General features: G+C 52.4%; 1 protein-coding gene across 8 annotated transcripts; it reads left to right on the top strand.

Moving 5' to 3' along the window:
- The first annotated feature begins 32,515 nt into the window (after positions 1 to 32,515).
- On the top strand, positions 32,516 to 127,242 carry klc3 (kinesin light chain 3). Of its 8 annotated transcripts, XR_011938127.1 has the most exons (18): positions 32,516 to 32,639; positions 56,391 to 56,640; positions 64,389 to 64,616; positions 68,378 to 68,450; positions 71,271 to 71,496; positions 80,446 to 80,533; positions 82,281 to 82,382; positions 99,334 to 99,507; positions 100,813 to 100,912; positions 103,512 to 103,564; positions 106,225 to 106,389; positions 111,751 to 111,818; positions 113,670 to 113,775; positions 116,566 to 116,700; positions 121,851 to 121,893; positions 122,489 to 122,619; positions 123,734 to 123,800; positions 126,719 to 126,810. XR_011938127.1 is itself a non-coding variant. In XM_072490069.1 (17 exons), the coding sequence occupies exons 2-17, from the start codon at positions 56,404 to 56,406 to the stop codon at positions 126,806 to 126,808; spliced, it is 2,043 nt and encodes a 680-aa protein (XP_072346170.1). In that variant the 5' UTR covers positions 32,516 to 32,639; positions 56,391 to 56,403; the 3' UTR covers positions 126,809 to 127,242. The 8 variants fall into 8 exon arrangements, 5 of the variants coding, with proteins under 5 accessions (XP_072346170.1, XP_072346173.1, XP_072346174.1 ...); XM_072490069.1 differs by lacking the exon at positions 121,851 to 121,893 and having other exon boundaries at positions 126,719 to 127,242; XM_072490071.1 differs by lacking the exons at positions 32,516 to 32,639; positions 121,851 to 121,893 and adding an exon at positions 35,389 to 35,507 and having other exon boundaries at positions 126,719 to 127,242.
- Positions 127,243 to 143,137: the final 15,895 nt, after the last annotated feature.

Below are 143,137 nucleotides of genomic sequence, written 5' to 3'. Positions count from 1 at the left end.
GGGAGTGCTGCACTGTCAGAGGGTCAGTACTGAGGGAATGCCACACCGTCAGAGGCTCAGTACTGAGGGAGTGATGCACTGTCAGAGTGTCAGTACTGAGGGAGTGCTGCACTGTCAGAGGATCAGTACTGAGGGAGTGCCGCACTGTCAGAGGGTCAATTGAGGGAGTGCTGCACTGTCAGAGGGTCAATTGAGGGAATGCTGCACTGTTGGAGGTGCTGTCTTTTGATGTTGTCTCAAGTGGGTGTAAAGGATCCCATGGTTCTATTCTGAAGATGACCAGGAGAGTTCTTTTAGCATCCTGGATAATATTCATTCCTTGATAAATTCACCGGCTATTTAGCACATTTATATTCATGGGATCTTGCACACACCTACACACAGACAGTTTTTTTCCCAATTAAGGGGCAATTTAGCGCGGCCAATCCACAATGCACCTCTTTGGGTTGTGTGGGTGAGACCCACGCAGACACGGGGAGAATGTGCAAACTCCACACGGACAGCGACCCAGAGCCGGGATCGAACCTGGGTCCTCGGCGCCGTGAGGCAGCAGTGCTAACCACTGCACCACCGTGCTGCCCCAATACACACATATACACACACACATACACACACAGGCACACACACACCGGCACACACACACCCACCCACACACATATACAGACTCATTCACACAGACACACACACAGGCACCCACACACACACACCGACACACACACCCACACAGACACATTCACACACACCCCCAAGCACACACACACATATACAGACACATTCACACAGCCACACACACAGGCACCCACACACACGCACCCATGCATACTCACACATGCAGACACACCCACACAGACACCCACACAGACACACACATATACAGACACACTCACACAGACAAACAGCTGGGTTTTACACTCCCGTGATGGCAGGTTTGAAGGGAGGGGGACTGGTACAATCCATCCCAAACCACACGTCTCCAGTCCGACAAAACCTCCGCAACATCTGCCTTCCTCCAATTCTGGCCTCTTCAGCATCTCCTATTTTTAATTGCCCCACCTGTGGCAGCAGCTGCCTGGGGGCCCCAAGCTCTGGAATTTCCTCCCTCAACCTCCCCGACTCTCCCTCCTCCTTTGTGACTCTCCATGAAATCTACCTCTTTGACCAAGCCGTTTGGTCAACTGTCCGAATATCTCCTGATGCAGCCCAGGGTCAAATGTCATTTGGGAACATTCCACTGAGGCGCCCAGTGCAAAGGCGCTATTTTTCAGCAAGCTGCCGCCCTGGTGGTAATTGTGGAGGAGTGCAGGGATTGAACAGACTCCGTCCATCACAGGAACCATTACTCACAAGATGGGGGTGGCTGCTAAAGATAGCCCCAGCAATAAATGTCAACTCACATGTTTGAATGGTTCAATCTCTCTTTTTATAACTGCCGGGTGTGACGGAATGCCCTGTCCTGCTCCTCACAGGCAGCTTTAGCCCGGGCTTGTCTGCTCCATCAGCTCTCAGGCGTCGACAGGTGAGGCGGGAAAAGAGCTGAAGGGGGGGTGGGGGGGGGGGGGGGGGAACCGGATTCATGACTGGGCAGGGGAATCGCTGCTCCGAGATCCTGGATCTGGCATTCCGGTAAGACCACAAGGCGTGGCAGCAGAAGAAGGCCACTCTGCCCAACGATTCCGTTCCGCCTTTCAATGAGATCGTGACCGATCTGAAGTGACGATCCTCAACTCCACTTTCCCTGATTTATCCCCATAACCCTCGATTCCCTCACTGATTAGAAATCTCAGTCTCGAACACACTTAGCGGCCCAGCCTCTACAGCTCTCCGCGGTAAAGAATTCCACAGATTCACCCCCCTCTGAGAGAAGAAATTCCTCCTCATCTCTGTCTGAAATGGGCGACCCCTCACTCTGAGATTCTGCCCTCTGGTCCCAGACTCTCCCACAAGGGGAAACAACCTCTCAGCATCGACCCTGTCAAACCCCCCGAGAATCCGATACGTCTCAATAAGGTCGTCTCTCATTCGTCTAAACTCCAATGAGCACAGGCCCAACCTACTCAACCCCTCCTCAGAAGAAAATCCCTCCATACCCAGGATTGACCGAGTGAACCTTCTCTGGACGGTCTCCAATGCCAGTCTACCTTTCCTTAGATAAAGGGACCAAAACTGTTCACAGTATTCTATTCAGTTCCTTCCTCTAATCCTTCTGCTCCTCTCCTGAAGATCGAGAAGCCCGGCTCTATTCCACGAACACTCGCAACCACAGGAGAATGGAATAGACACACAGCTCGCCCCTCACAATGTTGCCTTAAGAGGCGGCACAGTGGTACAGTAGTTAGCACTGCTGCCTCACGGCGCCGAGGACCCGGGTTCAATCCTGGTCCCGGGTCACTGTCCGTGTGGAGTTTGCACATTCCCCCCCCCGTGTCTGCGCGGGTTTCGCCCCCACAGCCCAAAGATGCGCAGGGCAGGTGGATTGGCCGCGCTAAATTGCCCCTTAATTGGAAAAAAAGAATTGGGTACTCTAAATGTATTTTAAAAAATAATGTTGCCATTAGTGCATTGCACCTAATACTCATCAGCGTGGAAATCATCAGGTGTCACTCATCCAGTACTCTGCTATCGTTCTCCCCATCCTAAATCCTTCCAAGCCCTATTCAGGATCCGTAGAATCCCTACGGTGCAGAAGGAGGCCATTCGGCCCATCGACTCTGCGCTGACCAGGCCCAATCCCCCACCCTATCCCTCTTATCCCGCGCATTGATCACGGCCAATCCATCTAAACTTTTGGACTCTAAGGGGCAGTTGATCATGGCCAATCCACCTAATCTACACATCTTTGGACTGTGGGAGGAAACCGGACAAGGGGAGAGAGTGCAGACGCCGCACAGGACAGTCACCCGAGGCCGGAATCAAACCCGGGTCCCTGGCGCTGTGAGGCAGCAGTGCTAACCACCATGCCACCCTATATCTGTCGTACCTTTCACAGGGCGGAGACCCAGAGAAGGAGGATAGAATTAATTGTCCATCTCTACCTGCCCTTGAAGAGGTGGCTGTGTGAGCCGCCTCCTTGACAACTGAGTGTCTCCCTCGGCCATTTCAAAGGGATGGTTAAGGGTCAGCCGCATTGCATTGTGGGTCTGGAGTCACGTGTAGGCCAGACCGGGTAAGGAAGGCAGATTTCCTTCCCTGGAGGAGGACATTAGTGAACCAGATGGTGTTTCAGCCGCAATCCGGGGCTGCCAGCGCAAATATTAACTTTTCAACTTCCAGATTAATTTAATTAACTGAACTGAATTCAAAAACTGCCCTGGTGAGATACGAACTCACATCTCCCCATTTATCAATCCGGTGAGGGACTCTGTCACTGTGTCCCAGCAGCTGAATTTTTGACGGGGAAGGGGGCGGGAGACAGGGAATAAGACCCCTGAGAGAAAGTAAAGTAGAAGGAAGAGGCTTAACAGCCATTGAAATACCCCTGGTGTGTCGTAGAACACGGGGAAAGATGTAATGTGTTTGTGTCTAGGATTGCTGCCAAAATAAACATTGTGAATGGAGATGGGGAGGATTCAGGTTACGCAGACATGGCGGAGATTAGGAGGAGCACGGCCTGATCATAAACAGGAGGCTTAGAGGGAACATTGTGCTACTATCCAGAGTTTAATGCTGAGATCGTACAGCGCAGCCACATTGGCAAACACTGACTTGGCCTCACTGATTCCTGATCAATGTTTATCCCTCAACCAACACCCGAGAGATTATCTGCTCACACACACCTAATGAAACCGCCACACACAAGGGGGGGAATTCTCCAGAAACGGCGCGATGTCCGCTGACTGGCGCCCAAAACGGCGCAAATCAGACGGGCATCGCGCCGCCCCAAAGGTGCAGAATGCTCCGCATCTTTGTGGGCCGAGCCCCAACCTTGAGGGGCTAGGCCGGCGCCGGACGAATTTCCTCCCCGCCAGCTGGCGGAAAAGGCCTTTGGTGCCCCGCCAGCTGGCGCGGAAATGGCATCTCCGGGCGGCGCATGCGCGGGAGCGTCAGCGGCCGCTGACAGCTTCCCGCGCATGCGCAGTGGAGGGAGTCTCTTCTGCCTCCGCCATGGTGGAGACCGTGGCGGAGGCGGGAGGGAAAGAGTGCCCCCACGGCACAGGCCCACCCGCGGATCGGTGGGCCCCGATCGCGGGCCAGGCCACTGTGGGGGCACCCCCCGGGGCCAGATCGCCCCGCGCCCCCCCCCAGGACCCCGGAGCCCGCCCGCGCCGCCTTGTCCCGCCAGTAAGGTAGGTGGTTTAATTTACGCCGGCGGGATAGGCAATTTATCGGCGGGACTTCGGCCCATCCGGGCCAGAGAATCGCGCGGGGGGGGCCCGCCAACCGGCGCGGCGCGATTCCCGCCCCCACCGAATCGCCGGTGCCGGAGACTTCGGCAACTGGCGGGGGCGGGATTCACGCCAGCCCCCGGCGATTCTCCGACCCGGCGGGGGGTCGGAGAATTTCGCCCCTGATCTTCCTTCCGACATTTTTCTCTCTCTCTAATCCTCCCACTTTAGCTCTTTTCTAAACTAGGTGCAACACAAAACAACAGTTCTACAAAGCTGACCAACCACTGCCAGATGCTGCACCTCCACCCCAGCGGTGACCAGACTGTCTTAAGGATATTCCACCTCCTCAATGCCAGCGGCAAGAATGGAACACAAAATCTCCGAGAATGACAAGAGACCAAGTCACAAACAACATCCCGTTTATCGTGGTCTTACCCTTGGCCGAACACTGACGTGCTCAAAAACATCTGAGCAAGGGCAGCACGGTGGCGCAGTGGTTAGCACTGCGGCCTCACGGCGCCGAGGTCCCAGGTTCGATCCCGGCTCTGGGTCACTGTCCGTGTGGAGTTTGCACATTCTCCCCGTGTCTGCGTGGGTTTCGCCCCCACAACCCAGAGATGTGCAGGGTAGGCGGATTGAACGCGCTAAATTTCCCCTTAATTGGGAAAAAATGAATTGGGTACTCAAAATTTAAAAAAAAACACCTGAGCAAGACACCAGCGAAGATCAAAAGGTGACTCGCTGTCTCCTCATGAGGTGAGGGATGCTCAAATCATAAGGAACTCACCGTCTACTCGACTGCAGAGTACTGTGCACCTGTCTAGTCCAACGGACCCCACACCAGTCTTGTAGATACATAACAATGAGTATCATCCCGGGTACCCTCCGATCAACTAAAGGCCCCCGGCTCCCAGTCATAGAGGTTTTCAGCATGGAAACAGGCCCTTCGGCCCAGCTTGTCCATGCCACCCTGTTTTTACCACTGAGCTGGTCCCAATTGCCCGCATTTAGCCCATATCCCTCTGTCCCCATCTTTTCTTTTTATAAATATTTTTATTCTCCTTTTTCACATTTTCATCCAAATGTACTCCCACCAACAAACAATCGACGGTAACAAATACAATGTCAATCCCCTGGCCAACAACTCCTTCCTCCCACCCGTAGTGATCTGTATATCTGCTGGCATGTAAGGGGTTAACATCTGTAAGTAAGTGCTAGAGAACCACTAGATGGCAGCATTAGATCTATGTATATAAACTGCACTCATAGGAGATTCCCGCCTCTACGTATCAGGGGCGGGACTCCTCCGCACCTTCAGGGGCTAGGCCGGCGGCGGAGTGGTTTGCGCCCCGCCGGTGTGGAAGGCCTTTGGCGCCGCGCCAGCCTGGGGCCGAAGAGATTCCGCGGCTGCTGACGTCATCCCCGCGCATGCGCAGGGATGGGGTTGACCTTCCCGCCGGCCATCGCGGAGGCTTACACGGCCGGTGCGTAGGAATAGAGTGCCCCCCACGGCACAGGCCCTCCCGCGGTTCGGTGGGCCCCGATCGCGGGCCAGGCCTCCGGAGCCCGCCCGCGCCGCCAGGTCCCGCCAGTAAGGGACCGACTCCAATTTACTCTGGTGGGACCTGCATAGAATGGGCGGGGCTTCGGCCCATCGCGGGCCGGGGGGAGCCCGTCGATCGGTGCGGTGCGATTTCCCGCCCCAGCCAAATCTCCGGCGCCGGAGAATTCGGCAGCCGGCGGGGGCGGGATTCATGACGCCGCCCCCCCCCCCCCCGGTGATTCTCCGACCCGGCGGGGGGGGTCGGAGAATCCCGCCCCAGGAGTGACTAGTGAACAGTGTTAGAGATGTAGCTTAGTGAGCAGGTGTAGTTACACATTATATGGGCGGGATTCTCCGAAATGGAGGCAGAGTGTTCGCGCCGTCGTGAAACGGCCCCTATCCCGACCGATTCGGGGCCCGATAATGGGCTAGGAGCGGCGCCGCGTCATTTACGTGCGGCAGGCCTTAGCGCCGCCTACATGACGCAGCCAGCGCCGCATAACTGGCGTCACCCGCGCATGCGTGGTTGCCGTCCTCTCTGAGTCCGCCCCGCAAGAAGATGTCTGACGGATCTTGCGGGGCTGCGGATGAAAGGAGGTCCTCCTTCAGAGAGGCCAGCCCGACGATCGGTGGGCACCGATCATGGGCCAGGCCCCATTTGAGCCCCCCCCCCCGGTGCAGGATCTCCCCTCGCCCCCACCCCCGCAGGCCGCCCCCTCGCCCCCACGTTCCCGCGCTGTTCCCGCCGGCAGCGACCAGGTGTGGACGCCGCCGGGGGGGAATCCGCCGTTTTGGGCAGGCCGCTTGGCCCATCCGGGCCGGAGAATCACGGGGGTACCGGTGAATCGCCATTTTGGCTGTCTTGGGCGATTCACTGGGCCGCGCAAAACGCGATTGTGCCGATCTGGCCGCTTCCGTGAATCGCGGGAGGGCGTCGGATCGGCGTCGCGGGAAAATTTGGCGGCACAGGCGATTCCCCGAACCGGCGCGGGAGCGGAGAATCGCGCCCCCTATACTTAATCTTATTTATCTAATCTTCAGTTATAATTGTAGAAAGATCTCATTATTAATTTATAATCGTTACTCAATAAACAGTATTTGCTTAATTTGAAGACTGAGAGTTTTACTGAACATCAACCATCAGACCATTCTGGCAGTAGGCAAATGAGTAACAAGATATTACAATAACGTAACACAACACCACCAACCCCCAAACAACCCTCCACATTTTAGATACATGGGCGGCATGCGGCGCCGAGGACCCAGGTTCGATCCCGGCTCTGGGTCACTGTCCGTGTGGAGTTTGCACATTCTCCCCGTGTCTGCGTGGGTCTCACCCCCACAACCCAAAGATGTGCAGGGTAGGTGGATTGGCCACGCTAAATTGCCCCTTAATTGTAAAATAAATAATAGGGTACTCTAGATTTATAAGAAGAAAATGAAACATTTTAGAAAATGAAACATCAAAGAAAAGGATTCAGGAATTCACCTTCCCCTATCTCTATACCCATCTTACCCATATAACTGTCTAAATGCCTTTTAAAAGACAAAATTGTACCCGCCTCTACTACTGCCTCTGGAGCTCGTTCCAGACACTCACCACACTCTGTGCGAAACAACTGCCCCCCTGGATCCTTCTGTATCTCCCCCCTCTCACCTTAAACCTCTGCCCCTTACTTTTAGCTCCTCTACCTTTGGGAAAAGATGTCGACTATCTACCTGATCAATGCCCCTCATTATTTTATAGATTTCTATAAGATCACCCCCAAGCCTCCTACGTTCCAGGATAAAAGTCCCAGCCTATCCAGCCTCTCTTTATTCTGAGCGACGTCCCATCCCCTCGTAGAAGGAGGGAGATCGCCAGCGACGAAGCTACATCAATCCAAGCCAGCCGCTTCAGAAGGACTTTCCCAATCCACCTGCTGCTCACCTCCCAGCACCCCAGCTCGGAAGGCCAAGACCACCCGGCCAAGGAATAGCAGCGGACGTCCTGTGACAACAGGGATGGAACCAACACGTGACCATTAAAACCAACTTCCTCATCCCAGGTCCCACAATCCCACCCATCAGGCATCAACCAGACAACATTGGACACTCCTCAACCGTTTCGGCACCGGCCAGGGCCTTCGTGCAGCAAATAGGCCCAACTGGGGCCTTGAAGGAAGCCTGGACTTCAGCTGTGGCGCCCCCCCACCACTTCCCTCTCTCCCAAGCAGAGACTAAACTGAAGACCACCTGTCCTTCAGCGGAGGGCTTGGAATGCTCCATTCAGCCACCGTAGAGGCTACTGCCTGGCTTGGTGACCACTGCAAACACTGAAACTAAACTTTAGCTACACCTCTCGCACTGTTTGCCTCAGTAACCCCTCTGTCTGAATGACTTTCTCCCTGTGCTCCATTCTCTCTCTTCATAGAATCATCATAGAATTTACAGTGCAGGAGGAGGCCATTCGGCCCATCGAGTCTGCACCGGCTCTTGGAAAGAGCACCCCACTAAAACCCACACCTCCACCCTATCCCCGTAACCCAGCAACCCCATCTAACTCAAGGGCAATTTAGCACAGCCAATCCACCTAACCTGCACATCTTTGGAATGTGGGAGGAAACCCACGCAGACACGTGGAGAACGTGCAGACTCCGCACGGACAGTGACCCCAGTGGGAATCGAACCTGGGACTTTGGCGCCGTGAAGCCATAGTGCTAACCACTGTGCTACCGTGCTGCCCTGGTATGTCAGTCATTAAAAAAAAAAGCAAATGGCCTACTCCTGCTCCTGTGAATTAACATTCTTTGCTGCCTGAGTAAATCTGTGACAAATGTGCTCTGAATCCCCGGTCTTGTGCCCTCTAATCTCTACTTTCTTTCTGTGTAAATGCTGAACTCAGGAAAACCCTGCAATGTGGTATTAAAAAAGCAAACAAATTGTATTCGTATAAAAATGCCTCGACGAGCACAATTTTTTAAAAAATGCAATAAAAAAAGTTAATGAGCGAGTTAGAAAGTATAGTGTTGCTCCCTAATTCGTACAGTATCAAATTCCCTGTTCCCAATCAGACATGACAAACTAAGGTACTCCCAGTTGTGTTTTGTATGTCACTTCTGTTCAATTTAATGCCTCTTCTGCACATTTCTCCCATTTGCTCCGAATGTGAGAGCAGGAATGTTAATATAAACATGAGGTACAATAACAGTGTTGTCATACGTACTATTGTTCCGCAATGACATTGTTTGCATCCACCAACAAGTCAAATTTATCTTCCAGTTCGGTCACCTTGTTGCGGCCTGTGATGTGACTTCGACAGCTGTGGTACTGCATAACGGCAGCAACTGCGTAGGGCAGCACGGTAGCATTGTGGTTAGCACAATTGCTTCACAGCTCCAGGGTCCCAGGTTCGATTCCCGGCTTGGGTCACTGTCTGTGCGGAGTCTGCACGTCCTCCCCGTGTCTGCGTGGGTTTCCTCCGGGTGCTCCGGTTTCCTCCCACAGTCCAAAGATGTGCAGGTTAGGTGGGTTGGCCGTGATAAATTGCCCTTAGTGTCCAAAGTTGCCCTTAGTGTTGGGTGGGGTTACTGGGTTATGGGGATAGGGTGGCGGTGTTGCCCTTGGGTAGGGTGCTCTTTCCAAGAGCCGGTGCAGACACGATGGGCCGAATGGCCTCCTTCAGCACTGTAAATTCTATGATAAGGTGACTCATGCTGCAAAATTAAATCTTTGAAAATGAATAAACTATTGTGTCATTTCAGGGTGTTGAGTTCACCACTAGGCTTGTTTAGAGCACTGATACCAAAGCCCTATTGGAAAATGACTCTTCAAATATTGTGACGTTTGTGTGATACTAAACTCAGCGAGTAAAATTGCACCCATTACGGCTTTGCCAGACTCTACCTGAGCACTTCTGCTCTCGCCTGACATAAGCTTGATCAATAACTCCATTACTGGACATTTTCCACAGTTCAGGCTGACTTAATACTAAACATTTGTCAAGCACACCACCACACCACTGAATTTGCCGATATCTGTGACTCAAGAAATGGTTCAAATATAGAAGTAAAGGGCTCAATAGTATCTGAATATGAGAGTTATACAGTAAAACACCAGTATGATAACATAGGTGGAGCATGAAATATATTCATTCATAATACATTTACAAAAATATTGACACCTACAGTGTCTCCATGCTGGTCACTCCTTCCACTGGTGCTTAAATAAAGTTACATCACATACTTTATAATAGTTTGAATGGACAGCTATCATTTTTGTAGCCTATGAATGATTATAGAGTAGCTCATCTAGGATTAGGTCAGCTTGTATTAAAGCCCTCTCTAAAATAGCTTTTATAAACGTAAAGGGAACAGATGTACTTTGCTTGTAAAATTGCACCTTTAGGAGGGTTATGAGCTGCTTATTAATCCAGCACATTTTATTAATCCAGCCCATTTCCAACTATGTAATAGATGATTTTAACTGCCCCTGTGGAATGGCCGAACGAGACAATAGGCAATTAGGGATGGGCAACAAATGCTGGCCTCGTCGACGATGGCCTACAGGAAGGATGTGGAAGCATTGGAAAGGGTGCAGAGGAGATTTACCAGAATGTTGCCTGGTATGGAGGGAAGATCTTATGAGGAAAGGCTGAGGGACTTGAGGCTGTTTTCGTTCGAGAGAAGAAGGTTAAGAGGTGACTTAATTGAGGCATACAAGATGATCAGAGGATTAGATAGGGTGGACATCAGATGATGTCTAGCACGAGGGGACATAGCTTTAAATTGAGGGGAGATAGATATAGGACAGATGTCAGAGGTAGGTTCTTTACTCAGAGAGTAGTAAGGGCGTGGAATGCTCTGCCTGCAACAGTGGTGGACTCGCCAACACTAAGGGCATTCAAATGGTCATTGGATAGACATATGGACGATAAGGGAATAGTTTAGATGGGCTTTAGAGTGGTTTCGCAGGTCGGCGCAACATCGAGGGCCGAAGGGCCAGTACTGCGCTGTAATGTTCTATTGTTCATGAGGTACCTGTTATGAAGCCTCACCTCATTTCAATCCAGACGTAAATCGTCAGCAAGCTTACCACCTCTGGGGCGAAATTCTCCGTTATCGGCGGAAAGTCCGCCGATCGGCGCAAAAAACGGCGCAAATCCGACTTGCGTCACGTCGGAAAAATGGGTCGATAGTCTCCGGCCCGAAATGGGCTAGCAGCGACGTAACGGGATCCGCGCTTGCGCAGTGGTTCATGCCGTGCAGCGTCATACGCGCCGCACGGCGTGACGGCTCATAAGGCCGCGCTGCTCCCCCCCACCCGACCGGAACACCCGACCGCAACACCCGACTGGATGGCTGGCCGTCGCTCAGCCCCGAGGTTCGAGTCACGCGGTGTGGAGGCGCTCCTGGACGCGGTGGAGCAGAGGAGGGACGCCCTGTATCCCGGGCACGGCCGCAGAGTTGCCCCACGCCACAGCCGGCGTCTGTGGAGGGAAGTGGCAGAGGCCGTCACAGCTGTGGCCCTGACACCACGGACAGGCACCCAGTGCCATAAGAAGGTGAACGACCTCGTCAGAGCAGGCAGGGTGAGCCTCCCCATATCCCCCCTCCCCATATCCCCCCCTCCCCCATATCCCGCCCACCCCCATATCCCCCCTCCCCCATATACCCCCTCCCCCATATCCCCCATAGCCCCCCTCCCCCATATCCCCACTCCCCATATCCCCCTCCCCCATATCCCCCCTCCCCATATCCCCCATATCCCCCCTCCCCCATATCCCCCATATCCCCCCTCCCCCATATCCCCCCTCCCCCATATCCCCCCCTCCCCATATCCCCCCTCCCCCATATCCCCCATATCCCCCCTCCCCCATATCCCCCCTCCCCCATATCCCCCATATCCCCCCCTCCCCCATATCCCCAAGTGAATCCAGCCCTAACCTTATCCTCTGCAATGCACGCGCAACCGATGGCGTGCATTCATATACCTGCCTAACACTGTTGCCTTTTACCCCTGCCCCCCCCCCCCCCACAGGAGAAGCGCGCACACAACAATAGGGAGCATGTGAGGACTGGAGGAGGGCCCGCTGATGAGACGCCACTGACCGTACACGAGGAAAGGGCCCTGGAACTGGCTGGCGGACCTGAGGACCGGGAGGTTGCTGATGCAGAGGTCGGGGGCGTACTAGCGAGTGAGCCACCGACAGCCCGTCCCCATATCCCCCCTCCCCTATATCCCCCTCCCCCGTATCACCTGATCACTGCCTGATGTCTAACCATGCATGCTTCATTGTGTATCGCAGGACCAAACGTCCAGGCACCCATCCCCGCAGATGCAGACCGCCCGCAGGATGCCCCTCGGAGACCACAGGAGACGGAGAGACCCGCACCCTCCAGCATGCGCCGCCCGCAGGATGCCCCTCGGAGACCACGGGAGACGGAGAGACCCGCACCCTCCAGCATGCGACGCCCGCAGGATGCCCCTCGGAAACCACGGGAGATGGAGAGACCCGCACCCTCCAGCATGCGACGCCCGCAGGATGCCCATCGGAGACCACGGGAGACGGAGAGACACGGACCCTCCAGCATGCGACGCCCGCAGGATGCCCCTCGCACACCACGGGAGACGGAGAGACACGGACCCTCCAGCATGCGACGCCCGCAGGATGCCCCTCGCACACCACGGGAGACGGAGAGACCTGGAGCAACAGGGAGACGACACCCCCGTCACGTGCGGGAGCGACCACCCAGCGATGAGGGGGGCAGCCACAGGCCCCCGTCACATCCGAGCCAGGACACCACTACCCAGGACACCACTACCCAGGACACCACTACCCAGGACACCACTACCCAGGACAGCACTACCCAGGACACCCCTACCCGGGACAGCACTACCCAGGAAGACGAAATACCGGACAGTGACTCAGAGTGGATGGGTGGAGACGAACCCCCACCCCAAAGTGCCATGGACTCAGAGTGGGACGAAGAGCACGACACAACGCCACTGCTGTCACCAACACCCTCCACCATCGCAGAAACACTCACCACGGTTGGGCACTTTAGTGATGAGGCGTCTGGTACACTCACTGGTGCGCACAACACAGCCGTCCCGGTACAGCAGGTGGAGGTAGGAGCAGCAGAGGGACCGGGCGGTCGGAGGGCAGCCCAGCCCAAGCGAACATCTGCCGCCCAGATGGATCCCGGGTTCCTGCAGTTACCACACCCACACATAGATCCGATGCAACCACCGACCCGGAGACGAGCGAAGAGGGTGACGGGCGGCTTGCGGCGGCTGCGGTCGCAGGTGGAGGAGTCCACCCGCGTCCAGGAGCTGGGAGTGGTGCCGGTCATGCGTGCCACCCAGGCTGACACCGCACGGGTGGCGTCCGCGGTGGAGGCAATGGGTGCGACGGTGTCAGACATGGGGAACGGTTTGCGAGGCCTGGGGCCTTCCGTGCAGGCGGCGTCTGTGGCCCAGGAAATGGCTGCCCTCTCACAGGAGGCGATGAGCCAGTGCCAGCGCCAGATGGCAGAGGCGCTCAACGCCATAGCCCAGTCTCTGCAGGCCATGGCCCAGTCTCAGCAGGCCATGGCCCAGTCTCTGCAGGCCATCGCTGAGGGCATCGGCGCCAGTGGCAATGTGCGAGCCGGCGTCGCACTGTCACAGACGGGGTTTGCCAACACCCTGGGCTCCATGGCTGCAAACCTGCAGACCCCTGTCAATACCAGCATGGGCCTCCAGGACTGGCAGCGCCAGATGTCGGGGGGGCGTCGGATGGCCAGTCCGTTCGCATCCCCCACCCATGTAGAGGCCTGAGGGCCATCGGGCACCCCGAGGGAGGAGGAGGTGGTGTGGTCCGTCCCGGCTCCCTCTGTAGGGGAGGTCCCGGTACACCGCGACACCTCGGACTCCCCCCCCTTCCGTCCCAGGTGCATCGGGTGGGCAACGGGCAGGACAGGCTGGCAGCTCGCCATCCCAGTCGCCCGGGCCGCAGCCTGGCCCATCTAGGCCAGGACGCCCCAGGAAACGGCCGCCAAAGGGATCCAGTGTCAGAGGGCAGGAATCACAGGAGTCCACCTCCAGTTCTGCTGTACCGTCTGGGGAACCACGTAGACGTAGTCAAAGGGCTCGTAAGGCCAAACAATTAGACACTGAGTAAGTTGGCACGGGTGCAGGGCACAGATGAGTTTTAGGGGCTAGGGCACGTGCATGAACTCCTTTGGTTATTAAAGTCAATGTTACACCTACAGAAGCTGCCTTTGTGCTCTGTCCAAAGTGTGCGGGGGTGTCATGTACGTTGAGCGCAAGTGTGTGTGTGAGGGGTGGTCTTACCTCAGCCCCAGGTGAGTCTGCCCCCTTCCCCCTGGGCCGCCATCAACATCCCCCGGGCAGAGGACGGGACCGTGCGCTGCAGTGTCACAACCGCATGCAGGGATGGTCCGGGTGGATGGTGGTACTGTGGCCATGGGTCAGACATAGTCCAACGATGTAGAGCCAGGAGCTCACCGCAGGGCGGGTTGTCATCCTCCATGGCCTGCAATAGACACGCGTCCACCTGCAACTGTGTGAGCCCGGCCCGTTGTGCCGCAGGTGGATCGGCAATGGGGGGGGTGGTGTGCATGCGGGTGGGGTGGGTGGGGTTGGGGAGGGGGGTGAGGGTGCTGGGTGGGTGGATGGGTGGGGGGTGTGGGTGGTCGGCTGTTGCCATGGTGTGCGGTCTGTGGCCATACTACCCGATTCCCACGCCCATCTAGTCAGTGAAGCGGGCGTCTATCAGTCTGTCCCGTGCCCGCTGGGCCAGCCGGTAACGGTGGACAGCCACCCGCCTGTGTCTACCCCGTCTGCCCTGACCATTGCCCCCATCCCCCTCATCTGGGGAGGACTGGGCCTCTTCCTGCTGCTCCTCCACTCCGCCCTCCTCTGCCTGCGGCACATCGCCCCTCTGCTGGGCTATGTTGTGCAGGACGCAGCACACCACAATGATGCGGCCGACCCTATCTGACCGATACTGGAGGGCGCCCCCAGAGAGGTCCAGGCACCTGAAACGCATCTTCAGCACGCCAAAGCACCTCTCGATCACTCCCCTTGTCGCTACATGGGCATCATTGTAGCGGTTCTCCGCCTCATTGCGTGGCCTCCGTATAGGTGTCATCAGCCACGATTGCAATGGGTAGCCCCTGTCGCCCAGCAACCAGCCCCTCAGCCGGGGATGGCGTCCCTCGTACATGCCGGGGATGGATGACCGCGACAACACGAATGAGTCGTGTACACTGCCTGGGTGACGGACGCAGATGTGCAGGATCATCATGCGGTGGTCGCAGACCACCTGTACGTTCATCGAATAGGTCCCCTTCCTATTAGTGAACACGGCCCTGTTATCTGCAGGTGGCCGCACGGCGATGTGCATCCCATCGATCGCGCCCTGGACCATGGGGAACCCGGCAACGGCAGAGAAGCCCACGGCCCGGGCATCTTGGCTGGCCCGGTGCACGGGGAAGCGGATGTAGCGGTGCGCCATGGCATATAGGGCATCTGTCACTGCCCGGATGCACCGATGCACCGATGTCTGCGATATGCCGGACAGGTCCCCACTCGGTGCCTGGAATGACCCCGTTGCATAAAAGTTCAGGACCACCGTAACCTTGATGGACACGGGGAGAGGGTGTCCCCCGCCAGTGCCACGCGGTGACAGGTGTGCCAGCAGGTGGCAGATGTGTGCCACGGTTTCCCGGCTCATCCGGAGTCTCCTCCTGCATTCCCGGTCCGTGAGGTCCTGGTATGACTGCCGGGGCCGGTACACACGGGGCGCCCTCGGATGCCTCCGTTGCCGTGGGGCCGCGACGTCCTCCTCCCCCTCCTCGTCCTGTCGGTCAGGTGTCCCTCCAGCCTGGGCGGCTGCCGCCTGCCCCTCTGCGGCAGCCTGCGCCGCCTCTCTGGCACGCTCCTCCTCCTCCTCCTCCTCCTCCTCCTCATCCAGGGCTACATAGACATGAGCGGCTGCCACCACGGCGGCCAACATCGCTGGATGATCTGAAAACATGACAGCCTGGTGGGGGGGAGGGGAACGACAACATGTCATCATTGCCCATATCCCCTCCTCCCACCAGCCAGGTGGCATGGACCGCATGGGTCCAACTGTTGGAGGCTGGCACCTGGCCAGGTGGACCAACTCACTTGCCCTCCCATCCCCCTCCTCGGCACGCACCCCCCCCCCAACCTGCACCCCAGCACGGAACCCCCCCCGAACCCCCAACCTCCACCCCGGCACGGCACGGACCCCCCCCAACCTCCAACCCCAGCACGGACCCCCCCCCCCAACCTCCACCCCAGCACGGACCCCCACCCCAACCCCCAACCTCCACCCCGGCACGGCACGGACCCCCCCCGACCTCCACCCCAGCACGGACCCCGCCCAACCTCCACCCCGGCACGGCACGGACCCCCCCCCCAACCTCCACACCAGCACGGACCCCCCCAACCTCTACCCCGGCACGGCACGGACCCCCCCCCCCCAACCTCCACCCCAGCACGGACCCCCCCCAACCTCCACCCCGGCACGGACCCCCCCCCCCAACCTCCACCCCAGCACGGACCCCCCCCAACCTCCACCCCAGCACGGCCCACCCCCCCAACCTCCACCCCAGCACGGACCCCCCCCCAACCTCCACCCCGGCACGGACCCCCCCCAACCTCCACCCCAGCAAGGACCCCCCCCCAACCTCCACCCCAGCACGGACCCCCCCCCCAACCTCCACCCCAGCACGGACCCCCCCCAACCTCCACCCCAGCACGGACCCCCCCCCCAACCTCCACCCCGGCACGGCACGGACCCCCCCCAACCTCCACCCCAGCACGGACCCCCCCCCCAACCTCCACCCCGGCACGGCACGGACCCCCCCCCAAACCTCCACCCCAGCACGGACCCCTCCCCAACCTCCACCCCGGCACGGCACTGCCCCCCCCCAACCTCCACCCCAGCACGGACCCCCCCCCAACCTCCGCCCCGGCACGGCACGGACCCCCCCCCAACCTCCACCCCAGCACGGACCCCCCCCCCAACCTCCACCCCGGCACGGACCCCCCCCCAACCTCCACCCCAGCACGGACCCCCCCCAACCTCCACCCCGGCACGGCACGGACCCCCCCCCCCAACCTCCACCCCAGCACGGACCCCCCCCAACCCCCAACCTCCACCCCGGCACGGACCCCCTCCCGGCACTCCCCCGGAGCCCAGCCTACTCTAACCCCCCGCCGCACACACACACACACAACCCGGGACACACCTCTCCTCACGCAATCAGACTGCGGCCACACCATTTCCTGCCCAGAGCCAACCCCCCAGGCCGTCACTCACCTCCACGCTGGTCGGCGTGAGCCTGGAGCACAGGGTCACGCCGATGAAAAGGAGGTTTGATTCACGTCGACGTGAACGGTCATCACGTCGACGGGACTTCGGCCCATCCGGAAGGGAGAATATCGGCAGGCCGAAAATCGGCTGCCTTGCGCAGACCCGTGACATTCTCCGCGGCAGCGGCGCCATTAACGCCCCGCCGACTTTTCTCCCTTCGGAGACTTCGGCGGGGGGCGGGATTCACGCCGGCCAACGGCCATTCTCCGACCCGGCGGGGGGGGAGGGGCGGAGAATGACGCCCCTGGTATTCCAATTAACAAGCACTTCCAAAACTGAACAGCAGCAAGCACATGAAGGAGCACAGAAATAACTGATGGGGGTGAGGGCCCCCCATACGGTTTCCCTCATGTCCCAAGCAGAGATTACCTGTAACCATACAGCATCACTCCCTAAAGGGCATTCGACAGGTAAAAATCCAGAGAGAAATGAGCATTAGCAGATGACTAAACTGTGAATCATCAGAGGGCTCACAGTTCTCCTCTTCCAGAACAGCATAATGGAAAATAGAGCACTGACGGTGGCAAGGGCTCCGAATGTCCTCTGGATGGGGGATTTCAATGCCTATCGCCAAGAGTGGTTCGGTAGCACCACGCTACTGATCGAGTTGGTCAGGTAAATGACATAGCTGCTAGACTGGGTTGGCGGCAGTTGGTGAGGAACCAAAAAGAGGGAAAAAACAGTCCTAGTGCCGGTGAAACCCTGTCTTCATATTGAGGATACCCTCCACCGTATTGTTGCGTGGCACTACCACGGGATACGTTCAGGTCAGATCTAGCAACTCAAGACTTGGCAACCATTAGGCACAGTGGGCCAACAGCAGCAGCAGCAGAATTGACTCACCCACAATATGTAACGTCATATCCTGACACCTCCAGTACCAGCAGGCCAGGGGAAACATAGATAATTTACTATCACGATCATAGAATCCCGACAGTGCAGAAGGAGGCCATTCGGCCCATCGAGTCTTCACCGACCCTTCAAAAGGGCACTCTGCCCATGTCCAATCACCTGTTGAGGCGCAATCAATTACACTCAAGGTGAAGTGATTCCATAACTGAAGGCTTTAATCTGCTAGAACTCTTCCCCAGCAGCTTCGATACAGAAAGTGAAGGCTGCTGGGACGGCACCGGTTCTTATACCCCGCTTTCAGGGCGGAGCTATGCAATACAGCCAATGGTAGACTCCAGGGTCTAACCAATGGTCATCAGCCTCTCAGGTACCGCAATACCTGGTACTACCACACCTGTCTACCCCGTAACCGAACTTGCACAACGAGGGGACACATCTCTGGACACTAAGGGGCAATTTATCATGGCCAATCCACCTAAACCCACACAGAAAATCATAGAATTTCTAGTGCCATTCAACCCATCAAGTCTCCACCGGCCCTTGGAAAGATCACCCTACTTAATCCAATGTCTTTACCCTAACCTTTTGTTCACTAAGGGGCAATTTAGCCCGGCCAATCCACCTGACCTGCTCACCTTTGGACTGTGGGAGGAAACCGGAGCGCCCGGAGGAAACCCACGCAGACACGGGGAGAACGTGCAGACTCCGCACAGACAGTGACCCAAGGCTGGAATTGAACCAAGGTCCCTGGTGCTGTGAGGCAGCCGTGCTAACCACTGTGCCACCCCTGGTTCAAAGAGAAGTGCAGGAGGACATGTCAGGAGCAGCGCCAAGCATACCTAAAAATAGTTATCAACATGGTGAAGCTTATAACACAGAACTACTTGCAAGGCAAACAGCATAGACAGCAAGTAAGTGATAGAGCTAAATAATTCCATAACCAACAATCTAACTTCTGAAGTCCTGCGACATCCAGCCATGAAGGGTGGTGAACAAATAAACAACTCATTAGAGAGGGAGGCTCCACCAATGTCCTCCAGCAAATACGCCTCCTCAGCTCTCTCCTACATTCTGCATTTCCCTCATACTTGCCGTCTCCCTCTCCCTGTTTCACAGCTTCTATTTCCGAGCACCCTTTCTGTTAGTATCTCGCTCACTTTCTCCACATTTCTCCCTGGGCAGTAAACCTCTGTCTGCCTCTCGCTCTCCGTATACCTGTCTGTCTCACTCTCTTTCACTCGCTGTCGCTCTGTCTTTCTTTCTCTGAGCTTCTCTCGCCTCCACTAGGTGTGAATGAGTGTGTGTGAATGTGCGTGAGTGTGTGTGCGGGTGGGCGTGAGTGCGTGTGTGAGAGTGAGTGTGTGAGTGTTTGTGTGAGAGTGAGTGTGTGAGTGTTTGTGTGAGAGTGAGTGTGTGTGAGTGTTTGTGTGAGAGTGAGTGTGTGTGAGTGTTTGTGTGAGAGTGAGTGTGTGAGTGTTTGTGTGAGAGTGAGTGTGTGTGAGTGTTTGTGTGAGAGTGAGTGTGTGTGAGTGTTTGTGTGAGAGTGAGTGTGTGTGAGTGTTTGTGTGAGAGTGAGTGTGTATGAGTGTTTGTGTGAGAGTGAGTGTGTGTGAGTGTTTGTGTGAGAGTGAGTGTGTGAATGTTTGTGTGAGAGTGAGTGTGTGTGAGTGTTTGTGTGAGAGTGAGTGTGTGTGAGTGTTTGTGTGAGAGTGAGTGTGTGTGAGTGTTTGTGTGAGTGAGTGTGTGAGTGTTTGTGTGAGAGTGAGTGTGTGTGAGTGTTTGTGTGAGAGTGAGTGTGTGTGAGTGTTTGTGTGAGAGTGAGTGTGTGAGTGTTTGTGTGAGAGTGAGTGTTTGTGTGAGAGTGAGTGTGTGAGTGTTTGTGTGAGAGTGAGTGTGTGAGTGTTTGTGTGAGAGTGAGTGTGTGTGAGTGTTTGTGTGAGAGTGAGTGTGTGTGAATGTTTGTGTGAGAGTGAGTGTGTGAGTGTTTGTGTGAGAGTGAGTGTGTGTGAGTGTTTGTGTGAGAGTGAGTGTGTGAGTGTTTGTGTGAGAGTGAGTGTGTGTGAGTGTTTGTGTGAGAGTGAGTGTGTATGAGTGTTTGTGTGAGAGTGAGTGTGTGTGAGTGTTTGTGTGAGAGTGAGTGTGTGTGAGTGTTTGTGTGAGAGTGAGTGTGTGTGAGTGAGTGTGTGAGTGTTTGTGTGAGAGTGAGTGTGTGTGAGTGTTTGTGTGAGAGTGAGTGTGTGTGAGTGTTTGTGTGAGAGTGAGTGTGTGTGAGTGTTTGTGTGAGAGTGAGTGTGTGAGTGTTTGTGTGAGAGTGAGTGTGTGTGAGTGTTTGTGTGAGAGTGAGTGTGTGTGTGTTTGTGTGAGAGTGAGTGTGTGTGAGTGTTTGTGTGAGAGTGAGTGTGTATGAGTGTTTGTGTGAGAGTAAGTGTGTGTGAGTGTTTGTGTGAGAGTGAGTGTGTGTGAGTGTTTGTGTGAGAGTGAGTGTGTGTGAGTGTTTGTGTGAGAGTGAGTGTGTGTTTGTGTGAGAGTGAGTGTGTGTGAGTCTTTGTGTGAGAGTGAGTGTGTGTGAGTGTTTGTGTGAGAGTGAGTGTGTGTGAGTGTTTGTGTGAGAGTGAGTGTGTGAGTGTTTGTGTGAGAGTGAGTGTGTGTGAGTGTTTGTGTGAGAGTGAGTGTGTGTGAGTGTTTGTGTGAGAGTGAGTGTGTGTGAGTGTTTGTGTGAGAGTGAGTGTGTGTGAGTGTTTGTGTGAGTGTGTGAGTGTTTGTGTGAGAGTGAGTGTGTGTGAGTGTTTGTGTGAGAGTGAGTGTGTGTGAGTGTTTGTGTGAGAGTGAGTGTGTGTGAGTGTTTGTGTGAGAGTGAGTGTGTATGAGTGTTTGTGTGAGAGTGAGTGTGTGTGAGTGTTTGTGTGAGAGTGAGTGTGTGTGAGTGTTTGTGTGAGAGTGAGTATGTGTGAGTGTTTGTGTGAGAGTGAGTGTGTGAGTGTTTGTGTGAGAGTGAGTGTGTGTGAGTGTTTGTGTGAGAGTGAGTGTGTGTGAGTGTTTGTGTGAGTGTGGGTGTGTGTGAGTGTTTGTGTGAGAGTGAGTGTGTGTGAGTGTTTGTGTGAGAGTGAGTGTATGTGAGTGTGTGTGAGTGTTTGGGTGAGAGTGAATGAAATGAAATGAAAATCGCTTATTGTCACAAGTAGGCTTCAAATGAAGTTACTGTGAAAAGCCCCTAGTCGCCACATTCCGGCGCCTGTTCGGGGAGGCTGATACGAGTGCGTGTATGAGTGTGTGTGAATGTGTGTGTGGGTGGGTGTGAGTGTTTGTGTGAGAGTGAGTGCGTGTATGTGTGTGAATGTGTGTGTCGGTGTTTGGTGTGTGAGAGTGTGCTTGTGTGCGTGTGAGTGTGTGTCTATGCATCTTTGGGTTTGTACGATATGTACCTGTGTATGAATGGAGTGTGTGTGTGTGTGGCCAGCACGGTAGCACAGTGGTTAGCACTGTGGCTTCAAAGCGCCAGGGTCCCAGGTTCGATTCCCCGCTGGGTCACTGTCTGTGTGGAGTCTGCACGTTCTCCCCGTGTCTGCGTGGGTTTCCTCCGGGTGCTCCGGTTTCCTCCCACAGTCCAAAGACGTGGAGGTTGGGTGGATTGGCCATGCTAAATTACCCTTAGTGACCAAAAAGGTTAGGAGGGGTTATTGGGTTACGGGGATAGGGTGGAAGTGAGGGCTTAAGTGGGTCGGTGCAGACTCGATGGGCCGAATGGCCTCCTTCTGCACTGAATGTTCTTAAAAAAAGAGTGTGTGTGAGTGTGTGTCTGTGCAAGTTTGGGTGTGAGTGCTTGTGTGTAGGAGTGTGAGCGTATGTGGGTGTGAGTGAATGCATGTGAGTTTCTGGGTCTGTGAGTGTTTCTATGTGAGTGTGAGTGTTTGCCTTTCTGTGTAAGTGAGTGTGAGCACAGAGGGAGAATTCAGAATGTCCAATTCACCCAACAAGCACGTCTTTCGGGACTTGTGGGAGGAAACCGGAGCGCCCGGAGGAAACCCACGCAGACACGGGGAGAACGTGCAGACTCCGCACAGACAGTGACCCAAGCCGGGCAGGTACCCGGGTCCGTGGTGCTGTGAAGCAACAGTGCTAACCACTGTGCTACCGTGCCGCTGTGAGTGTTGTTTTGTGTGTTTATGTATGTGTGAATACGTGTGTATGAGTTTGTGTGTGGGTGCCTGTGTGTGCTCATTAAGTGGAGAGGCAGGATCGGGCTGGGTGATGATGCCCCCTGCAGTCCAGTAGCCCACAGCGCACACAGAAGACTCACTCTGTGGAAGGAGGTGGCGTTTTGGACAAGTTCAGTGTCTCGCTGTGAGCCTGGATGAGGGGGGCAAGAAATAACACCAACAGCAGAGTTTCTGGCTGGGGAAGGAGGGGGGGTGGCGGGGGGGTGAGACAGGGTCGATGTGGCTGATATTCGGAGGGTTTTATGGGTGGGGGAAAGATGAGCGACTGTATCGAGTGTCTGTCGCGATTCACATTCCAGGCGGGAGCTGAACAATGCAGCTGTCAGCGTGTAGAATTCTCTCGCTCTTCAGCTGTCTTTGCAAATCGACTCTCCTTCACTTTCAGCTCCTGCAGTTTACACTCAATCTCGTTTAACCCATTGGTGACCAGCGGGCTCCTGCCACCTCCCTCCAGCTGTACCCCCCCCACCACTCTAGCCTGGAACCCGTATGGGACGCGGGCACGCCAGCCTGGGTAGGTGCCAGGTGGTAATGGGCAGTGCCCCCGTGAACTGCCCACACACTGCAGCAGCGGGCATTCACTCACCCTCTGACCCTGCATTGATATATCGCCTTCCACAACCCCAGGATGTCCCGTAGTGCTTCACAGTTGACGTATCGGCTCAAATAGGCAGAGCGAGCCCCCCCTCGAGCAGGCGCAGCCAGACCTGCTGAGTCATTTTCAGCACCTTCCATTTTTATTCCAGATTTCGAGTGTCTCACAAACTGGAGTCATAGAGTCAAACTGCGCAGAAAAGGCCCTTCGGCCCATCACATCTGCTCTGGTCAGAAACAACCACCTAGCTATTCCAATCCCGCTTCCCAGCACCCGGCCCGGAGCCGTGTCTGCCCTGGGATCTGCAGGGGCACATCTAAATACTTCTGAAATGTTCTGAGGGTTCCCGCCTCCACCCCCCCTTTCAGGCAGCGAGTTCCAAACTCCCACCACCCTCTGGGGGAAAGGGTTTTCCTCACATCCCCTCTAAACCTGTCCCCACCTTAAATCTCTGCCCCCTGGTCACTGATCCCTCCGCCAAGGGGAAACGTTTCTTCCTGATTACTCTATCCACGCCCCTCATCATTTTATACATCTCAATCGTGTGTCCCCTCAGTCTCCTCTGCTCCAAGGAAAACCCCAGTCTATCCAATCTCTCTTCATAGTTGAAACTCTCCAGCCCAGGCAACATGCCGGTAAATCTCCCCTGCACCCTTCCCAGTGCTGTCACATCCCTCCTACAATGTGGAGTCCTGAACTACACACAATACTCTAACTGCAGCCTAACCAACGTTTTATACAATTCCAGCATAACCTCCCTGTTCTTAAACTCTATCCCTCGGCTAATAAAGGCAAGTGTACCAGTTGCCTTCTTAACCACTGTATCCACCTGCTCAGTTAGTTTAAGAGGCCGGTGGACATGCTCACCAAGGTCCCTCTGATCCTCGGTGCTGCCCAGGGTCCTGCCGTTTATCATGTATTCCTTGCCCTGTTTGTCCTGCCCAAGTGCATCACCTCACACATATCCGGATTGAATTCCATTTGCCACTGATCAGCCCACCTGACCATCCCCCCTATATCCTCCTGTAATCGAAGGCTCACTATTTCCTCACTACAATTCAATTCTTGTATCATCGCAAACTTACTGATCAACCGTAACGTGATAACAATCCGAAAGCTCGTCTTTGTCGGAATAAATATTGACCAGACATTGTGGATAACTCTCCTGCTCTTCTTTGAAACATAGTTGGACTGAGTTGTATCGCCTGTCCCTCGTGGGACCGTTTGCATAGCGAGGCACCTTCGACCACAAGTCCGTCAGTCAGCCCTGCGGGAAAAGGAGACGGTGGATTTTGCTGGGTGGTACCCTGAGCAGACCGTCAGAGCCATCTGATAGAACGCCTCATCACCAGAACTTTCAACCAAGCGCCCTAGACCGAGCTTGGCCAGTGGCGAGAAAGGCCCCCATTGTCAGATCCTTCCTACACGCCTGGACACTCACCCCATCCGCATGTTACCCTCGAGGTGAAGAGATTGTTGTCCACCTCCTTGTGGAGTATGCCTTTGCAAAGAAGGTCTGGAGAGAGATGAGGTGGCGTTTGTCGAGGTTCATCCCGAGCAGCTCCGTGAGGCAGGACTCCATGCTCTACGGGCTGTTCCCAGGGACGCACTCCGAGACAAACATCAACTGTTGCTGGAGGGTCATCAACTCGGTGAAAGACGCTCTTTGGTCTGCCCGAAACTTGGTGATCTTCCAGCGCAAAGAGTTCTCCCTGACCGCGTGTTACAGACGGGCACATTCTAAGGGCCAGGACCACACACTGAGGGAGGCACTGAAGCTTGGAGCAGAGGCGCAATGGGGAAGGGGGAAGGTCGCTGACTAAGACCTTTCAGCCATAGCGAACCGAGGGGAGGGGAATTGTACAGAACGCCCCCCCCCCCCGGGGCTGCATGACTCACATTGAATGTATAACGGAGAATATTACATGTATCACAATTGTATTGAAGCTCCTCAGAGTGTAACTTGATCTGTGTTGACAACTTAAATACCGTTGCACCATTTGTGCCGACCATTTTGAAATGTTTGTAATGTTTTTTTTGACAATATCGAAGCACCTCATGATGTGCGTAGAGAACCTGAATACCATTGCACTTCGAGTGGCGGCCATTTTGAAATGTCTGTAGTGCTCTTTCAGATATTTTACACATAAAGTATTGTGGTAAAGTAAACCACTGTTGCACCTCTATTAGGTGATGTATGGTAGGACCTGCACTACAGGTACGTTGGTAGTCCCTGCCTGCTGGCTCCGCCCAGTAGGCGGAGTATAAATATGTGTGTCCTCCATGCTGTAGCCATTTCACCAGCTGCTGTGGGAGGCCACACATCTTAGAGCAATAAAGCCTCAGTTGTACCCAACTCAATTGAGTCTTTGTGCAATTGATCGTGCATCAAGAATATTTTTGGAAAAAAAGAAAGGAACAGCAGGCCGCCGGATCCTGTCCACCCGCCTGAGGGCCTGCGGTTTAACATCCTGCGAAGACATCGGCACCTCGGACAGTGCAGCCCCTCCCCTCAGCGTCGCACCGGGAGCGTCAGCCGGGATTCTGGCGCTCACGTCTCTGGAGTGGGAGCTGAACTCGCAGCCCTGTGGCTCACAGGGATATGTGCTCCCCCACTCTCCTTCCTCCCCCCCCGCACCCCTGGTGTCCTCGCCACAACCCCGGTGTCCTGGACAACATTTATCCCTCAACCAACCTCACCCGGCATGTAATTAACACGGCCGTTCATGGGGTCATGCTGTGCGTCGCTTGTCTGCGGGGTTTCCTACGGTGCAAGCAGCAGACCTCGCTCTAGGAAAGAACCCGATTGGCCGAAAAGCGCTTTGGGACATTTGGTGTCCATGGGAGGTGCTATGGAAATGCAAGTCCTTCCTCTTAAAAACCCAGTAATCGGTCGATTTCGATCTTGAATAAATCCGACGGTGCCGCGACCACATCTCCACTGGGGTAGAGAATTCCAAAGACCCCCAACCTTCTGGGTGGAGAGACCTCGCCTCATCCTGGCCCAAAATGGCCGACACACTCACCCAGAGACCACGACCCCTCCCCCCAGCCCCATGTTCAAGGCTCTCCAGGCAGGCGGGGGGGGGGGGGGGGGGAACAACAACCATTCAGCCCACTCCTGACTTAAAACGATTGGACAGGAATCTGGCTGCCTCGGGGGTTTGTGCGATCCCGCACGCTGGGAACAGCGAGGCAGCAAGCTTCCCGTGCGTCCACTGAGAGAGAGCTGTTGCGGAGAGAGACAGGGTCTACACAGAGGAAGAACATTTTGGTCTGTACTCCTCACGGGCCTCTGCACATTCCGGATTCATCCCAGTCCATCGGCGGAATCCCGCCATTCCATGAAACCACAGAATCCCCTATGGTGAAGGAGGCCATTCGGCCCATCGAGTCTGCATCGGCCCATGGAAAGAGCACCCTACTTAAGCCCATACCTCCACCCTATCCCCGTAACCCATCCTAACCTTTTGGACACTCAGGGCAATTTATCACGGCCAATCCACCTAACCTGCACATCTTCGGACTGTGGGAGGAAACCGGAGCACCCGGAGGAAGCCCACGCACACACGGGGAGAACGTGCAGACTCCGCACAGACAGTGACCCAAGCCGGGAATCGAACCTGGGAAGCTGTGAAGCAACAGTGCTAACCACTGTGCTACCGTGCTGTGGTCCTTTAATATTAACGGTCACATTCCGTGGAAGAATGAAAGTTAAACTCGCTGATCCACATTGGTTCCCGGTCAAACAACATCTAGTTTTTGAAATTCGCATCCTCATTTTCCAATCCCTCCCCGGGCCCTCATTCCTCCCTATCTCCGTGATCTCCTCCATGCCGAAGTCCACCGAGATCGCTGCGCTCCTCTATTTCCGGGCCTCTTGCCGATCTTCGATTCCCGTCGCTCCTCCATCGCCGTGGCCATGCCCTCGGCTGCCCGGGGGCCCCGGAATCTGGGATTCCCTCCCTCCTTATAAAGCCTCTCCGACTCTCTCTACCTCGCTCTCCTCAGCAGCCCCTTGACCTAGCCCTTCTTTACATGCATGTGGGCGACTTAAAAGCTTACGACCCTGCCCTGTGACTTGCCGGATCTGGGGCGGTAGGAACGAACCTGAGATAGGGGATGGGTGTCGTCTCGGTCCATGAAGTCATGATGTGGCGAGGCCATGCAGACGCTGGGACAACGGATGAACGGACATCGCGCGACAATCGCCAGGCAGGAATGTTCCCTTCCAGTCGGGGAACACTTCAGCAGTCAAGGGCATTCAGCCTCTGATCTCCGGGTAAGCGTTTTCCAAGGCGGCCTTCAGGACGCGCGACAACGCAGAATCGCCGAGCAGAAACTTATAGCCAAGTTCCGCACACATGAGTGCGGCCTCAACCGGGACCTGGGATTCATGTCGCATTACATTCACCCCCCCCACTATCTGGCCTGGGCTTGCAAATTCCTACCAACTGTCCTGGCTTGACACAATTCACACCTCTTTAACCTGTGATCATCCCTCTCTCCAGTTGCTCCTCCTGGACCTGTGAAGACTTAATTACCTGCAAAGACTCAAATTCAAAGTATCATCTTGCATCATTGACTTTGTCTGTCTATATGTTTCTGGAACCCACCTCTTCATTCACCTGAGGAAGGAGCAGCGCTCCGAAAGCTAGTGATTCGAAACAAACCTGTTGGACTTTAACCTGGTGTTGTAAGACTTCTTACTCGGTCCATGAAGCCATGGTTGCCGGATGCCATCCTGCCCACTGCTTGCTCGCGTGCCCCATCTGGTGGCCGGCACGGGCAAATGCCACTTGTAATTCCTCTCGTCGCCACAGGGCAGAGCGCTGAGCAGCAGGATTTGCCAGCGAAAGTCTGGATCACACATGCCATTCGGGATCTCACTTCAGTATTATTTCATGCCTTGTCATTTTAATCATTATGCTTTAATGCGTCCGAATTTCCCTGTGGGGTTCGTGGAGTACGAGCTCCCCCGTGGAGGGGCGGAGGTCCATGTGTTCCTGGCTGGGAGAATCAGCCGGAAAAAGGCGGCCCGGATTGGGATCGGCCTAATAATAATAATAATAATCTTTATTAGTGTCACAAGTAGGCTTACATTAACACTGCAATGAAGTTACTGTGAAAAGCCCCTCGTCGCCACATTCCGGCGCCTGTTCGGGGACACAGAGGGAGAATTCAGAATGTCCAATTCACCCAACAAGCACGTCTTTCGGGACTTGTGGGAGGAAACCGGAGCCCCCGGAGGAAACCCACGCAGACACGGGGAGAACGTGCAGACTCCGCACAGACAGTCACCCAAACCGGGAATCGAACCCGGGTCACTGGCGCTGTGAGGCCACAGTGCTAACCACTGCGCTGCCGTGCCTAATCGGTAATCCCAGGTGGGGTCCATTTGCTGTATGCCGCTTTGCGGCCTTTCCTTTTGACCAGAAAATAAACCCATGTTTGGATCACCTTCCCGGGTCTCCTGAAGACTTTATACTTAAAGGTGGGCTCCTTGACCCAAGATTTGGGAATTCTGCACTCACACCTCCTCAGTTTCAGCTGGGATGGTGATGGGGCAGGACTAAGCAAATTGCGTGTGTCAATCCAGCACGGGCTGGATGGGCCGAAGGGCCTCGCTCCGTGCTGTAACTGTGCCGCAGTTCTATTCCACCGCTCACAATTCTGTGCATTGCAGAGGTCGCAGCCGTCACGAAGGGAGTGTGGGGTAACAGCGCCCTGACTGAGATGTCCCAGCTGCAGGTTCGACCCAGCCTGTGTCCTCAGTGTTCTCCTCGACAGGTGCTGAGACCTGGACGGCATTTCCCGGGCCAGGAGAAAACGGCTGAACACTTTCCACCTCCGCGGTGCCTCTTGGTGGGACAAGATCGCTCCACTCAGAGGCCCCGGAGTGTGCTCATTCCATCGTATTATGATCCCGGATCAGATCCCAACAGTGGCTCGGATACTGGGCAGAAGGCCCAATGTTATATTTTAATTCTGTAAGACTGTGAGGGAAGGATACCTCACTCCAGGAGTGAATCCACGCTAAATAAAATAGAATCCCTACAGTGCACAAGGCGACCATTCAGCCCACGGGTCAGCACCCACCTTCCGCACCCTACCCAGGCCCGCACCCCTGCCCTATGCCCGTAACCCCATTACCCCACCTAACCGCTGGACGCTACGGGGCAATTTAGCCTGGCCAATCCACCTAACCTGCACATCTTTGGGCTGTGGGAGGAAACCGGAGCACCCGGGACACGGGGAGAACGTGCAGACTCCGCACAGATAGTCACCCGAGGCCGGAATCGAACCGGCGACCCTGGAGCTGTGAGGCAGCAGTGCTAACCATTGTGCCACCGTGCCGCCCAAACAGGGAAACGGTTTATTAAAACAAACGTTATTACTAACACAGTATTAAAATATCTTCAACATCACACAAGAAATTAGCTACAATTACCCCATGAACAATGCTGACCAATACAGTGACACAATAACCCTTAACTGCTATCTTTATTCCCACTCAAACAAAAACCATCTCAGGTCCCAATCATGGTGGCACAGTGGTTAGCACTGCTGCCTCACGTTTACCTCTCTGCATCATTATACTCGGCAAGTTCATTTCCCTCAAACGCTCAAGCAATATCCCGTTGACGTCGAGGTTCGACGTTGATCCCAATGGGCTGTCACTTATCCGAAACAAGACACTCGCCCAATTCCAAACCTGCAACCCAGTTGCTGGCTCTCTCCAGCTCCCTTCATCTCCTATCCACCCCCCCCCCCCCCCCGTCCCCAACCCCAAGCTCATACCTCAATATTCCTTGAAACTCTCCCCACCCTCTAGTTGTCCGTCCCCTTGCTGGGCCCAACAAGCCAACAACTCTCTGCCTCTCCCCCCTAAGCGTTGCTGGAATTCTTCCATTCGCTCTCGGTTCCTGGTGACCTCCTCCTCCCTCTCATACCGCAAGGCCCAGCTCCCAGTCGCTGCCCAACCCCTTTCGCCTGCCCCCTACCCTCGCCCCGTCTATTCGTTCACAGGATTGGGAGGGAGGGGGGGATAGGGGTCGTTGACCAGGCCCAGCATTTGTTCCCCATCCCTAATTGCCCCTTGAGAAGGTGGTGGGTGAGCCCGCCTTCTTGAACCTGCTGCAGTCCCTGTGGTGTAGGTACACCCACTGTGCTGTTAGGGAGGGAGTTCCAGGATTTGGACCCCCGAAGGAACAGCCGATATATTTCTGAGTCGGGACGGTGAGTGGCTCGGAGGGGAGCTTGCGGATGGTGGTGTTCCCCATGTGTCTGCTGCCCTTGACCTTCTGAATGGTAGAGGTCACAGGTTTGGGTGCTGCCAAAGGAGCCTTGGTGCAGTGGATCTTGTAGTTGGTACACACGGCTGCCACTGTGCGACAGTGGTGGAGGGTTTGAATGTTTATGGAAGGGGTGCCAATCAAGCGGGGCTGCTCTGTGTCCTGCTGGATGGTGTCGAGCTTCTCGAGTGTTGTTGGAGCTGCGCTCACCCAGGCAAGTGGAGAGTCCATCACACTCCTGACTTGTGCCTCGTAGATGGTGGACAGGTTTTGGGGAATCAGGAGGTGAGTTACTCACCGTATAATTCCCAGCCTCTGACCCGCCCTGGTAGCCACAGTATTTATATGGCTAGTTGATGCACGATCAATTGCACAAAGACTTGAGTTGGGTACAACTGAGGCTTTATTGCTCTAAGATGTGTGGCCTCCCACAGCAGCTGGTGAAATGGCTGCAGCATGGAGAACACACATATTTATACTCCGCCTACTGGGCGGAGCCAGCAGGCAGGGACTACCAATGTACCTGTAGTGCAGGTCCTACCATACATCACCTAATAGAGGTGCAACAGTGGTTTACCACACTGGTCCAGTTCCATTTCTGGTCAATGGTAACCCCCAGGATGTTGGTGGTGGAGGATTCAGCGATAGGAATGTCATTGAATGTGAAGGGTCGGGGGGGGGGGGGGGGTTGGTTAGATTCTCTCTTGATGGAGATGGTTTGCCCTGGCACTTGGGTGGTACGAATGGTACTTATTGGTTATCAGACCATTTCCTACCAGTTGTTTCTTGTCATCCTCACCACCCAAGCTGAGTCTTATGGTGTCAGGCACTTTGCCCACTTAAGGTAAGGAGACGGGCATCCATCAGCCGAATGGTGAGTGCCTGCCTGCAGTGGGCAGCAGCTGGTACGCCCACCAGCAGCAGATTCGCATCAGGAAAAGTTTGCATTTATATAGCGCCTTCGCAGTAGCAAAGCATCCCAAAGTGCTGCTTCACAAGAGCGATTATGAAATAAAATTTGACACCGTACCATATAAGGAGATGTTAGGACAGGTGACCAAAGCTTGGCCCAAGAGGGAGGTTTAAGGGGCGTCTAAAAGGAGGAAAGTGAGGTCGCGAGCAAGCAGCGTTTGGGGGCTGAATTCCGGAGTTTAGGACCCAGGCAGCTGAAGGCAGGGCCGGCAGGCGTGGAGCGATGGAAATTGGGGACAAGAGGTTGAAATTAGTGCAGCACAGCAATATTGGAGAGTTATAGTTCTTGAGGCGTTTACAGAGGTATTGGGGCGAGGTCTCGGACAGTTCCGAGCCTGAGGATGAGAATTCTAATGTAAAACGAAGCAACAGGAGACATTGAATTCTGTCAGCAACGGATGTGATTCTGAGCAGGAACCCAGCAGGTCGGAGGTTGCAGGTACGTGAGGGCATTGGCTCGGGCTGATAACTGATAGTCCAGCGTGCCAACTGCTGCCGGAGTGGGCCGCACACTCACTTCCCAAGTCAGAGGTGATGTCTTTTGGGGGGCGTGACTCCACACTCCCCAGGGCAGCAACCCCCGGAGTGCCATGCTGTCAGGAGGGCCATCTAAGATATTGAGCACTGTATGAGCTGTGAGGACACGGTGGGCTGGATTCTTCCACCCTGTCCGCTGCAAGATCGCCAAAGGCAGGACGCGGAGCATGTAAAGGTCCATTGACCGCGGGCGGGAATTCCGGTCTCCCTGCGGGTGCTGCCGGAGAATCCCACCCTGTACAGAGCTGTGCCCCAGCTGAAATGTATCCCTCGGCCATCAGGAAGGCGGATTAACTTGCCATTGTCCTATGTGTGTGGGATCTTGCTGTGTGCTAATTGGTTGCTGTGCTTCCTACATGACAAAAGTGACTGTGCTTCCAGAAAGAAGGTATTTAATTGGCTGTAAATTGCTTTGCGGCTCTGTTTTGGGAACAGGGATGGACTTTATTCTGAATGGGGGCAATTTGGCAACACTGAGCTCAGATCACGTGAGAAGTTCCCGCCCAGCACATTACGTCACTGCAGCACCGTCACGTGACGGCACAATGACGCGACCAGTCCCTGTCGCGTCAGCCATTCGACGGCCACTGACGTCAACGCCACCCGATCACGTGACGGGGGGAACGGGTCCCGCCCCTCCCTCGGGCTCCGCCCCCTCCCTCCCTCAGACCCCGCCCCCTCCCTCGGCCTCCGCCCCCTCCCTCCGCGGACCACACCCCCTCCCACCCAGGGATCCGCCCCCTCTCAGACCCCGCCCACAGTGACGCCAGAGGGCGGGTCCCTAGCAACGGGGCCTTAGAGACGGGAGGCAGCGGTGAGGAGCCGCGGCGGAGGCGGCACCGGGAGCGGGCAGCGGGCAGCGGGCCCCCCCTCACCCCCATTGCAGCCCGGCCGCAGGGCGGCGGAGAGCGGTGAGTGCTGCAGCGGGAAGGCGGCTGCTGCTGCAACCTCCTCCCAGGCCCAACACCCAGTGATGGATGTGATGGTGCAGGTTAACCAGTTACTGACCAGCCCATAACTAACCAGCCACTAACTAATAACCGGCAGATAACTAACCAGCCACCAACTAATAACCAGCAGATAACTAACCAACCACTAACTAATGCCCAGCAGATAACTAACCAGCTGCTAATACCCAGCAGTTAACTAACCAGCCACTAATAATACCCAGCAGATAACTAACCAGTCGCTAACTAATAACCAACAGATAACTAACTAATATCCAGCAGATAACTAATCAGCCTCTAACTAATAACCAGCAGATAACTAACTAGCTGCTAACTAATAACATCCCATAACTAACCAGCCCACAAACTAATAACCTGTCCATAACTAACCAGCCACTAATAACTCACAGATAACTAACCAGCCATTAACTAATAACCAGCTGATAACTAATAATAAGAGTAGGACCAGTCAAGGACAGTAGTGGGAAGCTGTGCTTGGAGTCCGAGGAGATAGGAGAGGTGCTAAATGAATATTTTTTGTCAGTATTCACACAGGAAAAAGACAATGTTGTCGAGGAGAATACTGAGATTCAGGCTACTAGACTAGAAGGGCTTGAGGTTCATAAGGAGGAGGTGTTAGCAATTCAGGAAAGTGTGAAAATAGATAAGTCCCCTGGGCCGGATGGGATTTATCCTAGGATTCTCTGGGAAGCTAGGGAGGAGATTGCTGAGCCTTTGGCTTTGATCTTTAAGTCATCTTTGTCTACAAGAATAGTGCCAGATGACTGGAGGATAGCAAATGTTGTCCCCTTGTTCAAGAGGGGGAGTAGAGACAACCCCGGTAACTATAGACCAGTGAGCCTTACTTCTGTTGTGGGCAAAATCTTGGAAAGGTTTATAAGAGATAGGATGTATAATCATCTGGAAAGGAATAATTTGATTAGAGATAGTCAACATGGTTTTGTGAAGGGTAGGTCGTGCCTCACAAACCTTATTGAGTTCTTTGAGAAGGTGACCAAACAGGTGGATGAGGGTAAAGCAGTTGATGTGGTGTATATGGATTTCAGTAAAGCGTTTGATAAGGTTCCCCACGGTAGGCTACTGCAGCAAATACGGAGGCATGGGATTCAGGGTGATTTAGCAGTTTGGATCAGAAATTGGCTAGCTGGAAGAAGACAAAGGGTGGTGGTTGATGGGAAATGTTCAGACTGGAGTCCAGTTACTAGTGGTGTACCACAAGGATCTGTTTTGGGGCCACTGCTGTTTGTCATTTTTATAAATGACCTGGAGGAGGGCGTAGAAGGATGGGCGAGTAAATTTGCAGATGACACTAAAGTTGGTGGAGTTGTGGACAGTGCGGAAGGATGTTACAAGTTACAGAGGGACTTAGATAAGCTGCAGCGCTGGGCTGAGAGGTGGCAAATGGAGGTTAATGCAGAAAAGTGTGAGGTGATTCATTTTGGAAGGAATAACAGGAAGACGGAGTACTGGGCTAATGGTAAGATTCTTGGCAGTGTGGATGAGCAGGGAGATCTCGGTGTCCATGTACATAGATCCCTGAAAGTTGCCACCCAGGTTGAGAGGGTTGTTAAGAAGGAGTACGGTGTGTTAGCTTTTATTGGTAGAGGGTTTGAGTTTCAGAGCCATGAGGTCATGTTGCAGCTGTACAAAACTCTGGTGCGGCCGCATTTGGAGTATTGCGTGCAATTCTGGTCGCCGCATTATAAGAAGGATGTGGAAGCATTGGAAAGGGTGCAGAGGAGATTTACCAGAATGTTGCCTGGTATGGGGGGAAGATCTTATGAGGAAAGGCTGAGGGACTTGAGGCTGTTTTCGTTAGAAGGAAGAAGGTTAAGAGGTGACTTAATTGAGGCATACAAGATGATCAGAGGATTGGATAGGGTGGACAGTGAGAGCCTTTTTCCTCGGATGGTGATGTCTAGCACAAGGGGACATAGCTTTAAATTGAGGGGAGATAGATATAAAACCGATGTCAGAGGTAGGTTCTTTACTCAGAGAGTAGTAAGTGCGTGGAATGCCCTGCCTGCAACAGTAGTGGACTCGCCAACACTAAGGGCATTCAAATGGTCATTGGATAGAGATATGGACGATAAGGGAATAGTGTAGATGGGCTTTAGAGTGGTTTCACAGGTCGGCGCAACATCGAGGGCCGAAGGGCCTGTACTGTAATGTTCAGGGCCTGTACTGTAATGTTCTAACCAGCAAGCGGCACAGTAGTACAGTGGTGAGCATTGTCGCTTCACAGCTCCTGGGTCCCAGGTTCGATTCCCGGCTTGTGTGACTGTCTGTGCGGAGTCTGTACGTTCTCCCCGTGTCTGCGTGGGTTTCCTCCGGGTGCTCCGGTTTCCTCCCACAGTTCAAAGATGTGCAGGTTAGGTGGATTGGCCATGCTAAATTGCCCTTAGTGTCCAAAGGGGTTGCTGGGTTATGGGTATGGGGCGGAGTTGTGGGTTTAAGTGGGGTGCTCTTTCCAAGGACCAGTGCAGGCTCAGTGGACCGAATGACTTCCTTCTGCACTGTAAATTCTATGGCTCTGTCTAATAACCAGCAAGTAACTAGCTGATAACTAATAACCAGCTAATAGCCAACAAGTAACTAATAACTAGATACTAACTAATAACCAGCAGGTAACAATATATAAAAGTTAAGAAGGAGCCAAAAGTAGACATTGGACCACTGGAAAATGTGGCTGGAGAAGTAGTAATAGGAAACAAAGAAATGGCAGACGAACTGAATAGTTACTTTGCATCAGTCTTCACGGTGGAAGACACCAGTGGGATGCCAGAGCTCCAGGAGAATCAGGTGGCAGAGGTGAGTACAGTGACCATTACTAAGGAGCAGGTTCTGGGGAAACTGGAAGATCTGAAGGTGGATAAGATGGACTACACCCCAGGGTTCTGAAAGAAATTGCTCAGGAAATTGTGGAGGCATTGGTGGTGATCTTTCAGGAATCACTGGAGGCAGGAAGGGTCCCAGAGGACTGGAAAATGGCTAATGTAACACCCCTGTTTAAGAAGGGAGGGAGGCAGAAGATGGCAAATTATAGGCCGGTTAGCCTGACTTTAGTCATTGGTAAGATTTTTGAGTCCATTATTAAAGATGAGATCGTGGAGTACTTGGAAGTGCATGGTAAAATAGGACTGAGTCAGCACGGCTTTGTCAGAGGGAGGCCATGTCTGACAAATCTGTTAGAGTTCTTTGAGGAAGTTAAACAAAGGAGAACCAGTGGACATGATTTATTTAGATTTCCAGAAGGCCTTTGACAAGGTGCAGCATAGGAGACTGTTAAATAAGTTAAAAGCCCATGGTGTTAAGGGTAAGATCCTGGCATGGATAGAGGATTGGTTGACTGGTAGAAGGCAGAGAGAGGATAAAGGTGTCTTTTTCAGAATGGCAGCCGGTGACTAGTGGTGTGCCTCAGGTGCTGGGACCACAACTTTTCACAATACACATTAATGATCTGGAAGAAGGAACTGAAGGCACTGTTGCTAAGTTTGCAGATGATATAAAGATCTGTAGAGGGGTAGGTAGTATTGAAGCAGGCGGGCTGCAGAAGGACTTGGACAGGCTAGGAGAGTGGGCAAAGAAGTGGCAGATGGAATACAATGTGGAAAAGTGTGAGGTTATGCACTTTGGAAGGAGAAATGGAGACATAGACTATTTTCTAAATGGGGAGATGCTTAGGAAATCAGAAGCACAAAGGGACTTGGGAGTCCTTGTTCACGATTCCCTTAGGTTAACGTGCAGGTTCAGTCGGCAGATAGGAAGGCAAATGCAATGTTAGCATTCATGTCGAGCGGGCTAGAATACAAGACCAGGGATGTATTTCTGAGACTATGTAAGGCTCTGGTCAGACCCCATTTGGAGGATTGTGAGCAGTTTTGGGCCCCGTATCTAAGGGAGGATGTGCTGGGGCCTTGTAATGGGTCCAGAGGAGGTTCACAAGAATGATCCCTGGAATGAAGAGGTTGAGGACTCTGGGTCTGTACTTGTTGGAGTTTAGAAGGATGAGGGTAGGGATATTGAAACTTACAGGATACTGCGAGGCCTGGATGATAATAATCGCTTATTGTCACAAGTAGGCTTCAATGAAGTTACTGTGAAAAGCCCCTAGTCGCCACATTCCGGCGCCTGTTCGGGGAGGCTGGAACGGTTGCATCACAAGCCAGCTGTCTTAGCCCAGTGTGCTAAACCAGCCCCTGGATAGAGTGGATGTGGAGAGGACGTTTCCACTTGTAGGAAAAACTAGAAGCAGAGGACACAGCCTCAGACTAAAGGGACGATCCTTTAAAACAGAGATGAGGAGGAATTTCTTCAGCCAGAGGGTGGCGAATCTGTGGAACTCTTTGCCGTAGAAGGCTGTGGAGGCCAAATCACTGAGTGTCTTTAAGACAGAGATAGATAGGTTCTTGATTAATAAGGGGATCGGGGGTTATGGGGCAAAGACAGGAGAATGGGGATGAGAAAAATATCAGCCATGATTGAATGGCGGAGCAGACTCGATGGGCCGAGTGGCCTAATTCTGCTCCTCTGATGGTCTTGCTGATGACTTCCCAGCTGTTAACTAATAACCAGCAGGCAACTAATACCTAGCTGATAACTAACCAGCTGATAATGGATAACCAGCAGCTAACTAACCAGCCACTAACTAATCACCCACTGCTAATTAATTAGCTGCTAACTAATAACCAGCTAACTAACCAGCCACTAACTAATTAGCTGCAACCCAATAAGCACCAGATAACTAATTAGCTGCTAATAAATAACTAGCTTCTAACTAACCAGCCACTAACTAATTATCTGCAACCTAATCAGCCACTAACTGATAACCAGCTGCTGACTAACGAATAAACAGACTCTAACCAACACTAATATTCATTTTAAAAATAAATTTAGAGTACCCAATTATTATTTTTTTATTTTCCAATTAAGGGGCAATTTAGCCTGGCCAATCCACCTACCCTGCACATCTTTGGGTTGTGGGGGGGGGGGAGACCCACTCAGACACGGGGAGAATGTGCAAACTCCACACGGACAGTGACCCAGGGACTAATATTCAATTAACAATTGAAGTTTCTGCTTAATTTTTGTTTTATGTTTAATGTACTTGATATTAAATAATAACATAACAGGTCACATTGATTACTATTTATTAATAGATTATGTTTATATTGAATTTTTATTGGATATTAAATCACATTGTTTCCTTTGCATTTTGATTTCTGATTTCTGATTTTATTTTTAATTCTGCTCAGGTTTTATTGAAATTTTTACAGTTTTATTTATAGTTTGTTTTTAATATTTTAATTTCATTCTGTCTCGTACCCTAACGTAATGAAACGCTTGTTTAATCTTTCCGTTCAAATCTCCGAATAAAACGTCAATTCTTTTTTGTTTAATATTTTAGCTTCCTTCTGTCTCGTACCCTTAATTCCTGAGACACTTGTCTAATACTTTATTTTAAATTTCTGAACAAGTTTTATTTCGATTTCGTTTAATGTTATTAATTTTCGGTCAAATTCCGTCTTGTGAATTTTTTTTGTTTAATATGTCATATTTCTGAGCAGTGTTTTGTTCTATTTAGTTTAATATTTCAGTTTTGCCTAACATCCTATTTTATGATTTTGTTTGCCTAATTTTTTGTGTTGAATTTCCGCGCGATATTTCCATTTTCTTTATTTTAATATCTTCAAAATGTTTTGCTATTTTGTGTAATTTTTGTTCCATATTCTACTTTACATTTTAATTTATTATGTTTACTTGGTGTCTTTAATTTATTTTATGTTGTCTTGCATCTGACCTCATTAATTTTGCGTTTAATATTCATTTATATTTATAATTCAATTGTTATATATTTTTTTAATTTAGAGTACCCAATTCATTTTTCCCAATTAAGGGGCAATTTAGCGCGGCCAATCTACCCACCCTGCACATCTTTGGGTTGTGGGGGCAAAGCCCACGCAAACACGGGGAGAATGTGCAAACTTCACACGGACAGTGACCCATAGCTAGGGATCGAACCTGGGACCTTGGCGCCGTGAGGCAGCAGGGCTAACCACTGCGCCACCGTGCTGCCCTCAATTGTTATATTTTAATCTAGATTTAATATTTTTATTCACTTTAGAATTGTGAATCCATGGAATTCGCTATCCCATAACGCTCTCAGTTCTGGATTCTTCCGCCCTGCCCACCGCCAAGGTCGCCACGGCCGGACGTGGACTGTGTGAAGGTCCATCGACCTCGGGCAGGAATTTCCGGTCGCCAGGAGCGGACACGGCTGGAGAATCCCGCCCTCAGTCATTGACCGCATTCAAGGCTGAGATTGACCGAGTTTTCAGTTGGAATTGAATGATCTGAGAGAGGACGGAAAGCCCACTCTGCTCCTAGATTTTTTTTCTAACTGATAATTAGTAAATTAGAGGTAGCAAATGTATTCACTAATGCTACCACCCTCTGCTCATTAGGTAATCAGCGAGTAATTGCGACCGTGCTAATTAACTTTTAATTGTACAACTATTCCCTCGTTTTGTAGCCTCGTAATGAACGATAAGTCGACATTAATTCTCTGCTCTGGTCTAACTCTTCAAATCGGTCAAATGATCATTACTTTAATGATTTCCCGTTTAACAGTTCACCTGGCTAATAATCAAACACTTAATTAATCGGCAATTAATCAAACCGGCTGAAGACAACACTGGAAGACAATCTCTACTAGAATTTTGTAAAGTTAGAATGCAAACCGTAACAACCTTAACCCGTAACAGCCTCCCCGAACAGGCGCCGGAATGTGGCGACTAGGGGTTTTTCACAGTAACTTCATTTGAAGCCTACTTGTGACAATAAGCGATTTTCATTTCAAGATTTGGGATTGAACTCTGGAGAGAGCTTGTTTGAGGATCACTGCGGTCACTGGACTGCAGTCTAATCCAAGCCTTCATCTAGACAGATTGCCTTGTGGGAATGCAAAGTTAACGTTGTGTTAATATCTTTTGTACAAGTTTCAGCACTAGTCAAACTTTGACAGGAGGAGGTCGGATAAATATCTTCTGCTTTCATGGAAGCAACAGCACAGAAAGGGGCCATTTGGCCCATCTCCACTGTACTGGTGTCTCTTTGCACATAACAAGGACTGGAGTGGGCCCCTCAACATAAGAATCCCTCCATGAAATGAAAATGAAATGAAAATCGCTTATTGTCACAAGTAGGCTTCAAATGAAGTTATTGTGAAAAGCCCCTAGTCGCCACATTCCGGCACCTGTTCGGGGAGGCTGTTACAGGAATCGAACCGTGCTGCTGGCCTGCCTTCAAAGCCAGCGATTTAGCCCTGTGCTAAACAGCCCCTTGCCACCCCCCCTCATCTCAACCTATCAGCATAACGTCTATTCTTCAATTCTTCCTCTTAAATGCATCTCTGCCCTCTCTAGGTAAAGGCATTTCTTCTGAGTATTTTATTGCTGACCATCTTCTATTTATGTTCCCTCGATTTGGTCACCCCCAGAAGTGAGGACATCATCTCTATGTCTGCCCTTTGAAATCCATAGAATCCCTACAGTGCAGAAGCCCTGTACATTTGGCCCGTCGATTCTGCACCAACCCTCCGAAAAGAGCACCCTACCTAGGCCCACTCCCTCGCCCTATCCCCGTAACCCCGCGCATTGATCACGGCCAATCTACCTAACCTGCACCTCTTTGGACTGTGAGAGGAAACCCACGCAGATACGGGGAGAAAGTGCAAACTCTACACAGTCACCCAAGGCTGGAATTGAACCTGGCACTGTGAGATAGCAGTGCTAACCACTGTGCCGCCCCAACTGCCTATATTATTCCTTCGCAATTTTGAAGACCCTCAATTAGGTCACCACGGACCATCCCTTTCCTCGAGAAAAGAGCCCAAGCTATTTAAGGTTAGAGAGTAAGGCTTGTACGTTTCGCAATCACTGGGTGTCTCAAAGTGCTTCACGGCCAGTGGAATATTCTGAAGTGTTGCCACTGTTGTAAACGCGGCAGCCAATTTGCATGCAGCAGTGTGATGATAACTAGATAGGTTTTAGTGATGTTTGGTTGAATGTAAATATTGGCCAGGATACACCTTCTTCACAATAGTGCCATGGGTTCTTATACATCCGTCAGATAGGCCCTTGGTTTAAGATCTCATCCAAAAGACTCTGACTGCATTCCCTCAGTACTGGACTGGAGTGCCAGCCTTGAGATGTGTGCTGAAGCCCTGGAGTGCGACTTTAACCTGGAGCCCTGCAATTCAGAGGCGAGGGTGTCGGCAGCTAAGCCACTTCCGAACAGCTTTCTGATGAACATATCCTCCTCCCCGTCCTGGTATCATCCTGTGATCATTTGTTTTGATAATCATATGATGTATTTGCCTGTGCTGACCTCATTATCCTTCTGTGGAGCTCACAGCTCCCCAGACAAGGAGCTGTAGTGGTGCCTCATTCCCAGAATATAGAACATAGAACAGTACAACACAGTACAGGCCCTTCAGCCCACGATGTTGTGCCGACCATTTATCCTCATCTAAGATCAACCTAACCTACACCCCTTCAATTTACTGCTGTCCATGTGCCTGTCTAAGAGTCGCTTAAATGTCCCTAATGACTCTGACTCCACCACCTCTGCTGGCAGTGCATTCCACACACCCACCACTCTCTGTGTAAAGAACTGACCTCTGACATCTCCCCTATACCTTCCTCCAATCACCTTAAAATTATGTCCCCTCGTGACCCTGGGGAAAAGTCTCTGGCTATCCGTTCTATCCATGCCTCTCATCACCTTGTACACCTCTATCAAGTCACTTCTCTGCCTTCTTTGCTCTAATGAGAAAAGCCCGAGTTCCCTCAACCTTTCTTCATACGACATGCCCTCCAGTCCAGGCAGCATCCTGGTAAATCTCCTCTGTACCCTTTCCAAAGCATCCACATCCTTCCTATAATGAGGCGACCAGAAGGGTGGCAATTTGGAGGTATTCCCTCCCCGGTCCGCCCCTCTGATCCTGTCGCGCAATTTTCTCATCACATCTATCTAAACGCCAGGCAAGATCGACAATGAGTTCTTTTGCTTTCCCTGAGTTCAGGAGGGGACCTAGACTCTCAGCCAAGATGATGAGGGTGCATTGGCCATGATAAATTGCCCTTAGTGTCCAAAAAAGTTGGGTGGGGTTACAGGGTTATGGGGATAGGGTGGAGGGCTTAAGTGAGGTGCTCTTTCCAAGGGCCGGTGCAGACTTGATGGGCCAAATGGCCTCCTTATGCACTGTACATTCTGTGATTAGTCGTTGTTACAGACCTGTCCTTTGTTGTGAGAAGGATAATAGGAGTACAGCGAAAGCATGCTGATGTAATAGGCCAGTGTGTTGGTTTAATGCAGCTGGCACCAATGCACTAGCAAGGTGCAATAACAACTGGTTTACAGTTGTATACTCCAGCCCCCATCTTGTTGTATCTTTTGCACAATGCATTCCGCTGAGACTCATCACCCACCTCGGGGATTCCCTGTTTCCAGGAGTTTACTGAATCGTCTGATGGGATGTGTGCTGCCTACTGCTTCGCTCATTCTCTCTGCGTTTTGATCACTGCCAATCAAAACAGAACGGCTGGCTGTAACTGAGAAAGTGTTGGCGGAAGGTGGGGCAAACAATTCTCTGCAGAGTGTTTATCCTGGGAGTCGCTGTTCTAATACATATTGATAAGGAAAGGGTAATGTTCTGTTTGAAAACAAAAAAAACTCTTTCGCAAAAAGCAGCCTTGCAAAGAAGGAGGAACTGTTAAACATGAAGTACATTTATTTTTATAACTAATTTACATGCCTTAATTTGCCTGTATTTTACTAGTCATTATCTGCGAGGCTGTGCTGACTTGCTGGAGGAGCTTAATCAGTCGCTGCAACGAAGCTGTGAATGAGCATGTAATTATATGAATATTAATTATACGCTCAATGTCAGCACTTCTCCTCGTGCTGGTGGGGGGGCGGGTTCTGCTCGTCAACCAGCTAAAGCTGAGGACTCAGAGGCATAGCAACTGTTTAGCTGAGTAATGCAAGGTGCTTTTTTTTATTCGCTTGTCTCTAATCTGTCACGGTGACTCTCTCTGCTGTCCTTCAACCTTGCTGGGTCCTGTGCTGACGCCGCTATCTTCCCCGAGTGCAAATTTGGGTTGACAGCAATGGATGTGATCTTGTCGGTGGCGTCGTGAGCAGTAAGTGTGTTATTTAACCTAGAACAGAGAAGGACAGACCAGGGAAGTCCCCTCCTCTATCCCTCATCATGGCTGAACGAGCGCGATCCCAGTTTGGGGAGGTGGGGGGGACAGTAGTGGGAGCAAAGTGAGGGGTGAGGAACAGGCGGAGGCGGCTTTTGACAGCTAGTTTTGTGGTCAGAAAATTGTGTCTGTGCCTCACGGCGCCGAGGACCCGGGATCGATCACGGCCCCGAGGACCCGGGATCGATCACGGCCCCGGGTCACTGTCCGTGTGGAGTTTGCACGTTCTCCCCGTGTCTGCGTGGGTTTCACCCCCACAACCCAAAGATGAAAATGAAATGAAATGAAAATCGCTTATTGTCACAAGTAGGCTTCAAATGAAGTTACTGTGAAAAGCCCCTAGTCGCCACATTCTGGCGCCTGTTCGGGGAGGCTGGTACGGGAATTGAACCGTGCTGCTGGTCTGCCTTGATCTGCTTTCAAAGCCAGCTCTTTCGCCCTGTGCTAAACCAGCCCCATCAGATGTGCAGGGTAGGTGGATTGGCCATTCTAAATTATCCCTTAATTGGAAAGAAAAGCATTGGTACTCTATTACAAAAACAAGTAAATTGTCTGCCTGTGACTTTATGTCGGGCCAAACACTCCGCCTGTATATCTACTAGGTTCACACGCAGGGAGGCTGGGTTTAGGACAGGGAGGCCTCCCTCACTCGCGGAACTGTACTCCAGTAAACATCAAGAGCTGGGGTGGGATTGGGCAGGATAGACGCAGCATCGGGCTGCTTCCAATGAGTTTTAAATGTGTGAGCATCTGTGCTTAGGGAGGCTCCTGGTGATAAAGGTTGTGGTCAGACCCGCCGTGTGCATTGTAGTCACTGCTGCTACTCCCTCCATCCCCTGCCGTCTCAGCAGAAACCCGAGAATCTAGGGATGGAAAACAAGTTGTTCAACGTTGAAACGTAGCCAAGTATCCGGAGTGCGGCCTCCTAATCTATTAATAATGAGATTCCCATTGATTCTTCGCCTCCTCCTCCTTTCCTGGCGGTTAATCATGCTGCGGATGTTCATGGAGTTAATGGCATAAAAAGGGTTCAGTTTGCTGCTTGAATCTTTTCAATGGTGGCACAGAATTTGCGTTTACAAAAGAGAAGAGGGGGCAGAGGTCAGGAGAAGGCATTTGCATTTCTATGGCGCCTTTCACGACCTCGAGACGTTACAAAGCGCTTCAGCTTGCAGCCAGTGAAACAGGTCTGAAGTGCAGTATTGTAGGAAACACAGCGGTCGTTTGGCGCGCACAGCAAGACCCCACAATCCACGGTAACCGGATAACCCGTTTTGGTTAACTTGGTGGGACAGGAGGCAGAAATCTCCTGGCCGATTTCGAACAGAGCAAAGGGGCCCGATCCGTTCGAGGGTGGGCGAGGGCCACAGTTTAATGTCTCGTTTAGAAGCTGACACTGCAAACCCCCGTCCCCCACCCCCGACAGTGCAGCACTCCCTCCCTCCTGCGAACACCGCACTCCAGTGTATGCCTGGATTTTGTGCTGGAGTCTCTGGTATGGGACTTCAACCTTCTGCCTCAGGCCAGACAGATATAACTGACCCCAAACATCTTGGCACAGGACACGCTTGTAATCATTTTTTGAAGAGCTTCTTATTCTTTTGTGAATTCTTCAGTTTTTCGTGTTTGGAATGGCAATAAGAACACCCTTTTTCCTCAATAATGCGTGGAGTGGATTTGTTTCCACCTCTTTTATCTGTTTTGGGGATGTTGGCTGTCCATCACTGACTAGGCCAGCGTTTGTCCCAAATAGCCTTTGAAAAGGTGGTGATGCGCCGCAACCTTTAACAGTTACAATCTACGTGCTGTAGGTACACCCACAGTGCTATTAAAGAGGGAGTTCCAGAATTATGGACCAGTAACGCTGAAGAAATGGTGACGTATTCCCCAGTCCGGGTTGCGAGTGACTTGGAGGGGAACTTGCAAGTTGCGGCGTTCTTGTTCTGCTCGTGTCACTCTTTGAAAAACAGGAAATAGGAGCATGAGTGGACCATTCGGCCCTCCAGCCTGCTCTGCCATCCAATGAGATCATGGCTGGCTTACGCCAACATGATTTTCCCACACTATCCCCATATCCTTTGATATCTTTAATATCTTGAAACAGTCTTGAACATGCTCTCAATGACTGAACCTTCAAAGCCCTTCAGAATTCCAAAGAATTCCCTCTAACTGAAAAAATTCCTGCTCATCTCAATTGCCTCCATCTTATTATGAGACTGTGTCTCCTGGTTCTAGGGGGAAACACCCTTCTTACATCTACCCTAGCCATGATCTGATTGAATGGCGGAGCAAGCTCAAAGGGCTGAATTGCCTACTGTCATAGAACATAGAACAGTACAGAACAGGCCCTTCGGCCCTCGATGTTGTGCCAAGCTTTGTCCGAAACTAAGATCAAGCTATCCCACTCCCTGTCATTCTGGTGTGCTCCATGTGCCTATCCAATAACCGCTTGAAAGTTCCGAAAATGTCCGACTCCACTATCACTTGCAGGCAGTCCATTACACACCCTAACCACTCTCTGAGTAAAGAACCTACCTCGGACATCCCTCCTATATCTCCCACCCTGAACCTTATAGTTATGCCCCCTTGTAACAGCTACATCCACCCGAGGAAATAGTCTCTGAACGTCCACTCTATCTATCCCCCTCATCATCTTATAAACCTCTATTAAGTCGCCTTTCATCCTCCTTCGCTCCAATGAGAAAAGCCCTACCTCCCCCAACCTTTCCTCCTAAGACCTACCCTCTTATGAGTACCTTTAAGAAATGGGTGTTTATAAATGGGTGTGTATGTAAGTATCTGTAGTGAGAGTACCTTTAAGAAATGGGTGTTTATTACTGCAGTGATGTCAGAGAGTGGGTGGAGCTGGGCTCTCTGTCAGCTTTTTACTCTCGTTTTAGGCTGTTTGATGCAGGGTGTGTTTTAGTTTCGTTTTCAGAGCTGGATAACTGCAGTCACAGCCAGAAGGTGTATGAATCTCTCTCTGTAATCTAAAGACTGTAAATCGATCCTGGTGATTTAAAACTAATAACAGTAGTGACTTTAACCTGATGTGCTTCTGGTAAAAGTTGTTTTAAGTCTTATGGATGTTAAAAGGAAAGCTTAAAGGATTACTTAGTGTTGTGTTCTTTGGGGGTTGTATTTGAATTGATGATTGCTAAGATGTTCACTATGTTTTGAAAAGGTTAACTTGAGTTCATAGAATAAACATTGTTTTGCTTTAAAAAATACTTTTCCATTTCTGCTGTCCCACACCTGTAGAGTGGGCCGTGTGCTCCCCATACCACAATCTATTAAAGGTTGTGGGTCAGGTGAACTCCATGATACACTTTGGGGTTCTCTAAAACCTGACCCATAACACTACCTCTGCTCCTAATTCCTATGTTCTTATGTACCCTGACAAGCCCTGTAAGAATTTTGTATGCTTCAATGAGATCACCTAATTTTTCTGAACTCTAGGGAGTACATGCCCAGTATCCTCAATCTCTCCTCATGTGACAATCCAGCCACCCCAAGAATCCGTCTGGTGATCCCTTAGTTGCATTCCCCCCACAGCAAGTATATCCTTCCTTGGATAAGGAGACCAACACTTTACACAATACTCGAGGTACGGTCGGTTTCTATACAATTGCATCAAAACTTCTCTACTCCTTTTTAAAAATAAATTTAGAGTACCCAATTTTCTTTTCCAATTAAGGGGCAATTTAGCGTGGCCAATTCACCTAACCTGCACATCTTTGGGTTGTGGGGGCGAAACCCACGTAGACACGGGGAGAATGTGCAAACTCCACACGGACAGTGACCCAGGGCTGGGATCAAACCCGGTCCTCAGCGGTGTAAGGCAGCAGCGCTAACCACTGCGCCACCGTGCCGCCCTGACTTCTCTAGTCCTGTACTCAAATCCCTTTGTGATGAAGGCCAACATACCATTTGCCTTCCTAATTGCTTGTTGCCACCTGCGTGATAGCTTTCAGTGACTTATGGACCAGGACACCTGAGTCCCTTTGAACTCCAACACAACCCAAGCTCTCGCTGTTTTAAGAAATATTCTACATTTCCTACCAAAATGGATAACTTCACATTTTCCACGTTATATTCCATTTATCATGTTCTTGCCCATTCATCCAGCCTGTCACGATTACCTTGAAGCCTCTCTGTATCCTCCTCACAACTCGCATTCCCACTTAGTTTTGTGCCATCAGCAAACTTGGAAATATTACATTTGCTCCACACATCCAAGTCATTGATATCGAGTGTGAATAGCTGGGGCCCATGCACTCATCCTTATGGTACCCCACCAGTCGAAGCTGCCAACCTGAAAATGGCCTATTTATTCCTACTCTGCTTTCTGTCCGTTAACCAATTCTCTCAATCCATGCCAGTATATTACTCCAAATCCCATGTGCTCTAACTTTTTTACTGACCTCGTGTGTCGGATCTTGTCAAGAGCCTTCTGAAAATCCAAATACACCACATCCACTGGTTCCCCCTTCCTTGTCTGTTCTGCTAATTATATCCTCAAAAGATTCTTGAGGTTTGTCATGATTTACGTGAATCCACGTTCGACAGTGCCCAATCCTACCATTGCTTACTAAGTGTCCAGTTATCAAATCCTTTATAATAGATTACAGCATTTTCCCGACCAGACTAATGGGCCTGTAGTTACCCGTTTTTTCTCTCCCTCTTTTGTTAAGTAGCGCAGTTACATTTGCCACCTTCCAATCTGCAGGAACCATTTCAGAGTCTCCAGAATTTTGGAAGGTGACCATCAATGAATCCACCACCTCTACAGCCACCTCTTTCAACACTGGGATGTAGGGCATCAGATGCAGGGGATTTATCTACTTTCAGTCCATTAATTTCTCCAGTATTACTTTATTTCATAAACTAATTAATTTTGTTTCCTCATTCTCGCAAGTCCCTTGGTTCCCTAGGTTTTCTGCATCTTCTTCCTTTAAGACAGACACGCCAGGGCACAATCTAACGGAAAGGATTCTAAGTGTCATTTGTGGCGGGTTTTGCTGGGAGTTTCTCCTCCGCTCTTGTCCGCGTGTTCCCCTCCACTAGCTAACCACACTTTTTAATCACTTTTTTGGACCCTGGGGAGTTTCTCACCGGTTTAGCCCACACTTAGAATTATTTTCATCACTGGGAGCTGAACTCCCAGTAGTGAACTGATGTAGGACGGCACGGTGGCACAGTGGTTAGCACTGTTGCTCCACAGCATCAGGGTCTCGGGTTCGATTCCCGGCTCGGGTCACTGTCTGTGCGGAGTCTGCACGTTCTCCCCGTGTCTGCGTGGGTTTCCTCCGGGTGCTCTGGTTTCCTCCCACAAGTCCCGAAAGACGTGCTTGTTCGGTGAATTGGACATTCTGAATTCTCCCTCAGTGTACCCGAACAGGCGCCGGAATGTGGCGACTAGGGGATTTTCACAGGAATTTCATTGCAGTGTTCATGATAGTATCATAGAATTTGCTAGTGATATTTAGGTGCTAGTTCAGTGCGGTAACTGTTGCACATGTCAGATCTGTGAAAGCTGCTTAGAAAGTCAAATTACCCTGTGCACCGAATTGTTCTCTCATCGCATCCAGGTGTAAAGCCCCACAATGCAGTGAAGTAACAACTGTCGGCCATGTCGCAGTACCGATCATTACACTGCTGGGAACTTCTCTTTTCGGTGCTCTTGTAACAGAAGAGAAGTTGACTGTTGCCAAGTAAAGGTTCCTTTAGCCCTGACGATAGTGCTTGCTATGGTTTTTCTAAGCCCTTCCTCTTATACTGTGCAGTTTGTATCAACGAACACACTCCAGGCCAGTTAGATGAATCACTGACGCAGCCTCGCGAACGACAAAATTAATTTTGTACTTTTTTGGCAAGAATGGATAGCCCACAGGCCTTGAATTGTCAGCAAAAGTCAGCTATGATCACAAAATACAACGTTTGATAGCGCACAGCGTGAGCATCATAGGAATTTACAGCACAGTAGGAGGCCCTTCCTGGGTGGAAAGGAACCATCCTTCTCTTTCGTGTAGCCTTGAGGGATTCTGCCCCTTCCACCTCTTCAGGCAGGACCCTCACTGCCACCCTCAGTGTGAAAACATTCCCCTGAAATATCCCCCCGGCCAGTCACTTTATATCTCTTGTTTATTGATCCCTCTGCTAATGAAAATCCTCTCCTGCAATAGCCAATTCCCTTCTGAGAGCGAAATATCCACCAGCATGGTAACCATTGACACGTTTGTTCCCACATGCCAGGTGTTGGCATCTGACAGGAGCTTGCATCAAAACAGAAGGTGCCAGGGCGGCACAGTGGTTAGCCCTGCTGCCTCACGGCGCCGAGGCCCCGGGTTCGATCCCGGCTCTGGGTCACTGTCTGTGTGGAGTTTGCACATTCTCCCCCGTGTCTGCGTGAATCTCGCCCCCACAACCCAAAGATGTGCAGGGTAGGTGGATTGGCCACGCTAAATTGCCCATTGGGAATTCCTTTCAAAGTCAGAAGATACCAACTTACTATCTGATAGGGAAAGGTTATCTTTGCATTTTGAGTGGGATCATCTGCAAGGATCTCGGGAAACAGACACATAGGAAATAGCAGCAGGGGAGGCCATTTAACACTTCGTGCCTACCCTGACATTCAACAGGGTACTGGTTAATACTCTATCTCATACTCCAAGCGCCCAGGGAAATGGAACGTCCTACGGCTCTGATGAAACGACCTGCCTGTAACATTGACCTCTCTTTTCTCTTTCCAGTGACTGACTACCGAGCTGTGCTCTGCTGAATGATTTCTGTCCTTAATCTAGATTTCTACATTTGTACGGTTCACCGTTAATGTAACTGCGGAGATTTGTCCATCTCCTTGGTCACTGCAGTGCCGTGTGTGTTGATGCAGTGGGGGAGGATAGAGAGAATGGGAAACGGGCAATGCCATTTTAACACCCATACCCCACTCGATTCGTTCGTTTAGCCATTCACCCTTTCCTCATCTTATTTTTAGAAAAAGATTATGGCTCCTGGGCAATAAAATCCCAGGAAATGCTAAAGGCTGACAAACCCTGAACAATCTTTGCACAAGGCCCTGTCTGATTGCATTTGACAATCTATCATTCTCATTCCAATCTGCTTCCCCTGCTTCAGAATGTTGCCTGCAGGCTAGGTTTGAAGTGCACAGTGGTTCCAAAGTGCTTTTGGCCCTCCAGGGACTGTGGGACGGGAGAGTGGGAGAGATTCTGTTGCCGCAGATAGCTCGGCAAGCGAGAGACCGGGTTCCGTGGAGAATCGAGACCAGGCCTAACCGTATTCTCGCACAAAGCTGAGCGAGGATCACTGCCCTTCGAATGATGGCACTCAGCCATTGTGAAGTGATGCAGTCAGGATCTGAATTCCTGATTTCCCCCACCTCCCCCCAGGGAGACTGCGGCACGGTGGAGGCAAGTTTAATCAAAGCATTCAAAAAGGAATCAGACTGTTGTCGGAAAAGGAAGAACGTGAAGGGTTTCTGGGGAGGAGGCGGGAAAATGGCACTGGGCGAATTGCTCATTCAGAGAGCTGGTGTAGACACGATGGGCCGAATGGCCTCCTGGATTGTAGCGTTTCCTGGATTGTAACAATTCTGTGGTAATGTCTACTGGTCTAGTAAACCACAGGCCCAGGCTAATGCTTGGAGAACCTGGGTTCAAATTCCACCCTGCCGGCATTTAAATTAATGAAATAAATTCGGAATTGAAAGCTTGGACAAAATCCTCCCACCTGGGACGAATCCCCGTGTCGGGGGTGGAAATCTCACTGCGGAGGCCAGTGGAAATAACTGGCAAATCTTCTGGCCTTGGTCTTATTAATTATGCAACCGGGTGTTTTGTTACAATATTCTGTGGCAGGGCAGGCCTGGTGTCGCGCAGTTCACTGTCCGATCCGGGCGCCATATTGTAAAACGTCACTGACCCACTGTTGAAGAAAGAAGATGCACCCCCTGAGAAAGAAGATGGATTTCCAGGAACGTTCTGAGGGCGGAAGAGGGACCCTTTTCAAGGCACTGAACCTGGAAGGTTTCCCTCCAAATGCTCCTCCCACCCACCGTTGTGGTGGTCCTGGGTGGCGAGCGACCTCCAGCCTGAACTCCGGAGCCAGCCCCAAGCTTTGTTGCGCTGAGCCCCGACATCCGCAGGCCACGCTCTTCCAAACGGGTTTCACACCGGCGCGTTCGCCCGCTGGCATGGTGGAGAACCAGGCCCGGGTGGGTCAGGCCTTCAAATCATTAGCTGTGTTTCCCACCGGCTTCCAGCGGGTTTCCCAATCCGCCGTGGTGGGCAACAGCAGAAGATCCCATGAGAAATTCACATTGGCAGAAAAACAGCTGCCTCACAACGCCAGGGTCCCAGGTTCGATTCCCTCCTTGGGTCATTGTCTGTGCGGAGTCTGCACGTTCTCCCCGCGTCTGCGTGGGTTTCCTCCGGGTGCTCTGGTTTCCTCCCACAGTCCAAAGATGTGCAGGTTAGGTGGATTGGCCATGCTAAATTGCTCCTTAGAGTCCAAAAGGTTAGGTGGGGTGTGGTAGTCGGTATTAGGGGTATTACAGTACCCAGGTTGATGCTGTAAGACCATTGGTGTGGGAGGTACCTGAGACAGGAATATCATTGGTGAAGCCTGCCTGCTGGTTCCGCCCAGTAAGGCGGAGTATAAGAGTCTGTGTCTCCCTAGCAGCCGCATTCTGTACCTGCGCTGCTGGGGGAAACATCTAGTCCAATAAAGCCTTCAATTGTCATCCAATCTCGCTTCTGGAGTCATTGATCGAGCATCATTTTATTGGACTAGATTTTAAAGAATGGAGCTCCGAATCAAGCCGGAGTGTCTGCAACTCAGCCCTCATGCGGCAAACTCAGCGGCAACCTTCAAACACTAGCTGGCATGCTTAAAAGGGTACCTCAGGACGGCCACGACTGAACCTACGGAGGACCAGAAACTGCAAGTTCGCCACCGTGAGGGTGAGCCCAGAGATCTACACCCTTATCGAGTATGCGGACGATTTTGAGGCCGCAATGACCCTGCTGAAAGGACACTATATTCGCCCAGTAAACGCCTCAGTATGGACTTCAAAGGGGCCCTCCCCTCCACCGACCGCAACACGTACTTCCTGAACGTGACTGCCGAATACTCCCGGTTCCCATTCGCCATCCCCTGCCCCGACATGACCGCAGCCACCGTCATAAAAGCCCTCCACAGTATCTTAACACTGTTCGGTTTCCCCGCCTACATACACAGCGATAGGGGGTCCTTCTTTATGAGCGACGAACTGCGTCAATTCCTGCTCAGCAAGGGCATTGCCTCGAGCAGGACGACCAGTTACAACCCCCGGGGAAACGTACAGGTAGAGAGGGAGAACAGAACGGTCTGGAAGACCGTCCTACTGGCCCTACGGTCCAGGAATCTCCCAGTCTCCCGCTGGCAGGAGGTCCTCCCGGATGTTCTCCACTCCATCTGATCACTACTATGTACCACGACCAACCAGACACCTCATGAACGTCTCCTTGTATTCCCTAGGAAGTCCTCCTCCGGGACCTCGCTCCCAACCTGGCTGGCAGCTCCTGGACTCATCCCGCTCCGCAAACATGCGGGCGCACAAGTCGGACCCATTGGTCGAGAGGGTCCACCTCCTTCACACTAACCCTCAATACGCCTACGTGGCGTACCCCGACGGCCGACAGGATACGGTCTCCCTACGGGACCTGGCGCCCGCTGGGTCCCCACCCACACCCCCACCACCAACCAAACCCTCCCTCCCACCGGCGCACCCCACAGCCGCCCCCTTCCCAGGTGGATCGGTTCTTCCACTGGTCCCACCCAGGGGTGATGAAACTGCCGAAGAAGCCGAAGCCACGCTCCCGGAGCCACGGATGCCCGAGCCGACGCCTGCATCACCGCCGAGACTGCGACGATCGCAGAGGACGGCCAGGGCCCCCGACCGACTAATTGCTTCATTTTGAATGTAAATAAATACTGCAAATAGTTGTGACATGTAACTAGGCAAAACACTGTACTAATGTATACCGGGTACCACCATAACCTCAACCTCTACTACTGTATAACGCGAGACCACGACACCTGCCGGACTCTTTTTTTTTTTTAAAAACGGGGTGAATGTGGTAGTCGGTATTAGGGGTATTACGGTACCCAGTGTCCTCAGAGAATCACGTCTTCACTAACCGCACAATGAAAAGCAAAGCTAACGAGGCAGGATGGGAAACTTGAGCCATCTCTATTCATTTGTTGTTTCACTCTTCTCTGCCACTCCGAGAGAGAGTGAGGGCGAGGTGGGGGGGGAGCAATCGTGGGGCGCAGTGTGTCCCCACCTCGGGGCCAGAACCTCCCGGTCCAGGTCCCACCCCAGGTCTGGTTGGCTATGGAAGGAGTGTTCGTATCGCGGTTCATCAGGTTGTTAATCAGCCTGGAAAATCCCCCCCCACCTCTTCCCGTTTGTGTGAAGATATGTTCGGAAAAATAAACTATAGGAGTAGAATTTCTTCAGCCACTCTCTGCAGTAACATTGTAAGTATATCCTAAAAGGAGTATGTTTTGGATGTCACGACAGAGATTAGTGATGCCAATTTTCGCCCTCCCCCACTCTGGCCAGGCGCCACCCTCCCTTCCCCCTTCTTCTTAGCGTCACTTACCCAAAAGTCAACCGTTTGTGAGTTCAAGTCCCACTTCAGATACATGAGCATAAAGCATTTTTTTTTTAAAATTCCAATTAAGGGGCAATTCAGCGTGGCCAATCCACCTAACCCTGCCCATCTTTCTGGGTTGTGGGAGGGTGACACCCACGCAGACACGGACAATGACCCGGGGCCGGGATCGAACCTGGGTCCTCGGCGCCCCTTCAGTGCTAACCGCTGCGCCCCCAGTACCGCCCCTAGCACACAGCTCAAGGCTGACGCTGCTGCACCGGTGGATGTGCCACCTTTCAGACGAGATGTTAGAGCAAGGCCCCTTGTCCCCAAACTCTGAGGTAAATGCAAAAAATCCCAGGGAACAATTACGAAGGGCAGTTCTCCCAATGATGTTCTGCCCAATATTTAATCCCTCCTTCGGCATCCCTAAAGCAGACTATTTGGTCATCCCATTGCTTTTTGTGAGAGCTTCAAGTGCGCCAATCGGCTGTCCTCTTCCATACATGACAACACTTCACAATTGGCTGCAAAGTGTTTTGGGGCGATTGTGAAAGGTGCTATGGAAAGGATGTTCAAGCACAGCCCTCGTCTCCCCTATTGAACCACGGATTTCTACGTCTTTACCGTCAAGAGGGACGGCTGGTCTCTCAATATCTTCTCTGGAAAATTCTGAGGTAAACTACACACCGAAAAAGTAGTTTATTTTTCCTCGTTTTCTCCCCACTGAATTGTGTGTCTCAAAATATGTGATAAGAGGACTAAGCTTGGAGTTTAAAAACATTTTTGTTTTTGCGGTTTCTGTTTTTTAATTAGTTGTTTTCAGGACAATGTTGTTAAGGACGATCTCTGGTTGTCCTGAGCTGATTTGATGGCGGTGGGTCTTCTACCCCCCCCCCCCCCCCCCGCCCGAACCACAATAATCCGCAAACGCAATTGTGGTGGGGTAGAATTAGTAATAAATATTGTCGGGTCACCCACGTATATAATTCCTCATCCTCAGAACCAAGCAGTGCGATTTAGCAGACTTTAGGAGTCACTATTCAAGGACGCGGGGAGAATCACCAAAAAGTGCTGCCCCCAAAAGTCTGGCCATTCATATAATTGCAGCCCGTGGAACCTTGCTTGGTGGTAAAATGGCTGCCACCAGTCCACGACTGTACTTTCAGACTGAGAGATGCGATAAAATTCAAAAAAACTTTCAAATATGTGGGGGAGGAATTTAAGATCCTGCATGACACTGGGTCCCCAGTCCGCTGCCTCCCGTTCTAATTTTCTGCCCGCCCTTCGTGAAGGAGCAAGACTATTTACCCAAGCATGGGTTAAGTGAAGGATTTCAGCGGGTTATTTGTCACACTGGCAATGCCACCCGGGCACCCTGACAGTTCCAGGCTGGCACTGCCAGGGTGCCCAAGTGTCACAGGAAGAGCCAGGGTGCCATCCTGCCCTGTCCTCGACCATCCGGGAGTCTCCAATGTCCGGGAGACTCCCCTCTGCCCCCCCCCCCCCGCCCCCAGTGCCACCACGTTTGTTTGGACCAGTATTAAACAGCTCCCCTGGTGAGGTCTCCCAGGCGTGGCCGTTGAGTCCCGGGCGCTGGGTGAATCCGACGAACGTTTATTTAAATGAGCCCGCACAACTCATTTAAATATGTTGATTTGGGTCACGCCCAATGAGGGCGAGTTCCGGATTGCAATGTCTGCAAGGTTCCGTCGTATCTCGCGAGATGTTTTGAGCATCGCAAATCAAATGCCTCGTCCCAACACCGAGTCGGGTGCAACACTGAATCCCATCGAAGGTACCAGGCATTTTGCAGCCAAAGCAGTTCAATCAAGTTTTGGATGGAGCTGTGAGCAGACATCGGCGCAACATCGAGGGCTGAAGGGCCTGTACTGCGCTGTAATGTGCTATAGAAGTCAAGCGTATTGCTCCCACTGCAGTTCGGTTAAAGATATGTCGGTAGACAGATTAGCAGTTTCTTTCCAAGCAGTTGGGTTATGGGGATAGGGTGGGGATGTGGGCTTGTGTAGGGTGCTCTTTCCAAGAGCCGGTGCAGATTCGATGGGCCAAATGGCCTCCTTCTGCACTGTAAATTCTATGAGTTCAGAATTGTGTGATTGGAGCGTGAGCTAGAACGAGCTGAATCAGCTTCTGAAGAAATACAACAGGGTTTCTGCATGGTTCTGACAGGATTCAGATCTTTTCTTTAAAACAGTCTCAGGGAACATCTCTGTAAGGCAGGTATTCCTGAGGGCTAACTATTTGAAAGTGGATAGAGAGCTGAGATAGTTTTGTTTTATCATTTGAATGGGAATAAAAATAGCAGTTAAGGGTTACTGAGCTACTGTAGTGATTAGCATTGTTTAAGGGCTAATTGTAAGTTATTTTCTTGTGTGATGTTAACGATATTTTCACACTGTTTTAAGTTACAATATCTCTATTTCTTCGTGTAATCACTTCTCGAGCGAGGTATCCTTTCCTCACAGTCTTCCAAAATTAAAATAAAATATTAGGGTTTCAGTCCAATATCCTCGCCATCGGGGTCTGGTCTGGCATTGTAATACCCATTGAGAAAGGGGAGGAAAATGCTTATCCCAGGCTACCAAGTAAATCCAGGACCACCTTCCCAATAACACAGCAGGTAGTGCTCATTTTCTTTCGGCTATTTGGTAAAGCTTTAATGCCTTGTCTTCTCCGTCACTTCTCATTAAGGCAGGTGAATATTTAATTCCCGCTAATGGACCGTTTATCTCCTGTGCACACAGGGCCCAGAGCGTCATGTCCACAATGGTGCAGTTAAATGAAAAGCTGAGTGCGGACGAGATCATTACCGGCACCAAGCAGGTCATCCAGGGGCTGGAGGCGCTGAGGAACGAAAACAACACCATCCTGCAGAACCTGCAAGAAACGCTGAATGAACTAACTGAAGATGAAGAGTCTCACCTGGTGGAAGAGAAGACCTGCCTGATCCAGAGGTCACTGGAGATGATCGAGTTGGGGCTCAGTGAAGCACAGGTAGGGCTAAAGAGTAAATTACACGGTGACATTTGACAAAGTAGGGATGATATTCCCAGGACGTGGTAGAATAGAATGGTTACAGCACAAAAGGAAGGCCATTCAGCCCATCAGGCCCCTGCTGGCTTCCTGAAAGGGCATTTAGCTAGTCCCAATCCCCCATCCTTTCCCTGCACTCCCTCCCCCCCCCAATGCTTACCAATCCCCCTTTTGAAAGCTACAATTGAACCTACCTCCATCACTCTCTCAGGCAGTTCATTCCAGGTCCTAACCACCCTCAAGCCACTTCCTGGTAATTCCTCCGCGCTCTGGGTCTCAGCCCCAGCTCCTCCCCATCTACTCTGTCTAGATTTCTATGTTTTGAACACCACTGGGGAGGCGTTGAGGTAGTGGTATTGTCACTGGAATAGTAATCCAAAGACCTAGAGTACTCTGGGGTCCCCAGGTTCAAATCCCACCACTGCCGATGGTGAAATTCGAATTCAATAAAAATCTGGAATTAAAAGTCTAATGATGACCATGAAACCGTTGCTGATTGTTGTAAAAACCCACCTGGTTCACTAATGTCCCCTTCAGGGTCGGAAATCTGCCGTCCTTACCGGGTCTGGCCTACGCGTGACTCCAGACCCACAACAATGTGGGTGACTCTTAATTGCCCCCTCAAGGGCAATAAATGCTGGCACAGCCTGCGACACCCCCGTCCCATGAACGAGTAAAAGAAAACACCATCTCCTCTCAACTTCCTTTTCTCCAAGGAGGACAATCCCAGCTTCTCCAGTCGATCTCCATGAATGTCCGAGTCCCCCATCTCTGGAACTATTCTCCGGAGTCTATTACTCACCCTCGCTAAAGCATTAATATCCTTCCTGAAGTGCGGGGCCCGGAATTGGACACCGTACTCCAGTTAAGGCCATATCAGTGCTTTATAAAGGTTCGTCATAACTTAGATCCTCTTGGCCTCCATTAAGAAATATGATTATAAATAGGGCAACCATAGTGGTTAGCACTGTTGCTTCACAGCTCCAGGGTCCCAGATTCGATTCCCGACTTGGGTCACTGTCTGTGCGGAGTCTGCACATTCTCCCCGTTTCTGCGTAGGTTTCCTCCGGGTGCCCCGGTTTCCTCCCACGGTCCAACGATGTGCAGGTTAGGTGGATTGGCCGTGATAAATTGCCCTTGGTGTCCAAAAAACGTTAAATGGGCTACGCGGATAGGGTAGATGTGTGGGCTTCAGTAGGGAGCTCTCTCTGAGGGCCGGTGCAGACTTGATGGGCCGTATGGCCTCCTTCTGCACTGTAAATTCTATGGTTCGATGATTCCATACGCCTTTCTAACCTCTTCCCAAACTGCCCTGCAACCCACAAATGTTTTCTGCTCCTACACCTCCAGTTCCCTCTGTTCCTACACTCCTTCTAGAATTAAAGGCTTCAGTTTATATTGCCTGTGCGCATCCGTCATGAGAAAACTATGGGGTTAATTGATCAAAATACTAAAGGGAACAGATCGGGTAAATAGAGAGACTGTTTCTTGCTGGTTGGGGAGTCTGGGACTGGGGCAGGAGGGGAGGAGCAGAGTCTAAAAATGGGACTGGGACGTTCCAGAAGTGAAATTAGGAAACCCTTTGGCGGCACCGGAAAATCCCGCCAGCACGAACAGCCGGAAAATCCCGCCCAAAAGGTGGGAGAAGTTTGGAATTCTCCACAAATGGCAATTATTGCTCAATTAGTTGCCCATTTGAAAGCCCTGATCGATTTTTGTTATTCAAAGACATTAAGGGGTGATGGACAAAGATGGGTAAATAGAGTTGTGCCGCAGATTATCGTTTAATAGTAGACCAGGCTTGACGGGCTGAATGGCCTCCTCCTGTTCCAAGTTCCCAAAAATGCTCACCATCTTTCAAAGATTATGGATTTTTCAAATTTATGGAAATGGAAAGTTCTCCTTCATGTAGAAGCAAATTAATTTCCAAATGGCACTGCCCCTGTCCGTATAGACTGAGCACACTGTTTTTACACAGTTGCACACCCCTGTATTCTGCCTACGTACTCCTTCGTTTTCTTAGTCCTGTTCCTGAAGCTCTTCTTGTATCAACACACACAGTTATACCAGCTGACTGGAGAATGTTTGTTTCATCGTGGGTTTTTTCTTTACTCATTCATGGGATGTGGGTGTCGCTGGGCTGGGCCAGCATTTGTTGCCCGTCCCTAATTGTCCCTCGAACTGAGTATCTCGCTCGGGGCCGTTTCAGAGGGGAACAGTTAAGAATCAATCACATCGCTGTGGGTCTGGAGTCACGTGTAGGCCAGACTGGGTAAGGACGGCAGATTTCCTTCCCTAAAGGGGACATTAGTGAACCAGATGAATTTGTACAACAATCGATTATGGTTCCATGACTTTTAATTCCAGATTTTTTTATTTATTATTGAATTCAAATTCCACCATCTGCCCTGGTGGGATTTGAACCCATGGGTGGGATTCTCCCCTACTCAGGGGGGGGGCACCCCCTGGGGCCAGATCACCCCGCGCACCCCCCCCCCCCCCCAGGGCCCAGGAGCCCGCCCACGCCACCTAGTCCCGCCGGGAAGAGAGGTGGTTTGATCCTCGCCGGCAGGACAGGCTTTCCAGCAGCAGGACTTCGGCCCATCGCGGGGGCGGGATTCACGCCAGCCTCCGGCGATTCTCCGACCCGGCATGGGGTCAGAGAATCCCGTCCCATGTCCCCAGAGCATGACTCTGGGTCTCTGGATTGCTAGTCCAGTGACACTACCACTACGCCACTGCCTTCCCATCAGTCTGGTGCAGACAAATGAGTGGAGCTGGTTGGCACGGACATGATTGGCACCAGCGGCGCCAGACCCACCATCTCGAGGCCGGAGGCATTTAAAAGGGACAATTAACACCAGCCCGTCTGGATGCATTTCGGGATTTTGCCTCCCCTGTCATCCCTCCACAGGTCTGTCCTTCCCTCTGCTGCAGGAGGAGTACGTCACCATCCACTCTAGGCGAATAGTCCGATCCCAAAAAACACCGCGTGTGCTTAGCCACTGGGGGAAATGCAAACTAAACCCGCCACTTTGCCGAATAGGTCCCTTGCATGTGAAGAAATCAAACTCCTCGAGTCAACGGGTGGGATTTTCCAGCCCTTCCCTCGTCGGAAAACTGGGTGGTGGGGGGTCGGAAACGCCCTCCCAATGCTTGGCCAAAGCACTTCACCGAGTAAGCTTAACTAGCCACTGGGTTTGGAGGGACACATAGAACATAGAACATAGAACAATACAGCGCAGTACAGGCCCTTCGGCCCACGATGTTGCACCGAAACAAAAGCCATCTAACCTACACTATGCCATTATCATCCATATGTTTATCCAATAAACTTTTAAATGCCCTCAATGTTGGCGAGTTCACTACTGTAGAAGGTAGGGCATTCCACGGCCTCACTACTCTTTGCGTAAAGAACCTACCTCTGACCTCTGTCCTATATCTATTACCCCTCAGTTTAAAGTTATGTCCCCTCATGCCAGCCATATCCATCCGTGGGAGAAGGCTCTCACTGTCCACCCTATCCAACCCCCTGATCATTTTGTATGCCTCTATTAAGTCTCCTCTTAACCTTCTTCTCTCCAACGAAAACAACCTCAAGTCCATCAGCCTTTCCTCATAAGATTTTCCCTCCATACCAGGCAACATCCTGGTAAATCTCCTCTGCACCCGCTCCAAAGCCTCCACGTCCTTCCTATAATGCGGTGACCAGAACTGTACGCAATACTCCAAATGCGGCCGTACCAGAGTTCTGTACAGCTGCAACATGACCTCCCGACTCCGGAACTCAATCCCTCTACCAATAAAGGCCAACACTCCATAGGCCTTCTTCACAACCCTATCAACCTGGGTGGCAACTTTCAGGGATCTATGTACATGGACACCTAGATCCCTCTGCTCATCCACACTTTCAAGAACTTTACCATTACCAAATATTCCGCATTCCTGTTATTCCTTCCAAAGTGAATCACCTCACACTTCTCTACATTAAACTCCATTTGCCACCTCTCAGCCCAGCTCTGCAGCTTATCTATATCCCTCTGTAACCTGCTACATCCTTCCACACTGTCGACAGCACCACCGACTTTAGTATCGTCTGCAAATTTACTCACCCACCCTTCTGCGCCTTCCTCTAGGTCATTGATAAAAATGACAAACAGCAACAGCCCCAGAACAGATCCTTGTGGTACTCCACTTGTGACTGTACTCCATTCTGAACATTTCCCATCAACCACCACCCTCTGTCTTCTTTCAGCTAGCCAATTTCTGATCCACATCTCTAAATCACCCTCAATCCCCAGCCTCCGTATTTTTTGCAATAGCCTACCGTGGGGAACCTTATCAAACGCTTTGCTGAAATCCATATACACCACATCAACTGCTCTACCCTCGTCTACCTGTTCAGTCACCTTCTCAAAGAACTCAATAAGGTTTGTGAGGCATGACCTACCCTTCACAAAGCCATGCTGACTATCCCTGATCATATTATTCCTATCTAGATGATTATAAATCTTGTCTCTTATAATCCCCTCCAAGACTTTACCCACTACAGACGTGAGGCTCACCGGTCTATAGTTTCCGGGGTTGTCTCTGCTCCCCTTTTTGAACAAAGGGACCACATTTGCTGTCCTCCAGTCCTCTGGCACTATTCCTGTAGCCAATGATGACATAAAAATCAAAGCCAAAGGTCCAGCAATCTCTTCCCTGGCCTCCCAGAGAATCCTAGGATAAATCCCATCAGGTCCCGGGGACTTATCTATTTTCAGCCTGTCCAGAATTGCCAACACCTCTTCCCTACGTACCTCAATGCCATCTATTCTATTAGCCTGGGGCTCAGCATTCTCCTCCACAACGTTATCTTTTTCCTGAGTGAATACTGACGAAAAATATTCATTTAGTATCTCGCCTATCTCTTCAGACTCCACACACAATTTCCCATCCCTGTCCTTGACTGGTCCTACTCTTTCCCTAGTCATTCGCTTATTCCTGACATACCTATAGAAAGCTTTTGGGTTTTCCTTGATCCTTCCTGCCAAATACTTCTCATGTCCCCTCCTTGCTCGTCTTAGCTCTCTCTTTAGATCCTTCCTCGCTACCTTGTAACTATCCATCGCCCCAACCGAAACTTCACACTTCATCTTCACATAGGCCTCCTTCTTCCTCTTAACAAGAGATTCCACTTCCTTGGTAAACCACGGTTCCCTCGCTCGACGCCTTCCTCCCTGTCTGACCGGTACATACTTATCAAGAACACGCAGTAGCTGATCCTTGAACAAGCCCCACTTATCCAGTGTGCCCAACACCTGCAGCCTACTTCTCCACCTTATCCCCCCCAAGTCACGTCTAATGGCATCATAATTGCCCTTCCCCCAGCTATAACTCTTGCCCTGCGGTGTATACTTATCCCTTTCCATCATTAACGTAAACGTCACCGAATTGTGGTCACTGTCCCCAAAGTGCTCTCCTACCTCCAAATCCAACACCTGGCCTGGTTCATTACCCAAAACCAAATCCAACGTGGCCTCGCCTCTTGTTGGCCTGTCAACATATTGTTTCAGGAAACCCTCCTGCACACACTGTACAAAAAACGACCCATCTATTGTACTTGAACTATATCTTTTCCAGTCAATATTTGGAAAGTTAAAGTCTCCCATAATAACTACCCTGTTACTTTCGCTCATATCCAGAATCATCTTCGCCATCCTTTCCTCTACATCCCTAGAACTATTAGGAGGCCTATAAAAAACTCCCAACAGGGTGACCTCTCCTTTCCTGTTTCTAACTTCAGCCCTTACTACCTCGGAAGAAGAGTCCCCATCTAGCATCCTCTCCGCCACCGTAATACTGCTCTTGACTAGCAGCGCCACACCTCCCCCTCTTTTGCCTCCTTCTCTGAGCTTACTAAAACACCTAAACCCCGGAACCTGCAACATCCATTCCTGTCCCTGCTCTATCCATGTCTCCGAAATGGCCACAACATCGAAGTCCCAGGTACCAACCCATGCTGCCAGTTCCCCTACCTTGTTTCGTATACTCCTGGCATTGAAGTAGACACACTTCAAACCACCTACCTGAACACTGGCCCCCTCCTGCGATGTCAAATCTGTGCTCCTGACCTCTATACTCTCATTCTCCCTTACCCTAAAACTACAATCCAGGTTCCCATGCCCCTGCTGCATTAGTTTAAATCCCCCCAAAGAGCACTAACAAATCTCCCCCCCAGGATATTTGTGCCCCTCCGGTTCAGATGTAGACCATCCTGTCTGTAGAGGTCCCACCTTCCCCAGAAAGAGCCCCAGTTATCCAGAAATCTGAATCCCTCCCGCCTGCACCATCCCTGTAGCCACGTGTTTAAATGCTCTCTCTCCCTATTCCTCATCTCACTATCACGTGGCACGGGCAACAACCCAGAGATAACAACTCTGTTTGTTCTAGTTCTGAGCTTCCATCCTAGCTCCCTGAAAGCCTGCCTGACATCCTTGTCCCCTTTCCTACCTATGTCGTTAGTCCCAATGTGGACCACGACTTGGGGCTGCTCCCCCTCCCCCTAAGGACCCGGAAAACACGATCCGAGACATCACGTACCCTTGCACCTGGGAGGCAACATACCAAACGTGAGTCACTCACGCTCCCACAAAATCTCCTATCTGTGCCCCTGACTATAGAGTCCCCAATTACTAATGCTCTGCTCCTCTCCCCCCTTCCCTTCTGAGCATCAGGGACAGACTCCGTGCCAGAGGCCCGTACCCCATGGCTTACCCCTGGTAAATCGTCCCCCCCACAAGTATCCAAAGCGGTATACTTGTTTCTCAGGGGAACGACCGCAGGGGATCCCTGCACTGACTGCTTTTTCCCAGTCCCTCTTACAGTTACCCACCTATCTCCAATCTTTGGTGTAACTAATTCCCTGAAGCTGCTATCTATGACCCCTTCTGCCTCCCGAATGATCCGAAGTTCTTCCAACTCCAGCTCCAGTTCCCTAACTCGGTCTTGGAGGAGCTGGAGATGGCAGCACTTCCTGCAGGTAAAATCAGCAGGGACACTAACTGCATCCCTCACCTCAAACATCCTGCAGGAGGAACATTGCACTCCCTTCCCTGCCATTCCTCTTACTTCGAGGGCTCCTCCATCTCCTGCTTCTTGGACACCTTACCTCGGCAACTTCAAATCCTTCGTCGAAGGACTGCCGTGGTTAAAGACCTGACGGGCGCCTGTAAATGAGAACCTCACAGAACCTTCCGACGTCGATGCCCGTGCCTTCGAGGATCTGGAGTCCGATCTTTAGATCCTGTTGACTTATTTTCCCAAAGTTAGTTTGTAGCCGTACGGTTAGACGGAGGAAGAGAGAGAAACATTTATTTCCCGCACGTGGTTGAAGTAAGCAGTTTCCGAGGTAATTGATGAGGAGGTGTCCTCACATTGCAACGCCGCGGTGCCTGGATCGCTGGAGTTTCTCTGGACCACGGGGGGTGTTGGGGGGGATGGGGGCCAGCAGTGTTTAATTCCACAGGTCCCAGAGCTGCGCTTGCAAATCCCGACTTCCGGACACAACAGACCCCCCCCAACCACACTGAATGGCAGTTTTAACTCCAAAATACTTACCGTGTTTAATGTTCTCTTCCTTCCGTCAAAGAAGCAGGAGATGGAGGAGCCCTCGAAGTAAGTTCCCGGAGACATCGGCATGACCTTATTCTTAACCTCTATTTCAGGTGGTGACCGCCCTGTCCACCCACCTCAACACAGTGGAGGCAGAGAAGCAGAAGCTACGGGCACAGGTGCGCCGGCTGTGCCAGGAAAACCAGTGGTTGCGGGACGAGCTGGCTGGCACCCAGCAGAAGCTGCAGAAGAGCGAGCAGACGGTGGCACAGCTGGAGGAGGAAAAGAAGCATCTTGAATTCATGAACCAAATCAAAAAGTACGACGAGGAGGAGGCAGCGGTAAGTCCAAGGGCCGGAGTCACAATTAAGTACCTGAAAGGGAGGAAATTTGAAGGGGGCTTTGGGGAAAAGGGCAGAGGGGGCACAGTGGTCAGCACTGCTGCCTCACAGCGGCAGGGACCTGGGTTTGATTCCCGGCTCGGGTCACTGTCTGTGCGGAGTCTGCACGTTCTCCCCGTGTCTGCGTGGGTTTCCTCCGGGTGCTCCGGTTTCCTCCCACAGTCCAAAGGTGTGCAGGTTAGGTGGATTGACCATGATAAATTGGCCCTGGCTGTGGGGATGGGGTAGGGGAGTGGGCCCAGATGGGGTGCTCTGTCAGAGGGTCGGTGCAGGCTCAATGGCCTGAATGGCCTCCTTCTGCACTGTGGGAATTCTAGGTTCTATGGCACCTGGAGATGTCCATACCCAGGTTCAAGAGGTTAGTCTCCAGCCAGCCACTGCTGCCAATTCTCAGGTTCGAGAGGTTAGTCTCCAACCAACCACTGCTGCCCATACCCAGGTTCGAGAGGTTAGTCTCCAACCAACCACTGCTGCCCATACCCAGGTTCGAGAGGTTAGTCTCCAGCCAGCCACTGCTGCCAATTCTCAGGTTCGAGAGGTTAGTCTCAAACCAACCACTGCTGCCAGTTCCCAGGTCCGAGAGGTTAGTCTCCAGCCAGCCACTGCTGCCCATACCCAGGTTCGAGAGGTTAGTCTCCAACCAGCCACTGCTGCCCATACCCAGGTTCGAGAGGTTAGCCTCCAACCAACCACTGATGCCCATACCCAGGTTCGAGAGGTTAGTCTCCAACCAACCACTGCTGCCCATACCCAGGTCCGAGAGGTTAGTCTCCAGCCAGCCACTGCTGCCAATTCCCAGGTCCGAGAGGTTAGTCTCAAACCAACCACTGCTGCCCCTACCCAGGTTCGAGAGGTTAGTCTGCAGCCAACCACTGCTGCCCATACCCAGGTCCGAGAGGTTAGTCTCCAGCCAGCCACTGCTGCCAATTCCCAGGTTCGAGAGGTTAGTCTCCAGCCAGCCACTGCTGCCCAGACCCAGGTCCGAGAGGTTAGTCTCCAGCCAGCCACTGCTGCCAATTCCCAGGTTTGAGAGGTTAGTCTCCAGCCAGCCACTGCTGCCCATACCCAGGTTCGAGAGGTTAGTCTGCAGCCAGCCACTGATGCCAATTCCCAGGTTCGAGAGGTTAGTCTCCAGCCAGCTACTGCTGCCCATACCCAGGTCCGAGAGGTTAGTCTCCAACCAACCACTGCTGCCAATTCCCAGGTTCGAGAGGTTAGTCTCCAGCCAGCCACTGCTGCCCATACCCAGATTCGCGAGGTTAGTCTCCAAACACCCATTTCTGCCCGTCTTCCTCTCCCACCATGGACTCTGTTTATTGGTTTCCCCAATGTTAGAAAATCTCTGCTGGTCCCCTGATTCTCTGGCAGGGCCGGTAAGATCCACAACCCCCTGTGTGAGCTGGGTTGTAGCTGGGTTGTAGCTGGGTTGTAGCTGGGTTGTAGCTGGGTTGTAGCTGGGTTGTAGCTGGGTTGTAGCTGGGTTGTAGCTGGGTTGTAGCTGGGTTGTAGCTGGGTTGTAGCTGGGTTGTAGCTGGGTTGTAGCTGGGTTGTAGCTGGGTTGTAGCTGGGTTGTAGCTGGGTGTCTGCCCTCTCCGTTATATCTGGGGTGCTGCAGTCCACACAAACGGTATTATCTGTTATTTTCCATCCTAAATCCCCCCCCTTCCTCCTCCCTGAGGGTTTTGATTGCAGATCTACTCTCACAAGTCACAGGGGACCCTTTCCTCTACTTTGGTTAAAATAAATTTAGAGTACCCAATCCATTTTTCTTTCCCAATTAAGGGGCAATTTAGCGTGGCCAATCCACCTTCCTGCAGATCTTTTGAGTTGTGGGGGGGAATCCCACACAAACACGGGGAGAATGTGCAAACACCTTTCCTCTACTTACCCGACTGGCCAGCTCTGTATTGGAGTCCGGCTGCTGTGCCAGGCGACTGTTCTACGAGGGCAGCATCGCAACCAACCCTGATTCCACCCTGATCCAGTTCATAGCAGAACTGTCTCAAGGGGCTACTGGCGTCTTGTTCCTATATTCCTGTCTTTCCTCAACCTAAGCCTCTGTGCATTTTTCAAGAAGGTCACAGTTTGGCGATTGGGGACAGTGGCTGAATTCCTCTCTGCCCTCCCTCCCTCTCTGCAGCCAAGAGGCTCTAGGCCTGTTGCAACATTCCCGCAGTGAACCAGGTTGGGTTCAGCGCGCTCAGCTCAGACCAGGGATCAGATCTGTAAATCTGAGCATCCCACCGGCCTGGCGCAGTTAGCCGCTGGAGTAAGCTGTCTCTTCCCAAGTTGCTTGATACATTAATGGTTGGGTTGATAATTGCACTGCGCAGCCCCATTGTAAAGCTTCTTGTTGCAGTAAGGTTGCTCAACATTGTATCATGTGAAACTACCCTTTAAGAAATGGGTGTTTAAGAAATGTGCCTTTAAGAAATGGAGCTGCTCATGTTACTGGAGTGATGTCAGAATGTGGGTGGAGCTGAGCTCCACTTCTGCTTTTTGAGTTTCAGTTTGAGAAAGCTTGGGTGTGTCTGTGAGCTGCACTGCTGTTGAGCTCTCTGCCATGAAGGACTATCTCTTAATCATTTGGTGAATTCAGAAGAATTATAAATGTTTTCAGTCTTGAATGTAAACCCTAATGTGCTCCTGTTTGAAGGTTTGTTAAGTCTTTTGGATGTTAAAAGCATACAGATTACTTAGTGTTGTATTCTTTGGAGGGTGTATTTGATTTACTGGTTGCTAAGATGTTCACTTTGTTTTAGAAAGGTTAACTTGAGTTCATAGAATGAATAAACATTGTTTTGTTTTAAAAACCACTGGTCCACTTTCTGCTGTCCCACACCTGTAGAGTGGGCCGTGTGCTCCCCATACCACAATCTATTAAAAGTTGTGGGTCAGGTGAACTCCATGATACACTTTGGGGTTCTCTAAATCCTGGCCCATAACAATTGTCCACTTGTGGTGTCCCCGTGTGCCTAACTTCTGTATTTTGAAATGCTCCCCTAATTGGGCTGGGAGCCAAGCTCAGTATCCTTTGGCACCGGGCCCTGCCAGGAGGCTGAAACTGACTCCAGAATGTAACGCTGCCAAGGCAGAGAGGAGCCACTGCTGGATTTGCCACTGGCCTTGCAGACTGGAGTAGTCCGGAGATCAGAAGGCCAGCAGCAGCCTTACGGTGCAGAGAAATACCCAAACAGTCAATGAAACGGTACAGGCCCAATCACCCTTTTCCTTCTAACTGCAACAGAAACACCACTTAATGATAGTTCCCCGCATCGCTCCCAACAGCTGCACAAGAGGCTCCACAACATTCTTCCCTTTTCCCCACCTGTGATTTGAAAATTGCCGTCTGGCCCTTCTCATTATCCAGCTCCTCCAGAAGCCCAATAAACAGCGAATTGGAGGTGAGCGGGTTGTTGACATTCCCCGACTCTCACTTTGAAACCAGCAGCTCCATCGGAGGATTTGGCTCACTGGCGCACAATCCCGGAGCGCCACTCTCAAAGCGCCACCCACACCCAACCCCGCCCCCACTGCGGGTAATTGAAAATCAAGCCCCCTTTAGCAGGGGTCACCCTCACGGCTGCCAGATACCCCAAAGAACTTTACAGTCAGTCAATGAAGTGTCTTTTGAAGTGTAGTCCCTGTTGTAATTTATCTCTTCTGACTCTTCTCCCCGCTTTGCTCCTCCTATTTGACAGGATGATAAAGTCAGTGTGTTCGCCAAGAGCCCACTGGACGACCTGTTCCCCAACGAGGATGAGCCGACTCAACGTACGTACACTGCACACCTCTGCCAGCTAACGTTTCAATTGTATTGCTTCTATTTCGAAAGACCCGAGCTTCTCGGTTGTTGCTTCAGAATGTCAGAGAATTGCGGTAGGATTTCTGCAGACACAGGGCACAAGTCTGAGCAGACGACACAAACTACTCTTTCTGGTTGGTGAGCTGGAAGCTCACCTCTCAAAAGAGGAAGGACGCAAGTTCCTGCACCTGATATGGAGTCATTTCACAGAAAAAAGGGTGCGGATAATTGAAGGTGTCAGACTGAAACATCATAGATTATCATAGAATTTACAGTGCAGAAGGAGGCCATTCGGCCAATCGAGTCTGCACCAGCTCTTGGAAAGAGCACCGTACCCAAGGTCCACACCTCCACCCTATCCCCATAACCCACTAACCCCACCCAACACTAAGGGCAATTTTGGACACTAAGGGCAATTTATCACGGCCAATCCACCTAACGTGCACATCTTTGGACTGTGGGAGGAAACCGGAGCACCCGGAGGAAACCCACGCACACACGGGGAGGATGTGCAGACTCCGCACAGACATGTTGCTGTTTGTTACTTTGCACTGTGTTAATTACCTGGTCGCTGCTGATGAGGCGGACGTTTATGGAGAGCTCTGATGGCTGTCTCATTTTGGCGTTTTATTTTAGATTAAATAATTTGTGTTTCTTTTTCCTACCCTCCTTGAACAGCCTCCCCTGATTCTTTCCAACCCCCCAAAAAATTGCCCTCAGGACTTTGGGGTGACGAGGCCGCCCAAAATTCTATAGATGCCTGTGCGAAGGTGGTGGCGGGCTGTCCTCTGTAGCAATTATTTGTACAACCGAGTGGTTTGTTGGGCTATTTCATGAAGTTAGTATACAGGTACCACAAGCGATTAGGAAAGCGAATGGAGTGTTGTGTTTATTGCAAGGGGAATTGGGTGTGAACGTAGAGCGGTTATGCTGCAGTGGTACAGGGCATTGGTGAGACCGCAACTGGAGTGCTGTTGTGACTTCTTTCCTAAACTCTTTTCTCTGTCCTTTCTGTGGCTCTGTTCCAATTATGGCAATCAGTGAATTTGCCCTTCTTTCTATGTTATCTATGTTCTAATGCTTAGAGTCGCCAGGTATCAAATGATACCACCACAAGTTTCAACCGGCTATCGATCAAAGAGCCAAACACCAGTTAGTTAGTTCAAGATCAAGGGTACTTTATTTACACACACAATTAGTCATGCAACATAGTTAACTACACCTATCGACTAAGACAACCTGTACTTAGCTTCGGGCACCCGGCTTAGGTCAGAGAACACAGTGGCCGCTGTTCGATTCTGGATCTATCAGGTCCGAAGGAGTAACTGCTGCTCAGCTAGGCTCATCCGTCTGGTAGCGAGCGTTGAACTTGTACTTCTGGTGTTGCTGCACTTGGAGATGGCCGTGACCGGGGTACCAAGACCAAGAGAGAACGAACATGTGGCGGACTCTTCTTCTTATACTTGGGGGTTTTTGCACTCTTTTGGGTTTAGGCCCAACTAATTGGGTGATCCCTGATCACTCCGTTCGATTCCTAACCAACAAGTGGGCGGGGATCTGGATGGCCGGGCGTGTCCCAAGCGGTCACTGACCACGTAGTGTGCGTTTCCCTTGAACAGGGAGTGGCGCCGGAATGTCTGGGACTGTCCCGGTTGCTCGAGTACCAGTCCTTTGTTTTGGTGAAGATGGGCCATCAAATGCTAATCGGCCCATCAAAATGCTAATTGGACGGAATTTCGATACCGTCTGGACTTCTTGCTTACAAATATGCATTCAGGCTCTGAGCCTGCCCGAGTCTTGGCTTGTCCATTTTACCCGCTAGGCTTTGCGAGTTTCTCTGTACCTAGTTGGAAGTGGCCATCCCAGATGGCTACAACGTGTACAGTTTTGGACTAGAATTTTAAGGGAGCGTGTAAAATTGTGTGAGATGTCGGGGGTGAGTCGGAAGCACGTCCGCCGGCAATCAGGAAGCAGTTGACTGGGGCGTTATGTGGCCCGTCTGCCTTTCCGGTTGGCGGGCGGGCAGGCCGATTGGCCAGGCAGCCAGCTGCAGCCTCGATCCAGGGCTGGATGTAAGTCTGGGCTCAAATAAAATGAACAAGTGTGTCTGGGTACTGAGGTGTGTGTTTCATCGTGCTGCCCGGACACTCGTGGCATAGCTTTTTCTGCTGATGTATATTCTGCTAATGTATATTTAAAAAAATAAATTTAGTGTATCCGATTAATTTTTTCCAATTAAGGGGCAATTTGGCTTGGCCAATCCACCTACCCTGCTCAAGTTTTGGGTTGTGGGGGTGAAACCCACGCAAACACGGGGTGAATGTGCAAACTCCACACGGACTGTGACCCAGGGCCGGGATCGAACCTGGGACCTCGGCGCCGTGAGGCAGCATTGCCAACCACTGCGCCACCGTGCCGGCCCTAGAATGCGCAAGGATAAGGGGAGAATGGAACTCGGTGTGAACCAGCGCAGACCCGATGGGCCAAATTGCCTCTTCCTCTGGCGTAATGGTTCTGTCATGCGGCTGGTAAGGTAGATTCTGGTTAATGGTCAATGTAGACTTTGGCGGTGACACCTCTGTGGTTGAATAATCTGTCAATGCCTGTTGCCTGAGCTAAGCCCGGCCTCCTTGGAAGAGGTGAGTGAGGGCATTCTGTATCCCCCGTGAGTGCGAGTCATTGGAGGGAGGGAAGACCATTTGGAACAGGAAGTAGCGTTTATTGAGCGGGAGAGGGAAGACCGAGCACCGAGGTGATTGATTTTATGTACTTGTGTGTGTGTGTTGCAGTGCACCAGCCACATAGCAGTGCAGCAGCTGCTGCCCAGCAGGGCGGCTACGAGATCCCAGCACGCCTGCGAACCCTGCACAATCTGGTCATACAGTACGCTTCACAAGGCCGCTACGAAGTGGCCGTGCCACTCTGCAAACAAGCACTGGAGGACCTGGAGAAAACGTCAGGCCACAACCATCCTGATGTGGCCACCATGCTAAACATTCTCGCCTTGGTATACAGGTATGATCCTTTTATCGCTCCTGAACCACTAGCTTACTTAATATGCCGACAAGTCAGGTCCATAGGAATGAGAGTGCCCTTTGGTCAGTATCCATTATTATAACAGCACGGTAGCACAGTGGTTAGCACGGCTACCTCAAGCTCCAGGGTCCCAGGTTCGATTCCCGGCTTGGGTGACTGTGCGGAGTCTGCACGTTCTCCCCGTGTCTGCGTGGGTTTCCTCCGGGTGCTCCGGTTTCCTCCCACAGTCCAAAGATGTGCAGGTTAGGTGGATTGGCCATGCTAAATTGCCCTTAATGTCCAATAAAGGTTAGGTGGGGTTACTGGGTTACGGGGATAGGATGGAGGTATGAGCTTAAGTAGGGTGCTCTTTCCAAGGGCTGGTGCAGACTCGATGGGCCGAATGGCCTTCTGCACTGTAAATTCGATGACTCTATAACAGTCCGCACCTTGTGTGATACTCTTAGTTCAAAACTTCCACTTGCTTTAATTGTTCTGACCACAGCTCACCATTTAACACAAATGCTGAGCGTGCGGGGCTATCTGTGCCCTCTCTGTATTTCTGGAGTTATTGGCACATTCTCGCTGCTGTAGTATACTCTACTTCTAAAAAATATTCCCTCAAAACAAATGTTTCTGTTAAGTTTTTGTTTTAAACAGCCCACCTCTGCACTAATAACAGGGGCGTGTGCAGTATTTTTATTTTAAACACTATGCTTTTAATTGAAAGGTTCTGTGTCGACATCGGGGCCTGGGAGTGCAACAGTGTTTGCAGTGGGACCCCCAGGAGTATATCAGCATTTTAAAGGGGCATACGGGAGTGTGTCAGTACTTACAGGGGGGCTTGGGGAGTGTGTCAGTGTTTGCAGGGTGTGCCGGGGAGAGTGTCAGTATTTACAGGGGGACTTGGGGAGTGTGTCAGTACTTGCAGGGGGGCTTGGGGAGTGTGTCAGTACTTGCAGGGGGGCTTGGGGAGTGTGTCAGTATTTACAGGGTGTGCCGGGGAGTGTGTAAGTGTTTGCAGGGGATCCCCGGGGAGTGTGTCAGTATTTACAGGGTGTGCCGGGGAGTGTGTCAGTGTTTGCAGGGGATCCCCGGGGAGTGTGTCAGTATTTACAGGGTATGCCGGGGAGTGTGTCAGTGTTTGCAGGGGATCCCCGGGGAGTGTGTCAGTATTTACAGGGTGTGCCGGGGAGTGTGTCAGTATTTACAGGGGGGCCCCGGGGGAGTATGTCAGTATTTACAGGGGGCTTGGGGAGTGTGTCAGTATTTACAGGGGGTCCCCCGGGGAATGTGTCAGTATTTACAGGGCACCCCCCGGGGAGTGTGTCAGAATTTACAGGGGTTACCCGGGGAGTGTGTCAGTATTTACAGTGGATTCCCAGGGGAGCGTGTCAGTATTTACAGGGGGACCCAGGAGTGTGTCAGTATTTACAGGGGGACCCAGGAGTGTGTCAGTATTTACAGGGGGTCCCCAGGGAGTGTGTCAGTGTTTACACGGGGTTCCCGGGGAGTGTGTCAGTATTTACAAAGGGTGCCCGGGGAATGGGTCAGTATTTACAGGGGGTCTACGGGAATGGGTCAGTACTTACAGGGGTCTACGGGAGTGGGTCGGTACTTACAGGGGGTCTGCGGGAGTGGGTCAGTACTTACAGGGGGTCTGCAGGAGTGGGTCAGTACTTACAGGGAGTTTATGGGAGTGGGTCAGTACTTACAGGGGGTCTGCAGGAGTGGGTCAGTACTTACAGGGGGTCTGCAGGAGTGGGTCAGTACTTACAGGGGCTTCTCTCGCCACAGACCCTGCCAGACCTGCTGAGCATTTTCAACATTTGCTCCTTTTAATTTCAGATCTCAAGCAGCCGGCGGTGTTTTTACTTTGTTAATGTACTGCTGTCGTTAAGATGCATAGTTACACTCACAGCCAGGTTATGCCTTGATCGGGATGCTGAATAATTGGGAGATGTTAGTCTCACAACCTGTCTCTTCCCTTATTGGTGAATTTGTGTTCAAATCGCAGCTGCAGAAATCTGAGCAGGAACAACAACAGTATTGTTCTTTAATTTCCACCAAACCACAGCAATCTCCAGGTGAATTTTGGCAGCAGATTAACTATATTTAGTTCTCTAAGAGGATCCCAAGTACCTGAAGGAATTAATGCTGTTGAGGGGTTTAACAAGGTCGTCAAGATTTTAAAAGGCCTGCCTTTGTTCGGGATTAGTGCTTTTCAATTCACTCAGATGTACTTTCTCATGTTCCCGGAAGAGAATTATGACAAGATATTTTTTCCCTTGACATATACCATATTTTACCGAAGGTACTTTTATCTCGCGCAGCTGCGATCCGTACCAATCTCCTCAGCTGTAGGACCGTTCCAAAAGCACTTTCAGAATCGGGTGCAATGTCGGCAAAAGGGTATTTTCACCACGGCCAAATGGGATTCTTTAATTGAGTGTGAAATTACCGGGGCTTGCCAAGGTTGGCAGTCCGGGAGCAGACGCCATTGCAAAGGCAACCTTTGAGTCGCAGAGGACAAAACAGAGCTCAGAATAAAGGCCCCAGCATGGGACAGGCCAAGTTTGGTTCATGGGATGACACACGTTGTTACGCTTCCCCACCTGGGCTTCGGGGCTGTTTATTCACCGAATGCAGCATTACATATCTCTGCGTCCGTTCTCCCCACCAGCCAACCCAGTGTCCCAGCAGCCCCCTTTGTGTACTTTTGAGAAACTAATTGACTAATGAATTCCCCCCCCCCCCCCCCCTCAAAGAAGGAAGCAAATTTGATGTAATTTTTAAAGCAGGCACGAGGATCAAACCCTCCACTTTGGCACAATAAACGCTATCCTCGAACTATCCAAGCTAACTGGCTGTCGTTAGTCTTTTTATACTCTTGAGTAAATCAAATAAACAATTTAAAACATTAAACTAAAGAACCACCTCTTAAAGAGAGTGTCTCTTTCCACTCTTTTGAGCACACCAATAAACTAATTAACTAAAAGACACGTTAACAGCCCCATAAAGGGGCAGTCTCTCTTTATATATGCTCTGGATACTTAAATCAGTAACCACCACCTGTTTAACTGTAACAATAGAATTAACTTGACATTACCAGTGACTAGTGGAGTGCTGTAAGGATCAATGCTGGGGCCTCAACTATTTACAATTTATATCAATGACTTGGACAAAGACTGAGTAGTGTATCTTTTTTTAAATAAATTTAGAATACCCAATTATTATTTTTTTTCCAATTAAGGGGCAATTTAGCATGGCCAATCCACCTAGACTGCACATCTTTGGGTTGTGGGGGCGAAGCCCACGCAAACATGGTGGGAATGTGCAAACTGCACATGGACAGTGACCCAGAGCCGGGATCGAACCTGGGACCTCGGCACCGTGAGGCAGCAGGGCTAACCCACTGCGCCACCGTGCTGCCCTTGAGTAGTGTATCTTTACGTTTTCTGACGATCTGGCCGTGTGGAGTTTGCGCATTCTCCTCGTGTCTGCGGGGGTTTCACCCCCACAACCCAAAGATGTGCACGTTAGGTGGATTGGCCATGCTAAATTGGCCCTTAATTGGGAAAAAAAAATAATTGGGTACTCTAAATTTAAATAAAAATAAAAGTTTTCTGATGATACAAAACAAGGTGGGAATGCAAGCTGTGAGGAGGACACAAAGAGGCTGAAAAAAGGGAAGGATAGGAGGGAAAGAAAGAAACTTCTCAAGGCAAAAGAGAGAGTTTCATCCTGGCAAGCAGCTCCTTATCGCACACCTTTTCTGTTTTATTATTCTTTTCCCTGCTCTTCAGATTTTGTTTCCTTTCAGCCTCTTTCAAACCCCCCCCCCAACCTTCCCCGCATCGTATTTTGACTCTAGGACGAGCGCGCATGCATGCGAGTGGCTGCCAGATTTCCAATAAGGTTAAATATTTCCTTCTCATTGTGCTCCCAATGACTGGAATTGTCAGGTTCCTCCATCCCACTCAAATCCATCGCTTTCCAGAATGCAACAATATTCACCGGTTGGAACTTTAATTCTTGATTCTGCTCTGGACTTCTACACCCCAATGAGTGTTCAATTTGTACATGTGGCAGTAGGCTCATGCTCTGTTGGCGGGTGAAAATCCTGGTGTTCCCTATCTAATGGTATCGTAAGACCACCTCTGCAATGCAGACTGCCTCACTTCAATATGTCACCCAACCATCACCGTTACATCTAGGAAAATAAGATTGCAATGAGATTCCAACTTCTGATTACCGTCTATTGGCCATTGCTTCAAGTGCACGTCTAAAGACAGTATGGGTCTTGGCTGCCGTATCCTTCTCTTACCATATCTTAGGCAGTACTTCACTTCTCATTTCTACTTCTCCCTCATTCCTACTCCATTTTGATGGGTTCTGAGATGGCTGTTCAGTCCCATGCATGATCTGCAGACTCTGCCACATGCAGGGCAGGTGGTCCGTTTCCACCGAGCGAGTTCCGAGTTGAGCAAGTGCATCAGTTGCACCTTCTCCACATTCCCAATGGCACCATCGTCTTTGGGTGCCTGCTGCCATTGGTGCTTTGTTAACAAGGAACTCAACCTTGCCTGAAGGTGTAATGTTTGGGGTTTAGGAGGGCAGAGAAGAACAATACTATAGGACCAGATTGACCCTAAACCCAAATGTTGCAATTTTATAGAACACTTTAATTTGAGAATCATTAAAAATTGCCACATGGTGGGTCACGTGATTGATGTGTTGGGTGTTCTGGATCACAAACAGGTCACCAACACTGGAAGTGGTGCAACTCTATTTTATTATAAGGTTAACTATATTAACATACTTGAACTGTGGGTAAATGCAATACCAGCTTTAACTGTTGATCCTTGCCTAGTCCTAACCAGGTGATGTACTCAGCACATGGTGAATGTCTGTGTTGCAGGCTGTGAGCTCTGTGCTCCGAGCTGGCTGCTACTAGAATGAGCGGGAACTCTCCTGTCCCCTGTCTTTATAGTGCGTGTGCGCTCACTGGTGATTGGCTGCGGTGTTGTGTATGCTGATTGGTCCCACTGCATGTCCATCAGTGTGTGTGTGTGTCTGCACCATAATATACTGGTGTATATTATGACAGTGATGAGCACGGGAGCAGCTGCGTTTACGTGAGCTCTGGTTCTGCTCATCTTTTAGACTTTTATTTTATCGGTATGCACATTTCAGAATTGTTTTCTTTTGGGATATGTGTCTTGCACCAAGTCAAATTGTGGACAATCCCCGTTTGACCATGGCGGTCAGAGTGGGCTGGGATGTGGCGATGTTGCTGGTGAGCGGGCCCCCCCACCCCCCACCGCAGGCAATGCTGTGCGATTCATAGATACATAGAAGATAGGAGCAGGAGGAGACCTTTTGGCCCTTCGAGCCTGCTCCGCCATTCATCACGATCGTGGCTGATCATCCAACTCAACAGCCTAATCCTGCTTTCTCCCCATAGCCTTTGATCCCATTCTCCCCAAGTGCTATATCCAGCTGCCTCTTGAATATATTCAAAGTTTTAGCATCAACTACTTCCTGTGGTAATGAATTCCACAGGCTCACCACTCTTTGTGTGAAGAAATGTCTCCTTATCTCTGTGCGAAATGATTTACCCTGAATCCTCAGGCTGTGACCCCTGGTTCTGGACATACCCATCATTGGGAACATCTTCCCTGTATCTACCCTGTCTAATCCTGTTAGAATTTTAAAGTCTCTATGAGATCCTCCCTCATTCTTCTCAACTTCAGCGAGAACAATCCCAACCTGGTCAATCTCTCCCCATATACAGTCCCGCCATCCCTGGAATCAGTCTGGTAAACCTTCGCTGCACTCCCTCGAGAGCAAGAACATCCTTCCTCAGAGAAGGAGACCAAAACCTCACACAATACTCCAAGTATTGTGGAGTATTGCAGCAGCACATCCCTGCTTCTGTACTCGAAACCTCTTGCAATGAAGGCCAACATACCATTAGCCTTCTTTACCGCCTGCTGCACCTGCATGCTTGCCTTCAGCGACTGGTGCACAAGGACACCCAGGTCCCGCTGCACACTCCCCACTCCCAATTTACAACCATTCAGGTAGTAATCTGCCTTCCTGTTTTTGCTTCCAAAATGAATAACCTCCCACTTATCCAAATTATACTGCATCTGCCATTGATTTGCCCACTGGCCCAACCTGTCCAGATCTTGCTGTAGGATCCCTGCATCCTCATCACAATTCACCTTCCCACCTAATTTTGTATCATCTGCAAACTTTGAGATGTTACATTTTGTTCCCTCATCCAAATCATTGATATATATTGTGAATAGCTGGGGTCCCAGCACCGATCCCTCTGGCACCCCGCTAGTTACTGCCTGCCAATTTGAAAAGGACCCATTAATCCCTACTCTTTGTTTCCTCTCTGCCAACCAGTTTTCTATCCACCTCCATACATTTCCCCCAACCCCTTGCACTTTAATTTTGAACAATAAACTCTAATGCGGGACTTTGTGAAACGCCTTCTGAAAGTCCAAATATACCACATCGACTGGCTCCCCCTTGTTGACCCCCCCCCCCCCCCCCCCCCCCCCCCCCCCCCCCCCCCCCCCCCCCCCCCCCCCCCCCTTCTTCAGCCTAGACACTGGGCCTAGGCTCTGGGTTGCTTCGGCGTCAGGGCGGCGCCAGGTGGAAGTGAAGGTGCTTCATTCGTTGGAATATTTGAGAGTTCCTGAGAAGTGTTCGATGATCCTGGCTTTGGCCTTTTTGAGCAACATAGATGGTGTTATTATCCTGCAGTTCTTCAGTAATCCTGGACGTTACTCCCTTGTGATTATGTTGTTGATTATTTGTTATCTTTTCTCCTGCATGGGCGCACGAGGCGTGAGCACAAGAGCGAGTGTTTCCTGTTTTCCTATTCTAGCAAAAACCACATTGAGTTGATTGTGATATCAGACTTTTCATTCCAGATATTTTAGCGAATTTAAATTCCATCACCTCTGTCTGTGTGGAGTTTGCACATTCTCCCCGTGTCTGCGTGGGTTTCACCCCCACAACCCAAAGGTGTGCAGGGTAGGTGGATTGGCCAGGCTAAAAATAAATTAAAACATAAATTCCATCACCTGCCATGGCAGGATTCGAACCCAGGTCGCCAGATCATTATTCTGGGTCAATATCACTATGCCACCATCTCCCTGGACACAAAGGGCAATGTCTAGCATGGTCGATCCTTCTAACCTGCCCACCCCATTCGGCCCATCGAGTCAGCATCAGCAATCCGAAAGAGCATCCTACCCAGGCCCACCCCTACCCTCTCCCCGTAACCCCACCTAACCTGCTCATCTTTGGATTGTGGGAGGAAACTCACGCAGACATGGGGAGAACATGCAAACTCCACGCAGATGGTCACCTAGGCTGAAATTGAACCCGGGACCCTGGCGCCGAGAGGCAACGGTGCTAACCACTGTGTGGCATGTGGTCTGTGCACAGTTTTACTCCCTTTTATGTGTGCTGTAATCTCTGTGCGTATAGGAAGTGAGTGTATTTTGGACACTCCTTATTTTGTTGATTGTGCAGATGAGTGGAGCTACGGCAGGGTGATGGGTGGATGGGTTGGTGTGCCGTTGGGTGGTAGGGTTAGTTAAATCCTCACTGAGAGTGATGCTAGCCCCCCCAGTCAGAGCTAATCATATCATGACTATTCTGCTCTTCAGTGAGGGGGTCTCCGATTCACTCCTGGTAGTTTTTTTTTGGTTTGGAAGGTGTTGACCTCATTGATCATAATCCGAACATGTTGCTGCTGGTCCTGTACTGGGCCTGAGCGTTGGGTTATATTGCATTGTGAGGTATATATGTGTAACATCCTTTTAGAACTGGGGTTCTCGCATATTTTCTTTATATTTTTCTTTTTTTTTGTGAAGGGTGGGTATAAGGAATCTGTGATTAGTTCCTGCAGGGGGTGCAGCCAGGTCTGGTGTCCGAAAGGAGGAGGTTACGGTCTGTCATTGGTGCCTCCTGGCGCTGCTGGAGCTGAGGGCGATATGTGTGCTGGTGGGCGATGTGGGTGATGTGTGCGCTGGTGGGCGATGTGGGCGCTGGGGGTGCCCGAACATGGCACGGAAAACATCCTGAACTGTCGTGGGAATTGTGAGCAATGGCTGGGTGGGAAGGTGTGCTCCATTTTACCCAGTTTTCATGGCCGTCTCCGGGTTCTCTGGTGGGGTTTATAGAGGCATCAGGTTATATCCAATGATTGTATCCAGCTCGTTATACTGCTGTTCCCCATCCCCCTCTGTATTCATGTATGTGGAGCCTATTTTCCCTTGTGGTGCTGCACAAATCCCGTGGGGCTTTTGGCGTTGTTTGTTAAAATCTGAATCAAGGGTGCCATGTGGCGCAGTGGTTAGCACTGGGACTGCGGTGCCGAGGGCCTGGGTTTGAATCCCAGCCCTGGGTCACTGTCTCCCCGTGTCTGCACATTCTCCCCGTGTCTGCGGGGGGTTCACCCCCACAACCCAAAGGTGTGCTGGTTAGGTCGATTGGCCACGCTAAATTGCCCCTTAAGTGGAAAAGAAAAATAATTGCTACTCTAAAGTTATTTTTAAAAATGTAAAACATCAGGGAATATATTTTTTAACAGATGCCATGTGCTGTCGTTGTAACGAGAAGATCCCGTTTTATTTCAGCGGGTGTCCAAACTCTTTCCACATTGAAAATGTAAGTAACGTTAGGAGGTGGGAATGATCTAATCTCCAAAGCCCACCAGCGCTCCTTGCGAATTAACCCCCTCTGCTTTGGTATTTGGTCAGTCGCTGGACGTTTTCCTTTGTGTGTTTTGCTGCCTGCCCTTTGCCAGCTGCTCCAAGGGCAGTCGATGGCAGGGAACGGGAACTGTTTGCTGTATCCACTGCCTTCACCGTACCTCTCGGAAATATTCCTAACGACCCCTCTTCTCCTGTTTTGCAGAGATCAGAACAAATACAAAGAAGCTGCAAACCTTTTGAACGATGCCTTGACAATCCGGGAGAAAACCCTGGGCCAGGATCACCCAGCGGTCAGTTTTGTTGTTGTAATGTGCGGTCTTTAACTGGGCTGGATAGTCTGAGGATCAGTGGCTACTTAACGCGGGACAATACCCAGGGCCGAAAGGTTGGATGGTCAGTTGATGCAGCAAAGGTTTGCCTTTATGTAGCACCTTCAAAGTAGTAAACTGTCCCCAGGTTCCTCACAGGAGCATTTCAGGCACAATTCGACACTGCTGCATAAGGAGATATTGGAGCCAGATGCCAAAGGCTTAATCAAAGAGGTCAGTTTTAAATGAAGAGAGAGATTGAAGGCCACCAGAGCCTGGGCAACATGTAACGGCTTGATGTTCCACTCAAACAGCTGATGGCCCAGCCCACACCAGTAGGGCGATTTAAATTGGGGACGCAAGAGGCCAGAATTGGAGGGGCGCAGAGACTTTGGGAGGGTTGTCGGGATCGAAGAGGTACAAGGAAGGGACAACAAACACTATGAAGGGATTTGGAGACGGGGATTGTCAGGATTGCAGTGGGTTATGTGGTGCTTTATGAGGACAAAGTCTTCTGTCCTCCTTCCCGCAATTGCAGGACTAGAGTTCCATAGGGGGAGCAGCTGCCTCAGTAAAGCAACCGAGCAACGTTCCATGTTGCTCAGGCTTTCGGGGCCCGATGCTGTGCCACTTCTAAACACAGGCCCGCGGGTCCAGCTGCCGAGATTTGAGCGTGTTCACCAGTCTGACACTGGCAGCGCAGCATTGAGAGAGTGCCACTCTGCCGCAGCTGCCATCTGTTGGATCAGAAGCTAAACCAAGGCCCCATCCGCCCCCTCAAATGGGTATAAAATAACAAAACCCAGTAGCTATCCGAAGAACAGGAAAGGAGACCTGGGCAGTATTTATCCTTCATTTAGCTCAACATCTGGTCATTATCACTTTGCTGCTTCCTGTGCGAATTGGCCGCCGTGTTTCTGACTGCACTGAAAAGTAAATCGTCGGCGCTTTGGGACCTTGGGCTTGCAAAAGGTGCTACGTGAATGCAAGTCTTTTTAATTAACCAGAAAATAGTGTAATACCTCAATATCCGAGACATTTGCACTGATGGCTGCCCTCAGCATTATGAAAGGGTTAGACAGTGTAAATCGGAGGACACCGCCAGAGGACAATCAGTAAGATGGTCACTGATAAATGCACTGGGGAATTCAGGAGAACATTCCTTACCTAGACAGAGTGGTGAGGATATGGAATTTGCTCCTACAGGAGGGGGTGTTTGAGGCGGATAGAACAGCTGCATTTCAGGGGAAGTTTGATAAGCACATTAGGGAGCAGGGCTTTGAAGGATATGCTGATGGGGTGCGATGGAGAGGGGTGGGAGGAGACTCGCTTGGTGATGCTGGGCTGAATGGGCTTGTTCTGTGCTGTAACTACCAGGGAAGCAGAGTTAGTTACTGAATCGCTGGTCGGTGCTGAGTGGGCTGAACTCAACCAGACTGACACGAGAACCCAGCCTGTGGGTTTAATGCCCCTGAATCAGGGAGGTTGGGGAGAAATGGGCCAGTGATCAGCAGCTGATCACCGTGCAGTGACCCCAGCAGGCGTGCCTATGATCGCTGGATGCAGATTAATTGGTTTTAAACCTCTCACCACCCAAATAGCTGAAACAAATGCATGTAGAACGCTGACCTGGGAGGGAGCCCACACAGCGTCAGCACCAGGTAATTACAGAAGGTAGAATTACAAAAGCATTGTGTGCTAACCTGGCCTTTTGAATCTTCCTGCACAGGTAGCTGCCACTTTGAATAACCTTGCCGTCCTTTTTGGCAAGAGAGGAAAATACAAAGAAGCTGAACCGCTGTGCAAGAGAGCGTTGGAAATCCGCGAGAAGGTTAGAAAGACAGCAACACAGTCCAGAAACATAGCGGAAACTGCCCATTGTGTTAACTTCTCCCCGTACCCTGCTCAGCATGCCCGCCTCTCCCCGTACCATGCTCAGCGTGCCCGCCTCTCCCTGTACCCTGCTCAACGTGCCCGCCTCGCCCCGTGCCCGCCTCTCCCTGTACCCTGCTCAGCGTGCCCGCCTCGCCCCGTACCATGCTCAGCGTGCCCGCCTCTCCCTGTACCCTGCTCAACGTGCCCGCCTCGCCCCGTACCATGCTCAGCGTGCCCGCCTCTCCATGTACCATGCTCAGCGTGCCCAACTCTCCCCTACCCTGCTCAGCGTGCCCGCCTCGCCCCGTACCATGCTCAGCGTGCCCGCCTCTCCCCATACCTGCTCAGCGTGCCCGCCTCTCCCTGTACCCTGCTCAGCGTGCCCGCCTCTCCCTGTACCATGCTCAGCGTGCCCGCCTCTTCCTGTATCCTGCTCAGCGTGCCCGCCTGTCCCCTACCCTGCTCAGCGTGCCCGCCTCTACCTGTACCCTGCTCAGCGTGCCTGCCTTTCCCTGTACCATGTCCAGTGTGCCTGCCTTTCCCTGTACCATGCTCAGCGTGCCCGCCTCTCCGTGTACCTTACTCAGAGTGCCCATCTCTCCATGTACCTTGCTCAAGAGTGCCCATCTCTCCAAGTACCTTGCTCAGCGTGCCCGCCTCTCCCTGTACCCTGCTCCATGTGCCCACCTCTCCCTGTACCATGCTCAGCGTGCCCGCCTCTCCCTGTACCATGCTCAGCATGCCTGCCTCTCCCTGTACCCTGCTCAGCGTGCCCAACTCTCCCCTACCCTGCTCAGCGTGCCCGCCTCTCCCTGTACCATGCCCAGCGTGCCCGCCTTTCCCTGTACCATGCTCAGCGTGCCCGCCTCTTCCTGTATCCTGCTCAGCGTGCCCGCCTGTCCCCTACCCTGCTCAGCGTGCCCGCCTCTACCTGTACCCTGCTCAGCGTGCCTGCCTTTCCCTGTACCATGTCCAGTGTGCCTGCCTTTCCCTGTACCATGCTCAGCGTGCCCGCCTCTCCGTGTACCTTGCTCAGAGTGCCCATCTCTCCATGTACCTTGCTCAAGAGTGCCCATCTCTCCAAGTACCTTGCTCAGCGTGCCCGCCTCTCCCTGTACCCTGCTCCGTGTGCCCACCTCTCCCTGTACCATGCTCAGCGTGCCCGCCTCTCCCTGTACCATGCTCAGCGTGCCCGTCTCTCCCTGTACCATGGTCCGTGTGCCCGCCTCTCCCCATACCTGCTCAGCGTGCCCGCCTCTCCCTGTACCCTGCTCAGCGTGCCCGCCTCTCCCTGTACCATGCTCAGCGTGCCCGCCTCTCCCTGTATCCTGCTCAGCATGCCCGCCTGTCCCCTACCCTGCTCAGCGTGCCCGCCGATCCCTGTACAATTTCCAGCGTGCCTGCCTTTCCCTGTACCCTGCTCAGCATGCCCGCCACTCCGTGTACCTTGCTCAGTGTGCCCATCTCTCCATGTACCTTGCTCAGCGTGCCCGCCTCTCCCTGTACCATGTCCAGCGTGCCTGCCTTTCTCTGTACCATGCTCAGCGTGCCCGCCTCTCCGTGTACCTTGCTCAGTGTGCCCATCTCTCCATGTACCTTGCTCAGCGTGCCCGCCTCTCCCTGTACCCTGCTCAGTGTGCCCACCTCTCCCTGTACCCTGCTCAGCGTGCCTGCCTCTCCCTGTACCATGCTCAGCATGCCTGCCTCTCCCTGTACCCTGCTCAGCGTGCCCAACTCTCCCCTACCCTGCTCAGCGTGCCTGCCTCTCCCTGTACCATGCCCAGCGTGCCTGCCTCTCCTTGTACCATGCTCAGTGTGCCCGCCTCTCCATGTACCCTGCTCAGGTGCCCACCTCTCCCCATACCTGCTCAGCGTGCCCGCTTCTCCCTGTACCCTGCTCAGCGTGCCCGCCTCTCCCTGTACCATGCTCAGCGTGCCAGTCTCTCCCTGTATCCTGCTCTGCATGCCCGCCTGTCCCCTACCCTGCTCAGCGTGCCAGCCTCTCCCTGTACCATGTCCAGCGTGCCTGCCTTTCCTTGTACCATGCTCAGCGTGCCCGCCTCGCCGTGTACCTTGCTCAGTGTGCCCACCTCTCCCTGTACCTTGCTCAGCATGCCCGCCTCTCCCTGTACCCTGCTCCGTGTGCCCACCTCTCCCTGTGCCCTGCTCAGCGTGCCTGCCTGTCCCTGTACCCTGCTCAGCGTGCCCACCTCTCCCTGTACCCTGCTCAGCATGCCAGCCGCTCCCTTTACCCTGCTCAGCGTGCCCGCCTCTCCCTGTACCATGCTCAGCATGCCCACCTCTCCCTGGACCATGCTCAGGTGCCCGCCTCCCTGTACCATGCCCAGCGTGCCCGCCTCTCCCTGTACCCTGCTCCGTGTGCCCACCTCTCCCTGTACCATGCTCCGTGTGCCCCCCTCTCCCTGTACCATGCTCAGCGTGCCAGCCTCTCCCTGTACCATGCTCAGCATGCCTGCCTCTCCCTGTACCCTGCTCAGCGTGCCCAACTCTCCCCTACCCTGCTCAGCGTGCCCGCTTCTCCCTGTACCCTGCTCAGCATGCCCGCCTCTCCCTGTACCATGCACAGCGTGCCCATCTCTCCCTGCATCCTGCTCAGCGTGCCCGCCTGTCCCCTACCATGCTCAGCGTGCCAGCCTCTCCCTGTACCATGTCCAGCATGCCTGCCTTTCCCTGTACCATGCTCAGCATGCCCGCCTCTCCCTGGACCATGCTCAGTGTGCCTGCCTCTCCCTGTACCATGCCCAGTGTGCCCGCCTCTCCTTGTACCATGCTCAGTGCCCGCCTCTCCATGTACCCTGCTCAGGTGCCCACCTCTCCCCTACCCTGCTCAGCGTGCCTGCCTCTCCCTGTACCATGCCCAGCGTGCCTGCCTCTCCTTGTACCATGCTCAGTGTGCCCGCCTCTCCATGTACCCTGCTCAGGTGCCCACCTCTCCCCATACCTGCTCAGCGTGCCCGCTTCTCCCTGTACCCTGCTCAGCGTGCCCGCCTCTCCCTGTACCATGTCCAGCGTGCCCACCTCTCCCTGTACCTTGCTCAGCATGCCCGCCTCTCCCTGTACTCTGCTCCGTGTGCCTGCCGCTCCCTGTACCCTGCTCAGCGTGCCCACCTCTCCCTGTACCCTGCTCAGCGTGCCAGCCGCTCCCTTTACCCTGCTCAGCGTGCCCGCTTCTCCCTGTACCCTGCTCAGCGTGCCCGCCTCTCCCTGTACCATGCTCAGCGTGCCCGCCTCTCCCTGTACCATGCTCAGCGTGCCCGCCTCTCCCTGTACCATGTCCAGCGTGCCTGCCTTTCCCTGTACCATGCTCAGCGTGCCCGCCTCGCCGTGTACCTTGTTCAGCAAGCCCGCCGCTCCCTGTACCCTGCTCCGTGTGCCCGCCTCTCCCTGTACCCTGCTCAGCGTGCCCGCCTATCTCTGTACCCTGCTCAGTGTGCCCACCTCTCCCTGTACCTTGCTCAGCAAGCCCGCCTCTCCCTGTACCCTGCTCCATGTGCCCACCTCTCCCTGTACCATGCTCAGCGTGCCCGCCTCTCCCTGTACCATGCTCAGCATGCCTGCCTCTCCCTGTACCCTGCTCAGCGTGCCCGCCTCTCCCTGTACCATGCTCAGCGTGCCCGCCTCTCCCTGTACCATGCTCAGCGTGCCCGCCTCTCCCTGTATCCTGCTCAGCGTGCCCGCCAGTCCCCTACCCTGCTCAGCGTGCCAGCCTCACCCTGTACCATGTCCAGCGTGCCTGCCTTTCCCTGTACCATGCTCAGCGTGCCCGCCTCGCCGTGTACCTTGATCAGCAAGCCCGCCTCTCCCTGTACCCTGCTCCGTGTGCCCGCCTCTCCCTGTACCTTGCTCAGCGTGCCCGCCTCTCCCTGTACCTTGCTCAGTGTGCCCACCTCTCCCTGTACTTTGCTCAGCAAGCCCGCCTCTCCCTGTACCCTGCTCCGTGTGCCCACCTCTCCCTGTACCATGCTCAGCGTGCCCGCCTCTCCCTGTACCATGCTCAGCATGCCTGCCTCTCCCTGTACCCTGCTCCGTGTGCCCGCCTCTCCCTGTACCATGCTCCGTGTGCCCACCTCTCCCTGTACCATCCTCAGCATGCCCGCCTCTCCCTGTACCATGCTCAGCGTGCCCAACTCTCCCCTACCCTGCTCAGCGTGCCAGCCTCTCCCTGTACCCTGCTCAGTGCCAGCCTCTCCCTGTACCCTGCTCATAGTGCCCACCTCTCACTGTACCCTGCTCAGCATGCCCCTCTCTTCCTGTACCCTGCTCAGCATGCTCGCCTCTCCCTGTACCATGCCCAGCGTGCCCGCCTCTCCCTGTACCCTGCACAGCGTGCCCGCCTCTCCCTGTACCACGCTCAGCATGCCCGCCTCTCCCTGTACCCTGCCCAGCGTGCCCGCCTCCCTGTACCATTCCCAGCGTGCCCGCCTCCCTGTACCATTCCCAGCGTGCCCGCCTCCCCTGTACCATGCCCAGCGTGCCCGCCTCCCCTGTACCATGCCCAGCGTGCCCGCCTCTCCCTGTACCATGCCCAGCGTGCCTGCCTCTCCCTGTACCCTGCACAGCGTTCCCGCCTCTCCCTGTACCATGCTCAGCATGCCCGCCTCTCCCTGTACCCTGCTCAGCATGCCCGCCTCCCTGTACCATGCCCAGCGTGCCCGCCTCCCCTGTACCATGCCCAGCGTGCCCGCCTCCCCTGTACCATGCCCAGCGTGCCTGCCTCTCCCTGTCCCCTGCTCAGCGTGCCCGCGTCTCGCTGTACCATGCCCAGCGTGCCCACCTCTCCCTGTACCCTGCTCAGCGTTCCCGCCTCTACCAGTACCCTGCTCCGTGTGCCCCCCTCTCCCTGTACCATGCTCAGCGTGCCAGCCTCTCCCTGTACCATGCTCAGCATGCCTGCCTCTCCCTGTACCCTGCTCAGCGTGCCCAACTCTCCCCTACCCTGCTCAGCGTGCCCGCTTCTCCCTGTACCCTGCTCAGCATGCCCGCCTCTCCCTGTACCATGCACAGCGTGCCCATCTCTCCCTGCATCCTGCTCAGCGTGCCCGCCTGTCCCCTACCATGCTCAGCGTGCCAGCCTCTCCCTGTACCATGTCCAGCATGCCTGCCTTTCCCTGTACCATGCTCAGCATGCCCGCCGCGCCGTGTATCTTGCTCAGTGTGCCCACCTCTCCCTGTACCTTGCTCAGCATGCCCGCCTCTCCCTGTACCCTGCTCCATGTGCCCGCCGCTCCCTGTACCCTGCTCAGCGTGCCCACCTCTCCCTTTACCCTGCTCAGCGTGCCAGCTGCTCCCTTTACCCTGCTCAGCGTGCCCGCCTCTCCCTGTACCATGCTCAGCATGCCCGCCTCTCCCTGGACCATGCTCAGTGTGCCTGCCTCTCCCTGTACCATGCCCAGTGTGCCCGCCTCTCCTTGTACCATGCTCAGTGCCCGCCTCTCCATGTACCCTGCTCAGGTGCCCACCTCTCCCCTACCCTACTCAGCGTGCCTGCCTCTCCCTGTACCATGCCCAGCGTGCCTGCCTCTCCTTGTACCATGCTCAGTGTGCCCGCCTCTCCATGTACCCTGCTCAGGTGCCCACCTCTCCCCATACCTGCTCAGCGTGCCCGCTTCTCCCTGTACCCTGCTCAGCGTGCCCGCCTCTCCCTGTACCATGTCCAGCGTGCCCACCTCTCCCTGTACCTTGCTCAGCATGCCCGCCGCTCCCTGTACCCTGCTCCGTGTGCCTGCCGCTCCCTGTACCCTGCTCAGCGTGCCCACCTCACCCTGTACCCTGCTCAGCGTGCCAGCCGCTCCCTTTACCCTGCTCAGCGTGCCCGCTTCTCCCTGTACCCTGCTCAGCGTGCCCGCCTCTCCCTGTACCATGCTCAGCGTGCCTGCCTTTCCCTGTACCATGCTCAGCGTGCCCGCCTCGCCGTGTACCTTGTTCAGCAAGCCCGCCGCTCCCTGTACCCTGCTCCGTGTGCCCGCCTCTCCCTGTACCCTGCTCAGCGTGCCCGCCTCCCTGAACCTTGCTCAGTGTGCCCACCTCTCCCTGTACCTTGCTCAGCAAGCCCGCCTCTCCCTGTACCCTGCTCCATGTGCCCACCTCTCCCTGTACCATGCTCAGCGTGCCCGCCTCTCCCTGTACCATGCTCAGCATGCCTGCCTCTCCCTGTACCCTGCTCAGCGTGCCCGCCTCTCCCTGTACCATGCTCAGCGTGCCCGCCTCTCCCTGTACCATGCTCAGCGTGCCCGCCTCTCCCTGTATCCTGCTCAGCGTGCCCGCCTGTCCCCTACCCTGCTCAGCGTGCCAGCCTCACCCTGTACCATGTCCAGCGTGCCTGCCTTTCCCTGTACCATGCTCAGCGTGCCCGCCTCGCCGTGTACCTTGATCAGCAAGCCCGCCTCTCCCTGTACCCTGCTCCGTGTGCCCGCCTCTCCCTGTACCTTGCTCAGCGTGCCCGCCTCTCCCTGTACCTTGCTCAGTGTGCCCACCTCTCCCTGTACTTTGCTCAGCAAGCCCGCCTCTCCCTGTACCCTGCTCCGTGTGCCGACCTCTCCCTGTACCATGCTCAGCGTGCCCGCCTCTCCCTGTACCATGCTCAGCATGCCTGCCTCTCCCTGTACCCTGCTCCGTGTGCCCGCCTCTCCCTGTACCATGCTCCGTGTGCCCACCTCTCCCTGTACCATCCTCAGCATGCCCGCCTCTCCCTGTACCATGCTCAGCGTGCCCAACTCTCCCCTACCCTGCTCAGCGTGCCAGCCTCTCCCTGTACCCTGCTCAGTGCCAGCCTCTCCCTGTACCCTGCTCATAGTGCCCACCTCTCACTGTACCCTGCTCAGCATGCCCCTCTCTTCCTGTACCCTGCTCAGCATGCTCGCCTCTCCCTGTACCCTGCTCAGCATGCACGCCTCTCCCTGTACCATGCCCAGCGTGCCCGCCTCTCCCTGTACCCTGCACAGCGTGCCCGCCTCTCCCTGTACCACGCTCAGCATGCCTGCCTCTCCCTGTACCCTGCCCAGCGTGCCCGCCTCCCTGTACCATTCCCAGCGTGCCCGCCTCCCTGTACCATTCCCAGCGTGCCCGCCTCCCCTGTACCATGCCCAGCGTGCCCGCCTCCCCTGTACCATGCCCAGCGTGCCCGCCTCTCCCTGTACCATGCCCAGCGTGCCTGCCTCTCCCTGTACCCTGCACAGCGTTCCCGCCTCTCCCTGTACCATGCTCAGCATGCCCGCCTCTCCCTGTACCCTGCTCAGCATGCCCGCCTCCCTGTACCATGCCCAGCGTGCCCGCCTCCCCTGTACCATGCCCAGCGTGCCCGCCTCCCCTGTACCATGCCCAGCGTGCCTGCCTCTCCCTGTCCCCTGCTCAGCGTGCCCGCGTCTCGCTGTACCATGCCCAGCGTGCCCACCTCTCCCTGTACCCTGCTCAGCGTTCCCGCCTCTACCAGTACCCTGCTCAGTGTGCCCGCCTCTCCCTGTACCATGCCCAGCGTGCCCGCCTCTCCCTGTTCCATGCCCAGCGTGCCCGCCTCTCCCTGTACAATGCTCAGCGTGCCCGCCCCTCCCTGTACCCTGCTCAGGGTGCTCGCCTCACCTTGTACCATGCGCAGCGTGCCTGCCTGCCTCCCTGTACCATGCTCAGCATGCCCGCCTCTCCCTGTACCATGCCTAGCTGCCCGCCTCTCCCTGTACCCTGCTCCGCGTGCTCGCCTCTCCCTGTACCCTGCTCAGCGTGCCCGCCTCCCCCTGTACCATGCTCAGTGTGTTAACTTCTCCCTATGCCTGCTCAACGTGCCTGCCTCTCCCTGTACCATAAACAGTGGGTCCACCTCTCCCTGTACCATGCTCCTTGTGCCCACCTCTCCCTGTACCCTGCTCCGTGTGCCCACCTCTCCCTGTACCCTGCTCAGCGTTCCCGCCTCTCCCTGTACCATGTTCAGTGTGCCCGCCTCTCCCTGTACCATGCTCAGCGTGCCAGCCTCTCTCTGTACCATGCTCAGCGTGCCAGCCTCTCTCTATACCATGCTCAGCGTGCCAGCCTCTCCCTGTACCCTGCTCAGTGCCAGCCTCTCCCTGTACCCTGCTCATAATGCCCACCTCTCCCTGTACCCTGCTCAGCATGCCCGTCTCTTCCTGTACCCTGCTCAGCATGCCCGCCTCTCCCTGTACCCTGCTCAGCATGCTCGCCTCTCCCTGTACCCTGCTCAGCATGCTCGCCTCTCCCTGTACCCTGCTCAGCATGCTCGCCTCTCCCTGTACCATGAACAGCGTGCCCACCTCTCCCTGTACCCTGCTCAGTGTGCCCGCCTCCCCCTGCACCATGGTCAGCATGCCCACCTCTCCCTGTACCATGCTCAGCGTGCCCGCCTCACCCTGTACCATGCGCTGCGTGCCTGCCTGCCTCCCTGTATCATGCCCAGTGTGCCCGCCTGTCCCTGTACCCTGCTCAGCGTGCCTGCTTCTCCCTGTACCCTGCTCAGTGTGCCCACCTCCCCCTGTACCCTGCTCAGTGTGTTAACTTCTCCCTATGCCTGCTCAGCGTGCCCTCCTGTCCTTGTACCATGCCCAGTGTGCCTGCCTCCCTGTACCATGCTCAGTGTGCCCACCTCTCCCTGTACCCTGCTCAGCGTGCCCACCTCTCCCTGCACCCTGCTCAGCGTGCCCACCTCTCCCTGTACCATGCTCAGTGTGCCCGCCTCTCCCTGTACCCTGCTTAGCGTGCCCACCTCTCCCTGTACCATGTTCAGCGTGCCCGTCTCTCCCTGTTCCATGCTCAGAGTGCCAGCCTCTCCCTGCACCATGCTCAGCGTGCCCACCTCTCCCTGTACCCTGCTCAGCGTGCCCGTCTCTCCCTTACCCTGCTCAGCGTATCTGCCTCTCCCTGTACCATGCTTAGCATGCCCGCCTCTCCCTTACCCTGCTCAGCGTGCCCACCTCTCCCTGTACCCTGCTCAGCGTGCCCGTCTCTCCCTGTACCATGCTCAGCGTGCCCACCTCTCCCTGTACCTTGCTCAGTGTGCCCACCTCTCCCTGTACTTTGCTCAGCAAGCCCGCCTCTCCCTGTACCCTGCTCCGTGTGCCCACCTCTCCCTGTACCATGCTCAGCGTGCCCGCCTCTCCCTGTACCATGCTCAGCATGCCTGCCTCTCCCTGTACCCTGCTCCGTGTGCCCGCCTCTCCCTGTACCATGCTCCGTGTGCCCACCTCTCCCTGTACCATCCTCAGCATGCCCGCCTCTCCCTGTACCATGCTCAGCGTGCCCAACTCTCCCCTACCCTGCTCAGCGTGCCAGCCTCTCCCTGTACCCTGCTCAGTGCCAGCCTCTCCCTGTACCCTGCTCATAGTGCCCACCTCTCACTGTACCCTGCTCAGCATGCCCCTCTCTTCCTGTACCCTGCTCAGCATGCTCGCCTCTCCCTGTACCCTGCTCAGCATGCACGCCTCTCCCTGTACCATGCCCAGCGTGCCCGCCTCTCCCTGTACCCTGCACAGCGTGCCCGCCTCTCCCTGTACCACGCTCAGCATGCCCGCCTCTCCCTGTACCCTGCCCAGCGTGCCCGCCTCCCTGTACCATTCCCAGCGTGCCCGCCTCCCTGTACCATTCCCAGCGTGCCCGCCTCCCCTGTACCATGCCCAGCGTGCCCGCCTCCCCTGTACCATGCCCAGCGTGCCCGCCTCTCCCTGTACCATGCCCAGCGTGCCTGCCTCTCCCTGTACCCTGCACAGCGTTCCCGCCTCTCCCTGTACCATGCTCAGCATGCCCGCCTCTCCCTGTACCCTGCTCAGCATGCCCGCCTCCCTGTACCATGCCCAGCGTGCCCGCCTCCCCTGTACCATGCCCAGCGTGCCCGCCTCCCCTGTACCATGCCCAGCGTGCCTGCCTCTCCCTGTCCCCTGCTCAGCGTGCCCGCGTCTCGCTGTACCATGCCCAGCGTGCCCACCTCTCCCTGTACCCTGCTCAGCGTTCCCGCCTCTACCAGTACCCTGCTCAGTGTGCCCGCCTCTCCCTGTACCATGCCCAGCGTGCCCGCCTCTCCCTGTTCCATGCCCAGCGTGCCCGCCTCTCCCTGTACCATGCTCAGCGTGCCCGCCCCTCCCTGTACCCTGCTCAGGGTGCTCGCCTCACCTTGTACCATGCGCAGCGTGCCTGCCTGCCTCCCTGTACCATGCTCAGCATGCCCGCCTCTCCCTGTACCATGCCTAGCTGCCCGCCTCTCCCTGTACCCTGCTCCGCGTGCTCGCCTCTCCCTGTACCCTGCTCAGCGTGCCCGCCTCCCCCTGTACCATGCTCAGTGTGTTAACTTCTCCCTATGCCTGCTCAACGTGCCTGCCTCTCCCTGTACCATAAACAGTGGGTCCACCTCTCCCTGTACCATGCTCCTTGTGCCCACCTCTCCCTGTACCCTGCTCCGTGTGCCCACCTCTCCCTGTACCCTGCTCAGCGTTCCCGCCTCTCCCTGTACCATGTTGTGTGCCCGCCTCTCCCTGTACCATGCTCAGCGTGCCAGCCTCTCTCTGTACCATGCTCAGCGTGCCAGCCTCTCTCTATACCATGCTCAGCGTGCCAGCCTCTCCCTGTACCCTGCTCAGTGCCAGCCTCTCCCTGTACCCTGCTCATAATGCCCACCTCTCCCTGTACCCTGCTCAGCATGCCCGTCTCTTCCTGTACCCTGCTCAGCATGCCCGCCTCTCCCTGTACCCTGCTCAGCATGCTCGCCTCTCCCTGTACCCTGCTCAGCATGCTCGCCTCTCCCTGTACCCTGCTCAGCATGCTCGCCTCTCCCTGTACCATGAACAGCGTGCCCACCTCTCCCTGTACCCTGCTCAGTGTGCCCGCCTCCCCCTGCACCATGGTCAGCATGCCCACCTCTCCCTGTACCATGCTCAGCGTGCCCGCCTCACCCTGTACCATGCGCTGCGTGCCTGCCTGCCTCCCTGTATCATGCCCAGTGTGCCCGCCTGTCCCTGTACCCTGCTCAGCGTGCCTGCTTCTCCCTGTACCCTGCTCAGTGTGCCCACCTCCCCCTGTACCCTGCTCAGTGTGTTAACTTCTCCCTATGCCTGCTCAGCGTGCCCTCCTGTCCTTGTACCATGCACAGTGTGCCTGCCTCCCTGTACCATGCTCAGTGTGCCCACCTCTCCCTGTACCCTGCTCAGCGTGCCCACCTCTCCCTGCACCCTGCTCAGCGTGCCCACCTCTCCCTGTACCATGCTCAGTGTGCCCGCCTCTCCCTGTACCCTGCTTAGCGTGCCCACCTCTCCCTGTACCATGTTCAGCGTGCCCGTCTCTCCCTGTTCCATGCTCAGCGTATCTGCCTCTCCCTGTACCATGCTTAGCATGCCCGCCTCTCCCTTACCCTGCTCAGCGTGCCCACCTCTCCCTGTACCCTGCTCAGCGTGCCCGTCTCTCCCTGTACCATGCTCAGCGTGCCCACCTCTCCCTGTACCATGCTTAGCATGCCCGCCTCTCCCTTACCCTGCTCAGCGTGTCCGCCTCTCCCTGCACCATGCTCCGTGTGCCCGCCTTTCCCTTTACCCTGCTCAGCGTGCCCACCTGTCCTTGTACCATGCTCAGTGTGCCAGCCTCTCCCCGTACCCCCACAGAAAGCCGAGGTTGAGTAATGCCGAGAGAATTCCACTAATATATTTGAGGTTGATGGCCCCCTGACAATGCTGACGGTAGATGCGGTGAATCCCCTTTACAAGAGCAGATTATTACGCAGGTAATGCAATATGTATTATTCATTTAAACAGGACCTGTGTTGGTGCAAGGCCACAGAACTCTGATTGCGTCTGAACAGATGCAAAGATAAGAAAACCCTGCAAGTTTTTAAGTGAACGGTTTTGGAAGGGGTGCAGTGAATATTCGCTAGAATGATACCAGGGCTTTACAGGGTTAAATTAAGAGAAATGGGGAGGGAAGGGGGGTGGGGGGTGGGGGGTGGGGGGGGGGGGGGGTGCATCACGTGTCTCTTTTTTTAAGCAATAAATCTTGAATTGAACCATTCAGGAGTGAAATGAGAACGCACTTTTTCCACACAAAACCTAGTGGAAATCTGGGAAACACTGAAGGCCGTGGATGCTGAAAACATTAAAGGCTGAGATATGAGTAGGATTTTGTAGGGTAGGTGTACCCTGTGGTAGAATATTGGACCAGACCCCAATTTGTGTTAGGATGCCGGACGAGAAAGCCGCAAACAATTTGCAATTTGTAACACTGTGAGGAAAGGATACTTCACCCCAGGCAGGAGTGGTTACAATGACCAGTAAGTATCTTTTATGCGAAACTTTTGATTTAACCACATTAGCATCAAAGAAATAGCTTTACAATTAACGGTTAAACAGTTCATAAATAAAAGGAAACACATTAATTTATGCCCTACACCTTCACCATATATATTTTATTTTTTTATTTTTTATAAATTTAGTGTACCCAATTCACTTTTTCCAATTAAGGGGCAATTTAGCGTGCCCAATCCACCTAACCTGCACATCTTTGGGTTGTGGGGGCGCAACCCACGCAGACACGGGGAGAATGTGCAAACTCCACACACAGTGACCCAGAGCGGGGATCGAACCTGGGACCTCAGCACCGTGAGGCAGCAGGTCTAACACACTGCGCCACAGTGCTGCCCTACCATATATATTCTAACCGAGCAACCCGAATACAGTTCAATTGCCACTTATAAATAAAGTTAGCAAAACAGGTTTACATGCTGTCCTGTCCTCTGTGTAAGGACCTTTTGGAGAGGGACCCTTTCAGGAACAACCTGAAAATCCTTCTGCCTTGTCAGACTCGTCCTCTGGCAAAATTGCCAAAACTACAAACAGACCTGGCTCCTCCCATTAATTGCATCATCTATTCCGCTAAGTTGTCCCATGACCTGCTTAACTAGGACTAACCACTACTCCCTCATAAATGACCTACACCTTCAGGGAAAACTCATTTATATAAAATCAATGTTTCATTAGCCATCTCTCTGTAAACAATTAAATGGTTAGAATCAATGATCAACTCACCCTTTATGACTCCTTAATTACAGCTTTAGTAAAGACGTGTGTGTGTGTGCGTGCGTGTGTGCGTGCGTGCGTGCGTGGGTGCGCAGTTGTGGTAGAGGTGTCTTGAAAAGACTGTTTGGAGGCAGAGAGAGAGAGAGGGACCCTTTCAGGAACACCCTTCAAATCCTTTATTCTTTGTCAGACTATAAATCCTACAGCCAAAATTGCTTACAACAAACCTTGCTCCTCCCATTAATTACAGTATCTCTATCCCACTCAGATTCCATGACCTGCTTACCTAAGTGTAAACACAATGGGCGGGATTCTCCTTTGGCTGACGTCGAAATCGCGAAATGACGGCTGGTATGGGTGTCGGCATGTGGTGCAGGGTGGGGGGGTCTGCCGCCCTCCGGGTTGTGTGGTGGCGGCGGGGGGAGGTGGTACGGGTGTGAGGGGTGTTAGTGCCAAGGGCACAGTGCTGCCTACTCATCCTGGCCGCCCTGAGGAAGTTGTGCACTTTTTTCCGGCACTATTGATCGGCCTGGATGATGTTGCCCACGGCGCTGACAGCCTCTGCCACCTGCGCCCAGGCACGGCGAACGGCGGCGGCAGTCTCCTTCCCGGGCCGGGGTACAGGGCCATCCGCCTCGCCTCCACCACGTCAAGGAGGGTTTCCAGCTCAGCATCCGTGAAGCGTGGGGCCGTTCGGCTTGCTGCCATCTTGTTGGCTGGTGTGTGTGTGTGTGGGGAGTGCAGTGTGTATATGTGGCTGCAGCTTGTCAGCCTCCCGAGTGTCAATTGCGAAACTGGCGACTCCGGCACCGTTTCTCATTGGAATCGATTGTGTTGCACGTAGCGCCGGTGCCAGCCCCTCAACAGTAGCGGAATCGATCCAGGTGCGCCGTCAGTTTTGCTGTCGTGAAAATCCACGAAATCTGCGCCGGTGTCAACACTTAGCCTCAGAAATGGAGAATCCCGCCCAATGTCTCAAGTTACCTACTCTCCAGGGACTCTCCAACAATCATAACAAAGTTCCATTCAGCATCTCTTTGTAAACAAGTAACTGGTAAAAATGATTATCCACTTTTACATCTTATTTGCGCCTTTTGCAGACACGCCTCCTGTATGTTAAGCCAGACATTTAATAACATTACTGCATCAGAGATATGTAATACAATCTATATAAAATCTTCCTACATTCGTCACAGTACCGAGGTGTGATATCTCTGGTATGGACCCAGATACTCGTCACGTGTTATTTTTAACTGATGAGCCATTAACAAAGACTGGAAATGCTGGGAAAGCATATAATTAATCAAAGGATTTCCTGCCACGCGATATCACAAGGATAGGACTTTGCTAATAAATTCAATAAGGAATTGAGGAAAGCATCTTTATCCGGAGCGGTTGAAACGTGGAACTTGCTTCCACATGGAGTAGTTACTGCAGGAACTTGCAACGGCGTCTCCGACAGCACCTTCCAAACCTGCAACCTCTCCCATCTAGAGGAGCAATGCAGCAGACGGACGGGAACGGCGCCGCCTGCAGATCCCCCTCCAAGTCCCACTCGAAAATACATCGGTCATTCCTTCCCCCGCTACACCACACGGACACCAATGTCCAAGAGGCGGCTAACCACCACTTCTCAAGGGCAATTAGGGAGGGGCAACAAATGCCGGCCTAGCCAGCGATCCGTGAACGAATGTATTTTTAAAAGATAGGGCGGGTTTAAGGATAAACATAAGGGGTCATCCATTTGAGACCGAGGTGAGAAGGAATTTCCTCGCAGAGAGCTGCAGAGGCTGGGGCATTAAGTATGTTCGAGGCTGAGGTGGACAGATTTTTAATCAGTGAGGGAATCGAGGGTTCTGGGGATAAGGCAGGAAAGGAGAGGAGGATTATCACATCAGTCACGATCTCATTGAATGGAGCAGACGTGATGGGCCGAATGGCCAACTTCTGCTCCTACGTCTTATGGTCTTAAGGAAGCACGGTAGCCTTGTGGATAGCACAATTGCTTCACAGCTCCAGGGTCCCAGGTTCGATTCCGGCTTGGGTCACTGTCTGTGCGGAGTCTGCACATCCTCCCCGTGTGTGCGTGGGTTTCCTCCGGGTGCTCTGGTTTCCTCCCACAGTCCAAAGATGTGCAGGTTAGGTGGATTGGCCATGATAAATTGCCCTTAGTGTCCAAAATTGCCAGTAGTGTTGGGGTGGGGTTACTGGGTTATGGCGATGGGGACCTCGGATGGGGTGCTCTTTCCAGGAGCCGGTGCGGACTCGATGGGCTGAATGGCCTCCTTCTGCACTGTAAATTCTATGAAATCTATGAAGCAAGAGATTGATATGCTGATGGGGTGAGATAAAAAGGGGCAAGAATGGGCCCATGTGGACCAGATAAACACACGCATGTGGACCTGATAAACATACGCATGTGGACTAGTTAAACATACACGTGCGGCTCAGTCAAACATACACATGTGGACCAGTTAAACATACGCGTGTGGACGAGTTAAACATACGCATGTGGACCAGTTAAACATACGCGTGTGGACGAGTTAAACATAGGCATGTGGACCAGTTAAGCATGCGCATGTGGACCAATTAAACATACACATGTAGACCAGTTAAACATACACATATGGACCGGTTAAACATACACACGTGGACCGGTTAAACATACGCATGTGGACAGGTTAAACATACACATGTGGACCAGTTAAACATACGTATGTGGACCAGTTAAACATACGTATGTGGACCAGTTAAACATACGCATGTGGACCAGTTAAACATACGCATGTGGACCAGTTGGAAATCGCTGTTAGTTGTAACCTGGCTGATAACACAGGCTGGATATGATAGATCACTTTGCACTTTTTAAGGAATTAATCCTTTGACATAGTGTAAATAATCAAAAAAACATTTCTTCCTACCTGTGAGCGATCCTGAGTTCTAACAACAGCTGATTTGATTTAGCATGCCTGAATCCAACTTTTTGTTCCTTGTGGCTCCTGAGGAATTATTTCCCGCAAAGACTTTTAACTAATCCCAGATGTCTTTCAGCCGTAACCAATTTGGGCCTGAGTTGAGCTGACTGCAAATTAGGTTTAAAAGATGAAAGTGCACACTATATTTTCTCTGCTTTGGGAGATACATAATTAGCAGCAGAGCTCCGGAGGTGCCTTGAGCATTGCAATTTAGAGGCCGAACCATAACTAGTATGTGCTTACTGCTTTTACTTCCCTATATTGGTTGCCAGTGAGGATCCAACGAAACTTAAAGCTTCTCATGACAATTCCCTTTCAAATTTCTCCCCTCTCCCAATTCTATTAATTGAGTGTGTGCGTGCATATCAATGCATGCATGTGCGAGTGAGTGCATGCGCGTGTGCATGTGCATGCATGTCAGTGCGTACAAGTTTGTGTGCTCATGTGAATGTGTTCCTGCAAGTGAGTGTGCAAGTGTGAGTGCGCACGCGAGTGTTCCTGCGAGTGAGTGTGTGCAAGTGTGTGAGCGAGTGCGTGCGAGTGTGCAAGTGCGTGCATGTCAGTGCATGCATGTGTGAGTGCACGTATGAATGCATGTACGCGAGTGCGTGTATATGCATGTGAGTGAATTCCTGTGAGTGTATGGCCATCTGCGTTCCTGTGAGTGAGTGCGTGTGAGTGCATGCATGTGACAGCGTGAGCACGAGTGAATGAATGAGTTTGTGTGCATGCATGTGCCTGTGTGTGTATGGCTGAACGTCTGATTGTACACGTTTTGTGTGTGTGTGATGTCTTTGAGTGTGCACAGGTGTGTCTGAGTGTGAGTGTATCTGCCTGGACATTTGATTGTCCGAGCGTGTGTGTCTTGTGTCTGATTCTGTGAATGAGCTTGGCTAATTTTTGTGTTCTGAATCCTCAGGTGCTGGGCAAGGACCACCCCGATGTGGCAAAGCAGCTGAATAACCTGGCACTGCTGTGCCAGAACCAGGGCAAGTATGAGGAGGTGGAGTATTACTACGAACGGGCCTTGGAGATCTACCAGACCAAGCTGGGATCAGAGGATCCCAATGTGGCCAAGACGAAGAATAATCTGGTGAGAAATGCAGCTGGGCACAGTACTCCAGAGAGTAGAGAAGTAATGGGTCTACCCCGTTGAGTGTCAGCAGGCTGTTTGACCACAGGGGCATCACCCTAATCTCTGTCCTCGCATTACATCCGTAAAGATGCACCTTTCACCCGGATGCAAAAACCTTCCCGAGGGCACATAGGGGCGGGTAATAAATGCTGACCTTGCGGACAACACTCCCATCCCAAGAGCTTGAAAAAGAAAATTAAGTGGCTGAATTTTCTCCCTCCCAGAGGCATTAAGAGCACTTGTAGCAGCACATGGCTGATCAGGGAACCCGTCACAGATTGGGCAACACTGCTGACAGCTCTTAGTCAGTATGACTCAGTCTGATGCTTGTCAACTAAGCAGGCAAGGGGTGGGCAGCTCATAGTCTTCAAGCCGAAATGGGCAGATCTTCGAGGGCTGCATTAGAATTGTCGCTGAAAGAGGCTGTTAAAACCCGTCTGCTTCGCTAACGCCCCTCTAGGGAGGGAAATCTGCCGTCCTTACCCGGTCTGGCCTACACATGACTCCAGACCCCAGAACAATACTGACCCTTAACTGCCCCTCTGAAATGGCTGACCGAGACACTCAATTGTATTCGAGAAGACACCTCACTACCACCTTCTTGAGGGCAATTAGAGATGGGCAATAAATGGCAGCAATGCTGCTGTGTCGTGAATACATGAAGAAAGGTATGAAGATTGAAAAGAGTCAGAGATGGGATTAAAGAAATCACCAATTAGAAAACTCCAAACTAATTTTCTTTTAAGTGCTTTTAGACTGTATGGAGGAACAGAACATCGAGGGTGATGAAAGGTTTCAGGTGAAGACTCATGGAAGCACGGTTTGGAGTAAAAGATGATGCACGGAGCCTTGGTTTCAATGGAGTCTGCAGGGAAAGGAGGAGGAAGACGGGGCATTTGCAGCTTAGGACAAACTTCAGAGAATGTTAGTGACGGCCCTAATTGCCCTCCAGCAAGGGGCGGTGAGTCGCCTTCTTTAATACAGCTGAATGTCTCGCTCAGGGTCACCATCAGAAGGGGCAGTTAAGGGTCAGCCACATCGCTGTGGGGTCTGGAGTCACATGTAGGCCAGACCGGGTAAGGGCGGCAGATTTCCTTCCCTAAAGGGGACATTAGTGAACCGGACAGGTTAGTGACAGTGATATCGTTCGAGATGTGAGGAGTTGCATTGGAAACTGCGTTTGCCGCGTAAATAGAAAATGGGCTTGCGAGTGCGTCAATGAGGTGACCCTGAGCTCTGCACTTCTCACCTTCTCTGTTCTAGGCTTCCTGTTACCTCAAGCAAGGCAAATACAGGCAGGCTGAGGCTCTGTACAAAGAGATCCTAACCCGGGCCCACGAGAGGGAGTTTGGTTCTGTCGATGGTGAGTTAAACATTTCAACTGAACTATTCCTTAGCGAGACCCCCTCCCCCACCCCAGAATAACAAGTTAGCCATTTATCAAAGAGGCTGATGATCGCATCGGGTGACTACCATTTTTTTTAAAAGCACGAGGAAGTGGCAGCCATAAAGGTTTATAATAGCAAGGGGCCACTGTCATATTCTGTATGATCTTGGGGAAGAAGGAATAAGAGAACAGCCATCGAGCTAACTGCTTCCTTAACCCTTCTAATCTGTACTATCAAGGGCTCTGCCCACTCACGGGATCTCCTGAGGAAAGGTTGTGTGCTGATGGCCATAGTAGAGCAGAATTGCAGAATAGTCACCCCTACCTATCCGCTTATTGGCCTCTGCGCTACAGGAAACATTCTCCATCCTTACGGCACAGCTTCCACCGTGCCCTGCGGGGTTTCCCACCATCTCCGCCACCAGCTGCACCTTTCAATCCCATGATCTCCCCCCACCCAGATGGGCAAGGGGAGCAGGTGCATGGCAACACGGTCACCAGGTTCCCCCCCGCCCCACCCCTCTGCCGCGGGGGTCACCGGCAGGTCCCCCCCGCCCCCCTGCCACGGGGGTCACCGGCAGGTCCCCCCCGCCCCCCTGCCACGGGGGTCACCGGCAGGTCCCCCCCCGCCCCCCTGCCACGGGGGTCACCGGCAGGTCCCCCCCGCCCCCCTGCCACGGGGGTCACCGGCAGGTCCCCCCCGCCCCCCTGCCACGGGAGTCACCGGCAGGTCCCCCCCGCCCCCCTGCCACGGGGGTCACCGGCAGGTCCCCCCCCCGCCCCCCTGCCACGGGGGTCACCGGCAGGTCCCCCCCGCCCCCCTGCCACGGGGGTCACCGGCAGGTCCCCCCCCGCCCCCCTGCCGCGGGGGTCACCGGCAGGTCCCCCCCCGCCCCCCTGCCGCGGGGGTCACCGGCAGGTCCCCCCCCGCCCCCCCTGCCGCGGGGGTCACCGGCAGGTCCCCCCCGCCCCCCTGCCGCGGGGGTCACCGGCAGTGCCCCCCTGCCGCGGGGGTCACCGACAGGTCCCCCGCTCACTGCCGCGGGGGTCACCGGCAGGTCCCCCGCTCACTGCCGCGGGGGTCACCGGCAGGTCCCCCCCGCCCCCCTGCCGCGGGGGTCACCGGCAGGTCCCCCCCGCCCCCCTGCCGCGGGGGTCACCGGCAGGTCCCCCCCGCCCCCCTGCCGCGGGGGTCACCGGCAGGTCCCCCCCCGCCCCCCTGCCGCGGGGGTCACCGGCAGGTCCCCCCCGCCCCCCTGCCGCGGGGGTCACCGGCAGGTCCCCCCCGCCCCCCTGCCACGGGGGTCACCGGCAGGTCCCCCCCGCCCCCCTGCCACGGGGGTCACCGGCAGTGCTAACCACTGTGCCGTGAAAGAACTTTTTAAAAGTTTGTAACTATCCCTGTAATGTCAAGCCCTAAATGTCATGTCATTTTGGAATGTTTTGTACATTACAGCAGTGTTCTTCAAACTTTTTTTCCGGGGACCCATTTTTACCAATCGGCCAACCTTCGGGACCCAACCCGGCCGACCTACGCAACCCTCGCCGGCCGACCTACGCGACCCTCGCCGGCCGACCTACGCGACCCTCGCCGGCCGACCTACGCGACCCACGCCTGGACGACTTGCGCAACCCCCCATTTTCCCTTACCTTGTTTGCTGCTGACAAAAATGGAGGAAATGGTTTTGGGTCCCATTTGAGTTCTGCATTTTTTTCCTGTAACATTTTATCAAATAAAAGCCCCCCCCCCCCCCGAACTTGTATAAAAAATAAAATGAATAAAATAAATGAATTAAACCCCCCGAACTTGTAAAACAAAAAGCTGTGACCGTTTTAAAAAAAATGGTCGCACTGCGCATGTGTGCCTGAAAACCGGTTTTGCGCGAACGGGAGCGCTGCGACGCTCCCGACACCCACCCGCGACCCACCCTGGGATCGCGCCCCTGAGTTTGACAATGCCTGCATTACAGTAACTCACTTTAATGTTCCTTTGTTTTGACGAGAAATGTTGAAAAGAACTTAACTCCAGTTTACTTATTAGATCTTATGGGAAATTCTTCTTGGCTTAATGTTGTTGACTTAAAATTGCAATTTTCAGTAATGCAGCTGGGCCGTTAAGTTGTGGGTTAGCACCATGGCTTCACAGCTCCAGGGTCCCAGGTTCGATTCCCGGCTTGGGTCACTGTCTGTGCGGAGTCTGCACGTTCTCCCCGTGTCTGCGTGGGTTTCCTCCGGGCGCTCCGGTTTCCTCCCACAGGTCCCGAAAGGCGTGCTTGTTAGGTGAATTGGACATTCTGAATTCTCCCTCAGTGTACCCGAACATGCGCCGGAATGTGGCGACTAGGGGCTTTTCACAGTAACTTCACTGCAGGGTTAATGTAAGCCTACTTGTGACACTGATAAAGATTTTTTTTTTAAAGTGAGGAATAACTGCTTGCCCTGCCCCCTTGCGTCATCCATCCTGGGCAGGGCCCTGAGAGATGTCGCTGGGTGAAGCATTGTACCAGTTAAGTGCAGCTTGAAAGCTAAAGGAAAGTGGGGATAATGTTGAACGCGTTCTTGCTTCCCCCTGCAGGTGACCGCAGGCAGGTGTGGATGAACGCGGAGGACGGCGACGATTCAAACAAGGTAATGACCACACATCCATCGCAGTATTCCGCCTCCAAGCTGTTTATTTTCCCCCGCTGCGGTCAGTGTAAGCAACGCCACGGGAGACCGGTCGGTATCTATCAAAGAAAGCAAATAGGAAATAAAGGCACAAATGCTCCAAAGATGAAATAAAGAAAAGAAAATTTGGCGATTAGCAAAGACGGGAAAGAGTGTTGGGAGTCAACCTTTTTTTGTGATAGTTTTCTGTTTCGACCCCCGCCCCCACCTCCTCACTGTTTCAGACGCGATGTGCAGTTCCAGAACGTCTTGCTGTTCGGTTCTCTTTCTCTGGGAGTGTTTTTTTTTTTTTTTTGCCTCTATTGGTTTATTTTCACGTTCCTTATTTTTCACTTGGAATTTTGGACTTTTACCCATCTTTGGGCGTACCTTTTTCCCACCGCCCGTGTATTTTTCCCACGTGGAGCAACGCCACAGGACAGAATACTTTTGCCTGCAGCAGAAAAATGAGCTATTTAGCGAATTCTGTGCGCAACAGCCACCCACGGCGGCACAGTGGTTAGCACTGCGGCCTCACAGCGCCAGGGTCTTGGGTTCAATTCCTGGCTTGGGTCACTGTCTGTGCGGAGTCTGCACGTTCTCCCCGTGTCTGCGTGGGTTTCCTCCGGGTGCTCCGGTTTCCTCCCGCAGTCCAAAGATGTGCAGGTTAGTTGTGGATTGGCTGTGCTAAAATTGCCCCTTAGTGTCCAAAGGTTAGATGGGTTACTGGATTACGGGGATGGGAGTGGAGGCATGGGCTTAAGTAGGGTGCTCTTTCCAAGGGCCGGTGCAGACTTGATGGGCTGAATGGCCTCCTTCTGCACTGTAAATTCTATGATTGATCCTTTCCTGCCTTAGAAGCCTTTGGATTAATCCCTGCGGGGGTCTCCTTCCATCACAGCAGGCTATCAGGATTTTCCTTCTCCAAGTCCATCCACTAACAGGAGGGTGAATGCGGAGAAAGAGCCCCAAGCCATTTCAACAGGTTTGAGCAAAGCTAAGTGCTCGGGTAAACACTCTGGCGGAGAATTGGGAATGCCGGGAATCAAGGTTTCAATGCAGCGCGTAGGGACAAGAGGAATACACTGCTCACCTCAGGATTAAAGTGGGATTTAATCTGCCTCCTGCCGTACTCTCATTCTACTTCTGTTTTTCAACACCAATAAATAGTTTTACATAGAACATGCAGTGCAGAAGGAGGCCATTTAGCCCATCGAGTTTGCACCGACCCACTTAAGCCCTCACTTCCACCCTATCCCAGTAACCCCTCCTAACCTTTTTGGTCATTAAGGGCAATTTAGCACGGCCAATCCACCTAACCTGCATGTTTTTGGACTGTGGGCGGAAACCGGAGCACCCGGAGGAAACCCACGCAGACATGGGGATAACATGCAGACTCCGCACAGACAGTGACATAGCGGGGAATCGAACCTGGGACCCTGGCGCTGTGAAGCCACAGTGCTAACCACTATGCTACCATGCTGCCCAATGGTTTTGAATTGGATTTTTTTCAAATCGGCACATTCTTGCAAGCAATCCTGTTTTGAACCCTCAGTATCTTCAAGTATTTTATTTGGTGTCATTGACATGAATATTTTTACCCTCTATCGACTTGGGTCAACTGGTCCCTGCCAGTGTCCACTGTCGGTCAAGGGGAGCTACAAGAGCAAAGCTTGTACCTGGAACCAGGCAGTGGGAGGGGATAGTATTGATTGCTCGGGTGTGAGCTGAATTCCAGAGTCCAGAACCTGGAACTGAGATAAGGAGTTGGCTGAACTGCAAGATACGGAACCAGCGGCGCTGAAAGAGACATTGGATCACTTGGGTCAAAACATCCATTTTTGGACCAATATCCTTTCAGCTTTTTATACATAATTAGGTCCAGTTCTGGTCACTTATGACGCAGGCGTCGTACTTTGGTCAGCGAGGTGGAGCAGCAGAGAAGCTGATCCCTAACGTCAGAGGGCTGAACAATGAGGGAAGAGCAGAGAAACTAGGACTCTTCTTAAGCCTCCAGAGAAGGTGGATGAGGCGGCGGGATGGGCAAGTCCTTGCAGGGGTATATCCGCTACTCAGCCAAACAGGGCAGGCTAGGAGGGCTATCTTGTCAACCATGATCCATAAGGCCAGGGGCACAGGTGAGGGGAGAACGTGGGATTGATTTTTTTTGTGGCGTGTTTTACATTCGGAGCCCCTCCGCTCTTGTGAAAAAGGCATCCCATCCAGTGAAGCCAAATCTCGTGCAAGAGCCAAGTGGGTGACTTGATGGGGGGAAACCATCGTTTTTTTCCCGCCCTTTCTCAGGCAGGTGTTCTTGTAGTTTATTCATTCAGTTATGCGGTCTCAGCAGGAATCTTTTCTGTTTCCGTGCTACAAACGCGACAAAAACACCAAAACCGTTACCGCTTTATCCCTAAACTCAGTCACAAACTGGCAAGACTCGAGGTCAGCAAGCACCGAAACGTACCCGGCATCAGATTCGGAGTCAGCAGTAAACGAGCGATTCGGTTTTAATTCCCACTGTGGCGATACCTTGAGCATTTTGCTAAATGTTTGGCTGGGCGCTGGGCTCTTTCTCCAATGCAGTGTGGTCTTGCTGCTTGCACCGTGCTCTTTTGTAAAGCCTGACTCTTCGTCCACAGCTCGATGACATGGAAAGGTTTTGTACACAAGTGCCCTTTTTAATATTTCAAACGAAGAAGGTTTCCTCCTCGTCGCCCCCTCATCCAGGTTGTGTTTTCCATGTGGATGTCAACAGGCAAAAGCCTCCCGGAAGACTGGCCAGCATCACTAAGATTTGTACCATGGTCGACTCACGACTATTTATACTTCTGTTTTGTGTGTGTCTGAATTTTTGGTGCTCTTCAAAGTGAGAGCTGTCGGCACCGTGAATGGGGCCCTTTCCATTTTGTACACAAATGTAACACTCACCAGGCCCGGTGGCACCTGGTTAGATACAGTGCTAACCTCTGTAAAGTTTCCTTTTACTGCCCAGCCAATCCTATTTCACCACACTGGCTGTTTCACTGAGAGACTGGTGTACTACAGGACCCTATGCACGAGGAACAGGTTTGAGATTTCATTCGCACTGGCAGCATGGTGGCACAGTAGTTAGCACTGCTGCCTCACAGCACCAGGGACCCGGGTCCAATTCCAGCCTCGGGTCACTGTCTGTGTGGGGTTTGCACCTTCTCCCCGTGTCTGCGTGGGTTTCCTCCGAGTGCTCCGGTTTCCTCCCACAGTCCCAACGATGCGAAGGTTAGGTGGATTGGCCTTGCTCAATTGGCCCCGGGTTGTGGGGATGGGGCAGGGGAGTGGGCCCAGACGGGGTGCTCTGTCAGAGGGTCGGTGCAGACTCGATGGGCTGAATGGCCTCCTTCCGCACTCTGGGAATTCTAGGTTATATGGCTGCTTCCATCTGGAGACGTCCTCCTCTCGGTTTGAGCTGAACCGATACCCAGGCTCGCGAGGTTAGTCTCCAGCCAGCCACTGCTGCCCATACCCAGCTCCGAGAGGTTAGTCTCCAACCAGCCACTGCTGCCCCTAACCAGGTCCGAGAGGTTAGTCTCCAGCCAGCCACTGCTGCCCATACCCAGGTCCGAGAGGTTAGTCTCCAACCAGCCACTGCTGCCCATACCCAGGTCCGAGAGGTTAGTCTCCAACCAGCCACTGCTGCCAATTCCCAGGTCCGAGAGGTTAGTCTCCAGCCAACCACAGCTGCCCATACCCAGGTTCGAGAGGTTAGTCTCCAGCAAAGCACTGCTGCCCATACACAGGTTTGAGAGGTTAGTCTCCAGCCAGCCATTGCTGCCAATACCCAGGTCCAAGAGGTTAGTCTCCAGCCAGCCACTGCTGCCCCTACCCAGGTCCGAGAGGTTGGTCTCCAGCCAGCCACTGCTGCCCCTACCCAGGTCCGAGAGGTTAGTCTCCAGCCAGCCACTGCTGCCAATACCCAGGTCCGAGAGGTTAGTCTCCAGCCAGCCACTGCTGCCCATACCCAGGTCCGAGAGGTTAGTCTCCAGCCAGCCACTGCTGCCAATTCCCAGGTCCGAGAGGTTAGTCTCCAGCCAGCCACTGCTGCCAATTCCCAGGTTCGAGAGGTTAATCTCCAGCCAGCCACTGCTGCCCCTACCCAGGTTCGAGAGGTTAGTCTCCAGCCAGCCACTGCTGCCCATACCCAGGTCCGAGAGGTTAGTCTCCAGCCAGCCACTGCTGCCCATACCCAGGTCCGAGAGGTTAGCCTCCAGCCAGATTCCACCCTGATCCAGTTCATAGCAGAACTGCCTCAAGGGGCTGAATGGCCTCTTGTTCCTATATTCCTGTCTTTTCTCCACCTAAGCCTCTGTGCTCTTTTCAAGAGGGTCACAGTTTGGCGATTGGGGGCAGTGGCTGAATTCCTCTCCTCCCTGTTGCAGCCAGGAGGCACTGAGGCCGGTTGCAACATTCCCGCAGTGAGCCAGGTTGGGATCAGTAGCGCTCAGCACAGACCAGGGATCAGATCTGTAAATCTGAGTCTCCCACCGGCCTGGCGCAGTTAGCCGCTGGAGTGAGCTGGACACTTATGGTCGGGTTGACAATTGCACAGCACAGCCCCATTATAAAGCTTCTTGTTGTACTCCGGTTACTCAACATTGTCCACTGGAAGCTACACAAGGTTTCCAGCAGGAGCTGGAATCCGCAGAAGCGCTCCGGTTGTTGCTGTGGTAGTCGATGTAATCTAACTGCATTTTCTCTCTTTAGTGCATCCCACCGAGGTGTTTTATGAGCTGCCTTTCTCTCTGCCTGTCTGGTCTCTCCTCTCGTCATCACTGCCTCCCTTTGCTGTGTCTGCACTATTTCTTCTAACCACTCGGGGCTGGCTCCCCTAATTTTTCAGAACCAAACTGGAATCTTCAGTGTTTTATTGCGAACTCGCAGTAAATGGTCCCTGCCGATGCAGGGCCTAGCCAGCCTGGCTATCAGTTGAAAAGTCAGCTGTAACAGATGCAGCATTCAGCCATGTTGCTGTCAGGTACACCTTGAGGGCCCCCTTCTGATTCCTATTTCAGGGCATGGGAGGAGGAGAAGAATTTTGTTTTCATTGAGGCCAGCGAGTGACGGGTTAAGGCCCACAGTGTGAGCACTGCTCAGGTTGACGAGTGGGATATCAGATGAGGTAACACCTTGTATTGGAGACAGTTTAGAGAAAGTTCTTCCTGGGATGAAGGTGTTTTCGTATGAGGAAACGTTGAGCAGGTTGGACCTCTTACACATTGGAGTTGAGAAGAATGGGAGGTGATCGTATTGAAACGTATAAGACCCTGAGAAGGGCTTGACTGGGTGGATGCTGAGAGGGTCTCTTGTGGGGGAATCCAGAACTACGTGGCACAGTTTAAAGATATTTAAGATGGAAATGAGGAGGAATTTCATCTCTCAGAGGTTCATTAGTCTGTAGAATTGGGTCAGTGGGGACTGGGTCATTGATTGTATTGAAGGCCGGGTTAGACAGATCGACAGGGGAGTCGAGGGTTGCGGGAGAACAGGCAGGAAAGTGGAGTTATAAAAAATAATAATAATAACTGCTTATTGTCACAAGTAGGCTTCAGTGAAGTTACTGTGAAAAGCCCCTAGTCGCCACATCCCGGCGCCTGTTCGGGGAGGCTGGAACTGGAATTGAACCCACGCTGCTGGTCTTGTTCTGCATTACAAGCCAGCTGTCTTAGCCCACTGTGCTAAACCAGCCCTGCGCAGTGCTAAACCAGCCCTGCAGTCAGGGCCAGCCTTGATCTTATCGAATGGCGTGAACAGTCTTGCTGGGCCAAATGGTCACTCCAGCTCCTATTTCTTACGACCTTGAACCTTTTGCAGTTGGGAGGTATGAGGGCTGACTCAGGATGGTAAGGAAGTCCAGTTTCGGGATCCTGGGAAAGTAGGAAGATGGGATATGTCATGGAGCAGGGAAGTGCAGATCATTTAGACATAGGGAAGAACATTGAGGAAATCTGGACCCCGCCTGATTTTCCTCGAGGCATGGGCGTGAAATCCTTTACACCCAAGTAGGTGCAGTGGGAAATCCGCACAGCAAATTCCAACCTCCGTCTCAGAGATTAGTTTGTTACGTTACAATCCTCCCACTTAGGATTGAATTCTTCAGGGGCAGCACGGTGGCGCAGTGGATAAGCACTGCTGCCTCGCAGCGCTGAGGTCCCAGGTTTGATCCCTGCTCTGGGTCACTGTCCGAGTGGAGTTTGCACATTCTTCCCGTGTTTCCGTGAGTTTTGCCCCCACAATCCAAAGATGTGCAAGGTAGGTGGATTGGCCGCGCTAAATTGCCCCTTAATTGGAAAAAATGAATTGGGTACTCTAAATTTATTTTAAAAGAAAAAAAAAGGATTGAATTCTTCATTCCCCAGCCGTATCCTGAACCCGAAATTTCACCAACATCCTCATCGCCAATCAACCCTTCCAAGCTGACGGAGTACCAATGATACTGAAGCTCAGTCTAACCACTGGCTTCTTGCATTTTGGCAGTATTGTGGCTCCAATTGAAAACCTTGGGATAATATTTAACAATGATATGTGCTCCGTTGTGGAGTTTATTTTTGGACATACTATTTTATTGTGTCTTGCTCAAAAAAGATGTGAATGGGTGATGCGACCATCAATTCACTCGAGACCAGATTAAAAGTAAACCGTGGCTTTAATCAACTTAGAACAGTGCCTGCCTGCGACTGAAACAATACTGTGCGCCGCCTACAGGTCGACTGCTCTTTATACCCCCCTCAAGGGGAGGAGCCATGGACGGAGCCCATACGTGTCCCAACATGTTCCCTTATGGATAATGCCATACGATGGCCCATAGGTGGAGCCCACAAGGACAACAACATAGCATAGATGCAAATACAAAGGCAAAGCCTGGTACTGATACAATGGTGGATTATTGGTATAATACATTCACCACAATGGGTTTGTACTAACAGGAGGAGGCCTTTCAACCTTTACCACCATTCAGTTGTATCATGGCTGATCTATATCGCATTTCCATTTGGTTTCCTGTCCCTTAATACCCTCCCCTCACAATCATTCCATTTCAGTTTGGACATTTTCCCTGAACCTCCAGCCTCAACAGCATTCTGGGAGAGAGAGTTCCAGCTTACCACAACTCTGCCTGGCAACACCCACGGCCAGCCTGGCTTTAATTTTAAGATTGTTCTGGATTCCCATTTGGCGAGCTGGTGCAGACACGATGGGCCGAATGGCCTCCTACTGCGCCGTCACAATTCTGTGAGTTCCCCCCCCCCCATCCCAGAGGAAATAGTTTCTCTCTTATCTCCCCGACAATACCCTTTAATCATCTCAAACACCTCAATTAGATCACGTTCTACGCCTCCTGGGAGAATGCGAATGAGTGTTGAATAGAGCGTGTTCAGATTCCCTGATAAAGCCTATGCAGCCTGCTATCACTCTGTGCAGCCTGTTATCAATGTATACAGCCCCTTATCTCTTTTCTCATTGCCTAATGGATAGTGAATAGCACTGAAGTGATTAACTTGCTGCTTAGGTAGACAGGACAAACCGTATTGCTTGCGGGCCAATGCTACCAACAAGCCTGACCATCCAAACAGTTAATCGCAAGGTAAACATTGGCCAGGGTGTAACCCCATAGGCGTAGCGAAGATATAGGACCTTTGTTAGTGTGAAAGGGAGGGAGTATGTACCCTGGGTTACCTTTGATAGTATTGGGAAGGATTAAGGGCGCCTCTGGTTATTTCAGATACCTACGTGGCGAGTTCTCTTCTGTTTGTGCCCCCCCAGATCCCTGCTCCTATCTCGGTTTGATTTCCACCTCCATTTTGCTCACCCGTTGCACGATTAGTTGCTCAGGAATGGTTGAGAAAGGATTCACTGGGACATGAAGGAGCCATTCAGCCTGTTGAACTTCTACCTCCATTCAATTAGATCATGGCCGATCCATGTCTTGGCATTTTATTTTTAGCTCTCTTTCTCCTATTGTCTCTTCCACCTTGCGCTCTCTCCCCTTTCTCTCTGTCATTCACGGGCACACGTTCTCTTGCTCTCTTTCTTCTCTCTCTCTTTCCTTCCTCCCCCCTTGCGGCTCTCTCTTCCTCCCCCCCTCGCTCTCTCTCTCTTCCTCTCCTGCTGAGGATTCCCCCTTTTCTTACATTTAGGGCAGACTGACCCCTGCAGACAGCTACTGGGAACGCATCGAGCCTTTGGCCTACCTCACCGCCTGCAGGTACTCTCATTGCTCTTTCACGTCCGATAGTGGCCTTGCCCTCGATCGAGCAAGCCTTTAAACTCTGCCGCTTATCAATAATGAAAAATCTGACGCAAGCAACGGATGCAGTCGAGGGGCTGGAAAGGGTAGGATGTCAGTTCACATTGCGGCCCCAACCCAGGAGAATCCAGCAGCAACACAGTAATATTTTACATTAGCCGTAACACTCATGTGTGCTTGTGGCCGGGTTCTCTCCAGGTTGGGGAGGGAAAGCAATGACCGAACCTTCCAACCTTACTCTAATGTACTGCATCCATTGTTTATATCCCCTTCACAGGGAAATTTACCACTGGGCGCTGGGAGTGTGATGTTGTAGATATATCCACGGACTTGAGACACCAGTACTGTGTCCAGTAGAACAGGGGAGGTTGAGGGGAGGTTTATTAAGTTTTTAAAATAATTTTTATTAGCGTCACAAGTAGCACTGCAATGAAGTTACTGTGAAAATCCCCTAGTCGCCACATTCCGGCGCCTGTTTGGCATCATGAAAAGTAATGATAACTACGGAAGGACTGTTCCCTCTGGTTGTGAACTGAGTGATGAGAATTCAATTAAAAATGATCACAGAGTGAGAGTGCAAAACTTAAGTTTTGTTGAGACATTTTGGAGCAAGAAGCAGCTCCGGGTTCGTGTCCCACCCCCAGGACGTGACGGCCAAGGAAGGCACGGTCGTACCCCAGCCAAGGGGGTCGGGGGTCAACCTGCGAAATCCTTCCCAACACTCGCCAATGGCTGGCGGTGAGAGCGGGAGAGATTCCCAGTCAGCTGAAAGAACGTCGGAGCCTCGACCGTCACTGTCCACCGCTCCAGACTACAGCATGCAGGTAAAAGTGCATGGTGCCATGGCAACTCGGATTCCTGGGCTGGGGGTGGGGGGGGTCAGCTTAATTGGCTGGACGGGTCGGTGTGGAGCAACGTGCTGCCAACAGCAGGAGATTCAGTCGCTGTTCCGGCTGGCGTGTATGTATCCGGGACCTGCCCCCTCCCCCCTCCACGCCCTGTCTGCGGCGGAGGTTACGGCGCAGTGGGTCAGACCTGCCTTTGGGCAGAGAGCTGCAGTAGGAGAATTGGGCCTACGTCCAGGCAGATGCCGTTGCCAATCCTGCAGAAACCTCCCTGGGCATTCCCGCCTAATTAACCTTCAGTACAGGCCCAGATAAGCCGCTTTTTTTCTCTGGGGTGGGGGGTGACACTAGTGAGCGGCTGACAACCGTGTGCCAGACCCCAGACCACTCGCCGGCGAAGCAGTGACCCCTGCTCAAACCCCCCGTTTTGGGGGGATTCCTTCCCCAGGCTCCTCTGACGGAGAGCGGATTCAGGTCTGCCTCAGAGAAGCTTTGGCCCTTTCACCTACGTCCAGGCAGATGATCTACAGGCCTCGCAGAAGAATGGAGCTCTCCAACCAGATTCCTGGCTGGGTTCACTGAATTCTCTGCTGGGGTTGCACCTTTTATCGGAATTGGGCAGATCTGGGTCGGTGGCAGTCTATCCTGAACTTCTGAACCCAGTGAAGTAAATAGGAGTCCTCGCTGAGCCCCCATCTGATGGGGAGGAGATGGAAGAGGAGAGGCCTCACTCGAGAGAGGGGGAGAGTGGTCTGTAGGGCGAATTGAACAGTTCTTTCAGAGAGCCAGCACAGACTGGAGGGGACGAATGGGCTCCTTGTGTGCGATTGGATTCTGTGGTGCAAGCTCAGCCATTGGGAAGCGTAGGATCATTGGAATCGTAAATGAAAATGTACACTAATGATATTTCTGTTCTCTTAATTAGAAGCTGGATTTAAAGACTGACAGAATCTACCCTTTTCAGTGATACAGCAGGACTGCCAGACGGTGATGGGACCCTGTGGCTGCAAAAGGAAGGGAACGAGATTGTTCCGACCCCCAGCAAAGGGCTCCCCGATTCCTTGCCGAAGGTAAAGGTGCCTCCTGGGTAGCGCGGCCCCGGTTATTCTGAAACCGAGGAGAATTGTTCCCGTTTTGATGGAGTTTCTCCTCCCACCACTCTGGCCTCGGACCTGCTCATAACCCAAGAGCAGGCGCGGCCGCTGCAGGTTCCAGTGGGGACTTTATTAAATGGGTGGCCAGGCTTCCTGCCTTCAGTATTGGCCTTTTCCTCCCGAATGTCCCAGCTGCCCAATCCGCGTAAGGAACAGGAGGAGGCCATTCAGCCCCTTTAACCTGCTCCCCTGCCAGCCAGGACATGGTTGACCTGTTCAGCTCCATTTAACCTTACAATGCTGACCCATCACAAATCCATCATTCCAGTTTTGACATTCAATGCTAGGGAGATCTCCACTCACCTGAGGGTCACTCGCTCTCCTGGCATCGCCCCTGGTTCAGATTTCAAGGTGCCCCCTTTATCAGGACTCCCCTAACCCTAACTAGTTTCTCTCTGTTAACTCTAGGAAATTCTTTAATTATTTTTTTTAAATGTAATTTCCAATTAAGGGGCAATTTAGCTTGGCCAATCCACCTACTCTGCACAACTTTGGGTTGTGGGGGTAAAACCCACGCAGAGACGGGGAGAATGTGCAAACTCCACACGGACAGTGACCCCCGGGGCCGTGATCGAACCTGGGACCTCGGCGGTGTGAGGCAGCAGTGCTAACCACTGCACCGCCCACTAATTATTTTTGATAATTAGATCACTGCTTAACCTTCTCTATACCTCACAATCCTAACAATTAACAATTCTAATCGCCACACTACCAGAAGGATGTGGATGCTTTGGAGAGAGTGCAGAAGCGGTTTACGAGGATGTTGCCTGGTATGGAGGAGAGGTTAGATAAACTCGGTCTGTTCTCACTGGAATGATAGAGGTTGAGAGGCGACCTGATAGAGGTCTACAAGATTATGAGTAGCATGGACAGAGTGGATAGTCAGACGCTCTTTCCTAGGGTAGGAGAGCCGAGTATTAGGGGACATAGGTTTAAAGTGCGTGAGGTTTAAAGTGCGTGGGGAAAAGTTTAGAACAGATGTGCCAGGCAAGTTTTTTACACAGAGGGTGGTAAACATATGGACCGCGCTGCCTGGGGAGGGGGTGGGAGCAGGTACGATAGCGGCATTTAAGGGGCATCTAGACAAATATATGACTCGGATGGGAATGGAAGGATACGAACTTCGTAACTGTGGACGGTTTTAGTTTAGGCAGGTACCATGGTTGGCGCAGGCTTGGAGGGCCGAAGGGCCTGTTCCTGTGCTGTATTGTTCTTTGTTAACTCTCTAAGCCCACTATCGTTCTGGTGAATATTAAAGCAAATGACTGCGGATGCTGGAATCCAAAACAAAAACAGGAAATGCTGGACAATCTCAGCAGGTCTGACAGCCACTGTGGTGAGAGAGAAGGGAGCTCACGTCTCGAGTCTGGATACTCTTTGTCAAAGCTCCTCATCATTCTGGTGAATCTGCACCGCACCCCTGCCAAGATAAATGCCTCCTTCCTGAGTTGCGTTGCCCAGAATCAACCCAGTATTAGAACAAGAACAAAGAATAATACAGCACAGGAACAGGCCCTTTGGCCCTCCAAGCCTGCGCCGATCACCTGTCCTATCTAGACCAACCGCCTGTATACTTCTGAACCCTGTCTGTTCATGTGCACATCCAGAATAAATCTTAAAGGTCGCTAACGTATCTGCCTCAACCGCCTCACTTGGCAGTGCATTCCAGGCCACCACCACCCTCTGTAAAAACTTCCCCCGCACATCTCCACTGAACCTTTCCCCCTTGAATCTGTGCCCCCTTGTAATTGTCATTTCCGCCCTGGGAAAAAGCCTCCAACTGTTCACCCTGTCTATACCCGTAATAATTTTATAAACTTATTATCAAGTGTTGAACTGAACTGGACAGCAGGAGGGTGTACTGAGCTGGAGAAGTTCAGCTTGTGCGGCAACGTTGACCTTGGTGTCCCTGTATCAGGAATGGGGAAAATATCAGTTAGTAGGCCAGCTCCTAATCTCTGTCCAGCGACCACTCCTTTTCCCTGGCTGGAAGGTGGGCAGGTGGAGTTCAGGCTCAGCTCTGATGCCCTCCTTGTTGAATAGCCTGGCGGCTCTCCCTGTCAAAGCTTACAAAAGCCTACTCGAGTGACAGTGGGTAGCACTGTCGCTTCAAAGCGCCAGGGTCCCAGGTTCGATTCCCGGCTTGGGTCACTGTCTGTGTGGAGTCTGCACGTTCTCCTCGTGTCTGCGTGGGTTTCCTCCGGGCGCCCCGGTTTCCTCCCACAAGTCCCGAAAGAAGTGCTCGTTAGGTGAATTGGACATTCTGAATTCTCCCTCTGTGTACCCGAACAGGCGCCAGAATGTGGCGACTAGGGGCTTTTCACAGTAACAATTGCGGTGTTAATGTAAGCCTACTTGTGACACTAATAAAGATTATTATTATAAAGCTGTTAAACGTGCTGGTTAAATGCAACATCTTTCTTTCACCGCCTGCTTACACACTCCCGTTCGTCCGATTAAGAATGTGATCCATTGATTGTTCCCAGGCACGCAGGGGCCAATTTAGTCGCACCCCAACTCCCCCACCCTGACTGCACTGAAACAGGGTAACTTCCTAATCCACATGCTTCGGTCTAGGTTCAAAAGCTAATGCATTTTATGGTTTGAAAATGGCGTCTCGTTTGGAATCGGGAGAACACTAGGTAAAAGGTCCTGTTGACTGTTCCAGATGTCAACATTTGCTGATGTGTGCGCCTTCCTCTTCAGGCACCTGGCAGCACACTCGATGCTCGTCCCTGCAGGCGGCCCTACCCCTATGACTGCCTGGATGCCACCGCTGTCATATTTGCGAATGGGCCGGAGGGTTGCGAGGAAGTGAGTATGGGACTAGAATGGAGTGGGGTAAGTACATCGTATATTAACCAATTCAACAGCAAAAATAACAACCCCCCTAGTATCAGGACCCCGAGCCTGCTGGGCTGCGATGTCACAGGAGTGTTTTCTGGAGTGAAATAATTCCAAGACTTCCACCAGCTCTCTGAATCCCTCGTGATACTGTGGAAAGTCTGGGGGGGGGGGGGGTGTCAAGTGGGGAAATGGAGTCTGTCCGGTGACCATTATTTTCACCTCCCACTGCTGCAGACGCGGTAATATTTTAATTCCGAAATGCAGATGAAGGGCTGCGTCCCAAAGTGCAGGACACCAAGGCCGAGAAACCTGGGAGGAGCTGCAGGGTAAACCATAGGGGAACGGATTGGACGACAGCAAAAAGCCACATGAATAAAGATAAAAGGAGACTATTCGGCCTATCAAATCCATGCTGGCTCTCTGTGGAGCAATCCAATCACTCCCGTGTTGTTTCCCACCACCCCCACTCTCCATATCCCTACAGATTCATTACCCTCAAGCACCCATCTAATTTCTTTTCCAAGCCATTCAAGGTCTCCGTTTCCAGCACCCTCGCAGATAACGGGTTCCAGGTCATTACCATTCGCTGCACAAAAGTGTCACGTTCTTGCACGCCTCTATCAAATCCCCCTCAATCTCCCCGGCTTCATATGTTGATAAACCTACTTCAATAGGAGGCGCAGGGAAATTGGCATCCGGAGGTAAGAACTGTCCCGTCAGGTTATAGGCTTCCTTAGGTAAAGTCCCGTCAGGTTACAGGCTTCCTTAGGTAAAGGAGTGGGATTTAATTCTACTCTGAATTTGGTTTTGAAAGAGAGTTAGGAATTGTTGAGGGGAAAAGTCCCGAGCACAAAGCCAAACTCTTTTGGTGCCAGTATTAGCCATGGAAAGAAGGGGGTGGCGAGGAAGGCTGGGGGTTAATTTTCCACGAGGGCTACGGGGAAATAGATAGACAAGCGAGATGTCGGTCGAAATTAGACATGTAAGGCGGAGACTGGGGGCAGTGATTCAGTCATTGCATTTCGAGAACTGGGAATGTGTCCTGAAGGATGGTGTCCAGAGAGGATGCAACAGTAACTGAGAGGCTGGGGATGAGTGGGACCCATTGATTTAACGTCAGCCGTGACTCAGCTGGGTAGTACTCTCTGAGGCAGAAGGTTGCAAGTTCAAATCTCCTTCCAACAGAAAGAAAACCAGAGGGAGAGCTGCACCGTCATAGGGTGCTGTCTCCACAGGTTAAGAATGTTAATGCCAGTGCCCGCTGGTGTGGACGGTAAAAGATGACGTGACCCAGTTTCTTCTTTTTATAAATTTAGAGTACCCAGTTCATTTTTTTTCCAATTAAGGGCCAATCCACCTACCCTGCACATCTTTGGGTTGTGGGGGTGAGACCCACGCAGACACTGGGAGAATGTGCAAACTCCACACGGACAGTGACCCCGAGCCAGGATCAAACCTGGGACCTCGGCGCCGTGAGGCTGCAGTGCCCACTGTCATGTGAGAGTACCTTTAAGAAATAGGTGTTTTTAAATGGGTGTATATAAATATCTGTAGTGAGTGTATCTTTAAGAAATGGTGTTTATTACTGCAGTGATGTCAGAGAGTGGGTGGAGCTGGGCTGTCTGTCAGCTTTTTACTTTCGTTTTAGGCTGTTTGTTGCAGGGTGTGTTTTAGTTTTGTTTTCAGTGTTGGAGCTGAAGCCAGACAGAGCAGGTGTACTGTTGATCTCTCTGCCATGAAAGGACTGTCTCTTGATCATTTGGTGAATTCAGAATTATAAATGTTCTGAGTAGTGACTTTAACCTAATGTGCTTCATGTTTTTTTGTAAGTCTTCTGGATGTTAAAAGACAGCGTACACATTACTTACTGTTGTATTCTTTGGGAGGTGTATTTGAATTAATGGTTGCTAAGATGTTCACTGTATGTTTTAAAAAGGTTCATTTGAGTTCATAGAATAAACATTGTTTTGCTATAAAAAATACTTTTCCATTTCTGCTGTGCCACACCTGTAGAGTGGGCCGTGTGCTCCCCATACCACAATCTATTAAAGGTTGTGGGTCAGGTGAACTCCATGATACACTTTGGGGTTCTCTAAATCCTGGCCCATAACATAACCCACTGCGCCACCATGCTGCCCCAGTGACCCAATGTCAAGGAAGAGCAGGGGAGTTACCCCTGGTGACCTGGGCCGGCATGCGGCCCCTCAATCCGCGTCACAAAAACCGACGCTGTGGTCATGGCCTCAGCTGCATCTTGGCTCTTGCTGTGCACGAATTGGCTGCTCTGTTTCCCACATCACCAACAATGACCACACTTCAAAAAGTACCTCGTTGGTTGCAAAGTGCTTGGAGATGCCCGAGATCACGAATGGCGCTCTATAAACGCAGGGTTTTCTTTTGAGGTCTGAAGGGAGAGGGGGCAGGGCGAGCTTTGGGGGTCCGATAATGAACCGACAGCTGAAGCACTGGTTTTAGTGATTGAGAAAAAAACTAGGTGGCCACAGATGTTCAGGCGCATTGGTCTCTGTGGAAAAGAGGAAGTCTGCAATGTTTGGAGGAACAGGTTTCAGCGAACCTTGTTGAAAACAATTGATGTTAAAAGGCTGCAGTGAGTTAGACAGTCGCCTTTAAACTCCAGGGCATTGGTATGATTCCACACTGGCTATGTCAGAGGCCCCTACTTGCTGGCTGTCCATCGTTCCCAGAGGTAATTCCCACCCAGACAGCACGCAGAACACTGACCGGGAAATGCAGCTCGCAGCAGTGCCAAGGAGCATTTCATGGCAACATTCCATAGGCAGCTGTACCGGAACCGTCTCCCGTCCCCACCGTATTTCAACATTTACCCACTCGCTTGTGTTGAGACAGCTCGATCACTTCCAGGCAGATGCGCGACCATTAATGTAAAACCCTTCACAAAATCAGACCTAAATTGTCAAAGGTTATCCGAGGTCATCAAGAAATCAGATTCAAAGCCACGATCAGGTCAGCCAATGTCTTTTCGAATGGCGGAGCAGGAACGAGGGGCTGAATGGACTACCCCTTCTCCTAATTCTGTATCTAACCCCCTGCTGTTCCTGTCCTGGGAGTGTTTGATGGGGACAGTGTAGATGGAGCTTTACTCTGTATCTAACCCCGTGCTGTACCTGTCCTGGGAGTGTTTGATGGGGACAGTGTGGAGGGAGACATTTACTCTGTATCTAACCCCTTGCTGTACCTGACCTGGGAGTGTTTGATGGGGACAGTGTAGAGGGAGCTTTACTCTGTATCTAACCCCGTGCTGTACCTGTCCTGGGAGTGTTGGATGGAGACAGTGTAGAGGGAGCTTTACTCTGTATCTAACCCCGTGCTGTACCTGTCCTGGGAGTGTTTGATGGGGACAGTGTAGAGGGAGCTTTACTCTGTACCTAACCCCGTGCTGTCCCTGTCCTGGGAGTGTTTGATGGGGACAGTGTGGAGGGAGACATTTACTCTGTATCTAACCCCTTGCTGTACCTGACCTGGGAGTGTTTGATGGGGACAGTGTAGAGGGAGCTTTACTCAGTATCTAACCCCGTGCTGTACCTGTCCTGGGAGTGTTTGATGGGGACAGTGTAGAAGGAGCTTTACTCTGTGTCTAACCCCCTGCTGTCCCTGTCCTGGGAGTGTTTGATGGGGACAGTGTAGAGGGAGCTTTACTCTGTATCTAACCCCGTGCTGTACCTGTCCTGGGAGTGTTTGATGTGGACAGTGTAGAGGGAGTTTTACTCTGTATCTAACCCCGTGCTGTACCTGTCCTGGGAGTGTTTGATGGGGACAGTGTAGAGGGAGCTTTACTCTATCTAACCCTGTGTTGTCCCTGTTCTGGGAGTGTTTGATGGGGACAGTGTAGAGAGAGCTTTACTCTATATTTAACCCCATGCTCTATCTGTCCTGGGAGTATTTGATGGGGTCAGTGGAGAGGGAACTTTACTCTGTATCTAACCCCGTGCTGTATCTGTCCTGGGAGTGTTTGATGTGGATAGTGTAGAGAGAGCTTTACCTTGTATCTAACCCTGTGCTGTACCTGTCCTGGGAGTGTTTGATGGGGACAGTGTAGTGGGAGCTTTACTCTGTATATAACCCGTGCTGTACCTGTCCTGGGTGTGTTTGATGGGGACAATGTAGTGGGAGCATTACTCTGTATCTAACCCCGTGCTGTACCTGTCCTGCGAGTGTTTGGTGGGGACATTGTACAGGGAACTTTACTCTGTATCTAACCCCTTTGCTGTACCTGTCCTGGGAGTGTTTGATGGGGACAGTGCAGAGGGAGCTTTACTCTGTATTTAACCCCGTGTTGTATCTGTCCTGGGAGTGTTTGATGTGGATAGTGTAGTGGGAGCTTTACTCTGTATCTAACCCCGTGCTGTACCTGTCCTGGGAGTGTTTGATGGGGGCGATGTGGAGCGAGCTTTACTCTGTATCTAGCCCTGTGCTGGACCTGTCCTGGGAGTGTTTGATCGGGGCAGTGCAGAGGGAGCTTTACTCTGTATCTAACCCCGTGCTGTGCCTGTCCTGGGAGTGTTTGATGGGGACAATGTAGAGGGAGCTTTACTCTGTATCTAACCCCGTTCTGTACCTGTCCTGGGAGTGTTTGATGGGGACAGTGTAGAGGGAGCTTTACTCTGTATCTAACCCCGTGCTGTCCCTGTCCTGGGTGTGTTTGATGGGGACAGTGTAGAGGGAGCTTTACTCTGTATCTAACCCTGTGCTGGACCTGCCCTGGGAGTGGTTGATGGGGACAGTGTAGAGGGAGCTTTACTCTGTATCTAACCCTGTGCTGGACCTGTCCTGGGAGTGTTTGATGGGGGGGGATGTAGAGCAAGCTTTACTCTGTCCCTGACACTGATGGGGAGGATAGAGGCTTGGCAGACCCTGCAAGACCGTGTACTCTTTGTTCGCGCCTTGTAGTTGAACAAATTGGCAAGCTTGCCCGGAGCGAGACCTCCTCATACCTATCGGGAGCGCGCTAGTGTATAAAAAGGTCTCTACTTCTACCCCTGCTACACCGGACTCAGTTGCATTTGATGAACACAAGAATTTACTAAACATTTTTTAAATGAAAATCTGTAATGGGTCTAATCTCTCCCTCACCACATTAACCCCCTCTCTCTTCTCTTTTTCAGTCTCCTCGATGCAGCGACCTTCCTGATACTAACACTACTCACCGTATGAAGACTATATAACATCTACCCCTGTTTCCTCCTGCTCTGTGTCTGATAACGTTTGGTGTGTTGAGGCGGAGTTGGGAGGGGAGGGTGCGTCAGAAACACGTGTATTTGCTAAATGTTAATGTGACCGTGTCTGCCAAGTGACTGAGTCGGGATAAAGCAGAATCGAACCACTCCGGGAATGTGCAGTGTGAAAACGCCCTTGAACGCAGGTTGCAGTAACTAAACCGATTGATTCCTAGTGTTTTGTTTTTGGATGGGTGTGGACATTGTGCAGCAGCGAATTAACCCTGTAAAAAACATTGTCTCCTGGCAAATAATCAAGTCTGTGCATCTAGGTTCAACACCTTAACTATCTGCAGGCTGATAAACGCTTACAGCGGCCAAGGTTACAGCCTTGGAAGTGAACCCGAAAGCCCTAGATGTGTTTATAGCTAAGATCGTGACCGTTCCTTTTCGAAGGGTGTGCATCTTTTAATCAGTCCTTTCTCCCAGTGTTGCTGCAGGTTGGTCTGACGCAATGAAATGCTGCAGCTTTCATTTTCTTTTTGAAATGCCCCCCCCCCCCGCCACCCTCTCTCTCCCCCTTGCAGGATCCCCTCGGGAATTTGAAACGCAGCAGATCCTTCACCAAACTCCGTGACTCCATCCGAAGAAGCAGCGAGAAGCTGGTCCGCAAGCTGAAGGGAGTCGCAGCGCCAGACGCTCGGCCGAGGAACCCAGGGTAAGAAGCGCGACAACCTGCGCTGGCTGGCCTAGGAAAGGCTCAGTCCGGCCTTACGGTCGAGCGGGCTTTGAGAATGCACCTTCTTCTCCTTTCGCTATTTCCGTCACCTCCTGCGGCTCCGACAACTCTGCACCCCCCCGGTTAGATTACTCTGTATCTAACCCCGTGCTGTACCTGTCCTGGGAGTGTTTGATAGGGACAGTGTAGAGGGAGCTTTACTCTGTATCTAACCCCGTGCTGTACCTGTCCTGGGAGAGTTGGATGGGGACAGTGTAGAGGGAGCTTTACTCTGTATCTAACCCCGTGCTGTCCCTGTCCTGGGAGTGTTTGATGGGGACAGTGCAGAGGGAGCTTTATTCTGCATCTAACCCCGTGCTGTACCTGTCCTGGGAGTGTTTGATGGGGACAGTGTAGAGGGAGCTTTACTCTGTATCTAACCCCGTGCTGTACCTGTCCTGGGAGTGTTTGATGGGGACAGTGTAGAGGGAGCTTTACTCTGTATCTAACCCCGTGCTGTACCTGTCCTGGGAGTGTTTGATAGGGACAGTGTAGAGGGAGCTTTACTCTGTATCTAACCCCGTGCTGTACCTGTCCTGGGAGTGTTTGATGGGGACAGTGCAGAGGGAGCTTTATTCTGTATCTAACCCCGTGCTGGAGCTGTCCTGGGGGTGTTTGACGGGGACAGTGTAGATGGAGCTTTACTCTGTATCTAACCCGTGCTGAACCTGTCCTGGGAGTGTTTGACGGGGACAGTGTAGAGGGAGCTTTACTCTGTATCTAACCCCGTGCTGTACCTGTCCGGGGAGTGTTTGATGGGGGACAGTGTAGAGGGAGCTTTACTCTGTATCTAACCCCGTGCTGTACCTGTCCTGGGAGTGTTTGACGGGGCAGTCCTTTACTCTATCAGGTGCTAAGTTTACCCACTATCCGCCTGGGAGCCATGCAAGATTAGGCATTTTGATCAGGGAAGAGTAAAATAGAACTGGGTTCCTGGAGGCTGTAAGTGAGTTAAAAGTTCTGACATCCCATAGCGACTCATCCCATTGGCTGGGGATGGTACGTAGTTTATATAACAGGTGAGAAATGAAAGTTCTATCTGGTTATCTTCCAGGATGAAGCGAGCAAATTCTCTGAATGTTCTGAATGTGGTCAGCAGACCGACAGGAGACACTTACCAGGTAAACTCTTTCCCTGCTCAGCCTGCAGGCCCTCATCTTTAAACTAGTGTTGATCAATGTTTCACCTTTTTAATGTTATTTATGATGGGGCTTATCAGAGTCCATGGCCTCCTGCCTCATCTTCAGCACTGTGTATGAGACCACGCACAGTCAATCAGAATGTTGGGGCTCTAGGTCACTGCTCCCTGCTGGCACCACTGCAGTACTGAGTGAGTGCGGCCTTGTTGGAGATGCTGGGACTCAGGAGTCACAATTTAAATGGACCTGGTAATGCCAAAGCACCCTTAGCCCTGAGGTTGGGGGTTCAATCCCACTCGAGGACTTAAGCTGAACGTCTCGGCTAACAGTACCGGTGCAGTACTGAGGGAGTGCTGCACTGTGAGAGGGTCAGTACTGAGGGAGTGCTGCACTGTCAGAGGGGCAGTACTGAGGGAGTGCTGCACTGTCAGAGAGTCAGTACTGAGGGAGAGCCACACTGTCAGAGGGTCCGGACTGAGGGAGCGCCGCACTGTCAGAGGGTCAGTACTGAGGGAGTGCTGCACTGTCAGAGAGTCAGTACTGAGGGAGTGCTGCACTGTCAAGAGGGTCAGTACTGAGGGAGTGCCGCACTGTCAGAGGGTCAATACTGAGGGAGTGCTGCACTGTCAGAGGGTCAGTACTGAGGGAGTGCTGCACTGTCAGAGGGTCAGTACTGAGGGAGTGCTGCTGTGTCGGAGGGTCAGTACTGAGGGAGTGCTGCTGTGTCGGAGGGTCAGTACTGAGGCAGTGCCGCACTGTCAGAGGGTCAGTACTGAGGGAGTGCTGCACTGTCAAAGAGTCAGTACTGAGGGAGTGCTGCACTGTCAGAGGGTCAGTACTGAGGGAGTGCTGCACCGTCAGAGGGGCAGTACTGAGGGAGTGCCGCACTGTCAGAGCGTCAGTACTGAGGGAGTGCCGCATTGTCAGAGGGTCAGTACTGAGGGAGTGCTGCACTGTCAGAAGGTCAGTACTGAGGGAGTGCTGCACTGTCAGAGGGGCAGTACTGAGGGAGTGCCGCACTGTCAGAGCGTCAGTACTGAGGGAGTGACGCATTGTCAGAGGGTCAGTACTGAGGGAGTGCTGCACTGTCAGAGGGTCAGAACTGAGGGAGTGCTGCACTGTCAGAGGGTCAGTACTGAGGGAGTGCTGCACTGTCAGAGGGTCAGTACTGAGGGAGTGCTGCTGTGTCGGAGGGTCAGTACTGAGGCAGTGCCGCACTGTCAGAGGGTCAGTACTGAGGGAGTGCTGCACTGTCAAGAGGGTCAGTACTGAGGGAGTGCCGCACTGTCAGAGCGTCAGTACTGAGGGAGTGCCGCACTGTCAGAGGGTCAGTTCTGAGGGAGTGCTGCACTGTCAAGAGGGTCAGTACTGAGGGAGTGCCGCACTGTCAGAGGGTCAGTACTGAGGGAGTGCTGCACTGTCAGAGGGTCAGTACTGAGGGAGTGCTGCACTGTCAGAGGGTCAGTACTGAGGGGGTGCTGCTGTGTCGGAGGGTCAGTACTGAGGGAGTGCTGCACCGTCAGAGGGGCAGTACTGAGGGAGTGCCACACTGTCTGAGGGTCAGTACTGAGGGAGTGCTGCACTGTCAGGGGATCAGAACTGAGGGAGGGCTGCACTGTCAGAGGGTCAGTACTGAGGGAGTGCCGCACTGTCGGAGGGTCAGTACTGAGGGAGCGCCGCACTGTCAGAGGGTCAGTACTGAGGGAGTGCTGCACTGTCAGAGGGTCAGTACTGAGGGAGTGCCGCATTGTCAGAGGGTCAGTACTGAGGGAGTGCTGCACTGCCAGAGGGTCAGTACTGAGGGAGTGCTGCTGTGTCGGAGGTCAGTACTGGGGGTATGCCGCACTGTCAGAGGGTCAGTACTGAGGGAGTGCTGCACCGTCAGAGGGGCAGTACTGAGGGAGTGCCGCACTGTCAGAGCGTCAGTACTGAGGGAGTGCCGCATTGTCAGAGGGTCAGTACTGAGGGAGTGCTGCACTGCCAGAGGGTCAGTACTGAGGGAGTGCCGCACTGTCAGAGGGTCAGTGCTGAGGGAGTGCCGCACTATCAGAGGGTCAGTACTGGGGGCATGCCGCACTGTCAGAGGGTCTGTACTGAGGGACTGCTGCATTGTCAGAGGGTCAGTACTGAGGGAGTGCCGCACAATCAGAGGCTCAGTACTGAGGGAGTGCTGCACTGTCAGAGGGTCAGTACTGAGGGAGTGCTGCACTGTCAGAGGGTCAGTACTGAGGGAGTGCCGCACTGTCAGAGGGTCAGTACTGAGGGAGTGTTGCTGTGTTGGAGGTGTCGTCTTTTCAACCAGGCCCTGTCTTCCCTGTCAGGTGAATGTAAATCTCCCAATGGCCACTCGGGCGGAGAGTTCTCTCTGCTGGCCCGGCCGATATAAATCCCTCAATGAACATCACTATAAAAATAAGACTATCTGGTCATTTGTCATGCTGCTCTTCGTGGGAGCTTGCTGTGTCCAAACATGGCTGCTGAGTTACTTCGCAACAGTGACCACACTTTAAAAAGTCATTGATTGACTGCAAAATGCTTTGGGGTGTTCTGTCGTTGTGAAAGGCGCTATATAAATGCAAGTCTTTCACAAGAAATTCGGTGAGTTTGGCAATGGTCAATTTTACTAGATCCACTCCCCCTTCCTCTGGGGCGAACGCAACTCTTTGTGATTGAGGGGGAATTCATCATATTCTGTTGGTAGAATGCAACAGGCAGCTCCCCTGTCCTTGGACCAACATCACCTGAGAGGGCAGGAAGTTTATATTTTGCCAGGCCAGTCATGCGTGGATTCAGTGGGCTGAATGGCCTCCGACTCTGCCTTTCTGATTTGATCCAGTACGTAGATTTCAAGGGCAGTATCTCTGCATTCACTGTCCCTGTTTCTTTCTCCCCCAATGCAGCAGCCGATCAACAGCCTGACGGAATCTCGCATCCTGAGTACAAGCCACACCCACCTGGCACGCCGCAGCTCTCTGACTGAATCCGGATAGGACCCACCCGGCATCGGGAGCATCCCACGTTGCTCTGGACTCTGCAGTGTACTCCTCCGAAAGCTCCTCCCTCGCACACAGACACACGCAGACACACGCAGACACACGCAGACACACGCAGACACACGCAGACACACGCAGACACACGCAGACACACGCAGAGACACGCAGCCACACGCAGACACACGCAGACACACGCAGAGACACGCAGCCACACGCAGCCACACACAGCCACACACAGCCACACACAGACAGACACAGACAGACACAGACAGACACACAAACACAGACATACACGCACACACACACACAGACATACACACACACACACACAGACATACACACACACACACAGACATACACACACACAGACCTACACACACACAGACATACACACACAGACATACACACACAGACACACACACACAGACACACAGACACAGACAGACACAAACACAGACAGACACAAACACAGACATACACACACACACAGACACACACAGCTCCTAGTTCTTGCCAGGTCCCGATCCAGCCTGCTCTAATAGGATGCAGCCGAATCCACTTTGTTCATCTCTGAGGCTGGGACGCAATGATTGTATCTACCATATTAGTCAGGAAGCATTTACAGCACAAAAGAGGCTTCACCAGTCGGTGCCCGGGCCTATGCTCCTCTCGAACCCCTCTTCACCTCACTCCATCAACATATCCCCTCCCTTTCTCCCTGATGTGTTTGCCCAGCTTTGCCCCCTGCACGCATCCCTATTAGACCAGAAGCAGGCACCGTCCGCACAATCGCAAAACCTTTCCAGATATATCCCGACTTTCAGCTCTCCCTCTGCGGCCTCCGTGACGCGCGCGGTTACAATTAGCACTTAAACTGGCCCAATTCACCGGCACTGCCTGCTGCTTCGTGGAAATTACAACAGTTATCGCGGAATTGACACACGGGCCATTTGTGCGAGCAGCTCCCAGTGCTGCCGCCGATGCTGTTGTACCCAAGCCGACTCCAACCTCACCTCATCAACCTTTCCTTCCCCGTCGTCTGACTAGCTTCCCGTAAACGCCATTTACCTCACCGACTGCAGGTGGCAGCAAGCTCCACATTCTGGCAACCCAGTAAAGATCTCACTGTGCCCCCCCCCACCCCCCCCCCCCCCCCCCCCCCCCCCCAGTCACAATCATCGCTGCAGACAATCCCAATGGGAAAGTCAGGGAACAAGGTTTCCTGTGTGCCATTTGTTTGAACCTCTCTACGCTTCTGTTGCAATAAGCCTGTACGGGATGTTGTCCTCTCTCTCTCTCTCTCTCTCTCTCTCTCTCCAGGATTTCTGATCCCACTGGCATTCCAGGTGGGAAGCGTTGGGGGGGGGGGGGGGGGGGGGGGGGGCATCTGTGAGGAAAGATGGGGCGGATGGGTATGGGTGACACAGTGATCAACACTGCCCCTTCACCGGGCTCGGGGACCCGGGTTCGATTCCGACCTCGGGTCACTGTCTGTGCGGAGTCTGCACGTTCTCCCCGTGTCTGCGTGGGTTTCCTCCGGGCACTCCGGTTTCCTCCCACAAGTCCAAAGATGTGCCGGTTAGATGAGGTGATTGGGCAGGGGGGGGGGTTGGGGGGGGTGGGGGGGTAGTGGGCCTAGCTCGGGTGTTCTTTCAGAGGGTCAGTGCAGACTCGATGGGCCAAATGGTCTCCTTGTGCGCTGTAGGGATTCTGTGGCTCTATGGGTGGGGCAGGGGGTGCGAAGAAGTCGGGTGAGCTTTCACCTTTTGGGAAGGGCCCATCAGTTGAGGTGGAAGGTCACCGATCGATCGGAGATGTTCACACTGATGCTGCCTGACCTGTGTCATGTTTTCTGATCTGATTGGAAAACTGGGCAGTCCCGATAGCCTCCCATCGTCCTGTCTAAACTATTCAGCTTCCGGAGTCTGCAGCAACTCGCAGCCTCTGTCTGGGGACCCTAAAGCCGGAGACAATACAGTTTGAAGCTATTGCAACTCTTATTCCATATCTCAGAACGGTCATAGGTCGGTCGCGGTGTAATGGTGCACACCTGTGGTGAGCCGCCACGCTCTCCCAGACCGGGAAAGTGTGCAAACTCTGCCCTGGGCACACCCCCAAACACCAGTGTCCCTTATCGGTCCATTCAGCCTTTCACCAGACCCTGAAATGTTAACCTTCTTTTAGTTTTAAGATGACAAGCGGCCTGCTGGTTCCAGGACGAGCCAAATGGCTTCCTCCTCTGCCACGTGAAGCCAGGCTGCAGGAGGGCTGCACTGATCCACCCAAAGAGCCCTCCAATTCCCCAGCGTGGCAATCAGCTGCCTGTGATTTGCAGAGTTTCCTGTGTTGTCCTTTGCCCTGTTTGTTCCACTGCTGGATGCTCCTTTTGCTCCACGATTCTCATCTAATCCCTGCGACACAATCCAATCAACCTAAACATTAGCCCTTCTCTGATCCCACAGCAGCAGCCAGTATTCAGAAGGCACTTAAATCTTCATTCTGCGTCTATCTGGCTCTTGCTAGTGTCCTTGGGGAGTGGCATTGCGGTATGCTCCCATAGCACTCAGTCTGCCATAGAGGTTAAGCGATGAATGGTTTAGACATTGTAGAGCTCTCCCCCACCCCCACCCAGAACAGGCAAGTCACAAAGAGGCGGGGGACGGGGATTCTTTGTTCAAATGGCTCGATGGACCCCCACATGCAGAAATGTGACTCCAGCTGCAGTGACCACGTGATGGATGCCGCTGTGGCGAGGTGGCGGGGCGCGCGGGGGGGGTGTACATCTCAAATTCCAAGATGGTGTGCTTCTTGGACCCACCCAGACCCTCCGCGAGAGAGGCTTCAGCAACTTGTAAACCGGTGGAGATTTGACGGGGCCACTCGGAAGGGAGTCGGCTGGTGCATAATGTAGTTCCCATTCCCAAGGAGGAATCAGGATTTGTCAAAGGATGCATTCAGTATGTGGGATAGTTTTGGGGGAGGTGGAGGGGGGTTCAATGTCAGAATGAAGGCGCACAAGAACTCCGATAGCACGCACTCCAATTTGATGGAGTAACCAATTTGTGGGTCAGCGCTGGATTGGGAGAGTTGATGCTTGTGCTTCGATCAGAACAGTAACTCCATGTCGCAAATAGCTGTTGATTCTCTTGTAAATATAACATCAAGGCGCTTCGAAAGATATTATCCTCCGCCTCACCCCCTTGCAGGCTTTTAGCACATCTCCGGTTAGTTCTGTTGTGAAGTGATTTACTCATGTTCTGAACCCTGTATCAAACGCTACTGAAAACTGTGACAATTTACAATGTTATTTATGTTTTGAGAAAAAAATAGGAAATAAAATGTTTATTTGGGATTTCTTTTAAAAGAACAAAGTGGATTATAGTTTTGACAAAGGGCCCAAGCAACCCCAAAGATTCACCCAGCGCAGGAAGAGGTTCGACGAGCTCACAAGGGCGGCGAAGGTAAGCAAGGAACTGTTGCCAATCCGACTGTGCTGGTGGACGCTGCACTCAACTCGCACTCCCCTCACTCCGGGGCTTTAGGGAAAGTCGCGTGTGCAAATCTCAGATGTTATCAAACTCTCTGTCAACAGAATTAGCCACAAACAGATTCACTGCCCTGGGCCTTCTCGGGGAGATCTGTGTGGGATTCTGCGAACCTTTGAACATGCTTTATTCAACGGGGCAGTGTACCAGTTCCTCCTTATCATGGCCTGTGCTTCCCAAAGTGAGCATCCAAAATTGAATGTATCACCTGTTAAAGTTGCCATTGGGGTCTGAACTACATCATCCGACATTGCCCAGACTCTGTTAACATAGTACCTCACAGCTGGCACTTTGACCCCATTCCCATCAGACGCAAGAGGATAAATTGAAGTAAAAATTAACCACGAATGCTGGAACGTGAAACAAAAACAGAAAATTCTGGAAAATCTCGGCAGGTCTGATGGTGTCTTCGGAGAGTCTGTCAGAGCTCTGGCAAGTAAAGATTTAAAAAAGTGAGGATTAAGAGGCGGTTTAATTGAAGCGTTCAAAATCATGAAGGTTTTCACACAGCAAATGGGGACAGCTTTTCAACGTGACTATGGTTGGTAAGCGGATGACACAGATTTTAATGTAATTGAGGAAAGAATCAGGTGAGGTTTTTTTTGAAGCAGTGAGTTTTGTAAAAATAAATTTAGAGTACCCAATTATGTTTTTTCCAATTAAGGGGCAATTTAGCGTGGCCAATCCACCTAACCCCGCACATCTTTTTGGGTTTGTGGGGAGTGAGACCCACGCAGGCACGGGGAGTATATACAAACTCCACACGGACAGTGATCGGGGCCGGGATCGAACCCGTGTCCTCGGCGCCGTGAGGCAGCAGTGCTAACCACTGGGCCACCGTGCCACCTTGACCCCTTATTTTTAAACTGCGCCCCTGAATTCCAGATTCTCCACAGGAGAAACATCCACAATCACTTCAACCTTGGCGGACGTGCTTTCAGCTGCCTGATCCCTAACTCTGGTATTCCCCCCCTGAACCTCTCCAGCTCTTTCTTTCCCTAGAGCCAATGGGCGCGATTCTCCACTCCCACGCCGAAGTGGCCGCGCCGTCGTGAACGCCGTCGAGGTTCACGACGGCGCGGAACGGCCCCGGTCGTGACCGATTCAGGCCCTGACAATGGGCCAGTATCAGCATCTACCCGCGCCAGGCCTTGTCGCCCGCGTAAAAGCGGCGCCGATTAGATGACGCGGCCGGCGCCGCATAACGGACGTCATCCGCGCATGCGCGGTTGCCGTCCTGTCCACATCCGCCCCCGCAAGAAGATGGGGGACGGATCTTGCGGGGCGGCGGAAGGAAGGAGGTCCTCCTTCAGAGAGGACGGCCCGACGATCGGTGGGCACCGATCGCGGGCCACCCCACATTTAAGGTACCCCCCGGTGCAGGATCCCACCTCGCCCCCCCACAGGCCCCCCCCCCCCCCCCCCCCAGCGTTCACGCACCGCCCACGACTGTAGCGACCAGGTGTGGACGGCGCCGGGGGGGAACCCGCCGTTTTGGCCTGGCCGCTCGGCCCATCCGGGCCTCAGAATAGTGGGGGTGCCGGAGAATCGCCATTTTGGGTATCTCCGGCCTGCGGCCGCGAAACACGACTGGCCCGTTCCCGCCGCTTGGGAGAATCGCGGGAGGGCGTCGACCAGCGGCCCCGGAAATTTCGGCGGCCCAGGCGATTCTCCCAACCGGCGTGGGAGTGGAGAATCGCGCCAGTGTCTTTAAAAAAAAATTTAGAGCACCCAATTAATTTTTTCCAATTAAGGGGCAATTTAGCGTGGCCAATCCACCTACCCTGCACATCTTTGGGTTGTGGGGGCGAAACCCACGCAGACACGGGGAGAATGTGCAAACTCCACACGGACAGTGACCCAGAGCCGGGACCGAACTGGGACCTCGGCGCCGTGAGAGCCAATGTCCTTTGACTGTGCTTCTGTCCATCTGCCCTTGTGTTCCTCAGTGTCAGAGAATATGCTCTGTGCAACAATGGGTGGTGTTTTATTACCTTAAAGGTCCTGTCTAACCGCAAGCTATTCAGAGCTGGCACGGGGAGCCGAATGGTTTCCTGTGCTACGTGATCCTGCAAATCAAAATGTGTAGGCAGGGCTGCACCTCGAGCAAATAATTTGTTCCCAGCCCTTGCCCATCAAGATGCATCACACACGATTTGACCACATCTCTGTTAGGGAAGCTCAGGGATTTCTTGACATACGCACAGACAAGGTAAATGTTCAGCTCGGATAGGAGGCTCGAGGAACGAGTCAGCAGACGTACCCAGTCGGACAGGCTGTGCCCTGATTGGGTGAATCACTGGCAGCTGGCAGCTTCATTTGATTTTTACTGTCAGGGTCTGACGTCAAAGCCTCTGAATTTCTTTGCGAGAGATTCCATTGTGCATTGTTGTAATAGAGCCATCAACCCAGTTTAAATTGAATGCCTGTGAAATTTCACAGTGGCATTAACTGTACATCAATATCCTGGCACTCTGGCTCTATTATTCTCCGTTTGCCTATTTTCTCTCCCTCTCTCGTTCTCTCTCTGTCTGTATTCAGTCTCTCTTTCTTTGAATGACTCTCTCTCTCTGATCCTCTTGTGCATCTCTTTTTTTTCTCATAAATTTAGAGTACCCAGTTATTTTTTTCCAATTAAGGGGCAATTTAGCTTGGCCAATCCACCTACACTGCACATCTTTGGGTTGTGGGGGTGAGACCCACGCAGACACGGGGAGAATGTGCAAACTCCACACGGACAGTGACCGGGGCCAGGATCGAACCCGGGTCCTCGGCGCCGTAGGTCTCCTGTGCGCCTCTCCCTGCTTCCCACGTTGTCTTTTCTTTCTCCGCCCCCACCTCAGCTGTGGGGCTTAACGCTGTCGTCTCTCGAGTCAGAAAATTTGTGGGTCCAAGCCCAGCTTCGGCGACCCGAGCGCACGATTCAGGCTGACAACAGCCCGTGCGATGGTGAGGGAGCGCTGCCCTGTCGAGAGGTGGCATCTTTCAGAAGACTGGCTGAACTCTGGCCTCACCTGCCCTCTCGAGTGGTTGTAAACAATCCCCCTGCACTCTCCTGGTCAAGCAGCACAGTGGTTAGCACTATTGCTTCACAGCGCCAGGGTCCCAGGTTCGATTCCCGGCTTGGGTCACTGCCTGTGCGGAGTCTGTACATTCTCCCCGTGTCTGTGTGGGTTTCCTCCGGGCGCTCCGGTTTCCTCCCACAGTCCCGAAAGACGTGCTTGTTGGGTGAATTCTGAATTCTCCCTCCGTGTACCCGAACAGGCGTCGGAGTGTGGCGACTAGGGGCTTTTTACAGTGACTTCATTGCAGTGTTAATGTAAGCTTACTTGTGACAATAATAAAGATGATTATAAAAATATTTATCCCTGAACCAACATCATTAAAACTGGTCATTATCACATCACTGTTTGTGGGATCTTGCTGTGCACAGATTGGCTGCCATGTTTCCTAAAGCAGTGGCTAACACATCAAAAAAGTACAACATTTGCTGTCAGGCCCTTTGGGGTGCCTTGTTGTGAAAGGCGCTATGTTAATGCAAGTTTTCATGTCATCTCTGTCTCTATTTTTCTCACTTATTTTTCTCACGGCTCCATGGCCGGAATTCTCCGGCCGTTCGCTGGCCGCTGGATTCTCTGGACCCACCGGCGTCGCACCCCCGCCCACAGGTTTCCCAGCGGCGTCGACGGGAAATCCCAGTGGCAGCTCCGGGAGCAGAGAATCCCGCCGCAGAGAAACCGGGAGGCCGGAGAATCCGGCCCCGTGTTTTCCTCACTCTCGCTCTCTCTTCGCCTTCCACCTCTGCCTCTCTTTCTCTGTATTTCTCTCCGCTCCCCCCTCCTTTTACCGTTCACCTGTCGAAGAAACTAAAGTGAGATTTTAAGGTGGGGTTATAAGCGGAAGATTCGAGCGGTAAAATCCGGGCCAAATTGGCCGCCCTTTCGGGCCTTGCCCTGTCACGTAAATATTGAGAATGTTCCGGAAGGAGAACATGCAGGCAAGCCAACCTGTCACAATAAAACCCTGGTGCTCTCATCTCATCACAAACACAAAGTCACAGATTTGAAAGGCGACGGCCATTATATGTACCAATCTGATTGATTTAATCAAAGATGCTGGAACACGGAAAATATACAGCACCGGATGTGGCAGGGAAAATCAGAGCTGTCTAGTCTAATCCCACTCTCCCGTTCTCGCTCTATAGATCACTTTATAATAATAATAATAATGATCGCTTATTGTCACAAGTAGGCTTCAATGAAGTTACTGTGAAAAGCCCCTAGTCGCCATATTCCGGCGCCTGCTCGGGGAGGCCGGTACGGGAATTGAACCTGCGCTGCTGGCCTTGTTCTGCATCACAAGCCAGCTGTTTAGCCCACTGTGCTAAACCAGTCACTTTAAGTGCTCACCCATGTTATTTTAAATGAGAGGACTGTTTCTTCCTCTACAACCCCTTCTGCTAGTGAATTCCAAATCCCCGCCGCCCCTCAGGAGAAAGGATTTCTGCTCGACCTGGCGCTAACCCTCCCTTCGCCTATTTTAAATCGACTTCCTCGGGTTGTTGAATCGGAAGCCAGGCGCCGTAGCGAGGGATTTTCCGGACCAACCCTCTGGTGGGATCATCCGGTCCTGCCCCGGAGTTGAGATCAGGAGGAGTAGGCCCATTCGGCCCCTCGAGCCGTCTGCCGGCCAGTCATCGAGGCAATTCAAGGTCAATTTGATCGTGGCCGTAACCCCACTGTCTGGCCTGTTCCCCAATAAGCCTCGGCTCCCTTATCAATCAAAAACCTTGGTTTTGAATATATTCAATGACCCAGACCGCCCCACCCCCGCTCTCTAAGGGGGAGAGAATTATAAAGACCAATGACATTTTGAAAGAAGATATTTCTTCTCATCTCCATTTTAACTGGAGGGCGGGAGACCCCCTTTAAATTGTGCCCCCAGGGCCAGGATTTGCCATCCCAGAATGAACAAACCCAACCTAAAATCCATTGACTTCGGACGAGGCTGAAGAATCGATTCCCCCAGTTCTAGATCCCCCCCCCCCAAGAATCTTGTATGTCTCAACATGAACACCTCTCTCTGAACACCAATGGGTACAGACCCGCCCTCCCCTCAGAAGACCAAACCCCTCCCACTTTCCCTGTTCTTCTTTTCATAAATTTAGAGCACCCAATTATTTTTTTCCCAATTAAGGGGCAATTTAGCGTGGCCAATCCACCTACCCTGCACATCTTTGGGTTGTGGGGGGTGAAACCCACGCAAACACGGGGGAGAATGTGTAAACTCCACACGGACAGTCACCCAGAGCCGGGATCGAACCTGGGACCTCGGCTCCGTGAGGCAGCAGAGCTAACCACTGCACCACCGTGCTGCCCTACCTTCCCTGTTCTTGAGGAGGACAGCCCTAACTGCTCCCACCTTTCCTCGCGGGGTTGGGGTTAGGAGCGAGCACAGCTGGGCATCTCGTTTCGAGGTCTACCTCCTCGAACGTGGGAAAATTGGAACTGAAATGGCAGCGTCAAACCTAAAGAACGAGGACTGCGAGAAATTGGCCAATGCAGATCAGTGGGTAAGACAATCGATGGGCAGGTGAAGATATTTGAGGGCATAATTCAAGACACTCAACAAAAATGCACCCCAGGAGGAGGAAAGACTCTAAGTGGAGGAAGAACCTGCCATGGATGACCGAGGTAGTTACGGAGTGGATTAGTAAGTTTGCGGATGACACCAAGGTTGGTGGAGTGACAGATAGTGTTGAGGATTATCAGAAGATACAGCAGGACATAGATAGGTTGGAGACTTGGGAAGAGAAATGGCAAATGGAGTTTAATCCAGACAAATGTGAGGTAATGCATTTTGGTAGGTCTAACATAGAGGGGAAATATACTGTAAATGGCAAAACTCTGAGGAATATAGAAAGCCAGAGAGATCTGGGCAGGTCCACAGATCTTTGAAAGTGGCAACACAAGTGGACAAGGGAGTCAAGAAAGCATACAGAATGCTTGCCTTCATTGGACGGGGCATCGAGTATAAAAACTGGCCAGTCATGCTGTAGTTGTATAGAACCTTGGTAAGGCCGCACTTGGAATATTGCACACAATTCTGGTTGCCACACTCCAGAAGGTTTTGGAGAGGGTGCAGAGGAGGTTTACCAGGATATTGCCTGGTCTGGAGGGTATTAGCTATGCGGAGAGGCTAAATAGACTCGGACTATTCTCATTAGAATGACGGAGGTTGAGGGGTGACTTGATAGAGTCTACAAGATTATGAGGGGCATGGATAGAGTGGATGTGCAGGCTCTCTTTCCCAGGCTGGAGGGGTCAGTCACCAGGGGGCATAGGTTTAAGGTCCGTGGGGCAAGGTTTAGAGGAGATGTGTGAGGCAGGTTTTTTTATGCAGAGGGTGGTGAGTGCCTGGAACGCGTTGCCAGGGGAGGTTGTGGCAGCAGATACATTAACGGCGATCAAAAAGACATCTCGACAAACACATGGATAGGACGGGTATAGAGGGATACGGGACAAGGAAGTGCTGAGGGTTTTGGCCAAGGTTGGTATCATGACCGGTACAGGCTTGGAGGGCCGAAGGGCCTGTTCCTGTGCTGTATTGTTCTTTGTTCTTTATTAAGCAGAAACACATAAGATGGTAAAGGTTAATGGCCGGCTGGAGGAGAGGGATAGATTCCGAATGCAGCAATGATGGATTGTGAAAGTAATAATGAAGGAGTAAATAAGCCATGAGGGCAAGCTAGCTGGAAACGTTAAAAAAAACAGACAATGGGCTTTTTTTAAAGTAAGAGGGAAGAGAAGAATGCTGTGGCTCCTCCGAGAAGGAAACTGGGAAGTCATTAGATTCGGATTTATCGTCACGTGTACCGACGTACAGTGAAAGTATTGTTCTGCGTACAGTCCAGGCAGATCGCTCCATACGACTTACGATAAATACACAATGTAAATACATTTCGGGGAACAAGGAAACGGCAGAGGAGTTAAATAGATATTTTACATCGGTCTTCACTGACGTGGATACGACAAGCATCCCTGAAAAAGTAAAAAAGAATGTGGAGGAGGTTTTAAATATGGCCACCATCAGCAGAGAATTTGTTTTCGGCAAACTAATGGGGTTAAAGGCTGACAAGTCCACTGGACCCGATGGTTTGCACCCCAGGATCTTAAAGGAGCTACAGAGGTCGATCGTGGATGCATTCACAGGGCTAAATCGCTGGCTTTGAAAGCAGACCAAGGCAGGCCAGCAGCGCGGTTCGATTCCCGTAACAGCCTCCCCGAACAGGCGCCGGAATGTGGCGACTAGGGGCTTTTCACAGTAACTTCATTTGAAGCCTACTTGTGACAATAAGCGATTTTCATTTCATTTCATTTCATTGGAAGTCATTTTCCATAAATCCTTGGTTTCTGCAACTGTGCCAAAAGATTGGAAAACTGCCAATGTGGTACCCCTGTTCCAAAAAGGGATGAGGCAAAATGCAGAAACTACAGGCCGGTTAGTCCAACTTTAAGTACTGGAAAAATATTAGAATTGATTATTTATTTATTTTTAAACTTTTAAAATAAATTTAGAGTACCCAATTAATTTTATTCCAATTAAGGGGCAATTTAGCGTGTTCAATCCACCTACCCTGCACATCTTTGGGTTGTGGGGGTGAAACCCACGCAGACACGGGGAGAATGTGCAAACTCCACACGGACAGTGACCCAGAGCCGGGATCAAACCCGGGACCTCGGCGCCGCGAGGCAGCAGTGCTAACCACTGTGCCACCGTGCTGCCCTTAGAATCGATTATTGAGGTGACAATAGCAATGCACTTAGAGAGTCGTCATCTGATCAAATAGAGTCAACATGGTTTTATGAAGGGGAAAGTCTGACAAATTTACTGGAGTTCTTTGAGGGGGGGGGGGAGATCAGCCAGGGTAGATAGAGGAGAACCATTCGATGTTGTATATTTGGATTTTCAAAAGGTATTTGATAAGGTGCCACACAAAAGGCAACTGCGTAAGTTAGCTCATGGTGTTGGAGGTATTATTCTAGCATGGATAGAGGGTTGGCTAATTAACAGAAAGTAGCGAGCAGCGATAAGGGGGTCTTTCTCAGGTCGGAGGGCAATAATCACTCGAGTGCCACAGGGATCGGTACTGAGACCTCAGCTCTTCACCATATATATTAATGATTCGGAGAAAGGAACAGAGTGCACTGTGGTCAGAGTTGTAGATGACGCCGAGGTGGGAGGGAAGGCAGATTGGATGGAGGATATGAATAGTTTACAGAGAGATATCGACAAGTCAGGTGAGTGGGCAGAAAATTGGCAAATGGAACTCAATATGGGAAAATGTGAGGTTGTTTATTTTGGAGGAAGGAGTGAGAAGACGGATTATTATTTAAATGGAGAGAGATTGCAGAAAGCTGGAGCACAAATGGACTTGGGGAGTCGTTGTTCATGAACCCCAGAAAGTCGGCACACAGGAGCGGACAGTAATGGGGAAGGCAAATGGAAAGCTGGCTTTTATTTCAAAGAGCTGGAGTATAAAAGTTAAGAGGTTTCGCTGCAATGTACCAGTGAGGCCACATTTAGAATACTGGGCATAGTCTCAGTCCCCTTATTTAAGGGAAGATATATTGGAGGCAGTTACAAAGGAGGTTTTCCTGGATGATCCTGGGGATGGAGGGACTGCCAGACGAGGAAAGATGAAACAAGTTGGATCTGTCCACCTTGGAGTTGAGAAGAATGAGAGGCGATATGATTGAAATATATCAGAATCTTAGGGGGTCAGACAGGGTAAATGCTGGGGGGATGTTTCCACTCACGGGAGAGGGTAGGACCAGAGGGCGGAGTCCCAGAATAAGGGGGAGCTCATTAAGACGGATTTGAGGAAGAATTTCTTCTCCCAAAGGGCGGTGAATCTTTGGAATTCTTTACCCCAGGAAGCTGTAGGGGCCGAGACCTTGAACATTTTCCCGGCTGAGATCGAGAGGTTTGTAAATCAGTCGGGGGAATTGAGGGTCACAGAGGGAAAGTGGATTAGTGAGTGTTGGGTCAGCTATGAACTTATTAAATGGCGGAGCAGGCGCGAAGGGCTGAATGGTTGACTTTTGATGGTGTGGCCATCGGAGGAGCCAGGTGCCCAGGGTAGTTTTTGGCCAATGGTTGTCATGGCCGGCAATGACTAGCGACTAGGCTGACCTGTGACATTCCCCAGAGGGGAGCTCTGTAACCCAATCTGAGAGAGGGGAATTATTTCAAAAGCAGCGAGCTGGAAATCCAGTTGACGGAAGTCTCTTTAAGTACAAAAGTGTAATATTGATTTTATTTGGAAAAAAAGAAGAGTAATTCACACACTTAAGTCACCTCCAGTGAAACGACACGATGAACTGCGGGTCGAATAAATGCTGTATCACCTCGCTGCGCCTCCCCGCGTCGCGGCGTTGTCCAAACGGAGGTCGGCGTGGGTGACTTAACCCACGTCCCATGGGACCTCAAAGGTTCAGAGTTGAAGGTTCGACACCTGCCCCCATGATTTTCTGTCCATGTCCAGTCACTGAGGGCCAGACCGACCTCCGACCTCTGGCCCAGGCCCCCTTCGCCAAGCGTGGCGCCAGCTCTGCCCGAACCTCAAACCAGCGACACCAACAAGTCAGGCAGGGGTGCCCAGGGGCAGCGATAGGCCACAACTGAGGGCAATTTGGGCTCCGCTGGCAGAGTGGAGCAGACAGTCGACATAAGAACCGCTATGTATAGAACACCAAGGACACCGGTTTGGCAGTACACACAGTTCAGCTCTGGAAGGCGTTTCCCATCGCCGGCTCCTGAAGAAACAGAGCATCGTTTGGCAGGGTCGAGAAACAAGGTCACATCCGCCACTTGTGGCTCATTACGTTAATCTGGGAGCGGTCCGACCCACTGTGTACAGCCCCCCCCCCCGCCATGCCAACACACCAACCCCCCACCTCCCGAGGTATCGACCAACCACCCGATAGCAACTTGTTTCTTGGTGTACGCACGGCGTACCCTGTTTCTCCAGAGTCAGACAGCTTTGTGTGGGAGCTGGTACCTGAGGAAGTGGGGGGGCGGGGGGTGGGGGGGGGGTCGATGCTGCGGGGGATGGGCAGGACGTCCGAAGCGAGCAACGGTAAAACGGGGCAGATAAGAATACTGGTGCTGAGTTTTCTCCTTTTGGGGGGGGGGGGGGGGCGGATTAGGGGGAGAGCAGATTGTTCCCGTGCCAGTTTCTCAGCAACCATAGAATCTGCTCGCTGCAGAAGGAGGCCATTCGGCCCATTGAGACTGTACCACCGACCCTCTGAAAGAGCACCCTAACCTAGGCCCACTGACCCGCCCTTTCCCCGTAGCCCCCTAACTCCACCTAACCAGCACATCTTTAGACACTAAGGGCAATTGAGCTGTCAGGCAGCCGGTGCTAGCCACTGTGCCACCGTGCCGCCCGACGCAGTCAGGGCAGCAACTGGGATGCTGCCAGAGGCCAGGGAGAATTAGCCAGCTTTTCCCTCTCCGGCTGGCCATGCCCTCACCGCCATCCCAGCCTCCGCCAATCAGAAATAACATCAGGACAGTTGGGGCGGCATGGTGACACAGTGGTTAGCACTGCTGCCTCACGGCGCCGAGGACCCGGGTTCGATCCCGGCCCCGGATCACTGTCCGTGTGGAGTTTGCACATTCTCCCCGTGTCTGCGTGGGTTCTCACCCCCACAACCCAAAAAGATGTGCAGGGTAGGTGCGTTGGCCACGCTAAATTGCCCCTTAATTGGAAAAAAAAGAATTGGCTACTCTAAACTTATTTTTTAAAAACATCAGGACAAGGTCAGGCTGTGATGCCCCTCCGGGTCTAATAGCAACACTTTATGTTCCAATTTCCCACTCTCTCTCTTTTGTGTGATGAAGTGTCATCACCCCCACTCCCAGACAACCTGGCTCTCGCTTTGTGAGCTCTGCCCCCCTTTTGTCCTGGGCCCCCCTCATCGGAGCCCCCTCCGTGAATCCCCTCATCGGAGCCCCCTCCGTAATTCCCTTAATCAGAGCCCCCTCCGAGATTCCCCTCCATTCACTGGTGAACCACTGTAATAGGAGATGTAAGGTAGGACCTGCACTCCAGGTTCGCCGGTAGCTCCTGCCGGCTGGCTCCGCCCATGGAGAACGGTATAAATATGCATGACCTCCAGTGCCCCGCCATTTCGGTTAGGGTGAATTGGCCGTGATCAATGCGCGCGTGGGTTTATGTGGATGGGGCGGGGGAGTGGTTCTGGGTGGGGTGCTCTTTCGGAGGGTCGGTGCGGGCTCGATGGGCCGAATGGCCTCCTTCTGCACTGCAGGGATTCTATGGACAACTGACCCAACAACAGCTCACCCAGTCTGAGAATCCTGGCCTGCCGATAGACATCATTCAACGTCCAGTTATAGAGGCACCTCTTCTAAAGTAAACCTATCAGACTGAGCTTCTCAATTTGTTTTAACGTCAACGGCATTCCCTGAACTCAGAGCAGGTGAGGGTTTTTTAAGAATCTTTGCCTCCTTTGACACCCAATCTCCCCCTCCCCTATTCCCCCCCCCCCCCGGACGGTCGGTCAGAGAATCCCACCGCCACATCTCATTCTGCGACGAAGCACAGATTAGACACGCTTCGGGTTCACCCGAAGTGGAGTCTGAGGTTTTGAAGACGCAATCCAATTAAAAAAAAAATAAATAAACATCTTGATCATTCCCGCCCCCGAATAAAATACTTTAAGAGCTCCGCCGACCTTTCACGGGGCGGGTGCGATAAAAACCCTTTTCAAGCTCTTGACGATTGCCACATCTGGAATGGAAGCTTTTGAAACCATCTTTTTTTATTGCGTCGAAACGAGTTAAAGCCGTTCGGGTTCGAAACGTCAGGGGTCTCGCTGCAGATTCAATCCGAACTTTCAAAAGTGTGGGGTGGGGGGGGGGGGGGGGGGGGGGGGGAGGGGCTAACTGGACAGCCCCTTCACACAGCTAGCAGGGACGAGGTGGGCCGTAAGCCCTCCTCCGCTGGGGCTCAGTGAGAAAACCCATTGTTGGAGAATAGTGCAGTACAGAGTAGAATACTATCGAACAAATTAGTCCCCCATTACCCCATTACACGGTAGCACAGTGGTTAGCACTGCGGGCTTCACAGCGCCAGGTCCCGGGTTTGATTCCCGGCTTGGGTCCCCGTCTGTGCGGAGTCTGCACGTTCTCCCCCGTGCCTGCGTGGGTTTCCTCCGGGTGCTGCGGTTTCCTCCCACAGTCCAAAGACGTGCGGGTTAGGTGGATTGGCCGTGCTAAAATTGCCCCTTAGTGTCCAAAAAGGTTAGGAGGGGGTTATTGGGTTAGGGGGATAGGGTGGAAGTGAGGGTTTAAGTGGGCCGGTGCAGACTCGATGGGCCGAATGGCCTCCTTCCTATATGTTCTGTGTATTTCCATCGTTCTGGTGCTGGGATTGTAGATCAAAGTCAATCTGCAGGGCAAGGCAGAACCTCGCAATCTTATTTTGCCAAAGGCCCATTTCGTCTTGGTGATGCTGCAGGAGAATCTCTCCCCCACCAGAGGTCCTATGTGAGCTGCATAAACAACAGTGGCCACACAGCACAGCTGCGACATCCCAATTGAATCCGTTCCTCCCGTAATTAATTCTTTGGGATGCGGTCGTCACTGGCAAGACCAGCATCCATTGCCAATCCCTCATTGCCCTGGGATTGGAGGTGGTGAACCGCCCTCACGAAACTCCCACTTATTTCGCAATGGGTTGGTTATTTCA

The sequence above is a fragment of the Scyliorhinus torazame genome, chromosome 25, assembly GCF_047496885.1.
Source record: "Scyliorhinus torazame isolate Kashiwa2021f chromosome 25, sScyTor2.1, whole genome shotgun sequence".
NCBI lineage: Eukaryota > Metazoa > Chordata > Chondrichthyes > Carcharhiniformes > Scyliorhinidae > Scyliorhinus > Scyliorhinus torazame.
The sequence above is the reverse complement of the archived record's forward strand: the minus strand, read 5'-3'. Positions and strand labels throughout refer to the sequence as shown.

Coding starts and splice junctions, on each gene's coding strand:
- klc3 (XM_072490069.1), top strand. CDS start 56,404: ATGTCCACAATGGTGCAGTTAAATGAAAAGCTGAGTGCGGACGAGATC. Junction 99,508..100,812: donor CCAAGACGAAGAATAATCTG/GTGAGAAATGCA, acceptor TCTCTGTTCTAG/GCTTCCTGTTACCTCAAGCA. Junction 123,801..126,718: donor CGACAGGAGACACTTACCAG/GTAAACTCTTTC, acceptor CCCCCAATGCAG/CAGCCGATCAACAGCCTGAC.